The following is a 144,179-nucleotide window of genomic DNA, read 5'->3' on the forward strand; positions in this document are numbered from 1 at the left end:
GTGGCCCTGTCTTGGTCATTCCTACTATAGTCATGATGACTCCACAGGGAAGGCAGCCATTGTGACAATCCTACAGTTCACTAAGGTCATGTATTCCAATAATACTTTTAAGAACCGGAATACTATCCACAGGATGAGCTTGGGTCCCTCTGTGCTACCATGAGGCCAGCAGGAGTCAGAAGCTTGCACATCAGGGGCACCTGGGTGGCTCATTAGGTTAAGCATCCAACTCTTGATTTCAGCTCAGTTCATGATCTCACAGTTTGTAGAATCGATCCCCACATCAGGCTCTGCACCAATAGCATGAAGCCTGCTTGGGATTCTCCCTCTGCCCCTCTCTCCTTTCACATGCTCTCTCTATCTTGCTCTCTCTCTCAAAATAAATAAACATGTAAAAATATGGGCATCTAGGTGGCTTCTAGGTGGCTGACAGCATAGAGCCCACCTCAGATCCTCTGTCTCCCTCTCCCTCTGCCCCTCCCCAGTTCACACAGCTCTTTCTCTCTCTCAAAAATAAATAAACATTAAAAATAATAAAATAAAAATAAAGATAAATAAATAAAATAAAAATTTTAAAAAGAAGCATAAGCTCACACATCATCTATTCCCAATAAGCCTCTGTTCTGGCAGATAAGAATGGCATTCCAACAGACTATTGTTCCCATCAGAGCCAGTTTCCAATAGTCCCTAAAAAGTTTGGATATTTCTCATTTTCCAGGACACAGTTACTAGGGGAGTGATTACAGGGAAGGCCAGAAGGAAGGTGCACAGTGTCCATATTTGGTAATACCGTACCATCTTTCTAGAGGAACCCAGCCTCCTTTTCAATCAATAAGCTCTAACCCTCGTCTGTGACTCTGGCTATCTAGCATGGTGGCTTGATTCAGGTATTTGCTCGTTAAACTTGGTAGGATATGTCTTAGTGGAATGTCCACTGTGTGGTCTCCCGGGAGGCCCCCTGTAAACCATAGTCAAGGTTATCTGTGAATTAGCCACTCCCTGAGATCTGTTGATCATGTTTGGACTGCTGCCCAATACCATAACCATGCCAGCTTTGCTCCTGGCAGTGATTATACCACCTGGGGCATCTATCTAGGATTCTTCTCAGCCCCACAGAGATCAGAGAGCCCACTTCAGGGGAAACACTTGTCAGCAGCACTCAGACTCATTGGAATGATTAGTAAATTGCTTTTGAAAGATTATAAGTCCCGTTGAAGACATATTTGATAGATCAGATTCAGCATTTCTGTGTCTTCAGCCCCTAATTCTACCCTATGCCAAGAGACTTCTAACCCTTTGTCATCATTTAGCATGAGCCAGCATTTGGGCAACCCAAGTTTGTATTGGGATCATGCCTACACCAATACACTTTATACAGAATGTGTGCTGACTAAATCCATATTGATCAAATTAGCCTGATCCAAATTCATGTTTTGCTCTCCTAGATCAAATATCCTCAAAATTCAATCCCACAAATATTGCCCCATTTTATAGAATTTGCTGATCCCCATGACTCCGTTGACGATAGTTGCTGAATTCCTTCCACTCTGATTCTGCAGTTTACTCTCAGGGGCCACGTTGAGTTATCAATGAAAAAACGGTTATCAGTAGAAAACACTGCAGGGGTAGATAACGGGAATAATGCTAATGAGCTTCTGAAAGGGAGTATGGCTTCCTTAGAAAAGGAAGGTGTTAGAGGAGGAGTTCAGAAAGATTTCAGAGTTGGGTATTCTCAATCTCTCCAACATACTCCTAGATTTTCCACTTCAGTTATGGGGACCCTACTCTTTTCTCATCTGTGCCATAACTTGAATATAAAGTGAGTGAAAAGAGAGGTGAGACAGCACTTTCAAAAGTTGGATTTGATTTCAGGGCTCTCATTCTGCAGCTGCAAGCAGGAAGTAATCATTTTATCATGGCCGTCACATAAATACTTGGGATTCATCCTATCCCTTAAAGACTAAATATTTGAGCATGTCTTTCCCTTGCATCAAAATTGTCCAATGTCTTTTAAAACAGAGTCCTGAAATTTCTCTCTCCCTGGGGTCTAGAGCAGCCACTTTCCCCCAGATCTTCATGGTTCTGGACATACAATTGCAGATGACCCAAATGCTAACGTGGTTGATCTATCTTATCACTGAATATTTATGGGCTGCTAGTTTCTGTCTTGAAATTTGAATGGAAATCTAACTGCCTTCTATCCAATTTGTAACTGAAAAACAATTCCAGTACCCCCTCATCTCAGAATCTGCTGCTTGCAACACATTCCCTAGGACTGACAGAGTTCTTCTGTTGTAAGCTATAGAAACCGGCTCTGACCTACCTAAGCAATAAGGGGGAGTGTCATGTAAGAGTAAGGGATGACTCTCAGTCCTGAAGAATGGGCTGAACTACAACAAACCAAAGGTCCAAGGTCATAATAGTGGCCACTTACAGACCTTCTTTCCAGATGCTGCCACCTGTCAATGGGACAATAATTTCATTCCATACATAGGTGTCTCTACTCAGGATCCAGATATTTGTCATGGAAAACAGGCCATTCTGCAAAGAAGATATGTTGATCACCAATAAATACATACATGCCATACATACATATATACTTACATACATTTAGACATACATAATTACTACTATACATATCTTGCAGAATTTGTTACAAGGATTTGGAATATTTGTAAAGCACTTGGTCAACTTCTTGGAACATGCGAACCATTCTTATTATTTCTATCATTATCCACAAATCTGACTCCTTCCTTCTTCTCTATGGGAATGACAGCAGGTTACTTTGGGGAACTGCTTTCCTCCATACATATCTCTAACTATATCAGTTTACCCAATATTTATTGATCACTTCATAAACATTCATGCTTTTAATTTTTGGTCATGATGTACCCCAGTTGGAATATATTCTCCTTCATTCACTAGATATATCTAAATCCTACTTGCCCCACATTTTCCAGAAAGCCTATCACATACACTTACCGACTATGTCACTCATTAGCTACGAAAGTGTATATTTATATTAATATATGTACCTGTTTTTATTTTATTTTTTCTAATTTTTTTTGTTTTGAGAGAGAGAGAGCACAAGCAGGGGAGCAAGGGAGAGGGACAAGGGAGAGAAAGAGAGAGAGAGAGAGAGAGAGAGAGAGAGAGAGAGAGAGAATCTTAAGCAGGCTCTATGATCAGAACAGAGCTTGATGTGGGGCTCCATTCCATGACACTGAGATCACGACCTGAGCTGTAATGAGGAATCAGATGCTCAGTTGACTGAGCTGCCAGACACCCCATATATATTTTTTAATCTTTTATTTATGCACTCTGTTGCCTAGATAAATTGTAAGTTGCATGTGGCCAGAGATCACTGTAATACATCTTTGTATCCCCAGGCCTAAACCTTGCTTCTACATAGAAAATTTGCTCATAATCCCTATCAAAATAACACCAGCATTCATCACAGAACTAGAACAAACAATCTTAAAATTTGTAGGAAACCAGAAAAGACCCCAAATAGCCAAAGAAATCTTGAAAAAGAAAACCAAAGCTGGAGGCATCACACTTCTGGCCTTCAAGATGTATTATAAAACTGTAATCGTCAAGACAGTATGGTACTGGCACAAAAACAGACACTCAGATCAATGGAACAGAATAGAGAACCCAGAAATGGACCCACAAATGTATGGCCAACTAATCTTTGACAAAGCAGGAAAGAATATCCAATGGAATAAAGATAGTCTCTTCAGCAAATGGTGCTGGGAAAACTGGACAGTGACATGCAGAAAAATGAACCTGCACTGTTTTCTTACACCATACACAAAAATAAACTCGAAATGGATAAAAGATCTAAACATAAGACAGAAAGGCATCAAAATCCTAGAGGACAAAACAGGTGAAATCTCTTACTCAACACATTTCCAGAGGCAAGGGAAACAAAAGCAAACATGAACTACTGGGACCTCATTAAAATAAAAACTTCTGCACAGCAAAGGAAACAATCAGCAAAACTAATAGGCAACTGATGGAATGGGAATGCAAATGCAAATGACCTATGAGATAAAGGGTTGGTATCCAAAATCTATAAAGAACTTATCAAACTCAACACCCAAAAAACAAATAATCCAGTGAAGAAATGGGAAAAAGACAGGAATAGATAATTATCCAAAGAAGACATCAGGATGGCTAACAGACACATGAAGAAAATGCTCAACATCACTCATCATCAGGAAAATACAAATCAAAACCACAATGATATACCACCTCACACCTGTCAGAATGGCTAACATTAACAACTCAGGCAATGAAAGATGTTGGCAAAGATGCAGAGAAAGAGGATCTCTTTTCCACTGCTGGTGGGAATGCAAACTGGTGCAGCCACTCTGAGAAACAGTATGGAGTTTCCTCAAAAATTAAAAATAGGCCTACTCTATGATCCAGCAATTGCACTACTAGGGATTTACCCAAGGGATACAGCTATGCTGTTTTGAAGCAGGACATACACCCCAATGTTTATGGCACTGCTGTCAACAATAACCAAAATATGAAAAGAGCTCAAATGTCCATTGACATAAAGAAGATATATATATGTGTGTGTGTGTGTGTGTGTGTGTGTGTATACAATGTGTGTGTATGTATGTATGTATGTACGTATGTATGTATGTATGTACGTATGAAGTATTATCCGGCAATCAAAAAGAATGAAATCTTGCCATTTGCAACTATGTGGATGGAACTAGAGGGTATCAAGCTAAGTAAAATTAGTCAGAGAAAGACAAATTTCTTATGATTTCACTCATATGAGGAATTTAATATATAAAACAGATGAACACAAGGGAAGGGAAGCAAAAATAATATAAAAACAGGGAGGGAGACAAAACATAAAAGACTCTTAAGTATAGAGAACAAATAGAGGGTTGCTGGAGGGGTCGGGGGGGTCATGGGCTAAATGGGTAAAGGGCATTAAGAAATCTACTCCTGAAATCATTGTTGCACTATATGCTAACTAACTTGGACATAAATTTTTAAATAAAGCAATATTTTTAAAAGGCAGCCTAAGGAATGGGAAATATATTTATTTACAAACCACATATCTGGGGTAAATATCTAATTAGATAAGAAACTCATACAACTCAAGAGCAAAAAATAAAAAAACCCACAAATAATCCAATTAAAAATGGTCAAAGGATCTGAAAAACTATTTTCCAAAGGAGACATATAAATGGCCAAAGGTACATGAAAAAGATAGTCAACATCACTAATCATCAGGGAAATGAAAATTGAAATGTCAATAAGATATCATCTCACATTGCTAGAAAACTATTGTCAAAAAGACAAGAGATAACATATGTTGGCAAGGAGGCAGAGCAAAGGGAATCCTTGTACACTGTTGCTGGAAATGTGAATTCTCATTACGAGAAACACTGTGGAGGCTCCTCAAAAAATTAATAAATAGAATTACCATATGATTCAGCACTCCCACTCTTGAAAATATACCCAAAGGAAATAGAAGCATTTTGTTGAAGAGACGTGAACTCCCATGTTCACTGCAACATTATTCACAGAAGCCCAATTACGGATATAACCTAAGTGCCATCACTAGATGAATGAATAAAGAAAATGTGGTGTATTTTATATATATGTATATATATATATATATATATAGAATAGAATATTTTTCAGCCATAAAAAAGATTGAGTTCTTGACATTTGAGACAACATGGATAAACTTGGAGGACATTATGCAAAGTAAAATAAAACAGACAAAGAAAGACAAATACTGTATGATATCACTTATATATGGAATCTTGAAAAAAAAAGAAAGAAAGAAAGAAAGAAAGAAAGAAGCTGATTTCATAGAAACAGGGTGATGGTTGCCAGGGGCTGTGGTGAAGGAAAAGTGGGAGCTGTAGGTTAAAGGACACAAACTTCTAGTTGTAAATGCATAAGTTTGGAGAAACTAATGTATAGCATGGTGATTATAGTTAATAATATAATACGGTATACTTAAAAGTCGCTGAGAGTAGATATTATGGGATTTTACCACAAAGAAAGAAAGTAAGAGAGAAAAGAGTTAATTATGTGAGACAATGTATATGTTAATTATCTTGGTGTTGGTAATCATTTCACAATGTATATGTATATCATATCATCACATTATAAGCTTTAAATATATACAAAAAAGAAAAGAAAAAAAGAAAAGTTGCTCAAAAATGTTCATTTTTAAGAATGTTTATTACTGTGAAAATATTGCTAATTAATTTCCAATATCCATCTCTCCTTCTCCCTTAGAAAAAAGAAATGTATAATATGCTCAGAAGGAAAACTCTATGTTCCAAACTTGCATCTCAGTGCATCTAGTATGTTCTAGACATTGAGAGGTAAGCAGAAGTTTATGCCTTTCTGATGCCCAGCCCCTAGATGTAATGCCTGGAACTCCAGCAGTCACCTTGGAACTTGAAGTGACCCTAAGAATGGAATCCAGGTGTGACAGACAGAGCATAAAAATGGAAACATACTGTGTCCTTGAAAATTTCTTAAAGCTACATAATTCTGAAAGGTCCTACATAGAAGAAAAATAAATTTTTAGCTTGTTTAAGTCACCTTTGTTTGAAAGCAGTAGTCAGTGGGTGATGCTCCATTACAAGCAGCTGAATACAATTTCTAAATGATACAGCTACTATTAGAGACTGCAGACCAAATTTTTAAAATTCTGATGACTTATTCTTTAGTACTAAGTAATTATCCTTAATTAAAAGCCCTTATGATCTCATGCTTGTATAATGAACTAAATAAGAGCTCCCTGAAGATATTCACTTCCTAATTTCTGGAATCTGTAAATATTATCTTACATAGAAAAGAAATCTGTGCTTGGCATACATGATTAAATTAAGGGTCCTGATATGGAGAGATTATACTAGATTATTGGAGGGAGCCCTAAAAGTAATTACAAATGTTCTTATAAGAGAGAAAGCAGAATGAGCTTTGACACACACAGAAGACAAAATGGCAATGTGATGACACAGGCAAAGATTGGAATGGTGTGGCTACTAGCCAATGAACGCTGGCAACCACGAGAAGCTGGAAGAGGCGAGGACGAGTTCTCTTCTAGAGTCTCCAGAGGAGCATGGCTCTGGCAACACCTTGACTTCAGCTTGGCTTCTGTCATTTGAAGCCACCATATTTGTGGTAATTTGTCACTACTGCCAGAAGAAACTAATACCACTTGAATTACCTTTCTACTTCTCTTCTATTAAGGAACAATACTTTCTTCTAAAATTACCTGTTACCTTTTCAACTCCTACCTCCTAGCATCTCATGCCTGACACATCATCGATGCTCAAAATATAGTTGATACATGTGTAAGTCCATGCTTTTCCCTTGCCTACCTAAGATGCAACATTCCACAGACAATATATGCAGGGTTAGTTGTCAACTGCATGACACATATAATAATTAGTTTACCAGAAGAATGCACAAAAATAAATTCAAAGGACAGACTAGTTTGACAAAAATCAAGGATCCAGGAAGTTTATCATTGAAAAGAATATAACATTGCCAGCAGATTGGAGCAGGGCGAGGCCTTTGGGTCTCCTCCTTACAGGCAATGGAGGGTCACTGAAAATGTTGAGTAGGAAAGTGAGACTCATGAAACTGACCTTTGAGGAAGATGAAGCTGATGCAGGATGTGGCTTAGGCTCAGGAATACAGTGGCTGGTAGAAAGAGCCTGCAGGGGGATATTGGAAGGGTGCATGCAGCAAGAAATGACCAAACCAGGGGGAACTCAGTGGAAATCACTTTCCGTGAGAGAATTTGCAATGTAAAAATCAACAGGACATTGACTTGGAGGAGTGAAGGCCAGCACTCTGTCCCCAGCTGTGGCTATCCAGCTGTGCTTCCCACCTGTATCACCTGAGAGAATTAGCTAGCGGCTCCATACTGTGTCTCTTTATCTGTAAAGTGTTCAGAAGATTTTTTTAAAAAAACTATTCTATGGATGAAAAAATATATAAGAATTGCACCTTCCCTCTCCTTCTCACTTTCATTAATTTCTGCATTTTTTTTCAAACTCAGATATCTCCTAAACCCTCCTGAAAGGCTGCCATGACCAGACACCACACTGGGAGAAAGCTCCAAAGTATGGAGGACGTTAAGATGTGCTAATGAACTTCTGACACACACGTGTGGTGTCAGTCATCGTAAATTGTGTTGTATCGTTTCCAATGTCATCTTGACAGCCTCATCAAATTAAGTAGTTTGCAAGAACAGCTTAAATAGATGAATATTTCTCAAGAAAAGTTTGTTTTATGAAACTGACAAGAGAAGAAAAAGGACGATAAAAAGATGAGGAGGAAGGAGGGAAAGAAAAGAGAAGGAGAGAAATAGGAAAAGAGTGATAATGTATTAAGCTTCTGCTACTAGGGGCTACATATGTGTTATATCATTTAATCTTAGCAAAACCCTAAAGGTAGGGCCAGTTAGTCTCCCCATTTCACAGATGATGACATCAAGACTACATGAGGTCAAATAACTTGCCAAGGTAACACCACTAGAAAATGAAAGAACTAGAATCCAAAGTCCTAATACCTGCCCTTTAAAAAGTTTATAGTTAAAAAAAAAGAAGCAGCAGCAGCTTATAGTTTCATAAGACAAAAGTTATATATGTGGTACAAATGAAGAAACAAGGCGAGACAGCATGGAATTAAGGTCCATGTTATATATTATGTTATTTGTTTAAACTTGTTTGTGTCTGTCCTGCCCTTCCCACGCTTCCCTGTGGGTAGAGTACTGTCATCGAAGGTTGATTGAAGACACGTAGTGAAGAGCTCAGCAAACCCAAAGCTAACTCTCACCCCTTAAGACCAAGAAAAAGTGAATCATTATCATAAACTACTGAGATGTTGGGGTTGTTTGTTACCAGGGCAGAAGCTGACTAATACAGACCTAAATGTGCAATATTGCTACTGGTAGTCAAGTTTTCTGCTGAACTTTATTCCTCTTTCCATTATTGCCAAAATAAAAAACAATATCCCGGGACACTTGGGTGGCTCAGTCGGTTAAGCATCTGGCTTCGGCTCGGGTCATGATCTCACGGTTCGTGGGTTCGAGTCCCGTGTCGGGCTCTGTGCTGACAGCTAGCTCAGAGCCTGGAGCCTGCTTCGGATTCTGTGTCTCCCTCTCTCTCTGACCCTCCCTGCTTGCGCTGTCTCTCTCTGTCTCTCAAAAATAAATTAAAAACATTAAAAATTTAAAAAAACCCAATATCCCTTTATCCCTTATTCTTTAAAATTAATTCTTTATTTATTTTTAGAGAGAAACAGAGAGAGAGAGAGCAGGGGAGGGGCAGAGAGAGAGAGAATTCCAAGCAGGCTCTGCACTGTCAGCGCAGAGCCCAAGTGGGGCTCAAATTCATGAGCCATGAGATCATGACCTCAGCCAAAATCAAGAGTTGGTTGCTTAATGGATTGAGCCACCCAGGTGTCCCCCCACCTCTTATTTTTAAAAAATATAGACAAAAATGTTTCTGGAACTAAACAGTTCACTCAGATATGAATGATTATTACATTTACCCACCATAGTGGTCCTAGCAATAGAAACAACATGAAAACATCAAGACAAAACAAAGTTACAAGGAGTAAAAACCCACAAATCATCCAAAATTCTTTCATTCAGAACTACCATTGTTAATAAGTGGGGACCTTCACTCCAGGTATCTCTCCCTGTATGTCTATGGATTAAAAGGTAGATGAATGGCTAGTCAGAAATAATTTCTTAAAAATGGGAACACATGAGGGGCTCCTGGGTGGCTCAGTTGGTTGGGCATCCAACTTTGGCTCAGGTCATGATCTCATAGTTCGTGGGTTCGAGCTCCATGTCAGTCTCTGGGCTGACAGCTCAGAGCCTGGAGCCTGCTTCAGATTCTGTATTTCCTTCTCTCTCTGCCCCACCCCTGCTCACTCTCTGCCTCTCTCTCTCAAAATAAAGACATAATTTTTTTTTAATGGGAACACATGTACTTGAAGCAAGCTTAACTTTTCTATCTATAAATGATCTGACTTGTCTGCCTGGAAAAATTCCCTACCCTCATTTTATTTTTTATTTTTTTTAATACAACACAGTTTTATCAACTTCAGTCACCATATTACATATTAGGCTCTCAGTGTTTGTTCATCTTCTGGCTGAAAGCTTGTACCCTTTAACCAACCTCTCCCTATTTCCCTCATTTTTAAGCTCTAAAAATGCTATCATTGAATTGGAACACATTTTAGCACCTGTTTTTTTTTAATTATTTTTAATGTTTTATTTTTTGAGAGACAGACCACAAGTGGGGGAGGGGCAGAGAGGGAGGGAGACACAGAATTCAAAGCAGACTCCGGGCAACTGAGCCACCCAGTCTCCCTCCTTTTAGCATCTATTATTCCATTATTTCCTAGAACATAGTATGTCCTTTTTATCATTGGCTTAGGTTCTTCCTTTATTTCTTAGAAATTTCCCTTTTTACCTCTCTACTTCGGGGATTTCAGTGCTTGCTCCTATTTCATATTGAACAAAAGTGGCATTGGGCCAAAGAAGGGTTTCCCAAGAGATTCATTCTCACTGCCTTCTCCAAGGAAATGAGATTCTAATGCCAGTGTCCTTGGGTTCTTCAATACCTGCTACCATAGTTCTACAAAAGGATGCCGCCCATCTCCTCTCACTTCCTTTCCTCCCCAAAAAAGTTTGACCTCAAGTAGGTAAAAATGAAAGGATACTAGTGTCTGACTTCATTCTCCTTCTCTCTCTCTCTCTCTCTCTCTCTTTCCTTTCCCCCCCTTTCTCTTTCTTTACTTCTCTTTCCTTTTATCTCCTGAGAATCTGAGGTCTTTCCTTTTCTTTCTTATTTGATCAGGACTTCCCTTATCTTCAAGTTGGGATCAATCTTCCCCTTTTTCTTTTTTCTTTTCTTTTTTTAAATAATTTTTAATGTTTATTTACTTTTCAGAGAGGAAGAGAGTGTGTGAATGGAGGAGGGGCAGAGAGAGAGAGAGAGAGGGAGATGCAGAATCTGAAGCAAGCTCCAGATTCTGAGCTGTCAGCACAGAGCCTGACACGGGGCTTGAACCCACAAACTGTGAGATCATGACCTGAGCTGAAGTCAGATGCTTAACCAACTGAGCCACCCAGGCACCCCAGCCTCCCCCTTTTTCTAGAGTCATAATGGTGATACAGTTCTGAGAGCATAACGTTTATAATAAAGATTTTTAAGAATTCACTTCCAACCCTTAAGCATTCCTGAGAGCATGACATCATCTTCAGGTGTCACGTCAGTGCTGGTGTACTGACATGATGTCCAGAAAAGACACAGCAGCCTGGAAATCTCCCTTCTCCTTAAAAGTCCAACTTTTGGAAGATTTTCTAAAGTATTTTGCTATGGAAGCAAAAACTGTGGTCTCCAAGTAAATGCAACAGAACTGTGTTTCCCTCTTTGTGTAGGGAAGGCTCTGATGCTGATGAGCAAGAACACCCATAACAAATGGAATGACACCTGGTAAACAATCCAGCTAAGGAGAAACTATTGCCTCATATCCAGGGTAAAGTGGGCTTCATGTTTCCCAAGAAGGACTCCTTGAGACAAAAGACATGCAGCTTACCAAATAGTTGCCAGCCACGGCCTATGTTGAATCCACAGCTCCATGCAAGGTCACACGATCAATCCCGAAACACTGGTCTGAGTGTGGGAAGACTTCCACTTTTCAGCCCTGAACATCACAACCAAGGTCTCAGGGGCACCATCAAAAGCCTGAGGGATGTGCCCCTGATTAAGACAAATACAAGTGGATACACCAAAGCCGTATTACTGAACGTGTGGAATATCTCCTTCAGGTCCATCACCCAGCAGGTGTCTGACAGACGCAGCACTTAACGAGCCCAAATGCTTGACATTCGTCCTTGCAGTAGGGAACCCACATGCTGTCAGCATTTGTGAACTAGTTCCCCCAGATGCTGCACCAGTACTCCACTCTTCCTTCAGTGGCTACAAGTGGGGCCCGACTGGGTCTATGGAGACCAATTTCATGCTTAAAATGATTTGGGACTGGCAGTGGTTGGCAGCAGCCAATGCCAGGGAAATCAAAAGCTCACAGTGAAACAACATCAGGCACACAAGAAAAAGCATGATGAGGGATGACAGCCGAAATAACCAACTCACAAAGATGTGCCTGCAAGACTTCAGGTCATTGAATTCTCAAACACAGAATATAAAAGAACTATGCTTATCATGTTCAAAGAAACGACAGATTTTTAAATACCTACGAGAAATAGAAGACTACTTTCCGAAGAAATGTGTTTTGTTGGCATTAATAATCTTTTATTGCAATTCAATGAAGATATCAAACAATTTAGTAAACAGTGTCCAGTGCCAAGATCCAGAAGGCTGAGCAAAGGTGTAAGGTCTGTGCTGAGCGGGACATAATCTGTTGAGAATTCCAGTGTCAAAAGAAACAACTGTCACAACATTGTACCATCAGGTTTTCAACAGACTTGAGGACTTTACACTTTTAGACCTTGAAAAAATTGATGCCCTCTTAGACAGCCTAGGGGACCCTGAATTTGTTTAAGATCAAGAGGAGGGCAACTTTGAAATCAAAAGTCGAAAGCCCAAAAAAGATATTCTTTAGCTAAAAATCTTCCTTCTGGGTATTTATTCTAAGGAACCAATTTAGAATGCATGGAAAGATTTAATTATGATATTAGAAGCAATATAAATATTCAAAAATAGGGGACTGTTAAGTAAATTATACATATGCAAGGGGAAGGAGGAGCCTGGATGCTTAGACATGTGCTAGAGGACAGTCACTCTGCAATGTACTGTAGCCAGTCCTGCTCTCTGAGGCAGGTGGGCTTTTATTTATTTTTAAACCGTTTTGAAAATCTGCTACCATTTTTATTTTTGAGAAAGACACAACACGTGCACAAGCAAAGGAGGGGCAGAGAGAGGGAGACAGAGGATCTGAAGCGGGCTCTGTGCTGACAGCAGAGAGCCTGAAGTGGGGCCCCCACAAACTGGGAGACCATGGCCAGAGCGGAAGCCAGATGCTTAACCGACGGAGCCATGCAGGCACTCACCCAGGTGCCCCTGGTACAAGGTGTATTTGATACAATCTTAGGCTACTTACTTTATTTAAATTTTGGAGCCTCGGTTTTCTTATTTAAGTGAAAACAGTCAAATCTACACTCTAGCATTATTGTAAGAAATAAGTAGGATAAAATAGACAAAGTGCTTACTTAGTGTTTGCTATGTATTAGACTCAGTAAGGAATAGCTACTTCTAATTCATTTTTTTAAAAATGTAAAACACAATAAAATAGCATCACAAGAAGTTGGATATTTGAGGAGAAAACTAACTCCTCTACCTTACATCAATGATTTTACCTTTTTCTTTTGTTTCACTTTTAGATTTTGTTCACATTTGCCATCATGGTAGACATATACTTATTTTTTTGCGTGTTATTTTAAAACTTCTAAATTTGAAAGTAACAACAGAATAAAATAGTACAAAGAACACTCACATACTCTTTACCCAGATTATCTAGAATTTTTATATTTCACGTGCTTGAATTTGCTCTCACTCCTGTGTGTATATAGGGTGGTAAGTGGGTGAAATACACATATGTACACACACACACATACAGATATACACACATATTGCGTTAGTCTACAAGCACTGGCAGAACAAAGCACACGGTCTGAGGGACTTAAACAACAGAAAATATTTTCTCACAACTCTGAAGGCCAGCAGGTCAAGATCGAGGAGTCCGCAGCATTGGTTTCTCCTGAGGCAGCTCTCCTTGGTTTGCAGATGGCCATCACCTCCCTGCATCTTCCCATGATCTTCCCTCTGTACATGTTTGTGTTTTTTTTTTTTAATGTTTATTTTTGAGAGAGACAGAGTGTGAGTGGTGGAGGAGCAGAGATAGAGAGGGAGACACAGAATCAGAGGCAGGCTCCAGAATCTGAGCTGTCAGCACAGAGCCCAACGCGGTGCTCAAATTCATGAGCAATGAGATCATGACCTGGGCCGAAGTCAGATGCTTAACTGACTGAGCCACCCAGGTGCCGCATACATATCTGTATTCTAATCTCCTCCTCTTATAAGACCAGTCAGTTTGGAATAGGGCCTACCCAATGACCTCATTTTAACTTAATTACCTCTTTAAAGACCCTACCTTCAAATATAGTCATAGTCTCAGGTACTGAGAGTTTGGACTTCAACATATGAATTTTGGAGGAGACATAGTTTAGCCCATCACACACACACACACACACACACACATCTAAACCTATATATAGAGATACACACAGACGCACATATACATAATACATGTATATATGTGTACATATATTCATGTACATATGCATATGTATTTGTATCTATACACATATTGTTAAGTATAAAATAGAAGTGATATTTTTTCTGAACCATGTGAGGGTAAGTCACAGACATATCACATATATCACCTTTATGCTAAATACGTCTATTTCCTAAACCTCTCATGCAACCATAGTGTTATCAACTTTTTACTGTCATGCTGCTTTTATCTGAACTGCCTTCCACACTCGGATCTTGCCAGTTGGTCTAACAATCTCCTTCATAACATCTCGTCTTGTGCCAGTGCGGTGCAGTGTCAGTACTGAATTTAGTTGCATGTCTCTCTTCATTCTCTTTTTATGTGGAAGATTTCCACAGACTTTCCTGGTCTTCTTTGGCATTCATATTTTTATAAGTAACACTTCAGATTTTTTAAAAAATGGAATACTTACCATTTTTATTTGGCCGATGTTTCCTTGTGATTAGATTGAATTACATTGAGGTTATACATTCTTGGTTGGCATAATCATAGGTCATGTTCTTCTCGGGGTATATCCATGTATCCATCATGAGTGGTGTTAATTTTTGTGTGTATGATGTCAGGTTATCCGGTCAAGGTGTTGCCTGACTTCTCCACTGCGAACTTACTGTTTACTTTTTTTAAAAGCTCCTTGCTATTTTTCTTCTACTTTTTTTCAAAAAAAATGTTTATTTATTTATTCTTTAGACAGAGAGATAGAAAGTGAGCAGGGGAGGGGCAGAAAGGAAGACAGAATCCCAAGCAGTCTTGGTGCTGTCAGAGCAGAGCCTGATGTGGGGCTTGAACCCACGAACTGGGAATGATGACCTGAGCCAAAACCAAGAGTCAGAGGCTTCACTGACTGCGCCACCCAGGTGCCTCCATAATTACTGTTTAGTGTGCGGTTACTTTTGCGTCCTATTTTCACTTAACATTATAGAAGATTGAGGGAAAAAAACATGGAAGATTGGCAGAGACTACAAGTTTCCCTTCAACGTCCATTCTCCAAAATTTTTAGCTGGACACATTTCTTGAAAGTGGTTATACACGTGTGACTAGGTCCTGTCCAATGATGTGGAAACAGAAGTGACACCTGATTTCCAGGCCTATGGTTTAGAGGGAAAGAGCATGTCTCCCATTTCTATCTCCCTCTTCCTCTGGGCTGGGACTAATCCTGACCGTGGAGGCTAGATGAGTCCTCTTGGACCGTGCGATGGAAGCTGCGTGTGGAGAAGGAATGGCCGGGCAACAAGACAGAAGGAGCCCGCATCCTGACAATTTCATGGGGGAGAGCCACCATACCAGCGGACCTTTCTACAAAGTGAGAGAAGTAAACTTCCATCACATTTGTGATACTTTAGGTTTCTGTAATAGCTTCAGTAACTCTTATTTAACAAACATAGGTGTTTATCCTTGTTGCCACAGTTTTCATAATTGTTTTAATTGCTACATAATACTCCATCAAGTGATGGGCTAATAAATTAACAATTTCCCTATTAAGTATGTGTTGCTTTGTTTTCCAATATTAATGTTATAATTAAGAGTTTAGCATACATCACTTTTTCATTTTTGTGGATTTTCTTAAGGTCAATTCCTAGATATGTGATTATTAGGTTAAAAATAGAAAAGAGATCACAGCTCTAGGTAGGTTCTGTTCAAATGTTTTCCAAAAAGAAACTCTGGTTGGATTCTGATATTCAGTGCTGAATAACTCATGCTTTTGGATAATTAACTTAATGTGATGCTAAGTGATTTGCTTTAGCAATTAATATATAGTTTAAAAACAAATCAAAATGTGAATTAAGGTTAATTATAATTGATACATGGGAGGATATTTATTTCCATATTTTCCAATGTCAGTGGTACTGCCATCTTAATGAAACACATAAAAATTTGCCAAATGTGAGTATATGTAGAACAACCATACAATCCAGCAATCTTACTTCTAGGTATTTATCCAAAGAAAATGAAAACACTAAGTTGAAAAGACATAAGCATTAACTATGTTCATCACAGCATTATTTACAGTAGCCAAGATATGGAAGCAACCTAGATGTCCATGGATGAATGGATAAAGTAAATGTGACATTTATATACAATGGAGTATTACTCAGCCATAAAAATAAATTCTTGCCATTTGTGACAACATGGATGGACCCAGAGAGTATTATGCTAAATGAAATATATCAGAGATAAAGAAATACCACAGGATTTTTCACTTGTATGTAGTATCTAAAAAACAAAACAAACAGAAAACAACTCATAGATACAAAGAACAAACTGACGGTTGTCAGAGGGAAGGGTGTTGGGGGGTTGGACAAAATAGGTGAAGGGGATTAAGAAATACAAACTTGCAGCCCTAAATAAGACACGGGGTTATAATGTACAGCATAGGGGATATCATCAGCAATATTGTAACCGTTTTAAATGGTGACAGATGATAACTAGACTTATTATGGTGATCATTTCATAATGTATATAAATATTGAATTACTGTTATACACCTGAAACTCATATAATATTGTGTGAATTATTCTTCACTAAAAAATAATATAAAACAAAACAAAATGTGGCCATGTACCTGGAGGATGTAATTCATCAAATCATGAATAAACTATTGCTTTTTCAATTCTCCATTTGATTACATAAAGTAAAGCCTTGATTTGGTACTGGTGTTATTAACACCACTAATTTCCTTTTAGAATTCTCCATTTTCAACAAAGAGAGAGCCAGGCCTTAGGCAACAGAATCTAAGTGGAATATAACAGTCATATCTGTAATTACTTTTTAATTATGACAAGGGACTGATTTTCTATTCATAGTCACAACTCCTCTTTCAAACTTAAACTTTTAAAAGGCCAAGATTAAAGAGAATACTAAGTATATATCATATGTGGAGGCAAAATAGAAATGGTTAAAATCAAGGACTGAAATTTGAAAAATGTGACAAAAGGAAAGAGACTTGGCTCAGGAATTTACTGTGAACTCTTTTGTTCTCCAGCAGAGCGTATTTGCTTCTACAAGAACAGTATGGCTAATTTACATTGCAGAATGTGGTACATTTACACTGTAAAATTTGAACTTTTTCCATGATTTGGAAGTAGTGTCAAAAACATTGCCCATTTGCTCTATCTTTAACTCTATTACTCTTTGAGGTCAATAGGCCTGAAGCAGAAATAGTATGGGATAGTTAGTAATTTTCTTGAAAAAGGAGTGGACCATTTCCATCTTTAGTTGGCAAGAGAAGTCTTTATCACCTATTATTTACTAGTTAGTAGGCACTTACATTGTTTTAGTAATCTATACAACAGTACTGGGGGGGATAAAGAACATAATCTCTTTTAGACACAGGGCTCAAAGCTGTGAAAGAAATTTCTTAATATAAGATAGAAGGGAAGATTAAATATAAAATTCCTAGTGTTTGGGCGCTTGGGTGATTCAGCCAGTTAAGCATCCAACTTCGGCTCAGTCATGATCTCATGGTTCATGGGTTTGAGCCCTGAGTCATGGTCTGTGTTGCCAACTCAGAGCCTGGAGCCTGCTTCCCCTCTTCCCCGGCCTTCTCTCAAAGATAAAAAAAGAAAAAAAAATTTTTAAATTTTTAATTTCTAGTAAAGTGTCTGGCACATGTAGCAGACACCAAGTAGATGGTAGTCATCATTATTGCCCTAATAATTGGCACTCAGGATTTAGCCTGAGGTCGGCTCAATTCAAGCAGGCCCATGCCTTTGTGTAACATCACACAAGACTCTGTAGAATTGCAGAAGAAAAAAGGTAGATAACCTGAAACAATAGTAATCCCCCGTATCATCCACTCAACAGATCTCTACTCAGTTGTCTATGTTCCAGATGCTAGGGAATGAGCTTGCAGTCACTCCTCGTACCCTCAGGCTAGCTTGGGATCCCACAGGTTGCTACACTGCCCTGCTCTTCTGATCAAACCCAGTGCATAGAAGCATTTCTGCTTTGAGGTCTGCCGTCTATGTTAGAGAGTAAACTCTGGGTAGGAAACATGTCTACTGTAATAACCATTTTACCTTTTGTATGTATCACAATGACCAGTAAGCTTACATATTTAAATTAGAAACATGCATAAAAATCAGTATAAACATATACATTCTAGCTTTATTATTAACATTTCCCCCCAAGAAACACTTTCAATCCTTAAACACACACACACACACACACACACACACACTCCTAAAAAACCCCATTTTATGTGATTCTAGCTTTGTTAAAAAAGAAAAATTGAAGGAAATTTCTCAAATTTCTTTATGGGTGGTAGGATTAATAGTACTTCTTATAATACTTTCCATTTTTCTATGTTGCGCTTCTTACATATATATTAATAGAAAATAAAGTAAAACCTAACGGTGCTAGAAAATAACTTATAAAGTCTAAAAAATATGAAATAAATGTATATAGATATAGCATCATTTACAATTACCATGCTCAAGACCTATATTCTTCCATTCTTCTTACCCTCCCCTACAAAACTGAATGATTCACGTAACCAGAGGCTTAAGAAAGCATGCCCTTCTCTCAAGTCCTGTTAAAAATACAAGGTGGTAAGTAGACGGCGTAGGGAAATCTTCAGAATGAAATTTGGAAGTCCCTAGATGAGGCAGCCCTCTGCTGGGGAAAAAAGAAAATGCAACTACTCCACAGGATCTTGGCTGGATTGTAAAGGGCACTAAGTACCTTCAGGGCACCAGGGCACTAAAAAGAGTCCTGAAAACATGGACTTTTGAAGCTAGAGGTCATTCTGAAAGTTGAAGTGTAAATATTGAATTTTTTAAATATTGAGTATGTGTTTCAAATCTCTGAGCCTCAATTTCTCATCTGTAAAACATAAAGTGATAGTACCTCGTAATGTGATTTTGAAGTCCATGTGAAAAACTGCAGTCATTTACCACGGTGCTCAACAGACAGTAAATGCTTGATCAATGACCGCCATTACTTTAGCTTTTACTCACATTTATACTCAAATCTTATAATCTTGGCAAGTAATCATTTTACATTTTGTGTCTACAAAAACAGGACTCTAGGAATCTTAAGAGATTGCATCTAAGAAAAAGATGTGCAGATGTGTTCCTTTAAGAACAATATAGGGGCTCCTGAGTAGCCCAGTCAGCTAAGGGTCCAGCTTCGACTCAGGTCATGATATTATAGATCCTGAGTTTGAGCCCCAAGTCAGGCCCCATGCTGACAGATCAGAGCTTGGAGCCTGCTTCAGACTCACTGTCACCATCCCTTGCTCATACTCTGTCTCTCAAAAATAAATAAACATAAATAAAATAAAATAAAAAGCACAATATACTGTATTTGAAACTAATGTAACATTGTGTGTCAATTATACTTCAACAAAAATCACTTTAATGACCAAAAAACAGTTTATGGCCAAAAAACATGAAAATATTAAACTGAGATTTGTTCACTGGAAAGTTATTTATTAAGGTGTCATTACGTTATAGTTAACCCAATATTTATGTAATTTAAAATTCTAAATTGCCCCTGAATAATCTAGATATCTACAATACAGATATGTATGTAAACTACTATATTTCTTGATACTTAACATAATTAGACTTCTCTCATTTCTAATTATCAGACAAATAAAACATTAAACTTTTAAAGTTACACCTTTAGGAGCTTGTAAATTTCTATTTGTCCAAGTTTCTTTTTAATTATATGATAAGTCTTAAAGGAGGAAACCAAAACCCACAAATCAAATCTTAATCTGCCTTTCACAATGTATACCAAATCATCATAATGTACACTTCAAAAACCTTAGCGTTTTGTCAATTATAGCTCAATAAAACTGAAAAAAAAAATGAAATCCAACACAAACTCCTAATCTGAACCAATGCTGAGAAAAAAAAGCAATGGAAGATTTTTTATTCATCATGTGAACAAAAGTACAGATTATATTAATTAATTTTCCCCTAAAGAGAATATACTTTGTATTTAGAGAAACAAAGGATTAGTTGTCGGGAGTTGCTTTTGGAGAACGATCAATCAGTGCCTTGTCAATGGTCGGATACTGATACCAGGGACCATCGCCTCTGGCACGCATTAACCTTCGGACTTCTAACTCCTTTAACCTGTAACAAACAGAACAGCAATATTGTGATTCCATCATTTCCAACTGCAAAATTAATGAATTTTCTCCATTAAGGGAATCTTCTGCTTTTGTGTAAAGTATTATCTAAAGTATTTTATGGAAGGGGCGCCTGGGTGGCTCAGTCAGTTGAGCACTGGACTCTTGATTTCAGCTAAGGTCATGATCCCAGGGTCATGGGATGGAGTCCTGTTCAGGCTCTGAACTCACCATGAGGAGCCTGCTTTGAATCCTCTCTCTCTCTGCTCCTCCCATGCTCGCACACACCCTTTCTCTCTCTCTCAAAGTTAATTAATTATGTATGTATGTATTTAAGTATTAATATACCGCCACAGATCCACGTGTATTCATCTATCTAGTAGGCACCTATAAGCAAAATTTGGGGCTCATTTTGGACTTTCATTATCTTGCTTATGTAGTTAGCCCACAGATACTATTTTTAATCACTAAAACATCACTTGACTTGGTAATCTAGTCTTTCCTCTTGCCCTGGCTCTTGATATGGACAGGTCACTTTCACTTGAATAGTGGTAATGCATTTTCTATTTTCTTGCCTTTTAGAAAACCTCTTGAGACTACATATTTTTGAAATAGTCCTTCTCCATGAATCCTTTCCTTTCCATTTTTATAGACTACATATTAAATTTTTCATGTGACTGGAAATTTATCCAGTTAATAATGCATTTTATTAATCTTAACCAGCTCACTAATCCCACCTATGATTGATTACATACCTTTGCGATTGTGTACATAAAAGAGTACATTCTTTTTTTTAAGAATTATATATATTATCCTTTTTCTTTCCTACTCTTTAGAATGTAATTACCCAAAATACAAATATTAAAATATTCATGAAAAGGACTGGTTTTACCCTTACAATAGACTACTACAGACCTGTTAAAAAGAATGAAGAAATGCTGTACATAGTAAATAGAAATAATACATGTAGAATTTGATTAAAAATGCGAAGTGTACAATGAGTATGTGTAGCATCTCCCCATTTCACTAAAAAACAGAAACTAGTCATTTGTGGTCATGGATACGTACACATGCAGAGAGTATTAAAAAGTGTGGAGGGCCACAAATAATAGTTATCTCTAAGGGGACACAATTATGGGAGATAGTCCCTTTCTATTTTGTATCTTTCTTTGATGTTTGTTTTCCAAATATCTAAACATATACTTAAAAAAAATCTTTTTAATGCTTATTTATTTTTGAGAGACAGAGAGCACAGAAGGGTAGGGGGAAGGAGAGAGGGAGAGAGAAAGAATCCCAAGTAGGCCCCACACTGTTAGCACAGAGCCCGATGTGAGGCTTGACCCCATGGACTGTGAGATCATGACCTGAGCCGAAATTAAGAACTGGATGCTTAACCAACTGAGCCACACAGGCGCCCTCCTAAACATAATACTTCTGAAAAACATAGGTACTCCTGTTCCATCCTTACAACAGAATCTTTCCTTTGGAGATAGAAGTCAGACTTTTGTTTTTGTTTTTACTTTGTTTGGAAATTATTTAAAATCTCAATATGTCTAAGGAATTCTAAGATCTATATTTTAATTGGAACTCAAAGTGTGGGTCTGAAGTTCAAAAAAGTCCAGTGTTGCTAAGTATGAGCAATATTGCTGTTCCATGCTCTTATATACATAACGACAATTCCATATGGTAGCTATAGACATGTATGATTACATACCTAGGAAACAGGCCAATCATACGTTCTTTTAATCATTTAAATATATTTGTTTTTAGTAGCATAGCAATTTTTATAAACTACAAAGTTTAAGAGAGAATAACCAGAAAGCAGATCAGTGGTAGAGTGGGGCAAAGAGTAGGGGATGGGGAATGACTGCAAGGCACAGGAAAGAGGCTCAGTAGGTGATTGAAATGACTTTGACTGTGAAGGTTACACAGCTATTTTCCTTGGTCAAAAACCCACTGAACTTAATACATACATATGACCGTATGTAAACCTCACTACAAACACTAAAATGAACCTCAGACAGGATCACATTTAAAAGTAGCAAAAGGAAACATGAGTGAACATTTTAAAGAATAACAATTTGGACATATACTTCCCTATTTAATAACTATTAGAGACCTATGCCTGACACAAAATCCCAAAAGTTAAAGAAAAAGACTGACAAACCTGACAATAATTATATGTGTAAATATATATAAAGTAATGAAACACCAATACATAAGTTCAGAAACATATTACTACTCCTATATTTTTTAATGCTTTTTTTTAAATTTATTTTTGAGAGACAGAGAGAGACAGCATGAGCAGGGAGGGTCAGAGAGAGAGGGAGATACAGAATCCAAAGCAGGCTCCAGGCTCTGAATTAGCTGTCAGCACAGAGCCCGACGCGGGGCTTGAACCCACGAACCATGAGATCATGCCCTGAGCTGAAGCTGGACGCTTAACCAACTGAGCCACCCAGGTGCCCTTACTCCTACATATTTGTTAACGTGAAACATAAACACATCTTGGTTACAAAAAATTTACACTATCAAAAGGCAAATGACAAGTCAGGAAAACATACTTGTAACAAAACAAAAAGATATTTTAGTTAAATGTATAAATTAGTTGAAAATTAGGCAATTTACAGGAAAACAAATACAAACAACTAGATTTATGAAAAAATACTCAACCTTACAAAAAAAATACAAAATTAAAATAATGAGATAACATTTTTCAACTATCTGATCAGCAAAATGTTTAGGTTTGATAAATTCTATTTACAGGGAATGGTATGGAAATCAGGAATTATCATGTATTGGTGACAGAAAAAAAAACTGATACAACTTTTTGGGAAAGAGTTTGGCAACATCTATCTAAAATACAAGACAAGGGCGCCTGGGTGGCTTAGTCAGTTAAGCGTTCGGCTTCGGCTCAGGTCATGATCTCACGGTTCATGGGTTCAAGCCCTGCATCAGGCTCTGTGCTGACAGCTAGCTCAGAGCCTGGAGCCTGCTTCAGATTCTGCATCTCCCTCTCTCTCTCTGATCCTCCCCTGCTTGCATTGTCTCTGTCTCTCAAAAATAAATAAAAACCATAAAAAACATTTTTTTAAATACAAAACATTTGGTTTATCAGTGCCGCTGCTAGGAATTTATATTCCGGATACACTCTATATATGAGGATATTTACCACAGCACTATGTATATTATCAATAAACTTAGAAAGAACCTAAGTACCAAGAACAAGGGACTGGTTAAAAGAAATTAAGGTACACACATCCAGCAAAACATAGGACGCAGCCACTGAAATGTGAGGTTTTCCTAATATCACGCACCCACGAACCTCCAGATCATAACCTGAGTCAAAGTCAGATGCTTAACCGACTGAGCCACCCACATGCCCCAAAAGAGTGAAATATTTTAAAAAGAATTCTCTTTACTCTGACAGATATTATCAACTAATAATCTTCCAAGTTTCCAACTCATAAATTCCACACAGGCTAATTCCATCCCCATCTTCATTCTTTTACATGGAGCATCCTATCGTGTTGAAGCAGTTTAATTTTTTTCTTGTGGCTTACGAATTTCTTTCCTGTCCCCCTCCCTTCCTTTTCTTGTTTGTTTGTTTTACCGTAAATCAGCCTTTTCAGCTTCAATTTGAAGGATAGCCATTGTTTTTTCATAATTCTTTTCAGGACTATCAAAGAAAGTTCGGGCAATCCATCTTGAGATAGGATGCTACAAGAGAAATTGTGTTTATTATTATTCTCTGAACACTACTTTGCTCTTTCGGTTCACTATTCTTTAAACTGGCCATCTCAGGCAAACCAATAATACTAACTAAATGCCAACTACTTTAGGTGTATTTTAAATCACTTTAATCCATTAGGTGGATATTACTTTTGGCCCCATTTTACAGATGAGCAAATTTTGCAAAGTTATACAGTTACTAAGTGCCAACATCTGAACACAAACTGGGTCTGTCTGACTCCAAACCCTGTGCGTTTCGCCATTACAGTACACTGAGTATCATTAAATGGCAGATTTAGGAGCTAAACCCAGGGTTTGGTGATCAAAAACTGAAGCTCCTTCTCTCAGCACAGATGAACTATTTGTATGGCTTACCTTAAGATATTTTAACGTTTTATTAATGATAGATTTCTTTTCTGAGATATAGTTCAGTGAGATAATAAAACATGATAGTAGATCTTCCACTCAAGGCCATCTCACTAAGACAGTAACAGAATTAACTTTAGAGATTCCCAAGCAGGCCCCACACCATCAGTGCAGAACCCGATGCTGCTGCTTTAGTAGCAGGGACCGTGTGCTAAAATGACAGCACAGGCTCTCAAGTCAGACCTGCGTAGGTTCAAATACTGGCCATACCTTTTGGACAGGTCACTTATCCACTTTTCCTCACCTCTGAATTGGGAATAATAATAGCACATTTCACATGGAATATGGCAATATTTGCAAAACACTACCATAGTGCCTACTACACAGTAGATGAGTGATAAAGAACAGCTAGCATTACTATTGGTAAAATCTTTCCTATGGCATTGAACTTACAATAAATTCTGACGGCTAAAGTGCTAGGGTGAGGACGCACTACAGAGTCATTCTTTAAAACACCATGACGCATAAAGTAATAAAATCCAGAAAATTATCAAAAGAAGTTGCTTGTAAAAAATGAGCACAAAATGTATCATCTCCCTCATACTAAAAATTGAATATTAATACATCATAAGAGCTAAATTAAGACATTAATCAATACACTGACAAGACACCTAATAGAAAGTAATTTTCAATGACCTATACTAACCTTGAAGTACTCCCAGTGTTCTGGGATATAGCCTTCTGGAATTTCTGCTAATTCAGCTTCGCCTAATAAGAGAAAATAGTAATGCCCAATTTTAGTATCTGGAGTTTATAATATTAATCCTTTCACTATTTAAGTAAGAAACTAACCTCTTGCAGTTTTAAAGAAAGCTTTGTACCAATGAAGATATCAAATACAGTTGACCCTTGAACAACACAGGTTTGAACGGCATGGGCCACTTACACTTGGATTTTTTTACAGTACAGTACTGTATTTTCTCTCTCACTTTTTAGGTTTGAGAGAGACAGACAGACAGACAGACAGAGAGTGCAAGCAGAGGAGGGACAGAAAGAGAGAGAGAGAATCCCACGCAAGCTCTGCACTCTCAGCACAGAGCCTGATGTCGGGCTCAAATTCACGAACCATGAGACCTGAGCTGAAATCAAGAGTTGGATGCCTAACTGAGCCACCCAGTCACCCCTTCCTTATCATTTTCGTAGTAATATTGTCTTTTCTCTAGCTTACTTTATCATAAGAATACACTGTATAATATAAAAAACATACAAAGCATGTGTTAACCAAATGTTTATGTTATCAATAGGCTTCTGGTCAACAATAGGCAATTAGTTAAGTTTGAGGGAATCAAAAATTATATGTGGATCTCTGACCGAGTGGGGAATTGACACCACCACATTGTTCAAGGGTCACCTGTATTTTAGATTCACTATAATGTAGTTGAAAATCATTTCATTCATTAGATATTTTTTACATGTCTTCTACTGGTAAGGCATTGTCTATTGTCTAAGGCATCATAGGAGAGTTTCACATTGTTTTTATACAAATGTAACAAAATAAAAGAAACATTATTCCTTCTGGTTTTCTCTACCACTAGGATTCAAGATGATAGTAGTTTGGGCAGAATTTCCCATGAAAATCTAATTTTTACTGTCATTCACAGTTTCATTCTTCTTTAGATTATAATTTACATATTCCAAAGTGCACGCATAAAAAAATTCTTCCATGCCTTAGCCTCTCTTCCACCTCTATCTCTATTTTCCTTATTCAGACTTGTCAAAGCTGGTTTGGAAAAATAACAAGGAAGAAAACAAGGCTTTCTGAGGCCTTTTGTGGCCTCTACAGTTGGTGACCTACAAGGTTCTTGAAGGGGGGAAAAAACTTAGATAAAAAAACTAACATTGTACCCTGTTATAGATTGAGGTCTGGTTATTTATTGTAAAATCAAATTCCATGCCTCTGTTTATTATTTAAATAACTTTTCCTTATAACATCCATAATTTCCTTCTGTTATTAATATACATGGGTTTTGAAAATTTACCTTGGTTGGAGAGGTACTTACCAATAAATACATTCACCAGAGTTATGCCAATTGCTACTGGAATCCCAGTCAACAAAATGTAGAATTTCTGTTAAGATTAAAAAACAGTTTTCACATAACATAACCATTACCTAACTCTCTTTCCCCACTTTTAAACTGTCTTCAATTTTTGATTTCCTTACCTTGCCTGTAAAATAAATTTGCCATATTGGAGATGTGGTACCAAATTATTTATTTCTGAGATTTTCTTTTGCTCTAACTTTTAGATGCCTATATTTGGCACCAAAAATGAAAGAAAAAGTAAGGAGTGATTGTATAAAGATAATACAATATATGCTTAGGTGATTTTTCAGTTTTGGTTAAGGCAATGTAATAAAAGTTGAAAAATTTTGTATTAAGATGGAACGTGCAAAAACACTGGGTGTTGTTAGCCACTGGGCAGTTTGAGTTGGTCATGACAAGAAAAGTGGGAGCGCAACCAGGAGGATGAAGGGCATTAAGCACAATGGGCAGACAAGAGGTCTAGAGGGCAGCAGCCAGACAATCTTCCGTCTTCCAAGCCTCTACTTTTCCTTAAAGAGTCTTGAGATACAAATATATAGCCAGTCCCCCACTTCATCCTCTGAAACCGATGTTCCTGAACAATATAGAAATAAAAAATTGTATCCCAAAATAATGTAGTTAAAGAAGTCTTTCGGGGCGTCTGGTGGCTCAGTCGGTTGAGCGTCCGGCTTCGGCTCAGGTCATGATCTCACGGTACGTGGGTTCGAGCCCGCGTCAGGCTCTGTGCTGACAGCCAGCTCAGAGTCTAGAGTCTGTCTTCGGATTCTGTGTCTCCCTCTTTCTCTGACCCTCCCCTGCTCGTGCTGTCTCTCTCTGTCTCTCAAAAATAAATAAAAAACAAAAAAAATTTTTTAAAGAAATGTGAACTTACAAAATAACACCTTTTACAAAATGAAAGATGTATATTTTCTAAATAGGCTCCCAAAAAGTCCTATTTGTATGTAAATAGTTTAGTTCAGTAACATTTTTAACTCACCAGTAAACTCAAAAAACGCCTGTCATAGAATCCAGAAGGTTTGATGATAAACAGCCTTTTCCCATGATCTCCGCTGCATCGCACAGGAGCTGGCAAGATTAAATTACCATGTCATACACACAAGGCTCACTGGGGTATACTGTTCTCTTCTGAGATGAAATCAGGGTATAAGAAAATGTACGTTCATAAATGTTTAATATGAATTAAGATAAAAATACATACTTGAGTATTAAAGGCAGGGCAGACAGGAGATCTTTAAACAAAGACTGATGTACTATTGTAAACTCTAGCTTTCTTCACTTGTATTCACCTTAAAGAGATGTCTGAATAATTGTCTGAATTTGTTTCCAGAGCAGGCAGGGAGGTTTGATACTCTTGGTGGGCTAATTATCTTTATCTCTGCAACAAATATTTTCTAACGCTATAAAATAAGTAAATTTAATTTAAATTGTGTCACTTCGTATGATGAGGAAAGATACATCACGGACTTGCAGCAAAATAGATGGGAAGATATATTTATTCCACATATCTCTAGTAGGAACTTGAAGGTGTTCAAACATAAACACTCTAACATATCTTGATAAAATTGCTCTGTAAGTCATTGTTTTTTCAATTTTTATTTGAGAAAGAGAGAGAGAGCGTGAGCAGAGGGAGAGAAAGAGAGAGGGAGAAAGAGAGAGAGAGAATCTTAAGCAGGCTCCATGCTCAGTGTGGAACCCAATGCAGTGCTCGAACCCACACTGGGATCATGACCTGAGCTGAAATCAAGAGTTAGACATTCAACCAACTGAGTTATCCAGGCGCCCCTGTAAGCCATTTCTGGTGAATATTCTCCTTTTCAAATTCTCCCTTGAATGGTATGTAATCAAGCCTTTCTACATGATTCCCCTTTCTTGGACATCTGGAAGGATCACTGCAGGAACTCTAAGTCCTTAGTGCTGGAAGCAGGAAAGGATCTCACTGTTACTGCGAAACTGAGGTTATGGTTTCTGCTGTATGTAACTGTATTCAAAGAAATTTCCCACGGGGGTCACTGTGGAATACAAACTAATTCCCCATTAAAGTAATTTTAGTTACAATAGAGGTCATAAAGATTTGTACCCTTTGTTCAAGCTTAGATGTCTGGAATGCCCTTCTCTCTCCTGATGACTCTAGGCCCAGATGACATTTTATCTTCCAAAAACCAACATTTTCCCAACCACGTGAGATCTTTTCGACTTCTGAACCACTGTATATTCTACTGATACGTCTACTTGCTTTCATCGCTCCCACTGAAATATAAATGTCTTGAAGGCAGGAACTATATTCTTAATTTTGGCATCACCTACAGCAGTTTGCAATGAATTCAAGAGGTTAATTCACAAGAGAATTCAAAGCTGGCATGAATTAACTGTGTACAATTCACACCACTAAAGTTTCTGTAACAAGAGAATGTCACAAAGTGACTATATATTTCAGATAATTGTTTGAAAGATACATTGGAATTCTTTGTGGACTAGGTGGGGAAAAAAGGAGCTGGTTAACAGTACAAATCACTCATTAATTCAATAAATATTTAAATGCCTACTATGTGTAGGCCCTACGCTAGGCTATCCTTTCCAACAATGGAAAGAAACAGGATGTTTGTCAGAAAAAATTTCAGAAAAAACCAGGCCCAGAAGTAAGGTTCCTATTCAGACAGGATGGTAGAGGGGGCAGAGTATGAGGAAGGTGAACTAAAAGGTGAGAGAAGTAGAAAGTAGATGAATTTGTAATGGGTAACTGATTGTCTGATTATACCCAAAAGGTGCTGATTACTTAATCCAATAACCTGCCAAAAGGCTCCATCCAGAGCCCTGAGAGGTCAATATTCCTACAAATGGCCTGGATGAGGTAAAAATGGCATTTCTGATGACACAAAGCTACTGCCATCACAATGGTTACCCTACTGATGATGGAATGGGATCCCCAAAAGTCTTCATACCCATTTACAAAAGGCTGAATCTAAAAGGATTAAATACAGTAAGTGAAAGTCCTGATTGGACCTCCCAAAAGCTGCTCCCAGACTTAAGAGTCAATGGTGTGATAGGGTTAACAAGAAAGTCAAAGACAATTCAATCCTAATTTTATGTACTAGAAGTATAGGGTCAAAACAGGAGGAACGCCCACCTCCATCTCCTAATTAGACCTGCAGAACATAGTGTGTCCATCCCAGAGTACACTGTTTTAGAGGAACAATCTAGAGCACATCCCAACGTAAGCAACCAGGATGGCAAACAACCTAGAAACTAATATACTTACTTAGCTTAAAGAAATGCAACTATTGGCCCACAAAAAAGAAGTCTGGGTAGAAAGCAAATAAGTGTCTTTAAGTAGCTGAAGGGCTATCCCATAACCAAGGGTCACACTAGTCTGTATTGACTTGAAGGGAAGAACCAGAATCAATGTGTGAAAGAGTAATTTTCAGCTTAATACAAGGAAAAAGTTTCTGCCAATTTTAGTGGTGCAAAATAAAACTGGACTGCCTCTCCAGTCCCCTTTCTGGAGTTATTCAAGTGTCAACAGTGGGATGCAACAAGGATATTCTGGGAGTTGGTCTAGTGGATGTCTAAGGTCCTTTTGCTCAAAGAATCTGAACACATGGCCTCTCTTAGAAGAAAAAGGTATACCTTTCCAACTTATCAGTCTCAATGACTTCCCTCCAACTCTAAGAACTCTTTGCCCAAAAGCTTTTCCCCAGGCTCTTTGAAGGGTTACCTCCGCACCTCCATCCTTCAGGACCAAGATCAAACGTAACCTCCTCGAAGAGGTCTTCTCTGACTAGCCTATCCAAAGCTGGCCTCCCACTTATCCTCCTTCATACCATTTGGTTAGTTCTTTTAGAACAGTACACACTACGCCTGATTATTTTGTTGAAGTCCATGAGGTCAAGGACTGCATTATTCAGTACTGTATCTCCAGTACCTTTTAGTGTCCGCTGCATTGTAGATGCTCCATAAATATGGTGGAATTTACGTTTCTTAGGTAAATTAAATGTTAGTTGGGATCCTTCCTTACTCTCTGAAAGTAAATCTACTCAGAAGAGATAGTGTACTCCCAACTTTCCCTTCCAACTGGGCAGGGAGACACAGACACAGACACATACACACACATCACCCAGAGAGAAAAACATGGATTAAACTCTACCTGGTTTTAGGGACAACTGATTATGAATTACATTATTAACAGATATGGAAAATGTAACAAACCAAAAAACTATGGAAGAATGCTTGGTCTGGCTGCATTCTAGCAATATTAATACAGTTAGTAAAATGAACTGCTTGCTTTCTTTACATATAATTACCTTTATTTAAACAAGTTATTCATGTCATTAAATGTGCTAAAATGTGCAAAATAACTATTATTATTTTATTACTGTTATTATTATTAACTGTTCTAAAGTGTATTTCATAGCACTAAACTCTCCTCAAACATTCTGAGCCTTCATGATTTGTTCTTGATGTAGTTAGGCCATTTCCTTATAATCTATAAATATTAGAGTGAATACTGCTTACACAGTTTTTGACAACTGTGATATACGGTAATGTAAGTTTTGTGTCTCTAAGACAACAGTCAAAAACTAGCCATTTTGTTTCCTTCATTCTCAGACTATTCCCAGTTAATGACTCCACCAACTCAATTGCCCAGGCTAAAAATCTCACTCATTTTCCTTGCACCTATCCCTCACTCATCAATTGTCAAGGCCTCTTGATTTTAAGATTCGACTTTTCTGTTCTCTTTACCTCAGTGGCTTAGGTAACCAACACCCGTTTATAAGTCATCCGATATTCAGAAGCATCTTCCCAAAGCACACTACTGATTTGGTCTCCTAAATAAAAGACTCTGGCAGCCTACAGAATAGTTAAGATACTCTGGTTTTGTATTCAGTCCCTCCACTCCCCCCGTTGGGTCCCAACTTCTCTTTCGTAAGCCTTTTCTCTCAACATCTACCTACCTCAAGACTCCCGTATTCAGATATATAAGAAAACACATCCTCTACTTTTCTGCCAATTGCACCCGTTATAACCAACCAGCATCCGCTTAAAAAGTCCCATCTTCTACATCTGAATTAATGCCATATCACTTGTTTATATAATAATTTAAATACTTCTCAGTTTTCTCAACCATAATGTGCACAGATCAGTCTTCAAATTAAAGCTTCTGCAGCCGAGGGAAGAACTTAAGCCCATTTCTGTAATTCCTTGATATTAGACACTTAATAAATAATTTAAATAGAATACTTGTATCTGCGTATTTCCTGAGAAAAGTTTTCAGGGACGGTGAATGACCATAACATCACAGCTGTTTAAGAAACAGATGTTTAAGAAAGGGGTGACCACAGGGCTTGTTAGAAGGCCAATGCTTCTAAATCTAGGTGCTGTAGATTTTCCCACTCACTCTTCACAACTGCCTTGTGAGGTAGGTTAAAATTATATTCCTCCTTTTTTTAAAAAAACAGTTCTTACGTTAAGAGACAAGTACTTTTCAAAATGACATTCTAGAAAGATGCAAACTTATGCAGAAATATATTTCAGGGTTAATAAATACTTGTCAATAGTAAAGAGATTAGATTTATTTTCCTGTCAACAGAATATAAGCACACTTGTAATAAACATCTCCTTTTTTAAAAATAAAGAAACACAGGTTCCAAACAATTAAGTACTTTCCACTTAGCTTCCAAGATATGATCCAAGGTCACATAGCCACTAAACTCAGGAGCCAGGATTTGAACGTAGGCAGTCTAGCTCCAGAGAAAAAAGAACATGGTTCTCTACATGGTCTTACAGTCTCATAGGGGCAGGCATAAGCAATAATATAACAGATTAAAACCTTTCATTCCACAGTGACAGATGAAACCACCTGTAAAATACCTTTCAAAGCAGGTTTAAGGCTGAAACAGACTCTAATACAGCTATTAGATCCTTTCTTGGTCCCAATGGAAAGGGTGTAGATTATTAGTACTTCCAGAACTCCAAGAATGGGGGAATAATGTATAAAGAGGGTCTGGGAGTGAGATTTTTATCTGAGTTTCTCTCCAGAAAGATATGATTAACTAGCATCACCAGGAGGTATTTGAAGAGGAGGATATTTGAAATCAGAAATGGCTTACAAAGGGATTTTATCAAGGAATGTTAGCACATGTAGTTTTTTTTTTTAAGTTTCAATTTCTTGCTGGAAATCTGTGAATTCCACGAGTTCTTTTCATCATTTTTGCAACAAGTCTCTATGTGAAGTGACATAATTCAAATTAAATTGGGAGAAGAAAAAAGGGGTAAATAGAGAAAGTTATGTTGAGGTTGAATATCTTTTTGGCTTTCGAGTACACTTCCTCTCTACCTCTTTGTACTGTAGGACAGACAGCTTATAGTATATTTTTGATCAAGAGGATTAAATGAATTAATATCTTTAAGATCTTAGGATGGTACATGGCACATAGGGTTCATAAATATTATCACATTTGGTGCTGTAGTGCATTATTTTTGTAATAACGGAGTCACCGTCCCTTCATTAGTAAAATGGGCATGATAACACTGTACTTACTTTGCAGAGTCTTTGAAAGAATTAGATCGAATACAATGCATCCGAGGCTTTGCTAGTATAATTATTCATTCTCTTAGAAGTCAACACAGTCTCCAAGAAGCTTCAAATAACCCTCCCGTGACTGCATTATGACTTTCCTGGACTTAGGGACTTTTCCTTCATGGGCCCCTTCCACTCTAAGAAGATATTAAAAATTACTATTTTATGACTGCGTTGATATAAAACGAATACAATTCGGCTGGATTCATTACCACATATTCATTAACATTACAGGGTGTTTCTTTTCCTCCTGATTTTAAAAGAAAGATAAAACATTTCCATGGACCCCTAAAAGTATCGTGTAGGCACTGTGCCTACCGAAGGAGTTAGCCCTGAGCCTCCCCATCTACCTACTTAGCACCAGTGAGTTCCTGGGCAACGTAACTTACATACAACCTTGTGGGACTAGAACCTAGGGCTCGTGGAACGTACAGAGAGAATCCGGTGCCCGAGAGACCTAGGTCTCAGCCCTGTGCCTTTTTAACCTCAACTTCATCCGCAAATCCGCACCAACTGTGATAGCTGAGTAGTAAAGTGTTTCACAAATGCTAATTAATGATTTAAGTACGATCGATCTGATTACTCCAGGAAAACCATCGATCCTCTCAAGCCCCAAGCCCCCAATTTCTCCCAGCTCCTTCCAGATCCCACCAAGGTCACCGGGAGGAGTTCTCCATCTTCATCCCACATCCCCTGGGCGCGCTTTTTCCCAAAGCTAGTACCCACCAACAGTCTTCGGAAAGCCACGGGTGAGGAAGCCCCCGAATCCAAGTCGAGCGCCAAGCCGGCGGCCAGAAAGAGCTGCCACTGCAGTGACCGAGGCCCGCTGCAATAAACTCATGGCCGCCATGGCTACTACGGGCAATTGAAAAACCGGGGAGAGTAACGGGAGCCGAAAGAGCCAATTTACCAACGAAAGCGAAGGCGGAATGCGGCCATCTTTAGTGAGGGCAAAGCCTTTTTCTGCTTTCTCCATCCGGTCGGGCCGAGACACCGGAAGTCACGTCATTGTTGGAGAAGCCGCAGTAGGCTTACTTTCTGTGGAGACATGGCTGCGGCCAGTTTGGGTAGTGTTTGCAGCAAAGTCTTAACCGCGCTGAAGGCTTCTAAGTCGCTAATATGTCTTCAGGCCCCAGCTAGCACAGGGTAAGTGATGTGAGGAGTAGGTTTGTTCTCCTCTCCGACTTTGGGTCTTGTTTGGTTGCTGAGCTGCTGGAAAACAGCTGAGACGCGCGTCCGAGTCCGAACGCACCTGCGTGAGAAGGGAATGCCCTTAGAAAAGTCGCCCACCTCCGACGTTTCCAGTCATTTCTCAGCCATTCTCTTGTCACTTATTGTGGACTGTCTTAGGCAGTCCGTGGCGTCTGTAGATAACCAGTATTTATTGAATTAAACCTAAAGGGTCAGAAGCATCCTCTTTGGTTGGGTGAATTGGGAAAAACTGCACTGAAGGGGATTTGGTTATGGAACTGAAGATTTTGTCAGGTTTGGATGGATAAAAACGAAGGCGCCGTTGTATCTCCAGGATCTATGAGAAATATTGTTCGGTAAATGTTGAGTGAATAAGTGAAAACTAGTCAAAAGACCGGAAAGTAGCTCTGCTGGTGTGAGAAAGGGAACTACATGTGGTGTTTATTATTTCTGGAAAGACAGCCAGTCTTCTGGACAGAGTAGTCTAGAGTTTATGGTATATGCTTTCTTCCCTTTTATTGAATTTTGTCCGTAATGAGTTGAATTTTATAAGTAATTGGGTATGTCGGGTATTTTTAAAGGAAGTGATGTGTGCGTCCTTGAATCCAGCACAGACAATTGTTGAGCATTTATTATGTACTATAATATTATTACTTACACTTACTGTAGAGATAAGCAATATTTTTCTTTCATTTTGCAGAGGCTCACAGGTTGTGACTTGATAAAGGTGACAAACCTGGATCAATTGTCTCTTCACCGTCATTTTTTCTTAAAAATAAATTTTAGAGGGGCATCTGGGTGGCTCAGTCGGTTAAGCGTCTGACTTCAGCTCAGGTTGTGATCCTATGATTTGTGGGTTGGAGCCCTGCATTGGGCTCTGCTGGCAGCTCAGAGCCTAGAGCCTGCTTCGGATTCTGTGTCTCCCTCTCTTTCTGCCCCTCACACGCTCAGGCTTGGTCTCTCTCAGAAATAAACGTTAAAAAAATAAAATAAATTTTAGATTTTTATCAAAACATTGGTTCATTGGCAGAACTTAAGGCAAAGTGTTTTTGAAGAAAATAATAACTATAATTTTTGCCACACAAAGATTTCCTTCCATTCCTTTTAACTTTATATATGCACATCATGTAATTCTTTTAAGTTTATTTTTGAGAGAGGGAAAGAGCAGGAGTGTGTGGGGAGAGGTAGTGGGAGACAGAGAAGAAAGAGAATCCCAAGCAGGCTTTGAGCTGTCAGAGCAGAGCTTCCGTTACTCAGGGCTTGAACTCAGGAGCCATGAGATCATGACCCGTGCTGAAATCGAGAGTCAGACACTTAACTGAGCCACTCAGGCTCTCCAACATGTAATTTTAAAATAAAGCCAGAGTCATATTTATGTGTATGCATTTTTGTGCTCTATGCTATTTCTCCAAATTTTTATATTTAAAAGTTTCAAGCCAACAGAAAAGTTGTAAGAGTACTACAAAAAGTAACCACTCTTCATCTATGTTAAGTAATCCTTAGCATTTTGTCAGATTTTTATATCTTTTTAAATCCATGCTTTTATATTTTTTCCGAGCTATTCAAGACATTGCAACACTTCAGTATATATCTCCTAAGAACAAGAACACTGTCTCTATAACTACAATACTACAAAGATCACGCTGGAATATTTAATATACTACTGTTACTGTGCTTTTACATAGCATACAGTCCAAATTTCTTCTTAATTTTTTCTTCATGGTCCACTTAACAATCATTCATTACTGTCGTCGTCATGTCTTCTTAGTCATCTTTAATCCAGAACATTTTGGAGCAGATCAGCCTTTTCAGACTGTCCCTCCATTTAGATTTGTCTGATTGTGTCCTCATGGTTAGATTCAAGTTAAATTTTTTTGGTAGGACTACAACACTTGTGATAACACTTTGCTATTGCATTTTAAATTATTTTATCAGGTTATTAAAATACTCTTTAAAAACATGATCTTTAAATTATTGCATAATAAATTATCATACAAATGTACAATGAGTTTTTAACCATTTCCTAGTTGCATATTTACATTATTACGGACTTTTAAATATCACATATAACGCTTTAATAGACATTTTAATTAATTCTCATCTGTGTATTTTTTTTAGTTGAACTTTCTAGATGAATTTTGGGTTGAAGGAGGAAGCACTGAGGCTTGTGGTCCATGTTGTAAAATTAATCTTCAGAATGTTTTTATCTGCTCATGTAACCACTAGCTGTGTACGAAAGGCCTAAAAGTGTTACCTGAAAGTATAATTGTATCAAGAAAATTATGTGAATATATTAACCTCTGAAATTAAAGGGTAGCAGCATCTATTAAAAATCACTCCTAAAGGGTAGCAGCAATATTGAAAATCACTCCTAAAGCATTTTATAAGTTTGTTTCTTGTGCAGAAACCCTGAGTAATTTTTTTTTAACGTTGTAGATGAAATGATTCCGATTGTTGCTTATAAAATCCAAGTGTTGCAAAACTCTCATCACTTGTTTGTATATGTTCAGTTGCAGGTTTTCTCTTAGCCTTTTGCCTAAGAATATACCAAATGTCACATCTTTTCACCAGTGTAGATTACTTCATACCACATTGTCAAGGAAAGGACTGGAAGAATTTTTTGATGACCCAAAGAACTGGGGGGAAGAAAAAGTGAAATCTGGTAAGATATTTGGGTTGACTGATATTAAATATGTTTATTAAACCCTCTATTACTTTGGGATTATGTATCCTCCTTAGGAATCATTTAGGTGTTTCCTTATTTCTTTTAGGAATATCAGAGAAAATTAAAAGGATAATTTAATAATACAGTTAATTGTTGATCGGCAGGTTGGCAAAAGGTTTAGAAAAGGAGTAAATCAGAGTGTTAACTGAAATGAGGTCAGAGGTTTGTTTTAGATTTCATTTTCTAGAGAAAATTATATATTAATTTATAATGATATGAAATATTTTGGCATTAAACTGTGAAGATACATTCTACATTAATACTAACTTTTTTTAATACTATTGCTAGTCATATTACTAATGTTTCATGTGTTACCTAATTTAATGCCAGTTTAGTTCTAATTGTGTGTTATACTCTGACATGATAAAACTGTTATATTTTACAGTTAAGGAAATAGGTTTACAGAGGTTAAATAATTTGCCACAGGGCACATAGCTAGAAAATTATTTCATGTTGTGAATTTCATAAAATTTTGTGTTTGTGAATTTCATAATTTTAATAGGAGCTTCATGGACCTGTCAGCAATTAAGGAATAAAAGTAATGAAGATTTACATAAACTTTGGTAAGTATACCGAATACATTAATATGTAGGTATTTGACGCAGTTAAAGTGTAACAATGAGATATAAACTTTACATCTATTTGATATAAGAAATTGAGTAAAGTGATTTGTCTTACAACACTGTGGATGATATGTAAAACAGGTAAAGATTTTCTAAATATGACAGGTTAAATTACATTAAGACAAAAGTATTAGAGTTCTCAAATAGTTGGGAACTTAGAAATTTTACTGTAACTGCTACCAGTCATACTAGCATCTTTTTCTTTAAGTTTATTTTTATTTATTTTGAGAGAGAACGTATAAGTGGGGTAGGGGCAGAGAGAGAATCTCAAGCAGGCTCTGTACAGTCAGCACTGAGCCTGATGAGGGGCTTAAACTCACCATGAGATCATGACTTGAGTGGAAATCAAGAGTTGAAAGCTTAACCAACTGAACCACCTAAACATCCCCATACAAGCATTTTTATACCAACAATTTTAGTAAACTAATAAAATGAAATAGGAAGAATTTGTCACATTTATAGCCTTCCTCCTTTTTATTACCTTATCCATGGTCTGAAATCTTTAGCTTATTTGCCCTGAGGAAGTATGTTGGAAGGTGCATTTAGTTGGGAATTTAGCTAGATTTTTTGGGCAGATTTTCCTGATGAATTAGAGAGGGTTGAGAGGATTTAAGTCAGTGTGCATTTTTAAGGGGTGATTCATTTACTTACTTGATTTATATTTTTATTGAGTAATTAACATAACACTGCATTTGTTTCAGGGATACACTGTAATGCTTCCATGTTTGTATGCAGTATAAAATGATCACCTTAATAAGTCCAGTTCAAATATGTCACCATATATAGAAAAAAATTTTTCCTTGTGATGAGAACTTTCAAGATCTACCTTCTTACCTATTTGCAAATATGCAGTACAATATTATTAACAACAGTCACTATGCTGTGCATTGCATCTCCATGACTTATGTTATTGCAGTAGGTCCTCTCCCTAAGGAGAGGAAACAATCCTCAGGGCAGCCTGGCTATACACATATGGGACAACATCCCTCATGACCTTGTAACATGAGACCACTTAATCAGACTGCATGTTTGTGTGTTACCATATATGGGAGACAAAGAAATAGAAAATGTATAAAAAACAATGCCACATGGCATTCAGGACTCAGTTTTTTGGTTAGGAACCCAACTGAGCAGTGCCAGTTCCTGGAAAGAAAAGCCTCAGTGTCACGAATCTCTGTATGAGAATCCTGCTACATTATAACTGGAAATTTGCACTTTTTCACCCCCTTCACCCATTTTGCTATTAACTTTAACAATAAAATAGTTTGGGCGGTTGGGTGACTCAGTCAGTTAAGCGTCTAACTCTTAACGTTGGCTCAGGTCATGATCTTACAGTTCCATGAGGTTCATTTGATGAGGTTTATGAGACTGAGCCCTACGTAGGGCTCTGCTGCTGACAGCGTGGAGCGTGCTTGTGATTCCCTCTCCCCTTCTCTCTGCCCCTCCTCAATGTGTGCACACACATTCATGCTTTCTCTTTCCAAATAAATAAACATTTAAAAAAAATAATAAGGGTGTCTGAATGACTTAGTTGTTTAAGCGTCCGACTCTTGGTTTCAGCTCAGGTCATGATCTTGCAGTTTCGTGAGTTCAAGTCCCAGGTTCGGCTGTATGCTGATGGTGTGTGTGGAGCCTGCTTGGATTCTCTCTCTTTCTGCCCCTCCCCTACTCACGCTGTCTCTGTCTCTCAAAATAAATAAACTTAAATAAATAAATTAAAAATAAAAGTTATTTTACCAGCAAAGATGGGTTTATTTGGGAATTAGACACTTGTAATTAAGGACAAGCAAGCTATGGCAAAACAGACAAATCTAACAAAGGAATATTATTTTATGGAGAAGGGAGAGGAAGTTGGGAGGGGTTGTTGTGAATGAAAGTCTGTTGTACAAAAGTAGGAGTTCAGAGTGATGATGGTTTCTCCTGGGCTGAGTTGCAGAGGAAGTCAGTTTCTTGTAGGAGATGGACTTGTTTATCTTTCCCTTTGAGGCCTGTAATTGATGATTCTTTTCTGTTGAGGAGTCTTCTATTAGGGATCTGTAATTGACAGTTTTCCTGTAATTGACATGGAATGTTTTTGGCTTTTCTTCCAGCCTCCTCTTCTAGCATCTCCAGTCCACTTTTGTGAGGTTTCTCTTTGTTTTCACATTTCCCCTTTATTTTTTTAATTTTTTTAATGTTTATTTTTGAGAGACCGAGAGAGAGTGTGAGCAAGGGAGGGACAGCGAGAGAGGGAGACACAGAATAGAAAGCAGGCTCCAGGCTCTGAGCTGTCAGTAGAGAGCCCAACAGTAGGCTCCAATTCACAAACTGTAAGTAAGATCATGACCCGAGCTGAAGTCGGACACTTAACCAACTAAGTCACCCAGGCACTCCTCACATTTCCCCCTTTTGATCAAGATCTTTTCTTGAAAGCAGTGCTGATGAAGAGTCTGTTTTTCTATGTTTAGTGATTTTGTCCTTTAGTGTTAGGAAGAACCTTTCCTGGTTGTCATGTCTTACTTTGGAGGGAAAGTGCCTAACAGTTGGAAACCACTTCAGACCACATTTGAGTAGCGGGAAGGTTAGGAGGGAGAATTCTTAGGCACTTCTCATCTAAAGTTTATATTTTCTGTGGGTCCCAACTGTTGGAGATCATCTACTTATTGGGTGCGTCATTTTCCTTTTTAAGTTTCTAGTATAATTAACTTAGTGTCATATTAATTTCAGGTATATAATACAGTGATTGAACCAATTCTATACATTACTCAGTGCTCTTCACCATAAGTGTACTCTTAATCTTCTTCACCTGTTGTACCCATCTCACTGCCTCCCTACCCTCTGGTAACCATCAGTTTGTTCTCTAAGACTCTGTTTTTTTGTCTCTTATACTTTATTTTCTTTCTTAAATTCCACATATGAATGAAATCATACAATATTTGTCTCTCTTTGACTGATTTCATTTAGCATTATATCCTCTAGTTCCATCCATGTTGTTGCAAATGTCAAGATTTCATTCTTTATGGCTGAGTAATATTCTATTGTACATATATACCACATCTTCTTTATCCATTCTTCTATTGATGGATACTTGGGCTGCTTCCATACTTTGGCTATTGTAAATAATGCTGCAATAAACATAGGGGTGCATATATCTTTTTGAATTAGTATTTTAGTATTTAAAAAAAATTTGTTAACATTTATTCATTTTTGAGAGACAGAGAGAGACAGAACTTGAGTGGGGGAGGGACAGAGAGAGACACACACACACAGAATCTGAAGCAGGCTCTAGAGACAGGCAGTCAGCACAGAGCCCGATGTGGGGCTCAAACTCATGAACCGTGAGATCATGATCTGAGCTGAAGTCAGAAGCTTAACCCACTGAGCCACCGAGGCACCCCAGTATTTTAGTATTCTTTGGGTAAATACCTAGTAGTGGAATTACTGGATCATTTGGTAATTCGATTTTTAATCTTTTGAGAAACCTCCCTGCTGTTTTCTACTGTGGTTGCACCAGTTTACATTCCTACCAACAGTAGGAAACAAAAGGTTTTTTTCCTCCACATCCTTGCCATTACTTGTTTCTTGTGTTTTTTATTTTAGCCATTCTGACAGGTATGAAATGATACCTCATTGTGATTTTGATTTGCATTCCCCTGATGATGAGTAATGTTGAGCATCTTTTCCTATTTCTGTTGGCTTTTGTGTGTGTTCTCCGGGGAAATGTCTGCTAATATCTTCTGTTTATTTTATTTTATTTTACTTTATTTTATTTTATTAACATTTTATTTATTTTTGAGAGACTGACAGAATGTGAGCAGGGGAGGGGCTGAGAGAGGGGGAGACACAGAATCTGAAGCAGGCTCCAGGCTCTGAGCTGTCAGCACAGAGCCTGATGTGGGGTTTGAACCCACAAGCCTTGAGATCATGACCTGAGCCGAAATTGACCACTTAACCAACTGAGCCACCCAGGCACCCTTCTTCTGTTTATTTTTTTAATTGGGTTATTTGTGGGGTTTTTTGGTGTTGTTAAAAAAGTTTTTTATATATTTTGGATACTAATGCTTTATCAGATATGTTATTTGCAAATATCTTCTCCCATTCACTATGTTGTCTTTTTGTTTTCTTGATTATTTCCTTTCCTGTGCAGAAGCTTTCTATTTTTGAGTAGTCCCAATAGTTTATTTTTGCTTTTGTTTCCTTTATCTTGAGAGATCTGTCTAGAAAAATATTGTTAGAGCTGATATCAAAGAAATTGCTGCCTGTTCCCTCTTTTAGGATTTTTATGGTTTCAGGTCTCACATTTAGGTTTAATCCACTTTGAGTTTATTTTTGTGTATAGTGTAAGAAAGCAGTCCAGTTTCATTCTTTTGCATGTAGCTGTCCAGTCTTCCCAACACCATTGTTGAAGGTTAAGACTGTCTTTCCCATTGCATAGTCTTGCCTCCTTTGTCAGAGTAATTGACCACATAATGGTGGTTTTATTTTTGAGCTCTCTGTTCTGTTCCATTGATCTTTGTGTCTGTTTTTGTGCCAGTACCATACTCTTTTGATTACTACAGGTTTATAATATAACTTGAAATCTGGGATTGTGATACCTCTAGTTTTGTTTTTCTTTTTCAAGATTGCTTTGGCTATTCATGGTCTTTTGTGGTTTCATATGCATTTTAGGATTGTTTAGTCTGGTTCTGTGAAAAATGCTGGTGGTATTTTGATAGGGATTGCAGTAAATCTATAGATTGCTTTGGATAATATGGCCATTTAAATAGTAATTGTTCTCCAGTCCATGAGCATGGACTGTCTTTTTGTTTGCATCATCTTCAGTGTCTTTCATCACTGTTTTAGTTTTCAGAGTATAGATCTTTTACTTCCTTGGTTAAGTACATTCCTTAGGTACCTTACTGTTTTTGATGCAGTAAATGGGATTGTTTTCTTAATTTCTCTTTCTGTTGCTTCATTATTAGTGTATAAGGAACACCTGGGTTGTTCAGTCGTTTGGCTTCAGCTCAGGTCATGATCTCACGGTTCGTGGGTTCGAGCCCCGCGTCTGGCTCTGTGCTGACAGCTCAGAGCCTGGAGCCTGCTTCAAATTCTGTATCTCCCTCTCTCTCTGACCCTCCCCTGCTCACACTGTCTCTCAAAAAAAAAAAAAAAAACATTAAAAAATGCAACAGATTTCTGTGGATTGATTTTCTATACTGGGACCTTACTGAATTCATTTGTCAGTTCTAGTAATGTTTTTGGTTACAGTCTTTAGCGTTTTCTATATACAGTATCATGTCATCTGCAAATAGTAAAAGTTTTATTTTTTCCTTTACAATCTGGATGCCGTTCATTCCTTTTTGTTGTCTGGTTGCTGTGGCTAGGGCTTCCCCATACTATGTTGAATAAAAGTGATGAGAGTGGGCATCCTTGTCTTGTTCCTGATCTTAGGGGGAAAGCTCTCAGTTTTTCACCACTGAGTATGATGTTAGCTGTGGGTTTTTCATATATGCCCTTTATTATGTTGAGGTATATTCCCTCTAAATCTGCTTTGTTAAGGATTTTTATCATGAATAGATGTTGTATTTTGTCAGATGCTTTTTCTGCATCTATTCAACTGATCATATGGTTTTTATTTTTTCTCTTATTGATATGATGTATCACATTGATTTGTGATTATTGGACCACCTTGCATCCCAGGAATAAATCCTACTTGATTATGGTGAATTTTTTTTTTTAATGTATTGTTGGATTTGATTTTGCTAGTATTTTGGGGGGGATTTTTGCATCTATGTTCTTTGGAGCGTTTAGCCTGGAGTTCTTTTTCTCTCTCTCTCTCCCTCTCTTTTGTTTTTTTGTTGTTGTTTTTTTTTTTTTTTTTTTTTGTAGTGTATTTATCTGGTTTTGGTGTGGGGTACTGCTGGCCTCATAGAATGAATTTGGAAGCTTTCTTTCCTCTTCTATTGTTCGGAATAGTTTTAGAAGAGTAAGTATTAACTCTTCTTTAAATGTCTGATAGAATTCCCCTGTGAAGCCATCTGATCCTTTAGTTTTGTTTGTTGAGAATGTTTTGATTACTGCTTCAATTTGATATATTTTTCTTATTTCTTTTTTGATTTCTTGATTGACCCATTCATTGTATTTGTTGGGGTTTTTTTTCTCCCATTCATTGTTTATTAGCATGTTATTTAACCTCCATGTATTTGTGTTCTTTCCAGATTTTTCTCATAGTTGATTTCTGGTTGCATAGCATTGTGGTCAGAAAAGATGCATAGGATCACTTTGATTTTTTTAATTTGTTAAGACTTCTTTAGTCTTAGACTATGAAAAGAAAAGATGCAGTCTTAGATTAGTTAAGATCTTTAAGATCACTAACATGTAATCTACTCTGGAGAATATTCCATGTGCACTTGAAAAGAATGTGTATTCTGCTGTTTTATGATGGAATGTTCTGAATATATCTTTTAGATCCACCTGGTTCAGTGTGTCATTCAAAGGCACTGTTTCCGTGTTGGTATTGTGTAGGTGATCCATCCATTGATTTAAGTGGGGTATAAAAGTTCTCTGCTACTATCATATTACTATTGATTATTTCCTTTATGTTTGTTATTAGCTGCTTTAGGTTTTTAGGTGCTCTCATGTTGAGTGCATGAATACTCGCAATTGTTATGTACTCTTGTTGGATTGTTCCTTTTATGATTATATAGCATCCTTTTTTGTTTGTTAACAGTCTTGGTTTTAAAGTCCATTTTGTCCATTTTAAGTATTGCTACTCCAGGTTTCCTTTCACTTCTCTTTGCATGATAAATGCTTTTCCATCCCTCTACTTTCAATCTGCCTATGTCTCTAGGTCGGAAATGAGTCTTGTGTAGGCAGCATATAGATGGATGTTATTTTTTTATCCATTCCATCACCTTATGTCTTTTGACTGGGTGTTTAGACCATTTACATTCTAAGAAGTTGTTGATAAGCATGTAACCATTTTGTTGTTTTATGATTATTTTTTCCTTCTCTGTTCCTTTTTTTTCTTACTCTCTTACAGTTTGCTAGCTTTCTTTAGGAATATACTTGGATTCCTTTCTCATTATCTTTTATATATCTATTACCAATTTTTGATTTGTTATTACTGTAAGGTTTATATATAACATTTTGTGCATATAGCAGTCTATATTAAGTTAGTGGTTGCTTGGGTTTGGAACCTGTCCTAAAAGCACTAAATTTTTACTCCTCTCCCCCTCACATTTTAGGTATATAGTGTCATACCTTGCATCCTTTTATTTGGTAAAGCCCTTGATTGATTTTTATAGATATACTTAACTTTATTGCTTTTGTGCTTCCTACTTTCCTTTGATTTTTCCTTTCCACTCAGAATCCCCTTTAACATTTCTTATAAAGCTCTTTTAGTAATGAATTCCTTTAACTTTTGTTTGTCTGGGAAACTCTTTATCTCTCCTGTTATTCTGAATGATAGAGTATTCTTTGTTGCAGTTTTTTTTTCTTTCAGTAATGTATATCATGCCACTCTCTTCTGGCATAAAAAGTTTCTGCTGACAATCAACTGGTAGCCGTTTGGGCTTCCCCTTGTATTAAGTTTTCTTTTGCTACTTTGAAAATTCTTCACTACTATTTGCCATTTTAATTACTGAGTAGCTTGGTATGGCCCTCCTTGGGTTGATTTTGTTCGGAGCTCTCTGTGCTTCCTGGATTTCCATTTCCTTTCTCAGGTTCAGGAAGTTTTCAGCTGTTACTTCTTCACAAAACTTTTCTGTCGCCTTTTCTCTCTCTTCCCCTTCTGGGCTCTCTATAATATGAATGTTACTGTGTTTGATGGTGTTGCTGAGTTCCCTAAGCCTAATTTCATTTTTCTTTTATTACTGATAAATGCACTGAATGCACTGATCCATTCTTCTGCTTCTTCTAGTCTAGTATTTATTTAATGTATTTCTTAGTATGTGTACTTTTTTTAAAGCTTATTTATTATTTATTTTTAGAGAGATTGAGAGTGCGCATGTGCGAGTGGGGGACTGGCACAGAGAGAATCCTAAGCAGATTCTGCACTGTCAGTGCAGAGCCTGATGTGGGGCTTGAACTAAAAGACCTGAACTGAGATCAAGAATTGGATGCTTAACCAACTGAGCCATCCAGGCACCCCTATTTAGTGTATTTTCAGTATCAGTTATTGAATTATATTTTCTCTTTATTTGTTGAGGGTCTCACCACGGTCCTCCACTCTCAAGTCCAGGGAGTATCTTTATGATGTATTAACTTTAAATTCTCTATCAGGAATATTGCTTACTTCCATTTCATTTAGGTCTCTTGCTGTGATTTTGTCCTGTTCTTTCATTTAGGACATCTTCCTCTGTCTCCTCATTTCTGTCTTACTCTCTGCATCTGTTTCTGTGTGCTAGGAAAGTCATCTATCTCTCCTGCTCTTGAAAGTAGTGGTCTTATGAAGAAGAGGTCCTATAGTGCCCTGCAGTGTAGTGTCCCCTGTTCCCCATAACCTGGTGCTGCAGGAATGTCTCCTATGTGTGTGGCATGCACCTTACTCTTGTGGCTGAAGTGTGTCTACATCGTCAGTCCAATCATTTACAGTGGTTCCCTGCATGTTGTGGGCAAGATTTTGTTCCTGTGTTGTTCCAGTCTGCAGCAACCTTAGCTTGTTTTGGGTTAGATTAGGTGTTTGCCAGAGCTGCAGTTGCACTGAACTGTAGGGTGTTCTCTGTGTTGTCCTCTAAGAAGCTTTCATTGTTGGACAAGGCCTGCAGACACACCAGATGTCTGCCCCCAGTCCACTGCTGGGACCACAGTGGAACTAGTGTGTGCAGTTATCTTCCTCTTTGCCTGGGACAGGAGTCAATTTGGGGGGATGCTAACCCATCAGGGCTGCTTGCACACTGCCAGGCCTGTGGTATCACTTTGGATGGACACCAACTGAGAGAGAGTTGGAGGGAGCAAGTCCACAGAGGAACGCTGGTGGGTGCGCAGTGTGAGCAGGGTTTGCCCAGATCTACTGTAGGAGGAGGCCGGGTTGGAGGAGGTAGATCTGCAAAGTGGTTGGGGACCAGGCACACTGCTCGTGAGCTACGTGGAGACTTTGCACTGCATTGGCTCTCACAGGTATCTGTGTATCTAAGCTAGGGAGAGGTGGAAGGAAATGATGCCCACCAATTTCTTTGTTCCTAGAGAAACCTCCCTGCATAGGCCCCAAGATTAGCAAACAAATCTCCTTGTACACCCCAAGCATCTTTCAGACTGGTGCTCTGTGCTGTATCTCTCTGAGGCTGTTGTCTTGTCTCTTCAAGGATGGGGACTCAGTTTCCTCTTGGCCTTCTACTCTCCCAGACCCAAGTTTGCTGATTTTAAAAGTTCTAAGTGTTAATCCCCAGTGACAGCAAGAACTCAAGAAATTAAGCCCCTCTAGTTTTCAACGGGGATTATGGGATGGAAATTTTATGTTATGGGAATACATCTTCCCAGTCCTGGTCCTCCATGCCTGGGGTGCCTGGTGTGGGGTCTGCTCCTCCCCCCTCTCCGTGCCCACCCTGTCCCTCTTACAGACAGCCCTGTGGGTTTGTTTGGCTCTCCACTGTGTCTCCACCCTTCCTACCTTCTTTGGTGTGGCCTCTTCTCTACATTTAGCTGTGAAAAAGTCTGTTCTGCCAGTCTTCGGGTTGTTTTTTGGGTTACTAACAGTGATATGGGTGTTATCTAGGTGTGTCCATAGGATGAGGTGAGTGTAGGATTGTCCTCCTCTCTGCCATCCATCTTCCACGTGTCTGGGTGCATCATTTTTACAAATGTTTAACAGGCAACAAAGTATAAAAAATTTCTTTAAATTATACAAAACACAAGAATTAACGTAATTCAGAATTGTTTTATGGTTCTAAACTAGGACCCTAAGTCTGAAGTAGTCAGCTAATAATGTTTATTGGCACTTACTCTAGCTTACAGGAGAAAGTTCTCCATCCATAGGCAAAATCCATCCCAGAGTCATGTATGCCTCCTGCAAGTCCCCACTTAACGTGGCCATGAAAGCAAAATAAGGGATTTTGCAAGAGCACATTGGAAGAATTAATCAAGTGCATTTTGGAAGGTACAGTGCAGATACAAACATGAAGCAGTATTTAATGAACTTTTGCAGAAAGTAGCAAAATTTCCGAGATGTATTAAAACAGTATTATCTCAAAAGAACTATTTGAAAATAGACATCCAGTGATACAACCTATAAGGTTGCAAATTCAGAGAACATGAATTTGGATAAGAATCCAGAGTCAGATAATAGTTTAGATGACAGACTTCTGTGAATTTTGAACCTTCTAACTCTTTAGAAAAAGTAGTTCATCACAAGATCATGATTAGGCTGTTTCTGAAAGGCCATAATGAAAAAATAAAAGAGAGATTTTTCCCTTTTACAGGCATTGGGGAAATGCACATAAGGGTATTTTCGTACCACTAAAGAGATAGTGGAAGTAAACAGGAAAAGGTATACAGGCCTCCTCTGGACATGTTGATAAGCTGTCTCGTCATTTCTCCTTCTTTCATTTCTCTTTACTTTCAGGTCACTAGATAAAGTGCAGGTCCAGTTAGGGTTTAGTGCTTTTGTTGGATGTGTCATGTGAATCCAGGATTCTATTCCTTGGAGTTTTGTGCCACAAGGGTTAGTTAGTTTCTCATAAGGGTACCTTCCCAGCAAGGTTGAAGAGAGTGTTTTGGGCGGTGTCTTTTTCAGTAGACAAAATCTCCAGGTTGCAAAGTGTGATGCTCCAGGTTGCCATCTCTAGGGAGTGCACTGTGAAAAGATTGCTCTAACAAAGCATATTTGGTTTTAATGGAAGTAATTGGACCTTTACGATATTGACCCCTGTCTTCCTTCTATCAGCTCTGGGTCACAGGAGGAGGGACCAACTACAGTGGATCTCCTGTGACTCTCTCAAGGGATGAACGCTTGTGAGTTTCAAAGGGGGTGGATCTGAGATTCAGAAAGACTAATAGCAGTGCTCTTGGCCAGGGTATTTGGAAGGTCTCTACAAATTTTGCCAATTGAGTCTTAATAGTGCCATTAGTACTTTCAGCTACCTTAAGGTTTGAGGACGATATGCACAATAAAAGTGTTATAAAACCAGCCAAACAACACACACTTGTTGAAGCACCTAATCAGTAAAGTGCATTCCCCAGTCACTATGGTGTTCACGAGGGTTTCCCCAGGTAGGGATTATCTTTTTCTAACAGAATTTTAGCCACAGAAGCAGAACTGCTTCAGTGAGTAAGAAAACATACAAACCATGACTAATACATAATGTATATCCATGAAACGGGGAATCTGTATGAAGTTCATTTGTGTGAACAGGTTTCTTTGTATTGTATTTTGGACAGGTGGGACAAGCAAAGTAGGCACTTTCTGTGACCTTATTAGTATTTCCCCACCAATATTGGTTCATGAATACTATTATGTGGGTAGACACTGTTTATGCATATACAGTGGAAAGAAATGGGAATTTTAGAATTTCTGGTAGGGGAGGATTGTTACTTGAGTCAACAGAGTTATGAAACAATTAATTAGATTTTCAATATTGTTATTCCCTCTCTGGTGCGATTGTTGGGTATTTCTGATCATTTTTTTTTCCAGTTTACTATTTGGGAGAACATCTCTTTAGACCATGACAGAAGCTTGGCTACTGGTTTCATTGAGAGCAGCATTTTGGGCAGAAATATCAGTGAGGTGTTTTCCTTTGGCCTTCAGGCACTTAGTCTGGAATCTTCTGGAACATTAATAATAGCCAGAGTTTATATGTAAGTGATAAATCACTAAATTCTACTCTTGAAACCGAAAATAATAATAATAGCCACAACAGCCAGTAGTATGGCAGCTGGTAAGTTTTGAACATAGGAGTCAGTTTTAATTTTATCCTCATTAAATGTAAGGAAACCTTGTTTCCATAATATTCCAAAGTCATCAGCAACTGTAAAGGCATATCAGCTATTGGTATAAATACTTGTGGTTTTGTTCTTGGCCACAGTAGAAGGATGGCTAAAGGGGATTCATTACTATTTCTTTAGTGGCCTTAACTAAAAGGGTGGTGGCAGGAATGGCTATGAGACAGGAGGGATCCCAGAACCCCAGCATATAGTTTGTAGGTATACTGCTCTGTGTGTTGATGGTCCCCATGTTTTTGGATGAGTACTCCCCCAAGGGCATTCTTTTCCCTCTCATCTAAGAGGAAAAAGGAAAGTGCATAATTATGATTTCTGAGGGCAGGGGGCATTTATTAGGCTCTTCTTTAAAGTTCCCAAAAGCTATGTCTTCCCAACCTTTCCAAATAATAAGGTCAGGTTTGTCATTTTTTAGTAAAGCTTACAGAGTTAGAGCCATAAGAGAGAAATTTGGAATCTCACTTTCAACAGCAGCAAGCAAGCCCAAGACGACCTCATAATTGGCGCTTAGTTTTAGGTTTTGGGAAGTTCAGGATGTCTTGAAGTCTGCCTGAGTCCAAATGTCCTTGTTCCAAGATCAGGTACCCTAAGTATCAAATCTGAGTTTGAACAAACTGCAGTATTTCTTTGGAGAGTTTATGTCCTTTAAGTCCAAAACTTGTAACAGGTGGATGCTCTCTTCCTGTGAAGAGTTTGAGAAGGGAGCAAAGAAGCAAATTATCTACATATTATAATAAAGTAGAACCTCCAGAAGACTCTACCATCTAAATCAGTTTTTAAGGTTTGTAAAAGAAAGGACTCTCTAGCCCTGGAACATTATTGTCCAGGTGTACTTTCCATTCTTCCCAAGTGAAAACTTGGCTATCCTCATCAACGGAAACACTAAAATATGGACTGCATAAATCAGTTATGGTGAAAACTTTGCGTTCAGCAGGATTGGATGTCAGAAGCATATTGAGGGGTGGGAGGGGGTAGGAACAAGGTACCAAGGGATACCGATGTTATTTATTACTTGGAGGTCCTGGACAAACCTCCATCCTCAGCCATTGGGTTTTCTTACAGGTAAAATTAAAGGTATTACGGGGACTAGTGGAATTTTTCTTACGGGCTTGATGCCTTGCAAGGCTTCTTTATAGGATATACATTAATTCTGGGGAGAGGTTTTGAGGTTTGAATCTTGATGGGAAATGCACTGTGGATTCTGCCATTATCAGTTAAAGATCTTGCCCATAAAGAGAATGGTAACTGATCCAGTAGGGACAAATGATCAGTGTCCCCAGACTCAGCTATAGCGCTGTCAGAGATGGAGCAAAAAAGATGTCAAAGGGCCATTTTTAAAAAACTTTGGTTTTTACCCAAAGCAGGGCTTGCACTCACCTGAAGTGGGGCTTGAGCTCACCCATAGGGCTCAAACTCACGAACCATGAGATCATGGCCTGAGCCAGTCAGATGCTTAACCTACAGAGCCACCCAGGCTCCCCAGAGGGCCATTTAATTTATCTGATTGGCTATTTTGATTACTACTGCCAAATTCTAGAATTATTTCCCCATTTTGGAAGAAGGGAATTCTGGCATAGTATTTTTGTAAGAGATCTTGGCCCAGGATGGGCAGAGGAACTGAGGAGAAAGAGTTCTGACTCTCAAAGTGCCTAGACAAAAGGGAAGAGGTTCAGAGGCAGGAACCTGATGAGGTTAATTAGAGACTCCTACTGTTTGAACTGTTTTCTTAGTACTCTGAGGCAGAGGCTGGTTGATGGCAGTGGGAGATGGGGTACACTTAAGACTATAGCTCTCATGTCAGTAGAGACAGAGTGAGATTCATTCCCAATCTGTAGAGATTTCTCTGAGCTGATAGGGTTTGTTTGGATTGCACTGTTTTTAAAATTTGGAAATTTAACATAAAAATAAGGATTTCTGGTTCCTCTTAAATAATCAGAAATATAATCTGGCAACACTGGACCTGCCTTCGTGCAGTGTAACAACTGGCTGCTGTATATAGCAACTGCCCCATCTAAATGGAGCCATGTAGACTGCTTTTTACCCATCTGTTCTTTCACTAAGCCCACTTCACTTATAATTGTTTATCTGTCTAGGCAATGTAGTAGACATTTAAAGTTGTATCCCCTGACTTAAAGGTTATTTATTTTTCATGGCAGGTTAAAGAATTATAAAATATTTATTAAAACCATTAATATTATTGGCTTACTCATGTGACAGAATAAGAAATGCGTATATGGTCTTTGTCTGCAATTCCTTGGCACACAGCTCCAAAATCTCTTGGAATTTATTTTTTTTAATTTAAAAAAAATTTTTTTTAGTTTGTTTTTGAGACAGAGACCAAGTGGGGGAGGGGCAAAGAGAGAGGGACACACAGAATCAGAAGCAGGCTCCAGGCTCTGAGCTGTTAGCACAGAACCTGATGTAGGGCTCAAACCCATAAACCATGAGATCATGACCTGAGCTGAAGTCGGACGCTTAACCAACTGAGCCACCCAGGTGCCCCTCTTGGAGTTTCTTAAGAGGAATGTCTTTTGTTCTAATTAAGCAACTCCTCCTTTGGTAGCTTCAGGACAGAGGTTGGTCACCACAAAGATGTGAGGCATGGTTGGAGGGTAGGGCTTTCAGCCTCCTCTCCACCCTCATCGCTGGTGAGAGGAGATGCACTGGGATTGGGTTTAATCAGAATCATGATTCATTCAATTGTGTTTATGTAATGAAACCTCCGTAAAAATCCATGAATAACTGGGTTTGAAGAGGTGCTAAGTTGGTGAACACACGGAGGCGTTGGGAGGGTAGCATACCCTGAGAAAGCAGGGACGCTGTGCTCCCCTTTCCACACACCGTGCCCTGTGCATCTCTTATGTTTGGCTGCCTCTGAGTTGTATCCTTTATAATAAACCAGTTCTATTAAATTATCAAACTGGAGGAGGAGGGGTTATTGGAAACTCAATTTATAGTTGTTAGTCAAATGTGTGGGGGGCTTGAAACTTGCTATTGGCATGTGAAGTCGGGGGACAGCCTTGTGGGACTGAACCCTTTAATCTGTGTAATCAATCTGGCACTACAGGTAATTCGTGTCAGAGAGTTAGAGAAGCGGTGTTGAAAAGTCAACACGTCTTTGGCGTCAGGATGGAAAAAAACCTTTCATTTGGTGTCAGAAGTGTTCTGTGTAGAAAAACACAGATTCATTGTAGAAAAATTAGTTGTATAAAAGCACTATTACTTGGGTTATTGGTAAGGGGATAGGTAGGGCTGTTCAGCATTCCTCTTGGCTAAAACCAATTTATCTTCTGCCAACTCCTTCCCCAAAATTGTCTTCTTCCACAACTTAAATATGCCAGTGCTTGTGTGTCATTTTCAGCGCCCTCAACATTTATTTCCTTTCCTTTCTTCCAACTCTAATTCTGAAACAGATTTATTCACAAAACTTAGCCCCTCTTTACATTTGCCACTTTAGTACCTTTGGTTATGTTTGCTTTGGTTTCCTTTCCAGTCTAACAAAACCGAGCTTTCTGAAGCTTGCTTTGATCATCCTAGCTAGAAGAGATGTCTTCTCTCTCTGTCTGTACCACTCAGTACACCACATCAAATTATAGTTTCTGAAGTAGCCTAGTAAAGTAAAAATAAAAAGAATTTTGCACACAGGGAGTCCATGTTTTGAATCTTGAATTAGCTTTGTGCCCCAGAATACCTTACTTCTGTCACCCTTATTTCTTTTAGAAAGTGGAAGAGTGCCTGGGTGGCTCAGTTGGTTGAATGTCCAACTCTTGATTTTGGCGTAGGTCAGGATGTTATGGTTGTGGGATGGAGCCCCAAATCGGTCTCTGCTGAGCTTGGAGCCTGCTTAAGATTCTATCTCTCCCTCCCGTTCTCCCCGCTGCCTCTCTGAAAAAAAAGAAAAAGTAAAAAGTGGAAATAGTACCAACTCCAAAGGGTTGATGTGAGAATTAGATAAGGTAATATACATAAAGTGGCTTATTACCACATTCACTGGCATATAATAAGCACCAAATAAATGTTATCGTCCATCTTCTCTCTCCACTTGGAATGTAGGGATTGTTTTTTATACTTTTTGTAATTCTCTTGGCACTTCATATAGTATGTAGCACCTGGAAAATTCATTGAACAAATGAGTAAGAATTGATACAGCTCTGTTTAAGGGATAATTCTTGTCATGATATTCTGTATATTGAGATTTCTAAAGGACTTTGGGGTACAGATCACTAGTTTTGTCAAAAACTGTAGTCTTAATATAATCATAGAATAGCATCACAAGCTTTGTATTCTTTGACACAGGTATGTCCTACTGAAAGAAAGAAACATGCTCCTAACTTTAGAGCAGGAGGCCAAGCGGCAGAGGTTGCCAATGCCAAGTCCGGAGCGGTTAGAAAAGGTAACATCTGTGGGTGGCTAGAGACTGTTGTGTGGGATAAAGGCCAGAAGATGTAAGTATGTGGTTCCTGTATTTCTTGGCAAGGAGACTTCTTTTTTAAAGTTTCTGCTCTTCTAGTAAACAGACAGAGTTGTGCAGCACTGCTGTTGTAGACTATCTCCATCACTCCGAGATGAAGGGTCATGCCCGTCTGTACTCCGTTCCCACCTGCGGCCCTCAACAGATTTGTGGACGTGGGTTCTTGTTTTCTCTCGGGTGGGTAGCGAGGAGTGAAATTGCTGGGTCGTATGGGAAATCTATGTTTAACATTTTGGGAAACAGCTCAGCTGTTCTTTAAAGTAGCTGCATCATTTTCCATCGCTGGTTCCAGTTTAGCCACTGCCTTACCAACCAGTTCAAAGTTTTGAATGCGTTTTTCTTATTGTAGTAAAAAACATCTAAAACTTACCTTCTTAAGTCATTTTTAAAGGTGTAGTTTAGTAGTATTAAGTACATTCACATTGTTGTGGAAAGGTCACCTATTGTTCAGGTTAGGTTTTCTTCTTTAAAAAAAAATCCCTTGGGTTCATTATTTCCACTCCGAGAGGTTATTATTTGTATGTGTTTCCTATTTATTCAGAATTTTTCTCTGCATGTAGAAGTGTGCCTAATTATTTTTATTTACATAGTAAAAGTACTACTTAATTATTTAATACATAATTTAGCTAATTTGGCTATAAACTATTATAAATTCTTCTGATATTTGCACTTTCCACTTACCTATTATATCCTGTATACTTTTTCCTTTCAGTATATGTAGATTTGCCTTTTCTTTCTCATGGCTGTACACATTTTTAAAAAAATATTCATGTATTTATTTATTTTGAGAGAGACAGTGCACGCAAGTAAGAGGGGTAGGAGCAGAGGAGAGAGAGAGAATCCCAAGCAAGCCTGACATGGGGCTCAATCTCAGGACCATGAGACTATGACCTGAGCTGAAATTAAGAGTTAGACAACTAACTGAGCCACCCAGGCGCCCCAATGGCTGTACATGTTTAAGCTATTTCTTCCCTGTAGAAGTTTTGTGGGTTTAAAAAAAAATTTTTTTTATGTTTATTATGTTTGAGAGACAGAGACAGAACGTGAGTGGGGGAGAAGCAGAGAGAGAGAGGGAGACACAGAATCCAAAGCAGGCTCCAGGCTCTGAGCTGTCAGCACAGAGCCCGACGCGGGGCTTGAACTCACAAACAGTGAGACCATGACCTGAACCGAAGTCGGACGCTTCACCAACTGAGCCACCCAGGCGCCCCAGAAGTTTTGTGTGTTTAGTTAATTTTTCGGGAATTTTTGCCTGGATTGCTTACAAGTCAACCCTTTGTTGATGTCTCTGTGCCATAGTAAATAGTGAGTACAGAACTCAGCGTTTTCCCTAACCTCAGCTGCGTTGCTTTCCTTTCCCTACACTATTCACAGTTGTTATTGCCACTCTGCCTCTGAGAGGGGCAGACCTAATATCCCTGCAGAGAGCATAGAATGTAGGGAGTAAAGTTTCAGTTATTTACCCTAACTAGGAAGAAGTTATTCTGACTTAGTGAAAATTGAATTCCATAGCATATTTGTTTTTATTTTAAACTTTATTTTGACATAATAGTACAAAGGTAATTTTCACCCGGTTTTCCTAAGTGAATATTTCACCACATTTGCTTTATCCTTCTTTGCATCCTTCTCTAAATAACACACTTTTCTTCAGAAGTTTAAGAGTAAGTTATATACATGATGTCCCTTTATCCATAAATAATTAAGTATATGTTGTCAAGAAACAAGGATATTTCCTGACAGAACTACTGTACAACTTTCAAAATCAGGAAATCTGGATGCCTGGGTGGCTCAGTAGGTTAAGCCTCTGACTTCGGCTCAGGTCATGATCTCACGTTCATGGGTTCGAGCCCCGCATCAGGCTCTGTGCTGACAGGTCAGAGCCTGGAGCCTGTCTTCAGATTCTGTGTCTCCCTCTCTCTCTGCCCCTCCCCGCTCATGCTCTGTTTCTCTCTGTCTCAAAGATAAATAAAACATTAAAAAAAATTTTATAAAGAAAAAAGCTAACAGTTATTCAAATTCAGGAAATATACTGATATAATACTATTATCTAATCTGCAGATCTGTCTCATCAGTTATCCGAACATTGTCCTTTATAGCAAAAGAAAATTCCAATCATTTTCCAGTTGTTGTCTCTTTAGTTAGTCTTCTTCAGTCTGGATATTTAGTCTTTTTTTGTGTATCAGGACATTGAAGTTTTTAAAGAGTATAGACCAATTTGTGTTTGTTTGATGTTTCTCACTAGAATCATACTGATTGGCAGAAGTATCATAGAAGTGATACTGTTTTCTTCACATAACATAATATTAGGAGGCATAGGATGTGGATTTGTTTTGTTGCTGGTGTTCACATCAGTAATTTTAGTGTGGTGTCTGCCAGGTTTCTCCATGGCCTATGTAGTTACTAATTTTTCTTTGTATTGAGATCATATATAAACATCAAACTTGCACTCACTGGGTTTAACATCTATTGCTAAATGGGTATTTTTCTCATCCCATGACTCATGCTACATTTATTGGTTAGCTTTCTTCTGTAAGGAATGACTTTCCCTTCCCTTTTTTCCTTCTTTTGTATCGCTGCGGACTCATGCATTTCAGTTTTATTCAGTGGGTTATAATCCTTTACTACTTTCAGCCCAGGTTTAGCAGCCAGCGTGGGTTCCTTCAGGCTGGCCCCTATGTTCTCATCATGCTTTCATGAGGCATAGCAAGTTTTTCTTTATTCATTTTGTTCTTTTCCTGCCCCAGCCCTGTAATCAACCATTTTACAGAGGAATACTCTGATTCCTTTTCGTGGAGAATGATGTATTTAGAACTAAGATCTGACTGGATAGTGTTCTCATTGCTATACAACATTTGTAAAGCATTGAGATTTTATTTTCAGGTATATTTGCTAATTCTGCTATTAAGGAAAGCTATGAATAGCACATTGTTTATTTGTAGAATGGTGCTGTTCTAAGACTTTTAAACTTCTGTAATAGATTACCTTGCTCCCTGCTTTAAAAAAAATGCAGTTTAGAAGAAGCTTCATTCCCATGGGTTATATATATTGTACTTTCTGGATTAGTAGATCCCAAAAATAATGGAAGCTTTCTCCAGATAAACTGAAATTGATCATAATTTTTTTTTCAGTTTGTTGTTGTTGTTTGTATTTGTTTAATTTTGAGAGAGACAGAACACAAGCAGGGGAGGGGCAGACAGAGAGGAAGACACAGAATCTGAAGCAGGCTCCAGGCTCTGAGCCATCAGCACTGAGCGCAACGCAGGGCATCAGGTCACGAGATCATGACCTGAGCCAAAGTCGGATACTTAACCAACTGAGCCACCCAGGGCCCCAATCATGATTTTTTTTAAGCCTCAAATGTGTGCATCTTCTCAGTTTTGTGACATACTACTAAGGAAAATTTATCAAGAAAAAAAATTAAAAAGAATCAGTCTCAAGATACAAATTGAAGATGTGGAAGTGTGTAAGGACATTCTTGGCTCTAGAAGAGATAAACTGAAAGGAAAGAAAGCTCTTCAAGGTTGGCTGGTTTTGAATAAAGTATCTAATTGATACTTCTGATTTTCCTTCTCATCTGGTGGCATGAGCATGAGTAATCGGGTATTAACTCTGTGGACTGGGTAACCGTTTACTCTCTTTGTGAGCTAATAATATTAGACTCCTGTTAGGAGCCCAGCGGCAACCTTGCATGGGCAAAAACTAATGTAGTCGGTTGCCAGGCTCAGGGCTACACGGCACTTCACTCTTCTAAGTTTGTCTGTCTTCCAGATAGGATTGACCATTCGTACCCATCTTTTATTTCTCAGGGGTTTTGTAGAAATTCATACAGTTAAGAGGAAGGTACATGTGGACTCAGCTGCTCAGTGTGACTTGGAAGTAGAGGAGAGCAGATGCACAGAGTGAGCTGTCTGTCTAAATTTGTGGCTTCCATATCTCTTGGATGCTGCAGCCACCTGGAGGTTTACCATTATAATCTAATCTGTCCCCCTTTTTTGAGGGCTCTTTAAAAAACAAATGTGTATATGTAATATTTCTATTTGTTATGCTCACAGATAATACACATAACCAACTAAAAATGCCTCTCAGTATTTAGAGCTATGAAAAAAATTAGCTCATCTGTTATTAGAGTCCACAAATATGAATATTTATTTATAAAGAATGTATTTTGCCCTGCCAGTACATAAATAAATACATTGTAAAGTTCAATAGAAATGTTAAAAGAAAGAGATAAAAATAAATAGGGGTTCCAGTAGGATCTCCTTGCATCTTGATAGATCACTGGAGAGTAGGATCCTGTAATAGCAGCAGCTGCCAATCAGGTCAGAACATCTATATCGGGGCACCTGGGTGGCTTAGTTGTTTCAGTGTCCAAATCTTGATCTCAGCTCAGATCATGATCTCACAGGTTTGTGGAATTGAGCCTTGACAGCGTGGAGCCTGCTTGGGATTCTCTTCCTCTCTCTCTGCCCCTCTCTTTCTTGCTCTCGCTCTTGCTCTCTCTCAAAATAAATGAAATTTTTAAAAAATTTTTAATTAAAAAAAAATCTGTGTCTGTGTTAGGGCACACTGAGTAGTTGAGGCCAAAATATGGGTATTAATACTAAAAACTAACAAACTGTTACCACTGAATAGCTCATTGAGTTTTAAAATAACAGGGGTCAATCTAGCTCTCCATAAGGAATCTATGCAAGTGTATCCCACTCCAGACAAAACTGATTTACACCCATACATGTATATCTGAGTTAAGTAGATTTTCCATTAAATGAAACTAAACTTTTAAAAAGTTACAGAGGGGTGCCTGGGTGGCTCAGTCGGTTGAGCATCTGACTTTGGCTCAGGTCATGATCTCATGATTCGTGGGTTCAAGCCCCGCGTCGAGCTCTGTGCTGACCGCTAGCTCAGAGCCTGGAGCCTGCTTCAGATTCTGTGTCTCCTTCTCTCTCTGCCCTTCCCCTGTTCACTTTCTGTCTCTCTCTGTTTCTCAAAAATAAATAAAATGTAAAAAAAAAAATTTTTTTAAGTTACAGAAAGTGGTATTACAGACACCCATGTATGAATACCTGGCCAAAAAGATTTTTAGGAAATATTTAACAGAATGGTTCTTTGACAAAAATATTCATTAAGGTTTTCTGTAGCATAGTCCTTTTATGTTCTTTTTTTTTTTTTTTTTTTTTTTTGGTATTTGTTGTAGGTGATTGTTGTTGTTTTTTTCCCAAGCCAAACTGCATCTAGCTTTATTAAAGGTACTTTTTACAAACAGCCCTCATATTTCAGGCAGGACATGGGCAGACAGTTGTTAATAGTATAATACAACTTTCAAACCCCCTTCTTCAGTGGACTGCCATAATCAGAAAGCCACTATAAAACCCAACTAAGTTGGTTGCTTTATTTGATGCCCTGAAAAGGGAAAGTTTAGAGCAAGGGTTGACATTTCACAGTTAGCATGTTATTTCACAACTTTTCACAAGCCAGCCCAACTTTCAGGAAATGAAATGAAAATGGTAGAATTATCAATCTGAAGATCCACAAGCTACAAAAGGAACTCTTCTGAGGGATGTCATCTTCATGGTAACACTGTAAAGTCCATGTTGCCTGACCTACTGGGAACCATTTCTTGGGCTCAGGTTCTAACAGGTCTCTGTTCAAGAGAGTCAAGTCTATGTTGAAGGCAGAGGGAGAAGAGGACATAAGAAATGAATTTTAGTTTTTCCACACCACAAGGCATTTGTGTCAAGGTGGCTATTGTGTGTCAACATCAAGGAATCCCTCCTCCTGGGACCCAGGATTTCTCAAAACCAGAAGGGAATGGTGTTTTCCCCCTTGTATCAGTCTAGCTTTGGAGATACTCTGTTAGTGACATATGCCCTTCCCCCAAAACAACAGTGAAGTGTTCTGTGTGCTGACAACATAGCTTAAAAAAAAAAAGTAAAACACAATTCTGCATTTTTATAAAACTTGATAAAAAAATCGTTTCAAACTGCACAATCACCAGAAGTACACACAGTTAGCAAAAAGGCACACATGTCACTTCGCATCTCCAGCACCCTTAGCTTTCTGTGCCTGGTCTGTTGTGGCATCTCCGTTTGCTGCAGGGCCATTCCCATCCTTGCCAGTATTCCCCTTTTTCCCTTGGGGTACCTTGTCTCCCTTCTTTGCAGAGGCCTTTTTAGGTTTGGGCTCTGACTTTGGAGGAGGAGGTTTAGCAGGTAATTTTGCAGATCTTCTCTGTGGCTCATCCTCCACCTTGGCTTTATCTCCTTTAGCATCCCCTTCAGCTTTTCTTTTGGGCATGGTGGTGACAGCGGCAGGACGTGGGCATTGGACACAGGGATGCAGTGGCGTGCGGACTTTGGCTGGTCTGGGGGGTCCTTCTCACCTCCTTTCTATTGTAGGTGATTGTTGAAATTCTATCTTCCTACTCTCTTACCAGGTAATAGATTCCATGGATGCATTAGATAAAGTTGTCCAAGAAAGAGAAGATGCCCTAAGACTTCTTCAGACTGGTCAAGAAAAAGCTAGACCTGGTGCTTGGAGAAGAGACATATTTGGAAGAATCATTTGGTACGTAGTTTCCACTGTGATTTTTCTAAGATGAGAGTGGAAATCTCATGCCCCATTTTCCTGTCCAGTATCCTTTATGAAAACTCTTACGTGAAATTTACTACAGATGTATCTAATGTAAACAGAAGTCCCCAGACCCCTTTGGAACCCCAAGATATGAATGAAGGTAGCTTTAGGTGGTAGCCCAGGCACCCCATTCTCATGATTCAGTTATTTGTAGGATCTTTACAACAGTGGTTCTTAAGCTTGTCAATCATGTAACCTTTTGAGACTCTGATGAAAGTTATAGATCTTTTACCCAGAAAAATGTACATATGCACATGGAATTTCAGAGGGTTATAAACACCTTGAAGCTAATTTTAGGACATGCACCTGCCCATTAAGAATTTGAGATTAGGGGCGCCTCAGTGGCTCAGTTCGTTAAGCGCCGACTTCGGCTCTGGTCATGATCTTGTGATTCGTGAGTTTGAGCCCTGCATTGGGCTTTTTGCTGACAGCTCAGAGCCTGGTGCCTGCTTAGGATTCTGTGTCTCCCTCTCTCTAGCCCTCCCCCACTCAACACTCTTGTCTCTGTCTCTCTCTTTCAAAAATAATAAAGACATATTTTAATTAAAAAAAAAACTTGAGATTAAAAGTTCTCCTAAAGAAAAATTATCAAGGAATAAGGCCACATGAGCCCTTCTCAAAAAAAGTGTTGCTGCCATTGCCATCAGGATAAGCCTTAGTTCAAATTATGAAACTATTTCAAATTATGAAATTATTTTCATTAAATCTTTCCACCTTTTATCCCCTGTGTCCACCTCCTGAAGTCCTGTCAGACCCTGGGAAAGGATCTGATAATCAACATTCAAAATGAGATATAAATAATGAGGAGACCCAGTGTAGTCTCTGTCTTCAAGGCTTTATTTACATTGAGCTGCTAAAAGGAGGCATACTTAGTAGAATTTTTAAACACTGGTCAGCAAAATAAAAGAGGCATCATGGGTGGTTGGAGATCTTCCCTGTACTCTTGAAATTACACCACACAGTAGTGCTTATTCATTTGATAGGCTCTTTTTTTCCCTACTTTTTAAAGAGAGAGTGCACAGGTTGGTGGGGAGGGGCAGAGGGAGAGAGAGAAAGAATCTCAGGCAGGCTCCACGGCCAGCATGGAGCCCGACACGGGGCTCAGTCTCACAACCCTGGGATCATGACCTGAGCCAAGATCAGGAGTCGGACACTCGTCCGACTGAGTCACCCAGGCGTACCTGGTAGGCTGTTTATAATGGAGTCTGCAGTATTAGGGCTGCTTAGAGCAAGATGTAGGAGAGTAGCTGTATGTCTGTGATGGTATAACCCAGTACAGAAAAGAGAAATTACCAAAACGTCTAACTGAAAATGTTTTTTTATTAAAATGTTTTATTTTAATTTTCTACTAATTTTTATTGGGATTAATCCACTTGAGCTTAGGGAAGGGTGAGGATAGAGGAGAGAATCTGTATGAGTGCTAATCTCTTCTAGGTTTTTAAATTTTTGCTTTTTAACTTTTCCAGAGATAAACAAAGTAGTAATTATATCATCTTTCCAATGTAGCTTAGTAACTCAAACATTATTAATTCCAGTACCTTTCCCTAATTTTTTATCATATGTTACAATATTTAAGATAGCGTTTTAAATGCAGACCTCCTTAAAAACATTTCATCTAAATTTTTTTCTGTCAAAAAGAACACGTGGCAGTAATACCGGAGATTATTTTTTGGATGTGTCATGCCCTTGTCTGTTGAGAAGGAGTAGTAGATTGTCATCCAGAAGAACTGAGAGAAATACAGTGTTGTTATCTATCCTGCCTAAAGCATGGTCCATATTTCTCCAGGCACTAGCTGTCACATTATATAGTAAAAGCTGAAATTAAGAAGAGATTGGAAGTTTGGCTTCTGATATTACAGATTAATCCTGGATTTAACCAATCAGAAAAGATTGGTTAAATGGCCTGAAATTAATCCTCCTATTTTTTAATTAAAATATTTTCAAATGAATGTATATGTAGTCTGAATTCACAACTTCCTTTTTCCCACTCAACCTTATGATATTTTAGGTTTCATTGTGTTATCGATGTACATGCCTACATCAGTTGGTGCAATTTATTTATAATTTAAAAACATGAAAAGTACATATACATGTACATATCAAGTTATACATTTATATATGTATATGTGTGTATATAAAATAAGTACATACATATGTATGGAGTAAAAGTACAAAATACATCTGGTAATGATACACTCAGTTTATGGCTCAGAGCTATTGTGGAAGTACAGAACTTAAAGCTGTGTCTTTAAACTTATATATATATTTTTGAAAAGTGATCTGAAGCAGACATTGTAAAACATACATACACTGATGAACTCAGTGGGTTCATGAGTGTAGTTTTTCTTTTTTTTCTAAGTTTAGAGTATTTCATAATTTAAAACTATAAAAATTGTAAAAATCTTTTAAAAGCCAATTACATCTCATTTTATTGAAAACATACTTAGCTCAAAGATGGCTAAAACTGTTTGTAAAAAGTGAAAAATGGGGGCGCCTATGTGGCTCAGTTGGTTGAGCATCCGGCTTTGGCTCAGGTCATGATCTCACGGTTCATGAGTTTGAGCCCTGCATCGGCCTCTCTGCTGACAGCTCAGAGCCTGGAGCCTGCTTCAGATTCTGTGTCGTCTTCTCTCTCTGACCCTCCCCTGCTCACACTGTCCCTCCAAAAAAAAAAAAAAGTGAAAAATGTATTAAATAGTTTCTAATAAGGCACTATCCTTTTGCTTTTTGGCAGGCACAAGTTCAAGCAGTGGCCTATACCTTGGTACCTAAATAAAAGATACAATAGGAAACGATTCTTTGCAATGCCCTATGTGGAACGTTTTGTGAGGTGAGCACAACCCAAGTACCCTTTAGTAATGAAACTTACCTTTACATCAGATAACATAAGTTAAACTCTTGAATAATCGTTTAGTTATAAATGTTTAGTGTGGGAGAAAATAGAAAATTTGGGTAGAAAAGATGAAATTGTATGTATGTATGTATGAAATTACATAATCTCACCATCCAAAAATAGCTTGTTAACATTCTAGTGTATACCCTTTCAAAAATGTTTATTGCCTTTCTATTTGTCAATCTGTGGGAAAGTGTGTTACTAAATCCTTCTGTAATGTGAAAAGGAAGGTACAGTTTACATAAGATATGAGCTCATGTTCTTGATGAAATGAAAAGGGCTCAGGTCCGGGGAGGAGCCTGCTGCATCATATTTGCAATCGTGTTATCCTGCAGAATGGTGGTCTCCAGGTATTTACTCCCTACTTGTTGTCTTGTGTACCTCTTGTGTCGGGCTACTCCTGAGTTTATATCCTTTTATCATAAACCATAATCAGTGAGTAAAGGGGTTTCCTGAGTTCTGTGAGTGACTCTAGCAAGTTAATCGAACCCAAGGAGGAGGTCTTGGGAGTTTCTGATTTGAAGTACAGATCACAGCCTGGACTCATGACTGGTGTCTGACGTACCAAGGAGGGAGCTGTGGAAACGTTTAATCTGTGGCAGGTCGTTAAGAAGCACGGTGACAACCTCTGACACAATCCCCATGTAGTTAGTGGCAGCATGCAGGGGGAGGAACAGAGAGAGGGAGACATAGAACCCAAAGCAGGCTCCAGGCTCCAAGCTGTCAGCACAGAGCCAAACATGGAGCCGAACTCATGAACAGTGAGATTGTGACCTGAGCCAAAGTTGGATTCTTAACTGAGTCACCCAGGTGCCCTGTCCACCATTAACATTTTAAGGCCCAGTTCAGATAATGAGCAATTGAAGAAATTTAACTGCATTTTTTTTCTTTCACAATTTCTCTAAGCCTACTGTGCCATTGGTCCTTTTGTCCCTTAGTCATAGGTGAAGCAATCAAGGACTGTATGAGAATTTCTGCATCCAGTGTTGCTCTTACAGGCCTAATACATGTTCTGTTTTTGAAACAAGGTATCTTTTTTAGCATTACCTTCAGAGCATACAGCATAATCTTCTGAATATTCTTAAGAATAGCATACCTTGGGGCACTGAGGTGGCTCAGTTAAGCTTCTGACTTTGGCTCAGGTCATTGTCTCATGATTCGTGAGTTTGAACCCCACTTCCGGCTCGCTGCTGTCAGCACAGAGGCCGCTTCAGATCCTGCCTCCTTTTCTCTGCCCCTCCTGGAGTCATGCATGCCCTCTCTCAAAAATAAACATTAAAAAAAATTGGAATAACAAACCTTTATTCTTTATTCTATTTTTATGGGTTTATTTTTTTTTTAATGGCCAAAATTTAGTTGGAACAGAGACTGAGGACTATAATGGGTAATCTGATTTCAGCTTTGCTTGATCTTTATACTTTACAAAATAGCTTATATATATTTTTTTAAATAGCTTATATTTTTAAAATACACACCTATCACTTTTTTTTTTTTTTTTTTTTTACTTTTGTAACATTTTATTATTTATTTTTGAGAGACAGAAACACAGAGTGTGAGCTGGGGAGGGTCAGAGAGAGACACAGAATCAGAAGCAGGCTCCAAGCTCTGAACTATTTGTCAGCACAAAGCCTGATGTGGGGCTCAAACCCACGAACTGTGAGATTATGACCTGAGCCGAAGTCGGCCACCCAGGTACCCCCCTATCTAGGTCTTTACCCAAATAGAATTCTTAGCCCAAATTTCTGTAACCACCCCCACAACACTGGCATACTAAGTTACTCACTTCGATCTCTTAATTCTGTTGTTTTATTTTATATACTCATGCCTAGCTAGCGAGCATTAAAATATCCTGTAAAATCTCATCTGAAGTATAGTAGTGGTTTGGCGTCTATGTATTTATCATATGCAACTTTGTCATAAGTGACCATAGAGGTCAAAATAATTTAGCTGAGGCACAAATGCTTCCTGCTCTGGAATGCCAACAGGTAGTAGCAAACTCACATAGGGACAGTCTAGCACCTAACCGTCTTCTCTTAGCATAGTTTTATTCTCTCTGTGGTAAGGAAAATGGCATGGTAGACTGAGTGGTATTGGGAATTAAGGAATTCCTCAAAGTCTCAGGATATATCTCAGGATACAAAAACTGTATTGTATTCAATAAAACTGGTATTTTTTAAAGAGTAGAAAGGTAGCCCAGTGTGCTATAGGCTCATTAAGATCTGTTCATTTCTTTCCAGGCAGTAAATAGATAGAATTGGTGTGCTTTTGATTCCAACTTCATCTTTGACTTGTGTAGGTTTAATAACATACATGGGAAAGCCTGCCTAGGTCCATCAGTAGAGCATGTAACTCTTGATCTCAGGGCTGTGAGTCCCTCATTGGGTAAAGAGATTACTTAAAGTCTTAAAAAAAATAATAATAATATACATGACACACCTAATAGGGAGGCCAGCATGATTGAGCCTTTTAAGTAATTGATTTGGATTACTTTTGACAGTATTGAATAACAGGGAAATATTTTTCTATAAATTGGTGCTATGCTTTTTTCTAGATTGAGAATTGAGAAACAAGCCCGCATTGAAGCAAGGAAGAAAAGTTTAGAGAAAAAGGAAGAAAAATTTCTTCAGGAAAAGTTTCCACATCGTTCTGAAGCCCAGAAGTCAAGTGTTGTCTAAGATGTCTGAATTGTTTTCCTTGGGTAACAATCTGTATACAAAAGTAAATATGTATTAAGTAAAACTGTGTTTAGTTAAATGACTATCTCAGCTGTTTTAAGGGTTAATCTGGCATGCTAACTCTGGCAGTGGTCAGGCTTCTGCCAAAATTTTTTGAAAATCAGGTGTAAAGTTCAGACACCCATTTTATAAATTCTGACATGTAAGCAGACTTTAATATCACCTGTACCTTAGAGTGGGAACGTCAGCTGCAGTAGCAAAGGCAGTAAAGGTCATTTTTGGAATTAGGGTAACATTTCTAGTATTTCGTTAATAGCACATGAAGGAGGTGCGGAGATTTACTTTTGATGAACAATGAGTACTTTCACTCAAAATAATGACAAATACGTTTAGTTAAGTCACAATACAATAATAATTCAAAAAAGCATTTATGGAATGGCTAATAATTTTTATTTAATTTTGCAAGCCTAAGGTAAAAAGCATAGGCATAAGTTTTACTAGTCAATAAAAACCAATTCTACCAATCACTGGTAATTAATATACTAAACAGAGTTGAAAAGCATTTTACTGAAAGCAAAATATTTAGAGAAAATAGACATTTATACAAAATTATAAAATGCTTATAATAAGTGCATTTCAAGGAAAGCACAAACTTATCTTAATTTATAGAGCCATTAAAGCCTTAAAAATTTAAGCTGAAATTGAAATATGCAAAAATGTATAAACATTCTACAAAAGATGGTCAGTCTTTTCCTGAGTACACTAAAGCTGTGGAACTTAAGGTGACACGGGAAGGCAGAACTCTGGGAACTCCCCTCAAGGGCATTTCCTTTCTACACACTGCTTCCCTCCTTCTTCATATTCTTGTTTGGAAATCCACATCTGTTGAAAGGTGCCCTGTAAAAAGTAAAGGAAGATGATATGTTGTGCCTTTTTATTAGGAAATACTCTTTAAAGTATCTTTTCATAACTGATCTTTGGGGCGCCTGGGTGACTTAGTCTGTCTGTCTCTCTCTCTCTCTGTCTCTCTCTGTCTAAGCAAATCCAAAATCTGCAAGACAGGCAATCAGGAAGGGAAGATCTGGTAGGCTCAACTGTGAACTTCACAGACAAAGGCTGAAGCCATCATTTTCTCTCTTCCTCTATTTCTCCGTCTCTCTGTCTCTTTCTCTCTCTCTGTCTCTCTCTCTCTCAAAAAAGAAAACAGTACTTCCTGACATTTACTTTGCTTTGAGGTGAAGGGGAAATTCTCCAAGTCTATGGGGCAGATAAATACGAGAATTTTTCCTCCTGATTCAAGGCAGGCGCCTATCTAAGCAACATGAAAAACCCAGCACCATGACTTCAACTATTTGCCCCAAGAACTAACTTCTGACTTCTTGACCTCACCAAGAGGCCAGGGAGCACCCAGAACCTGAGAAGGAATGATTTAATTTTAAGTGTGCTACAGGTAAGTCCTGACTAGTGCCAGTGGGAGTATGAAAAGGACATGAGTATGTTAGTAGAATTCCCACCTCTGTTTGAGAAGGGAGATTGAAATTGGACTGACAAATAGCGACTGATAAGGCACTAAAGCATTCTGTTAAATTAGAACACACAACTCATTTGACGATGCACTGGAAGTATTTTTAGTCTTTTTACTAAACTGAATTTATATTCACTGGTACACTTAAGTTAAATCATTCAATAAGACTATTTTTGAAAGTAGTTTACTAACCAAAGATGCTAGAATGGAACCACCAATCCAAGAACTAAATCTCCGTTCTACTGTTGTATTATTTGCAATCAATTTCAACCGCATACTCTAAAATAGGAAAGAATAAGTATTAGTACAACCAAGTAAGACAGGTGACTCAATTCAGAAAATTCAATTTTGAGGACTTAATTGGTTCAAACACCAATTACACATTATTTTGCAAAAGCAAGGCTAATAGTAGGCATAGGTTGAATTACTACATAGAAAGTACTTTAATTATGGCTTTTAATGTGTAAAATTGAATAATTATCTAACCTGAAAAAACTGGACACTAAAAAGCATGGCATTCACACTGATATCCTAGAATAGCAGCAAACACATACTTAACACTTACCTATAAATCAGGTATTGTGCTAAGTGTTCAATTATTATTATTTCATTACTACCAATACCAAATACCATTATTGTCCCCACCTGCCACCCTTTCTATAGTCCTCCTCACCTTTCTAACTACTGCTTTTTTAGTATCCTGTCCTAATCCCTATTACTTAGGTCACTCCACCCACTCCTCCACTTCCAACTCAAAATGCAGACATTAGATCTCAGGTTTTTTATTCATAACTGCTTTCCTCCCAAATGAGTGTTTATGTTTTGAACTCACACTACCTTGATAAACACGACTTTGTGGCTCAGAAATATTGCTTCCTATCTCCCTGCCTCAAGAGATTTTTTTCCCCCTACTTAGGATTTTGTTTCTAGGGATAGTTCTCAAATTGTTGATACTCTCCTATTATATTTATGAACATGGTTGTGTTCATAAAAAAGTGAAATAAACGTGTATGTTTCGGGAGTAAAATATGTGATATGGGAGGAGGGAGTTCTGAGAGCAGGAGGGATGAACATGGACTTCTATAGATGAGGAACTAGTTGGTATCTATTGCAGTGAAATTTTTTTCCTGTTATTTCATTTATTTTTAATTGCCTCCTAAATGACACGGATAATATCTAACTGCTCTTGACCAGACCCTGGACATCCCAGGTCTGTACTTGTTATTCTGGGACTTACTATCGAATCTAATGATTAGTATTATAATTAAGTTCTATTCCAGATCAGACTATATCTCCAAGAATGTAGTAATGTCAGTTGTCAAGTGTCAATCCTGTGCCTATATCAATATTCAAATAACAGCTTAAATAACAATTATAAAAATGTGCCATATGTAAAACGTTCCTTTATCTGAGAAACAAAAACACTGCCAAATATACAAATTCTACAGATACTATAAGACCCATGTAACACCTAATACGTTTCCTTTAATGTAATAACTAATACAAAGTGCCATACAAAAAGCTACTTGACGGAAGTTTTAAAATCTAAAGATTATGACTAGGGGCACCTGGGTGGCTCAGTGGGTTGAACATCTGACTCTTGATTTCAGCTCAGGTCATCTCATGGTGTGTGAGACCAAGCCCTACATCAGGCCCTGTACTGACAGCGTGGAGCCTACTTGGGATTCTCTCTCCCTCCCTCCCTCTCCCTCTCAAACATTTAGATTATGACTACTACTCTGTTATCAATGTGTACCAGACCTTCTTCCTATGCCACATTCTTCTAATCCTTTAAAAAGTTGTCCCAATGTATCCAGTGATCTTTTTAAAGCAAACATAGCTCTGCAGTCCCTATCCTAGAAGTTCCCTATTAATAAGCAGCATGACCTGGTACCCATCTGAGTGAGTGGAACTGTGTCCTCCAAAGAGATATGTTGAAGTTCTAATCCCTGGTACCTGTGAATGTGACCTAATTTAGAAATAGGTTCTTTACAGATTTAATTAGGATGCAAGCTGAGATAAGGTCATATTGGTGGGGGTGCCTGAGTGACTCAGCTGGTTCAATGTCTGACTCCTGATTTTGGCTCAGGTCGTGATCTCATGATTCATAGAATCGAGCTCTGCACTGGGCTCTGCTCTGACAACAAGGAGCCTCCTTGGGATTCTGTCTCTCCCTCTCTCTTTCTACCCTTTCCCCACTTGCATTCTCTCTTTCAAAATAAATAAACACTAATAAAAAAAATAAAGATAAGGTCTTATTGGAGCAGAGTGGGCCATTAATCCAATATGACTGGAGGTGTTTGTTTTTGTTTTTGTTTTTTTTGAGAGCGAGCTAGTAGGGGAGGGACAGAGGGAGACACAGAATCTGAAGCAGGCTCCAGGTTCCAAGCTGTCAGCAAAGAGCCCAACACAGGGCTCAAACCCACAAACCATGGGATCATGACCTGAGCCACAGCCAGACACCTAACGGACCGAGCCACCCAGCCGCCCCGCTGGAGTTCTTACAATAAAGAGAACAGGTGCGTGGGAGGAGAATGCCCTAGGACGATGGAGACGGACTGAAGTGTTGGAGCTGCAATCCAAGAAACAATAAAGGACTGCTGGCAAATCATCAGATGCTAAGAAAAGGGAAAAGAAGAATTCTCAGCTCTACTGTTCAGAGAAAACATGGCCCTGTGGACATGTGAATTCCAGACTTCTAGCTTCCAGAACAGAATAAGGATAAATTATCTGTTGTTTGAAGTTTGTGGTATTTCGTTATGGCATTCCTAGGAAATCAATGCATCATCCATCTTTCCAGCCATCACTCTTCCCACTTCTGCCCAGACTACAAGCCAGCTACTTTGAAGTACTGGAAAAGGCCATCTTCCCTTCATATTTTGCACACGGTATAACTTTCACCTAGATGGTCTTTCATAAATTACCAACCAACTGAACCCCTATTCATTCAAACTGCTTCTTCATGAGGGAGTTAAGTGCTTGCTCTGTAGCGTTCCCTAGAGTGTCTCATTCGTGACACACTCAACCACTTAGCACACTACAGTCTGGCTTTTTTGTTTTTTGTGGTTTTTTTGGCATGTCTATTCATCCTAGAGGACTGAGCCTTTAGTGGGCAGGGACTGTTTTTATAGCCCTCCTGCCTAGCACACTATAGGTACTTAAGTATGGAATCAACGAATAAAAGATTCAGATAGTACAAGAGTAACTAAAAGATGTCATCTACGAAAATCTGATTAACAAGGGATATTAACTTTATTTAGGTAACACTGTATCAAGCACACACAATACCAATCAACTACTGAAAACAAATCTTATCTCTAAGACAACACCAGCGAGGAGAACACCCGTGACTGAGGAGTGCCACCAGAGAACAACTTACGGGGGGAGTTTTCTGAGAGAGCTCTCTGTTCAACCTGTCCGTGAAGCTCTGTATTAGCGTGTTCCCTCCAGCCACTATAACACTGCCGTAGAGACCCTCGGATGAAAGACAAAAATTAGTTCCAGATGTTTCCAAGCTTTAAACACAACTACAACTAAAACTATGTCCTCTACAATTTACCCCTTCTTTTTTAATATTTTTACTTCTATACAGACCTAGTAGTTTAATCCAGTGGTTCCCAATCCTGGCTGAACATTCAACTCACTTATGGAATTTATAACACGTCAGTGCCTGGGGGCAATTAAATAAAAATCTGGGGATGGGGCCCAGACAAAGGTTTTGTTAGTTTGTTTAAAACTCCAGATGATTCTAATGTGCATTAAAGTTTAAGAATCACTAACTTAAAGCAATTATTCTAAAACTCGAGCATAATTTTTTGGCAGACAGCCACCAATATTTAGTTAGAGGTACATTTTATAATGACTTCATCTTAGAATGCTCATGTAGAAGTATTTAGAATGAGATTATTTAATGATTATGATAGGCAATGCAGAATCTGATAATATCCCTGGTGAAAATGACTGCAGCCTTTCTCTTCTGCAGGGATATTAGGCCTCAGAACCACATGGGGAACTTTTTCAAAATCCACATGCTGATACCTCCCTTAAAAAAAAAAAGGGTCTACTTCAGAGTATAATAATCTGTAATTTGCATGTATGCATCAGAAAGCTAAATGTCAGTCTGTTTTTTTAATGTTTTTATTTGAATTCCTGTTAGTCAATATACATGTCAGCCTGTATGCTTTTTTTAGTGGCTAAGTTCATATTTTTAAAATGTATTCCAAATATGTAAATCATCTAACTTTTGAAAGAGAAAATGGAAAACAAGCATTCTCGCTCTAATCAACATTAGTTAACTAGAGGAGAAATCTCACTAAAACAGAAGTTACCATACTCTTATAGTAAGCATAATTCAATTCAACTGCCTTCCCCCAAAGTGGCCTTGAGTTTGTGCTAAGGAAATTCCATACTTAATCCCTATCATCCTAGAAGCAGTAAGTGCCTGCTAGGTGGCTAGCTGAAATAAACATTTTTCCATAGTCACCCAAAAGTCTTTTTTGAACAATATGGTTTTTATACACCCATGGCTATTAGCACGATGCTCTAAGCAAATGAAATCAACTCCAACAATATCAAGGCAATACAGGTTGGCTACAAATTGAATCTAGGATTTAGATAACATATACTCAATCTAATAATTAATATGTATATAATATGGAGTTAGTATTTAAAACTTGGCAAAACCCAAAAATTATGAAGGGTAAGACCATCTAAACAAAACTCCATGTAAAAGTAACATAATTTAAACCCATACTTTCCTGAACAATAAAAACAGCAAAACTACTATATAGAAAAAAAAAAATTCAGTAATACATATTTTGGCTTGTCACATTTTCGGAACTCTCTAGAACAGCACTGTCCAAAAGAACTTCCTGTGATAACAGAAACATTCCCTATCTGCACTGTCATACAGTAGCCATTAGCTACATTTATAATGTGGCGAGTGCAACTGAAGAACAGAATTTTACATTTTTCCTCATTTTAATTTAAATCGCCACATGTGGCTGGTAGCTACCACACTGGACACTACAGCTCTTACATTTCTCCTTTTCTAGTACTTCATTTTTTACACATTCTAAAATGGACTTCAAAGTGAATGGCCAAAGTTGCCAACTTAAATAATGTTTCAGAGGCATTTTATTACCCTAAAAGATAGCTTTATAAACAGGTGGTTGACACTTACTGGTCTGATGTCAATATCACACATTCCAACACTTGTTGTGACAACGTGACTGACTCCTAGCATTGTATTTCCTGATAATCCCTACAACAAAATGAGAACGGGTAGTCAGTCACACAGAAGAACTTCAAACACAGCACACCCAAAAATCTCAAGTCAGTCTTCCACAGGTTTTATATAATTACACAAGATGTTCACATACACAGGAAAGGCAAAGCTGATTATGAAATAGCGCTCACACCTTAACGTTGGAAGGGTCAAACAACCCTTCAGGAATCTTTAACCGCTCTGCTCCGAAGTCACAGTTGTACCCGTTGGGGAATTCATAATGAACAGTTGGCATCTGTGCAGCTACTCTGAAAATATTATTAAACAACATTAAACAAAGGACCAAAAACGGGGCGCCTGGGTGGCTCAGTCAGTTAAGCGTCAGGCTTCGGCTCAGGTCATGATCTCACAGTTCGTGGGTTCAAGCCCCATGTAGGGCTCTATGCTGACAGCTAGCTCAGAGCCTGGAGCCTGTTTCAGATTCTGTGTCTCCCTTCCTCTCTGCCCCTCCCCTGCTCATGCTGTCTTTCTCAAAAATAAATAAAAAACATAAAAAAATAAAAAGACAAAAACTCTTCAAAATTATAAACTAAGAATTTATCAACTTGTAAGAAAGCAGAGTGAGAATATCTTTCTTTTATATTAATCAGTATTTCTTTTTACTTTTAGACCAGGTAAGCATATTCTGCAATTTTTAACAAAATGAATCCATATCTTTCCTCACTTATGAAGTATTCAGTGCTTAGAAGATTAGTATGAAGGTTTTAATGAGCTATCAAGTCTTATAGACAAGAAAACATACTGTTCATCATAGGTTGAATCTGATACTTGAAGTACTGAAGCTTGAAAATCCTGGATGACACACTGGGGATAAAAAAAAAAGTTTTTAAGAAACAGATTATGGAGATTTGTCTTTGCAATCTATACTTTTGTAACATTATATTTAAAATACTTTTCCTAATGAAACCGGACCACATTCCTAGATGGCTATGCCATCTCAAGACTATAAATAAATCTACCCTGCAAGGACTGTGAGTATCAAGAAACCCAATTTCAAGCATTTAAACTAGAAGCTAAATTATATCATGTTTAAATTACAATGGTTCTGGAACACTGATGAGATAAAAAACAACCCCCTGTACCTACCACAGTCCTGCAGAACAAAACCCATTTCAGAACACTGTTTTTTCCTTAAAAATAAGCCTAGACTTAGAAGCAGGATTTCATTATATGAAGTATATACATGTGCATCTACATGGCATCTTATGTAACTTTCAATGACGTACATAGTTTAAAACAATTAAAAATTATGCTGTGAAATACATATGACCTCTGGGCTGCTAAAGAAAATCCTGTCTAATATCTAGGCAAAACCATTAATCAACTTCACAATTTTCCCTTTTTCTGAACACCCACAAAAAAATCTGTATCTTTAGGTGAAAAAAAACCTGGCAGGATTTATCCCTCACATAGTAAATTCTGACTTTCAAATCCTTTTACTATTAGAAATGAATGTATATCTGTAGTGTGAGAGGTTTTACTCACCTCTCTTCCTGTCAGTAAGGTATATGTTCAGGGATGGATTTTTTTTAGTAAAAGCAAATCTTATTGGCTCCTTGCTATGAATAAGAACACTTGTTTTTATCTGGCTGACTGGTGTTAAATAAGTGAACATAACTGAGCCATACTAGCAGGTTGCTATAGACTAAAACCATTTTCTTAGACGAAAAATGTACAGGATAGCATAATACTTGTTTTTACTCTAAAACCAAAGTTCCTTCTAGGTCTCATCATAGTAATCCAAATGAATATATACTAGTTTGTTGAGATAATTTGACAAACATGAAAGGCATCCCTTTCTTCTCAAAATACTAATTTTGTTTGCAAAGTATCATTAAAAATATAAAATACTCACATTCTATTAAAAAACTTACAACCTAGGGGTGCCTGGGTTGCTCAGGCTCTGAGTTGCATCTGACTCTTGATTTTGGCTTGGGTTATGATCTCACAGTTCATGAGTTCAAGCCCCTCATTGGGCTCTGCGCTGATGGTGCAGGGCCTGCTTGGGATTCTCTCTCTCCCTCTTTCTCTGTCCCTCTCCTGCTCACACACATACTCTCTCTCTCTCAAAATAAATTAAAAAAAAAAAAACAAAACAACAACAACCCACAACTTAGAGCCTATAATACTTCTGTAAAGAGAGTAAGGGTTCTTACATTGCACATGTAGTTGTGCCAAGACCTCGTAACCTGTGGCAACTTCTCTTTCCTTTTCCAGTTTGCTGGAGATCCTTCACGAACAGCTTCCTGAGTACCAAGAGCACATGCTTTAACAGAGTTCACGACATGGGGGCGGGGGGCTGGAGATAAATTCCAAAATGAAAATTCAAGCATCACCTACTTTTGATGCAATCATATATGGAGGAATCAGTTCTATATTCATTTCTTGGAAGAGTTCTCTGCATTGCATAGTAATAAAGTCTCCAGCAAGAGGGGATTTCACGATGCCTATGAAAGCAGATTAATCAAGGCTAATTCAGCATTAAACGCAAACTCCCTGGGAAAAATTTCTGTGTATTTATAGATGAATAATCTTTTCAAGTAGAATCAACTGAACTATCTAAGCAAGAATGAAGCCAAGCAAACATTTTAAATATGTATTATATACTAAAGGTTTTTCAAAACTCTTAAAAAAGAGATACTATTTGGAAACTGATACTACTTGATAGTCCACTTCACTGCTGTTTCATTATGTACGTCCCATTGCAGCTAACATCCCCTCCGTGTGCCCTAGGTAAATACATTACCTTGCTGAAGGACATAGCCGTCGTGCACTGGGATTGCAGTGGTGTGAGTGGCTCCACTGTCCAAAATAAGACCAGTGGAACGACCATTAGCAAATCTAGTATAAAGGATTAAGGAAAAGAAAGTATCAAGGTTCCAAAATAATGTTTATTATAAAAGGAAAGTTTCAGTAAGGCATTTTTAAATGCGTATTATGGCTTAGAATGTGTTAGTCTAGGGATAGAACTGGTGTGAAGTAACTCTGGCACAAAGACAAATAACAACAGGCAGGACTTCCCAAACAATGGTGAGAGGAAGGCGGGGAGACCTTCATCCAGGAGAGATCTCTGTTAGACTGGCCAAAATTAGCACAATCATTCACATTCTCTGGAGCCAGAGTAAAGGACTTAAAACAAATTAAGAAGCAATGAACAAAATCAACAAACTTGGTAAAAACAGTGGGAGGCTGTGGCATTTGAGCTAGGAACCAAAACCGTTCTCCACATAGGATTAAAGAACAACCATCTCAGCAGTTTGGCAGCTGAGTAGCGGTCCCCACAACTCCATGGGAAAGCTGCTGGATTCGGCGGCCAGCAGATATTGGCACATCCTATCGGCCACTGCTCTGTGCGGCAGGAGGCCCAACCGCGTGAACATCATAAACCAGTGTTTAGGAGCAGGGCCATTCACTTGGCCATCAAGTATCTACTGCGCATCTATTAGGTGCCTAGTCAGGAGTCTAGTGCTTAATAAGGGAGGGTAGTCTGCCTGGCACTGACATTCCTATGCACAGAAAGCACAAAAACATGACCCAAAGCGGACTCTGCCCTGAAGGATATCCTGTTTAGTAGAGATCAGCAAAGCTATAAAAATGACTGCTCAGGGTGCCCCTAGGGTACAGAGGAGAGGCCCTCTAACCAATCCTGGGGATATCCAAGCAAGCTAGGGAGGAGAAGACTGGGAAGACAGGAATAGGCGGGAAGGCCAGAGGCAAGAGGGTATGCTGAGGTCAGGGAAGTGCAAGTAGCTTGGCAGAACCTGAAAGAATGTGGAAGCCGATTCTGGCTGAAAGCAGCCTGGAAATTAACCAAGACGACTAGAGCGGCAGTGGGAAGAACGAGGAAGAGAGGAGGAAGGGCTGCAGCACTCCCTGAAACAGCTTGCACGTAATCAATGGCAGTAGGGAAATAAATGGATCTGAGAGGTAGTGAGGTGAAGAAAAATAGGTCTTGATGACTAACTTTGAAGGGTCAAAGAGAAAGATTTCTGGTCTGAGCAACTACACAGAAGGAGAAGGAATTAATTTGAGGGGAGAGACTAATTCCATTTTAGACACACTGAGTTTCAAGTGCTTAAACAGAGAACTAATAGAAATAGTTCTTACTAGGGCAGCTGGATGTGGGCCTGCAGCTCACAACAAAGATCTGGGATACAGAACAGATATGGATTTGGAATCTGTTAGTGTGTAACTCGGATCTGAAGCCAAGGAAATGGCTAACTGAAACCAGAAAGAGCCTGTTAGGAGAGATGAAGAGCTAACATCAGAAAACCAAGCAATGGGTAAGGATAATCAGAATCCATGAGAATCAATGGCCAGAAAGACACGTTGATAATTTATCTTTGCTATTACTGGTACTCTATGAGCCTCTGGTCAACTATATACAAAACATTAATTTTATGCTCCATAATACAAAGTGTCAGATACAGTGATACCACATTAAAAAGTAACATAAAGGTATGTGGACTTTCCTATAAATAACAATCATCAAATTTAGGCAAATTACCTTAAATGATCATTTTAAGATACTGGAAAGTGTTCAAAAGCAGTCAAAATTTATTCTCATAAAACTGCAAATGGAAGGCGTAAGAAATTTTAGTTAAAAATAATCCCCAGCTCCACGGAAATGGCTTGGGAAAGTAGTGGTGGAAAATTGCAATTTTACCACCTTGAATGAACAGTATAGGGAGTTTAGGGCTGGAAGAAAAGCTCGACACTTAAGGTAGAAACTCTAGAAGCCAGAGAACCACAGAACAGGTGAAAACCAAAATCAGAGTATAAAAGATACTCAAATCTCTGACCGACTTCTGTACTATTCAGGGGGACCAACAAAAACATGGAGAATAGAGAGTAATCCACTTTTTTTTTTTAATTTGTTTAAATGCTTATTCATTTTTGAGAAAGAAAGAGACAGCATGAATGGGAGAGGGGCAGAGAGAGAGGGAGACACAGAATCGGAAGCAGGCTCCAGGCTCTGATCTGTCAGCACAGAGCCCGATGTGGGGCTTGAACTCAGGAACGGCGAAATCATGACGTGAGCTGAAGTCAGACACTTAACCGACTGAGCCAGCCAGGTGCTCCAAGAGTAATCCACTCTTGAAAATCAGAGCAGCACCTAGCAGTTCTATGATTTTGCTACGTTTTTAGCTAAATGCATTCCCCAACGGTATGCAGCCCGGACTGCAGAAAAACCTTCCTTACTGGCTTGAGGGGTCAAGAGAACAGAAACCAGCTATCAAAGTCAGATAAAATACTACTACTCTCTCCCTCATATTTTTGTTTTGGAAAATATAATTATCTTTTTCATAAATGTTATTTGTATTGACCTTAAAGGGTCATTTTTAAGTGAATAAATAAATGTTAAAACAATTCTTAGTTTTCATTCCTCACAGTAATACTGACAGGTATAACCAACATAAAGAAAAATCTCTGTGGAGTCCTCAGTAATTTGTTCAAGTGTAAAGGGGTCCTGAGGGTCCCGAGGCCACTCATGTTTCAGAAGCCAAAACCACTTCTAAAGTACTACTGAGATGTTACTTGCCTTTTTCACTGCCATTCTCTCACGAGTGTATAGGGAAGTTTTCCAGTATCGACTAACACAACAAATAGATACAAGTACCCAATGTCTGCTATTAAGACTGATATTAAAGAGACTTGAAAAAAATGTAAAATAATTCTACTCTTCTCATAATTTTTTTGGTCTTGGAAAACCGTTTTCATTAAAATATTTTGTATTAACACACAATGGATTCATTTACTTAATAAGCAAATCTAACTTTTTTGGCTTCTACTTTAATTTCCAAAATGGTAAACACTGCCAGATATAATCCACATTTTTAAAAAGCTCTGGATGTGAAAAGTTTGAGAACTGCTGGGCTAGAAGAACACAGTAAAAGGACACCAGTCAGCCAAATCCAGAAATGTGGGAAATTCTACAGGACCACCTACTTCTTAACAAATTACCAGAGAAAGAAAGGGGCAGAGGGAGAGTAGAATCTATAGATTAAAGGAGACCTAAGAGACAAAGTGAACAAATACAATGTATGACCTTTGTTGTTTGGGTCCGGACTCAAATATACTAAACTGTTTTTCAAAAGTTGTGATTACTTCTTCTTTTTGTTTTTAGACACTTGGTAAAAATCTTTGAGAGATACATGCTAAAGTTTCCCTGGATAAAATTATGTCTGGAATTGACTTCAGAATCACAGTGGGCGGGGTTAAATCACAGTGAGTACGGTTATAACTACTACAAGTCAGCTATGTGCTGAAAACCAGTGAGCCTGGATGATGGGTGCATGGAGGTGCAATATAATGTTCCTTCTTCTGTGTTAGAGATTTTCCATAATAGAAGGTTAAAAGATAGAATAATGCCCAGTTCTATTTACACACTCCTTTTAAGGAAGTGGCCAAAGAAACCTACCTTCAAATTCAGTAAAGCCATTTTCAAACTGTGGACTTCAACCAGTTTGCTTACTTCGACCACGATCCTGACCGGGTTATTGTGAGTACGAAACAGACACACGCACACAGGGAGTCTGCTCACATCCTCTATTCTCTACTCAAAAACCTGCAATGGTACTCTGGAGTCTAACACTCAAATTTTTAAAATCTAACATGCAAGGCCTCTACAGTTTGACCCAAATCTATTTCCACAACTTTCTGAAGTCTAACATAAATCTTCAACTATAAACTAAGTCACTGTGAAGGACATTTAAACTTTCCACCTCCACACTTTTGCTAAAGTCATCTCCAAAATACATCACTACAGACAAATGTTAGATTACAGTTATTAACAGTGATTCTCATATATATGTAAAATTTACTTGAATATTATAGCAATCCAGGGAGGTTTATACACCATAAATGAGTAAAAAGTGAAGCTAGGTTTTAGTACCTAATTGAAAATCACATAGTTTGTAAGCATTTCAACTTAAACTCTAACTACAGGGCTCTTCCCCCCACACCTAAATACAACTAAATCCTATTCTCTTCATAAAGATTTGTCAGATTATTTTCCTCTGATAAACTTCCACCATTTTTATACAAAAATTTCAAATCAATCATGTACTTCCCCATGACTTTTGTCAGTTATTTTGAAGTACTATTTAAATTGGTATATCTTTTAACAAGAATATTACATTATAAATTCTTTGAGATAAGGACATAATATTTTCTTGTCTGTCCCTTAACATGACTACAATAAATATATGGTGATTAAACCTTAAGTGAATTTATAGGCAATTTCCACTTTTCTATGGTAATGAGAAAGGAGAAAGGAAATGGCAATCTTTTAACTCACTTAAGCCAACTGGCTTAAATACTGCCCTCTTAGCACATTCCCCTTCTAAAAACAAAATTTTTAAAAACTTTGCTAATAAGCAGGATTGGAGCATTTCTTTCTTATTTCCCTCCAGTAACTTGTGGTATATCTATTCCAATGGGAAATACTAAAACACAGCTAAAAAGGGAGAGAAAGGAAAAAAATTTCTGAACCAGCAAGAATTGGCTCGTGTCTTCCTCCTGGGGGCATCATCTTTAATCTTTAATGGTACCACATATGTTGTTCTTCTCCTTTATTTTCTTAAGAGAGAGAGTGGGGATGGGGAGATGGTCAGAGGAAGAGAGAAGAGAATCTTAAGCAGGTTCCATGCTCAACACAGAGCCCAACTCCAACTTGGGGCTCGATCCCACAACCCTGGGATCATGATCTGAGCCAAAATTAAGAGTCAGCCACTAAACCAACCAAGCCACCCAGGCCCCCCCCACCATATTTACTTCTAAAGAAAAGCTGAACGTTACTCTTTCAAGGATACGCTGTCAGAACTGCAGTTTTGCAAAGGAAGAATGCAGGGATGTTGTAGTGTTCAAACATTAATTCTGTCAGTTTCTCTCTCTTTGCTCTAGTATTCCACTTAAAAGGGAAAAAGAAATGTAAGTTATTTACTGTTTAAAAACTAAAATGTTGATTTATTTCAAGATTTAATACAGCTCTATATTAAAAAGATATAAACATTAAAAACACAATACCGTAGAAAATAACCTTAATAATTATGTATATTTCTATTTATGTGTAAGTAAATTTAATAAATATAGTTTAAAATTTTTAATAAAAAGTAAAACTGTTGCTAGGAGTTCTATAGGTTACAGACTTTTCAAAGCACACAAAATCAGGATTTTTATAAAGTATTATTAAATCTTAAGAGTCAATCTAGTCATTTTAAACCACCAAATTCTCCTACTTAAGAGTTGCTACTCATAAAAGAAACTAGAGGTTAAAACCAGTAACAAAATATTGATCATTTATGATCATTACACTAGCCTTCTGGGCTCTACGGACTCGGTACCAAATGTATTTCACGAGAGACATCGACCTAGTAACTGCCAGCCCTCGTTCCACGTTTGACATCTCTCCTGGTGAGCAGAATATAAAAGCAGATACACTGTCCCTTTGGGACACAAGGGACAATTCATCAACCCAAATGGGAAGCGGCCCAAGGAAATCAAATGTTAAATAAATCCCTGGAAAAAATAAATAACCAGACCCCATTTAGGGTGGTTTGTTTTTTGTTCTTTGAATATTTTAATTACTAAAATAATAAAAACTTTAAGAGTATCTAAAAATTAATCCCCCTTTCCCTAACTTTCAAAATTCAAAATATGAACTTCTATGCCTCGGTAAAGAAAAAGAAAACATTCTTCAAAGGAGTTAAAAACAACCACCACCACTACAGAAATTAGGAAAACAAAGTCTTTATCTTACCGGTGCTTCTGACATGAGAACAGGATGCAGGCTGGCTTCTGATTTGACATGCATTTTATAGGTATGATCCAAAATAGCCTGGAAACTATCCCAATCTTCAACTACAATATAAGATTAATTACCTTCAAAACAATGCTTAGTTGAAGATGAATACAGAATCTTTTAAGAGACTATTTTCTATGTTTTAGCATTAATAGTTTGACATCATCTTTGTCTTCTATACAATATGGAACCTCTTTTTGGTTTGTCTAGCCCCAACAGTATCACAACCCCTAAGACGTGTCCCAAATGTAATTAGTGTATCTAATACACCTAAAATACCAAGTATCATTCAATAAGTACTAGAGGCACAGTATATAATTCAAATCATAAGAGGAAATACAAAAGAATGGTATAATGTAAACCTGATATTCAAAACCCTTAGTCTACCAGAAGAAAGATTAAAAGATACATATAAATATATAATATACATATAGTTTATATACATAGCATACATATATTTTTATATTATATATAATATATAAAATATACAAACCCTCAGAGACTATAACATGCCTTCAATTTGGCTTCCACCTAAACATTCCATTGAAAATGTTTGCATTTTGCTATGACCTTCTAACAGAAAAATCCAGTGGAAACTTCACATTTGTAGTATCACTTGACCCCTTTAGGTTATCTGACACTACTGACTGCTCAAAAGTTTACAAACTTGTTCTGCCACAGTCCAAAGAAATTTCATTACTTGTACGATATCCTCCCACAGTCCTATGTGGCTTTGGGGGGGTGGTGCTCGGGTGTCAATGAACTTCGCTAGTCACTCTTAACTTTTCCCTTCTTAGTGTAAATCTCCATGTCACAGCTGAGAACAATAATTGCTGGACTTCTATACTTCCAAAACTTTTTTTTCTCTTGGCCTTCTCCAGAATATTCTACAGCCCTAACTGTTCCTTCTCATTCTCCTTCATGGGCACCCTTTCTTCTCTTTGGTTAAATAGAGAACAGGCTTTCACAAGGAACCCTATCCTCAATCCTTTTCTAATATTCCACACTCTTTCTGGCTAATAATAATGCAACTCCATGTCTTAAAATTCTCACCCGCTGAATAGAACAGCACCGACATTCAAATACTTTGAACTCAAAAACAAACTCATTTGCTTGCTGTACAGAAAAAGGCCTGCTTGCAAAGCTGACCCTTAGCTGGCATCTGGGAATTTGCCTGATAACCAGTTCCCTACAGTGATATAAAACTTTCCCTAGGGGCGCCTAGGTAGCTCAGTCGGTTAAGTGGCCGACTTCGGTTCAGGTCATGATCTCGCAGTTCGTGAGTTCAAGCCCCACGTCGGGCTCTGGGCTGACACCTTGGAGCCTGAAGCCTGCTTCGATTCCATGTCTTCCTCTCTCTGCCCTCCCCTACTCACGCTCTCTCTCTCAAAAATAAATGTTTTTTAAAAAATAAAAAATAAAAAAAACCAAAAACCTTTCCCTAAATGATTTAAGAGTAGTTCACTGCACTTCAACTTTTGTACAATGTGGTTTATGCTGAACGCCTTCTTTCCTTCTGGGAGCCTTGAATTTTAGTACATGCTAGGCACATGGTACCTACATGACCACCCCCAATAAAAATCGTCTCTAATGAGCTCCCCTGGTAGACAATACACATGTCGTTACAACTCATCGCTGGTGAAATTAAGTACACCCCATATGACTCCACTGTGAGAAGACTCCCAGAAGTTTACACTGGATTTGTCTGGACTTCACTCCATACCTTTTTTTTTTCCCTTTGTCAATTTGGTTTGTATCCTTTCAGTATAATAAACCTTAGCCATGAGAACAACTACATGCTGAGTCCTGTGAGTCCTTCTAGTGAGGAACTGAATCTAACAGTGACCGCAGATATTACCAATACACTTGTCTTTTAAGACCATAAAACTTGCTCTTTCCCATTCAATTCCTACTTCAATGTATGGTACCCTCTATTCAATCACCCCACTCAAAAATCTAGGAAACTTTCAACTATTCTCTTTTCACCTCTTTGATAGCTCTCAAAGCCATCTCAAGATCCCTACCATTAGTGATAAAATTTAAACCCTCTTCATTTCTCATCTCAATTCTCACCTCCCTAACTGATCCTCCTGTCTCCAGTATCTCTCCCCAATCTAGCCTGTGTATTGCTCTTAGAATAATCTCTCCAGCTGGCAAACACACCTCTGTTTAAATTCCTTTGGGGTTGGAATGCTTGTGTGGCTCAGTCGGTTAAGCGGCCGACTCTTGATTTTGGCTCAAGTCATGATCCCAAGGATCATGGGAGTGGGGCGCCTGGGTGGCTCAGTCGGTTAAGCGTCCGGCTTCGGCTCAGGTCAGATCTCACGGTTCGTGGGTTCGAGCCCCACGTCAGGCTCTGTGCTGACAGCTAGCTCAGAGCCTGGAGCCCGCTTCAGATTCTGTATCTCCCTCTCTCTCTGACCTCCCCTGCTCTAGCTGTCTCTCTCTGTCTCTCAAAAATAAATTTAAAAAGCATTAAAAAAAAATTAAAAAAAAAAAAAAGGATCATGGGAGTGAGCCCCACACTGGGCTCCACACTGAGCATGGAGCCTGCCTATGAGTCTCTCCCTGACTCTGTCTCTCTGTCTCCCTCCCTCCCTCTCTCTCCCCTCTCTCTCTATGTCATACTCTCGTTCTCTCTCAAATTAAAAAAAATTTTTTTAAACCATTTCTTAATTTAAAAAATCCCTTTGGAGTTATCTTTAAGTTGCTAGCTTAATGCACTCCTGGCATAGTTTACAAGCCCTGTTATGATTGCTCTCTGCCCACCTTTCCTGCAACCGATGCTAATGCACCCCACTGTTAACAGCCATACTTAACTGATGATCTAATAAATACGTAAGCTTCTTCCATAGCTCCAGCTCTTCACACATGCTGGCTGCTCTGCTTTACTCTGCCTTGGTAGGCTAATCCTTATTTATTGATCAAGATTCAGTACAAAAGTTACCTCCTTTATGAAAACCATAACTGACCCCCAATGACGGAGTTAAATACTTCTCTCTAATCCCACTGCTTATCAAACAACACTTATTCTACATATTTGTATATCTATATCTCCTTAACAAGTTTCTTGAGGAAAAGGAACATGTTTGAAGCATCTTTGTATTCTCAGTGCCTAGAACATCAATTTGTAGAATAAAAAAAATGCCCCATATTCAACTTATAAGAAGCCGTTGTCTTACTTCTAAAATGTACCATATATACTCTATAAATCGAATCCATTTCAGCAAACACCATACCCATCCCATTTTTCAGTGGAGAAATGGCCTCCGTATTCTCCCTGGGAACGCGCAGGGCATTAGTATCTATGTAATAGGTGGGGCCGCCTTGTTTGCCTTTGTCACCGTCTATTTCCATCAATGTGCTTCCATCATCTCTTTCTACCACCATACCAATAGCTGTGGGGAAATCCACCTGGAAGAGTCAAAAACATGATATTACAAGTTTTACCTGTTTCATCTAGTAGTCATTTTTTCCCAGCTAAAATCTTTTACCATATTTGAGTGAGAATTTCTGCATGAATTTAATTCTACTCAAGTAAATGGTCCTTTCATATCTAATTAACTGATGCTGCACTTACCTTGGGACAGTCCTCACCAGCATAACCAGCTCTCACAGTATAAGAGCCAATGTCAAAAACAAGAGCTCCAACCTCATCTGGAAAAAGGAAGGATAATTAACATTAACAACCTACATGCCTCATATGAAAATTCAGAGTACTTAACGTGCTGGGGTGCGTGGGTGGCTCAGTCGGCTGAGCGTCCATCTTTGGTTGTGATCTCATGGTTGGTGAGTCTGAGCCCCAAACTGAGCTCTGTGCTGACAGCTCAGAGCCTGGAGCCTGCTTCAGATTCTGTCTCCCTCTCTCTCTCTGCCCCTACTCCAGTTGCACTCTCTCTCTCTAAAATAAATGTGCATTAAAAACATTTTTAATTAAAAAAAAGAGTAATGTGCTTAAACTGAGAATGTCAAATTTCTATTAAAAATTGAGGTGCCTAAGTGGCTCAGTCGGTTAAGCCTCCGACTACGGCTCAGGTCATGATCTCACTGTCCGTGGGTTCGTGCCCCATGTTGGGCTCTGTGCTGACAGCTCAGAGCCTGGAGCCTGTCTTCAGATTCTGTGTCTCCCTCTCTCTCTGCCCCTTCCCGCTCATGCTCTGTTTCTGTCTCAAAAATAAATAAAATACTTTTTAAAAATTAAATAAAATTAAAACAGGTATTACATTCATATTATTATAAGCTTGATCCTAGACTTAAATACACCTTAAAATAAAGATTCATTCAGTTCAAATATAACATGTCATACCCTGTATATCATTAGAGGTTCAATCAGAAAAGAGATGGTATGCTAACATTGAGTAATTTGCAAGTTTACTTATTAAAGGGACTATTTACAAAAATATAGGGAAAATATAGGAAAACCAAAAGAGATAGTATGGTACCCTAGCAACTGTTGCCACCCTCAGAACTGAACAAACACGGAGGAAGAACTGTTAGCAGAACCCAGAAACAGCTATGTTGGGAGGACTACCTGACGGGAGTCGTGACCTTCGGTTGAGGGATGCAGTAACCCATGGCTGACCCTGAGGGGAAAGAACCAACTAATAAATATATCAACCTCTGTCTTCCTCCTCTCCACTGGTTAGGTAATCTTACGATTACTTACCCAAACTGGGCCACTTCTGAATGCAAAAAAGGGTTCCTCGTTAATAGTTACACAAGAACAAGAGGCATAAAGCAGGAAACATGGTTCCCCTACCACTGGCCAAACCACTGAGACCCACTGAGGCAGGCAGTAAGGGTCACTCTTCAAGGGCCCAAAGAGCGTGCAAGTGGGTGGAAAGTGGAGAGGCAAAGGGAAGATACCAGTACACTCAGCACTTTTCATGTTAACGGATATTACATTCCATGCAATTACAACAGAAACTTAGCAAAACCCCAAGAAAAAGAGGGACCCTGAAGAAGAGTTTAAGACATAATTACATAAGCCAAGTAAAAAGTTATCAAAGTTTGCACATTTCAAAGATTTTTAGTAGATCAAGTTTAATGCTGGGAAGAAAGCTGGTAATTTTGTTTCACATTCAAATTCAGAGAAAAGCCTCTAATTATAGTTTGAAAATATTCCCCCCAAAACAGCATGCTCCAAAACCAAAACATTTGGGTTTTCAGGCATTAATTTTTCACTTTTTTCAATCATTAAAAACAATAACGAACTATTATTTAATTGGCAAAATCCACCTGATAAGACCAAGTACTGTCAAAGATGTAGGGAAAGAGGAGCTCCTACACATTTACTAATAAAAGCTGTAAACTGATACAACCATAACATTCAATTTAGTCCTATGCACTAAATGTACATACACAGAAATTATGCTTTATCTTCTCTACAGAAACTCTCTCACACACATCACAAGGAAACACATTTGAGAATGTTCAGTAGCTATGTGACCTTCGGTGATTTATTTCTTACCTCTCTGCCTCAGTTTCCTCGTATGTAAACGCGCATCACATAGGATGTGATAATAAATAAATGTGTTAAATGCGTTAATGCACATAAGCACTTACAACATGACTAGCACATAATAATCACAGTAAGTGCGAGCTGCCACTAGCATTATTATTACCACACTGCTTGTCACAGAAAAAGAAAAATAAGCTAATGGCTTCTCAGTAGGGAAATAAATTATAAATTATTTGTACCATGAAATACTATACAACAGTTAAAATGAATGGTCTAGATCTACATATCAATATGGATAAATCTAAAAAAATGTGACTAGTTTGAAAAGCTAGCTACTAGGGGCACCTGGGTAGCTCAGAAGGTTAAGTGTCTGGGTCTGGTCATGATCTCATAGTTTGTGAGTCTGAGCCCCATGGAGGGCTCTGTGCTGACAGTGCAGAGTCTGCTTGGGATTCTCTCTCTTTCTCAAAATAAATGAATAGACTAAAAAAAAAAAAAAGGAAAGAAAGAAAAGCTAGTTACTATATATACACATACACGTACATTACAATACTGTTTAATTCATTACGGATACACATACACTTAGTAATAAAAATATGCCCAGGGCCTGGTAATGCTGCCTACCCAACTTCAGTTCTGTGGTTCCCCCAAGGAGGGAGCAAAGAGGACTCTATGTGAGTAACATTCTATTTCTTAAAACATCTCAGGCAAATACAGGTAAAAGGTTACATCTATCACATACAAACTTACATATATATGTTTCCTTATTAGTATGTCTAAAGTATTAAAAATTAAGTTTTAAAATAAAGAGAAACCAATGATCATACAGATATTCATAGTGAAGAGATATCTTTACATTTTTATTTAAATAAAGAGCCACCTATTTTTATTCCTAATTTGAAAGGAAGTTTCTGCATTTATTATATTTCCCAAAATAATTACTCATTCTCTATACAATTCTCTAACCCAAATTATTTTGTCTGAAAGTAGGGGTCCTTAAAAGCATAGCACTGCATTTGTTTTCACCGCAGCACATATCCTCAAGTACAAATAGTAAAGTTACAAATGAATACAAATTAATTAACTTTGACATTGACTAATTAGAATGTTAGGTAAAGAAATATCCTAACTAAATGAATTAACTGCCTGGTTAACCAAAATATTCAACTCTCATTCTCAAGGATCAAGGCTCTTAACCTTTTCTATATCATAGACCCCTTTCACAAAGCTCTGGGCTGAACTGTTTTCCTCTAAATCATATACTGAAATCTTTTTTTAAAATATAATTTCTTCTAACATTTATTTATTTTTGAGAGACAGATCATGAGTAGGGGAGGGGCAGAGAGAGAGAGGGACACACAGAATCAGAAGCAGGCTCCAGGCTCTGAGCTGTCAGCACAGAGCCTGACACCAGGCTTGAACCCATGAACTGTGAGATCATGACCTGAGCCGAAGTCAGATGCTCAACCCACTGAGCCACCCAGGCGCCCCCATATACTGAAGTCTTGACCCCCTGGTACCTTAAAACATGACTGTATTTGAAAAATAAGGTCTTTAAAGTGGCGATTAAATTAAAATGAGATCCTTAGGATGGGCCCTAACCCAACAGGACTGGTGTCCTTATATGAAGAGGAAATTTGGACACATCTATGTACAGAGAGAAAACCATGTGAAGACACAGAGGGAAGATGGCCCTTACAAACCAAAAAACAACCCCCAAGGAAAACAACCCTGCCAGCACCTTGATATCAGACTTCTTGTCTCCAGAACTGTGAGAAAATGAATTTCTGTTATTTAAGCCACCCAGTCTGTGGTACTTTGTTACGGCAGCTCTGGCAAACTAATACAGACACATTAGGAAACTTAGGACTCCCTTCTTAGAACGTTCTAAAATAGACTGTAAAAGAAACCAATTATAAAAAAATGTAGTTCTACCTGTGGATTCCTTGGGAAGACCAGGGGTCCCACATTTGGAACCCCTCCCTTAATTTACCCTCCTAGGTAATCTGCTCCACCCCTACACCTCAACTTCCACCAAAATACTGACAATTCCAAGCTCAAATCTTTCTCTCAAGCCCTCACCTTCATCTAGATCCAAGTCTCAAACTTCTTTTTAAAAAATCAACACAGATATGATTTTTTATTTGTTATCATTAAGTGTCTGAATTTTAAACAGATTCAGACCTGATGGTGGTTCATATCCATCAGCTCGTTCAACTTTAGCACTGGTCTCTAGGGGTGTCAGGGTTGCTCGGTTGGTTAAGCGTCAGACTTTGGGTCAGGCTGTGATCTCACGGTTCAGGAGTCTGAGCCCTGTGTCAGGCTCTGTGCTGACAGCTCAGAGCCTGGATGGAGCCTGCTTTGGAGTCTGTGTCTTCCTCTCTCTCTGTCCCTCTACGCGCGCGCTCTCTCTCTCAAAAATAAACATTCAAAATAAAAATAAATAAATAAATAAATAAACATTAAAAAAAAAAAAAAAGCAACACTTTAGCACTGGTCTTCTTCCCAGGAGCTTTTCCTTTTCAAGGAAAAGTGAATTACTACCTTCACCATGAAGCTCCATGAGCATTCCCAATTCAAACTTGGGCTTCTTCAGCATTTTTACTTTTCTAACAAAGACATCATGGAGTGGATAAATAAACTGGCAAGCCTCATCTCAGTCTTATCTGATGATGTCTGGAATCAATTAATTGACCATTTCTTTCAAGTCATTTGTTTGCACACCTCAGGTCATAATCTCCATCATCATTTTCTGGATTTGGTGGACCTGTTGGTACTGAGCATAAGAGCTCTTCTGAATTGGACTGTTGCTCGTTTTGGTAAAATCAACACAAACTAATAGAAGCGAATAACCATCAGCAGTCTTGACCTGTTCAACAGGAGTTTCGATCACGGTCTGCCATTTTTTGACTAGGAAGCCCATTTTGTCACAGGTAAAATACATGCCATGGAAATTAGGCAGGTTTTGCCCTGAACATCCTCAGTAATTAACTTAAATTTTCTAAATGCCAGCTGCATCATTCTACAGAAGGCTCACTTCAAAAACATGACCCTTAACCAATCAGATAAAATTTTGGTTCCTTGAGTTCTTGTGACTAGTATTTTTCCAATATTTCTTATACTGAACAAACATAGGTAGTGTTTTTACATCAGACCAATTTTCCTCAGAAAACAGATCAACCACTTTTTTCTTGGCTCCCTTTCTGCCACTTTTCACAAGACACTTGTTCTTGCTGACCACCATGGTGCTACTCAGAGAGCCAAAAGGCCATGTGTCAACCTTCTTGGTGTACAACATCAATTCTACCTGATGTCCCATGGTTACCTCATATTCAACATATCTGAAGCACTGTCTTCTTTTCCCCTTCCTACCTAACCTAATCTCAACAGTGCTATCTCAGTTAGTGGCCCAATCAGCAGAGGCAAAAAAAAAAGAATTGTGAATGCCTTTGTATTTTCATACCCCTCATAAAGTTCTGCCACACATTCTGCTAAATATTTTTCAATCCCCTTCTTCTTTACTACCATTGCCCTTGTCTTGAGTCAAGCTCTTATCTCAACAGGGAATTACTATACTATAATTCCCTGTAAGTACTGTGCTTCCTATCTCTTCATGTTTTCCATCTACCTTTTAAATTGCTGCACTGTGATCTTTCAAAATTATAACTCTGAACATATAGGTACATAAATCCTCAACGAAAAGAGAATCAGTTGTTCCCCATCATCTACAAAATAAAATTCAAGTCATTTCACCCAGCTGATACTGAAGGCCTAGCAAAATCTGGCAGTAATCTCCTTTCCCACTTTATACACTAGCATGACTGGATGATGTCTCCTAAACACACCACGTACTCTCACTCAGCTCATTTTTGCATATGTTGTCCTTCTCCACTCTTCTTCCAACATCCCCACAACCTCTCTTATGAAATCCTCTGACTCCCCTACAATGACTTAGTAACTCTCTTCTCTGTTCTACCTTTGTACCTTCTACATATTGTCATTACCACACACTCTATTGAATTAGTTACCCTTTCTCATCAATATAAAATTATATAAATAAGATGCACCATCACTTCAAGCACCAAGAAAAAAAGCATGCTGCCAATTAAACTCTGCTACACCATCAAGAAATATTCCATGTTAATTATAGTTGAATTAAAATTTGAAAAAAATTTAATATGTAAAATAGAAAAACTTCAAAAAGAAAAGAGAAATAGTCCAACTTCAGCTGTTTAAATATGAGCGGGGGGGGGGGGGTGTACAACTAAAGCAAATAAAATGTAGTGTCTATTTATCTGACTGCCTCACCTGTAAGGCTGAGCTTCTTGGAGGCAGAGGCTATACCTGCAGGGCTCATAATGAGCACACTCAAAAAATTTTTTTTATGAAATGAAAAATCTAGGGGCGCCTTGGTGGCTCAGTCCGTTGAGCACTCAACTTTGGCTCAGGTCATAATCTCACAGTTTATGAGTTTGAGCCCTGCATCAGGCTCTATGCTGACAGCTCAGAGCCTGGAGCTGTTTCAGATTCTGTTTCTCCCTCTCTCTCTCTCTCTCTGCCCCTCACCACCTCACACATTCTCTGTCTTCTCAAAACTAAACATTAAAAAAACAAATTTAAAAAAATCTAACAAATCAATAATGGTCCTGTCTTAATTAGATGGCAAACTAGATACAGTAGAATTTTAATGTAAGACTCCTGATTCTTAGAATTTTGCATCTGCTTTGTTTTTCCCTTTTCAAAGATCTAGGTCCATTTCCTATACTTCGTGTTGTTAACAACTAGAACCAATGGAACAAAATAGGAGAATGGCAAAGGGAGATAGGAGACTTAAACCATAACCACAGAGGTCTGGATATTTAAAAACCACGATACAATTTCTAATAAAAATCCTCAAGAGCTGAATCCCTTTGCTACTAAAAACACAGTTTTCACCTTTCTGAAGATGTTGATGTTTTTCTAAAGTAAATGGCTTCCAAGTTTAAAGGTGTGGTGGTTTTTCTGGGAAAACATGAAACAATAGTGGCAATTTTCTGACCTGGTGTTAAAACATTCCAATATAATACTGAAGACTAATGACTCTGGGAGAAAGTGGGAAGATCGTTTTATTTGTTTGTTTGGACAGGGTGCCCCAACTCATGGGGATGAGGATTTTGAGAAAATTTTAAGATCAGAGATTTGGGGGTCAGGGGTGCAGGAATGATGAAACAAAGAACTTATCAAAGTTTGCCTATTTATTTTTATAATGCAGAGTTTGAAGTAAAGGAGTACCATGAGAGATAGTCATAGGAGCAATGAGTAGGTCCAAAAACCATTTAAAAAGTATAGAAATCTGGATAAAATATGCTTTATAAAGCTGAAGGTCAGTGTCAGATCTAGTCAGAAATCATTATTAGAATAAGACAGCCATACATTTTAAAATTTAAACTTCAAACATCTTTTCAATAAGCAAGTCAAAAATACAGCTTACTAAGTTAATTATACAAAACCTAGGTGGGAAGAAGTTGGTTTCTTCTCACAGCACACCCGCTGGAAAATGTTACCCACTGTAAATACTGGCCATACAGAGGCAGCGCAAACACAAAATCATGCACTTATTTTTGTGAGTTTTAAATATTTTATACGTGGAACAGGCTTTATGACATATTCCCCTCCTAATCAAACAAGAAACAGGACGTTTGTTCTTAATACCTAAACCATACAGGACTATGCTGTGGCTATACAACTGAAAAATGACTTATGGAGAAACAACCAAAAACTTTTTATTTTTAAAATGGGAAAGGGTTTCACTGAAATCCCATCTTCATCCCAGAGATTCCTGTTCCCCATTTCTGAGGAAGTTCTGTAACACGTGTCCAGTTCATCCTTTCCATATTACTTTCTTATTCCATAATACAGGGACAGTACCATCTCCTATGGCTCTTTTAGATTGAATTAACGCACACATTAAATGCCACACCTGAAAGGGTCTCTGGCAACAGTTCTTAGTACACAGTATGCACTCGATAAATGTTTGCTGCTGGCATTTTAATATCCATTTCTGCCTCAGTCATATTAAACAATGCCTTCAAAGGAAATACAGACAACCTCTAGGTCCCTGGATCAGGGTGAACAAACAGCCTCCGTGAGGCAAAAGCACAAAGATCCCGTTTTTGTCAGGACTGCATCTTCAGATGAGAAAGAGGTAAATCATGAAGATCCACTAGGCTTTCTCGAAAGTAAAAATGGGAAACTATGGACTCTCACATGTGAGACATCAAAAACCAAGAACACAAACAGGAAGGAAGGGGGTGAGGATCAGCATATTAACTCAAAGAGGCTCTAGCTACACTCCAAAAACTCCTAAGAGAACTTTGAAAACAGTATTTCTATCCCCTACCTGTAAAACGCCATCCTCCTCAGAAAGAGTATCCTTACCAGACACAGTAACAAAAGCAACATTTTAGATTTGTCTTTCTGTTCTTGAAACTCATCAAACACAACACAGACCAGAATCATATACATCAGTGCTTCCTCTACCTGTCTAGCAAGAATGGAAGCTCTGATTCAGTATATGCAGACTGGAGCTTGAGAATCTGCATTTCTAAAAAGTTTGCAGGTGATGCTGACACTGCTGATCCAGGGACCACACGTTGCGTGGCCAAGTATTGCATCATCTCATTGAATCTTCCCAACCACCAAACCCTGGGTAGGAATTCTCTTTCCCAAAACGAGCCCGAAGTTGAGAAAACTTAAGTAACTTGCCCAAGGCTAAAATGCTCAATAAATGGTGAGGCTGGAAGTACAAGCCAGGTCTGTGTAACTCCCAGACCCGTGCTAATCTTTCTACCACGCCACAACCTGCCCAAGGAAAGCATCTGCACGTTACAGGTGTTCCCATGGGTAGGTAACTCTGGAGAACCCACAGTCAACAGGCTTCAGAAGTTACGGAAAGGTGCGAGGCAGCTGAGCACGAACGAGGAGGCTGCGTCCGGAGTGGCCGCCACCCCTCCAGACAGTGGTACCTCTCTCGGCTCGCTTTACCCTCCACGGACTTTGCGGAAACCCGCCGTTCACGCTTGCAAACTGCTGGGACCTCCCAAGTTTAAACACGCGCGCACGCCCAGAAGTCGCAGACTTGTGGAGACACCGGAGGATATGCGACCCGGCGGCTGGGCACTCAAGCCGGGGCTCTCCAGGCCGGCCCCCTTGGAAGGAGTGCCCGCCCAGCCCGACGCCTGCGCGCACCCCAAAAACCCTGCTTCTCGGGGGGCCAAGGCTGGATGAAACCGCAAGGAAAGGCGACTCCGGGCGCCCAAGGCTCTCAAAAGAGCCGAGTGGGCTCCAGAGGCGGGCTGAGAGTGGGGCGGGGATGGGGCGGGGAGGCCGGGGTCCCGAGCAGGGAAGCCCGGAAGGGGCCGCCGAGGAGGGGAGGGCTGGGGGCGGCGGTTACAAAACCCGCACGCTAAAAAGGCGCGCTCTCTTGTCCGGCCGCACTCACTCACCTCCCCCGTACACCCCGCCGCTCATGGCTGCTGTCCGCGCGACTCCAACGCTAAAAGCTATCGGGCGAAGCGACTCCGACAGCCGCGACTGCGGGTCCAGAGAAGACTAGCCCCCTACCCTCTTAACTTCTACCGCCACCCCCCTAGGGCAACAAAGCGGCGTCCACACACCCCGGAGCTCAGTCACACTTGCTGTCTGCTCTTAGCAGCCAATCGTGAGAGGCCCAGGTACCCTTTAGCCAATCAGAAAGAGGTTGTGCTGCATCCCTGCCGCGGCACGGCCATCTTAGCCAATCAAAGGCAGCCATAGAGGCGGGGAAAGGGGAAAGCGACGGAAGGAGGGAAGGAGTTGGGTTGCGGAACTGGCCCCTGGCAAGAGGGGGCGCTGGGGGAGGAGCTTCCTGAGTGGGCGGGAGAGTAAGGCGGAGGGAGCTGGAGAGGGAGGAGAGAGGACCCGGGAAAGTGTCGGGGCGGGCCAAGGGGTGTGGCTGGGCGCGGAGGAGCAGTGGGAATCCGATAGAAAAAAAACAAAGCCCTAGAAAACAGAGTCTGGAATTACAAAGTATCTCCACGCAGCTGACTCCCAGTTTTGGATTGTAGGGAATGCAGAATTTTTTTCCAGAAAAAGTATTTTCAGCTAACTTTTATGTTAAAAATATTAAAAAGTGATGCTCAACTTTGGGGTAGGGGAATAGTAAATCAGATAAACCAATAGGATCCTGCAATATTTAAAATGGCTATTAATAATTAAAAGAGGAAAGAGATGATATACTTTCCCAACTAAATTTAGGTATAACTTTCCATTGTTTGTTTTTTTCCTTATTTCTTAAAAAGGTTATTTATTTATTCATGAGAAAGAGAGAGGGTGGGCACGTGTGTGAGGAAGGTAAGAGCAGAGGGAAAGAGAGAATTGCAAGCAGGCACCTCTCTGTCAGTGCAGAGTTGGAGGCAAGGCTTAAACTCACAAACCATGAGATCACGACCTGAGTTGAAATCGAGTTCCACGCTTAACCGACTGAGCCACGGAGGCTCCCCCTAAACTTATTTTTAAAAGTATCATTGAGGGGCTCCTGGGTGGCTCAGTCTGTCAAGCCTCTGGCTTTGGCTCAGGTCATGATCTCCCAGGTTCGTGGGTTCGAGCCCCGCGTCGGGCACTGTGCTGACCCCTAGCTCAGAGCCTGGAGCCTGTTTTCAGATACTGTATCTCCATCTCTTTCTCTGCCCCTCCCCTGCTCATGCTGTCTCTCTCTGTCTATCAAGAATAAATAAAAACATACATAAAAAAATTTTAAGGTATCATTGTTTTTTTTAATGTTTATTTTTGAGGGGGGCAGACAGACCATGAGTGGGGGAGGGGCAGAGAGAGAGAAAGAGGGAGACACAATCAGAAGCAGGCTCTATCTAGTCTCTGAGCTGTCAGCACAAAGCCCGATATACACCCCATAAAAGTATCATCGATTTTTTTTATCCTGTGAAATAAGTGTGGAACAATCCTCATCCAAGCAAGTACCTGATACTAAATACATACCTAGCCTATTGTTCTTAGTCCCCTACTTTTACCAGCCCAATCCAGGTCATTAATATTTCTCCCTGGAATTGATTTGTCTGGAGTCTAGACATAGAGGCTACTCTTAGCCTTAGGAACAATGGAATAGAGCCCCATAAGTCTCAGTGCCAGCAGCGTGGCATAAAATGATAGTAGGGTGAGGAACAAGGCTAGTGAGAAAATATCCCATTCACTTAATTGTATAATCTCAGTATATGTGATCATTTAGGAAATCCCCATTAACCCCATGAGATAATGCGAAGGTCAGCAAATTAGCCCCATGGCCAAACCCAACCTGCTTTCTGTTTTTGTATGGCCTATGAGCTAACAATGGTTATTCCATTTTTAAATGATTTTTTAAAAATATTTTTAAGAATACTATTTTATGATGTGAAAATTGTATGAAATTCATATTTAATAACCATAAACTAAGCTTTACTAGAGCACAGCCTAGCTTATTCATTTATGGCTGCTTTTGCTCTATAAGGCTAAGTTGAGTAGTTATGACTGAGGCTGTATGGCACACGAAGCTGGAGAACACGTTTACTATCAGACCCCTTGTAGAAAGAGGTTACCAACCCCTGAGATAAGGCAGGTAACACATCTAACACAGTGCTCTAAGTACTCTATGTTAATTGCTGCCCCCATGATTCAGCTTTCATTATATAGATACCTATCAAATCCTCAAAAATATTTCCATTTCCACTCTCTGGTTTTATGCTGTTTGACTACTTACGCTGATGAGCTATAAAATATATGATACCTTGGTAATAATTAAGTGTTGAAGTGATACTATTTGTATCACTGATTGATACACAGTTATTCATTTAAATAAGTTTACAGTCTAAATGCATAGTAATTCAACACGCCAACTTAAGTGGATTATGTATCTTGATGTCTCTCATCAATATTATCTCCAACCTCTCCCATGTAGACATAGAGTTGGGTTGGAAAATTTGGGACGCTGGGGTAGCTAAGTTACTTAAGCATCTGACTCTTGATTCCAGCTCCAGTCATGATCTCACGGTGTACTGACAGTGCAGAGCCTGCTTGGGATTCTCTCTCCCTCTCTTTCTGCCCCTCCCCTGCTCTCTCTTTCTCAAAATAAATTTAAAAACTTAAAAAAAACACAGTAAAATATTTGTCCTACTAGTTCAGTGTTTGTCAGAAAACAAAACAGTTTAGTAGGGCTAATGAGAACCACACTGCTAGCTTTCAAGGAGGCCTTTTGTTTAAAATAAGGGTTTGGCTTTATTTGATAATTTGAAATGATTTTAGAACACAGATTGTTCACTCATGATTTCGGGTCAGTTTGTTCTCTTGATGTATCACTGGACACATTACTTTATATGATAAACCGTTGTAATGAACCTCAAATGAACTGAACTTCAGAGTCATCCGGTATGTCAGGACTAATGACATGTTAATGCAGATAAAAGTGCACACTTAAGTCTTTATTAATTTTAATCAGCAAAATCGTAATAGGGCAGTAAGATTGTTGGCCCTAAAGTATTGAATTGCCAGAGGAACAGAGGAAGGGACTGTTGAGAGAGGAAACCTATTCAGTATCCCAAGAGAACAATGTCAGAGAACTGTGGACCCTACGTAATTATGGCATTCCCTTCGTGGAAAGACTTGTCCTGTGGCATCTTGTTTTCTCCCATCCTTCATAATTAGGAAAACCGGTAGAAAATACACTACAAAAAAAAATACTGACCCAGCAGAATCTACTTTGTGAAATATAAAATATGTGAGGGTTTGTGTGTGTGTGTTAATATTTCTCCTCTGTAGCCTAACATGTTTTCCCTAACCTCTTGGCTGAGCCTACATTAACATTACTGATAGCTAGCTAGATTCAAAAACAAAAAAAACAACAGCAACTCAAGGTTATGGTCTATGCCAATTTTCAAGGGCACAACGTACCAAAACAATCAATGCTTACAATTTTCCCACTTGAGCCAGTATTCTCCTTCTAACAACCTGAAAATAAAAGATATTGAGGTAGCATGTATGTAAACTTATTAGCCCTTAGTAGATGCTCCGTAGTTGCTTCTGAATCTACATCAATAAAAATAAGCGCCCTTTCAGCAATCCTTTGTAATCTCCAAGCGGCAAGAAGGTCTTGAGTCCCCAGTGTAACACTGGATTTTGCCTCACTGGGTCGCTGGTCTTCCATTCTTGTAATGCTGCATCAACCCGCCCAAGATGCTGTACCTCGCTCCTTTTCTCACCGGCTCTCGCAGAATTTATGGAATTTCAGCAGTCATTATGAAATATTACCTATGTCATCCCATTTCTGCCTTTATCGCTCTCAAAGTTGAAAAAAAATTGCAACTTATAAATGCAAGCTAGGAAACAAATTCAGGAGATTATCACTTGTTACAAATAATGACAACAATTTATGTCCATTTAGAGTTATTTTATTTCAGGCAAGAAAATATATGACATTAGTAATTATAAAAAACTGGGGTGCCTAGGTGACTCAGTCGGTCAAGTGTCTGACTTCAGCTCAAGTCATGATCCCATGTTTGTGGGTTCAAGCCCCACATCAGGTTCTGTGCTGAGAGCACAGAGCCTGGAGCCTGCTTCAGATTCTGTCTCCGCTTCTCTTCCCCTTCCCCATTCACCCACTGTCTCTATCTCTTTCAAATATAAATAAACTTAAAATTTTTTATTTTGGTAATTATCAAAAATTAATTTCACTATAAACAATTTTGTGTGGATCTGTGTGTGCATAAAGAGTTATTGTAAGTACCATTCTCTGTTTAGTGAAATTCCAAAAATATGACATGAATGCAAGCACTACTGAGATAAAGGATAAATATCTGGAGTCTAGGGCTTTTCACCAATAGAAATATGATCAGTCAGATTGAACATCTGTTTTCCATTAGAATAGTAAAAGACCTGCTAACCATTTCAGATAATATAACCTAGCTAGACAAAGAAGCGAATGAAAATATATGTGGTTATAGTTCATATCTTTATAACACACCAATAGGTTTGTCATAATATTCACAATGTGATCCTGAAAAGACAAATAAGGAAAGAAAAGAAGATGAAGGGCTAGATATTTTGCAGATTTTATACGTGTTTTTTATTTCATAATCACTTTTAAAATCTCTTTGTTCATTTGATATAGCTCCTTTCAAAAATCACAACGTGACCAAACACTGTCAGCGTTTAATCAATTGGTGCTATAAAGTGACACCATGCCACCTGAGGTCACTGCAGGGCCAATCATGAATTTCCCACTGATCAAGGTCAGTGCCAGTGCCATGTTATGAGGCTGTCACACATGCCACATAGCAACACTGAACTGAGTCCAAAGTTCTTTTTCTGTATTGCTTCTTTAGAAACCTTGAAACTGTTTTTGGAATACGAAGAAATGCATCTGCCGTGTGGCGATAATGACTACAAATTACAGACCTTTTAGTAAGTGCCATCATAGCAAATGCACTTTATATTTTCTGTGTAATCCACACAACTTCCCATGTGGAATTTTTCATAAGAGGCTCAGAGATTTCATCAAGTTGCCCAACAGCACACAGCTATTAAAAAGTCAGGGCGCCTGGGTGGCTCAGTTAGTTGAGTGTGGAATTCTTGACTTCCTCTCAGGTCATGATCTCGTAGCTCGTGACATAGAGCCCCACATGGGACTACACACAGATAGCACGGAGCCTGCTTGGGATTTTCTCTCTCTCTGTCTCTTTGCCCCTCTCCTGCTCGCTCACTCCCAAAATAAGAACTTAAAAAAAAAGTCAGGATTTGAAACTAGGGTTGCCTGATCCTACCCAACATGCTGTTCCTACTTCCCAAGACACCTTTTCCTTTCTACTTCTTCTACATTTTTTGTAAACTTTAAAAACAAAAGCAGTTTTAATGTTTATTATATATACTTATGTTTTTTTTAAATTAAAAGGTACAAAAAGTAATACAGGATGTCTCCCTTGCACCTGTGTCCCTAGCTGCCCCACTCTCTTCTTCAAAGATGTTCTATGCCTCTTTGAGTAATTATGTAGATGTAGCTCTCCCCTCCTTGCAGTTTTCCTGATATAAATGGTAACTCAAACTATGATGAGTTTTAAAAAGCATTCTCTTTGGAAACTAATTCTGAGATGTTTACTTTTGAGCACTTTTGTTTAAAATAGTAGATAGTCTATACACACAGCTTCAAACTGAATACAAAAGAGTGAAACAAGCAAGTCTCTCTCCCTCTAATCCTTGAAATTCCTTGTTTCTCCACCCAGATTGACCCACTCTTACCAGTTTCTTTCGTAACCTTCCAGAGACCATTTTTGTCCAATCAAAGCATATCTTTCTACCCCTTCCCCTACTCTTTTTGCTTATTTACACACAGAGTAGCATACTGAACATGTTGTTTTGCACTTGACTTTTTTCACTCAACCATGATACCTTGGAGATCATTCCATGTCGGTATGTATAATACTATCATGTTCATTTTAACATCAGGCAAAATTCCGTGAAATGTATATACTGTAATTTGTTTCATCGGTTCTCTGCACACGGACATTAAATTGGTTCTAGTCTTTTGCTGGTATAAAGACAACTTCAATTACTATTCTTTTCTGTATGCATATGAGAGAGAGTTTTTATGCAGGATGAATTCCCAGAAGTGGAATTGCTGGGTCCCAGAGAATGCGCCTTTTTTTTCAATGGTAATTGCCAAACTACTCAGAGATTGCACAATTTACATTCGTCCGTTAACATGTTTGGGAGTATACTTTTTCCTCCAAACCTCACCAGCAGAGAACTTTATCAAACTTCTGTCACAGTGGAGTTCCTATGTTTCATTCACTCACTGGTTAGCAGTTTACGCAGAGCCCTAATTATACTAACTGTACCATTAATGGTATTCCACATCCAGCAGTACATTTTGGGGGCTCTAGACTCTGGATGCCACAAGCAAGCTGACTCTTTGATCCCCTAATTCATCGAACACCTGCTCTGGGCCAGGCACTGAGGATACAAGGAGAAACGAGCGATGGCACCTCTCAAGGGCTGGAACGGTTGCCGCAGTGTATGAAAATGGCTGCTAACACATCCCAGTTGCTGCTTGGAGAATGGATCCCAAATGCTCACTTAGGCTTGAGCTTAGGCTTCCACCAAGGCTTGCAAAGATGTGGGTGCTGGTTGTGCAATCCTTCCCTTTAAAGTCTTTTATCTCCACTCCAGCATATGAATAAGACAGTTGCAAAGAAAAGAGAAAGCATTTGGCACACCTAATGGGAGGTACTCACATTTTAATTGCAGTATGCACTCGGGCTCTAACCAGGAAGCAGTTTATAGTCTATTGTGTTGGTAGACGTGAGAAGGCGTTACCTCTGTTCTGTTTTTCTGTGTGGGGAGGGGGTGCTTAACGTTTTTTAGAAAAAGTATGTGAGAAACAGAGGAATCGTTCATTATAAAACCATCAATCTTCGCAGATAATTCAAATCACTATTGTCTTCCAGTTCTACCTAAACTGACTGTAAGAAAACCTATATTTAAGCTTACCATTATGCTTGTTGATTTCTGATAAAAATGTCAAAAGTGCCCATATTCAGATTGAAAAACCCAAACAGTGAAGAATTTGAGCATTAAACTAGGTCATAATTAGTCTATTGTACCTAATCAGCACCATGAGGTATGAATCTTGAGTCCAGCCTCTCTTTCCCACCCCCCACCTTTACTTCATATATACCTTATACGGAATCACATTATGCTACTCTAAGATGGCTTACTCTATCAACTGTCAGACTTTGATAAAGTCACACAGGGATTAAAAAGCCTCTGATTTTACTGCATGTACCATCATCAGGGGTGCACCAAATCCGGGAGTACGTTTTGGAAGCTCCAGACTCTTTACGACACAAGCAAGCAGAATAATTCACAAGCTAAATCTTTGATCATTTTGTATCAGTCTGTCAGCTGTTAGAAGCATCAAAGTCATTTCCACTGTGCCAACTGGGCTCTGGTAAGAAACATGGAGATAGCGATGCTCTGGAAAATGTTTTGGTGTCTATTCCCTGAGACATCTGAACAAAGATATTCTGAAGGAGTTTAGAATCCTTCTGAAAGGTTCTTGAGTAATACTTGACAGTAACCTTTGTGAATGTGGTTGCTAGTTTTTCCCAAGAAGTCTTATTGAAAACTTAACCTAAAAATGCTCTACTTCACATCATTATCACTATGATCATAATCACAACTATTAACTAATTATTTTATGTTTATTTTTGAGAGAGAGAGACAGACAGAGTGTGAGTGAGGGAGGGACAGAGAAAGAGGGAGACACAGAATCCAAAGCAGGCTCCAGGCTCTGAGCTGTCAGCACAGAAGCCATCCCAGGGCTGAAAATGGTACACAGTGAGATCATTACCTGAGCTGAAGTGGGATGTTTAACCAACTGAGCCACTCAGACACACCTAAGCATTATTATTTTTTAAAAATCATTGAAAAGCTTACACTAGGAAAATAATTTTACAATCCTAAATTGGGATACTAATCTCCAGGTTAACATTTTGGTACATATTAATTCAGGCTTTTTTTCCTTTGCTTGTACTATCTCTTTATCTACATAAGAATATATATAATTACAATATTTTAATATTAACTACTATTCTGAAACATGTATTTTTGCTTAATATAATTTAAACAGGCTTCTACTATATTATATATAGATTTATCTAATTTTTACAAAAATTATTGTTTAGAACAGGAGTCAGCAAACTATAACCTGTGGATGGGCCACTTGTTTTTGTAAATAAAGTTTTATTGGAACACCCTATGCTCTTTTGTTTCCTTATTGTCTATGGTAGTTTTTGTGCTACAATTGTAGAATTGAGTAGTTCCAAAAGGGACTTCATAGCTCACAAGGCTAAGATATTTATTATCTGGCATCTTAAAAACAAGTCTTCAAGTTTCACTGTCGGGATATTTCATAATTTAAACAATTGTCTTTTGATTGACATTTCAATCACTTCTAATTTTCTGCAGTTATAAACATTCCTACAGATTAAACAATTTGTAAGTTGTAAATATCTTGGATGTCTGCATTTGCATATTTGTGAATATTTGCTGACATGTAGAAGTTTAAAAATGTCTTACATTGACATTGATATTAGACCATCAGTCTTTTCCTTTATGATTTTTGCCTTTAGTATCATGCATAGAAAGGCGGGTAGTTCACTTTTGTTAAAATATCCAACCCAGAACCACTCGAAACCGCTGGGGCGGGTTGGGTTTTTTTGTTTGTTTTTTCAGAATGTCTAACAGCTTCATTCTTCAGTACTTGGATGGGTTTGTTTTTCCTTTTTCCATTTACATCAGGGAAACCACTCAAAAGCAAAGCAAGCAGAGGCTAGCTGCCGCCCAGGGCTCAGCTGCCCTGTCCTGATTGTGCTCCGACGACTGGCAAGTGAGTTGATGTTTCTAGGCTCTGGCTGAACTCCTTTAGGTCCCTGTTAACTTTCAATCCTGACTGGCACACTGAAGCACCCTGACTGGGGGCCTGGCGGGCCTGGCTGCCTCGCACTTGGCTTTTCCACGACTCTGCCTGTGCCCCTGGCTAGCCAGGCACAGCTCAGATATCAGTGTGCCAACCTCTGGGATGCCATACTTGCTCATACCTTCCCAACTTGTCTCATACCCTTAACTTTTTTTTTTTCTTAGAGACAGAGAGAGAGAGAGAGAGAGAGAAGCACGAAAGCTGGGGAGAGGGGCAGAGGGAGAGAGGGAGAATCTTAAGCAGCTTCCATGCTCAGCAGGCTCCATGCTCAAGGCAGAGCTGGATGTGGGATTCACTGACCTGAGCTGAAATCAAGAGTCGGAGGCTCAACCGACTGAGCCACCTAGGTGCTTCTAACTACAACTATTTAACTCCTGACTTGCCTTTGTTGTGTGGTCACCAACTTGGAAAGGCCAACAGAACCATTGCCAAATTAAATTCCTCTTCAAACAGCTCTCAGTGTATAGTATTTGTATACATGTGTTATTTGTTACTCAAGGAAAAAAAGTCCATTACGTAAGAAAAATCCAATTAGCCCTCTGAAGTAAAGCCTGGCATATACTTCAAAAGCCTGAATTAAATCACAGCAAACCTCAAATAACATTCAAGAAAAGATCTGGGAGCACCAGGGAGAAAGGTGAGAGGGACCCATCTACATTAATAAAATTAACTGTTACAATTTGCTGGGTTTTTTAAAAAAGTAATCTCTACGTCTAATGTGGGGCTCAAACTTATGACCCCAAGATCAAGAATCAGATGTTCTCATGACTGAGCTAGCCAGGGTCCCCTACAATGAGCTCTTTTTTAGTGAAGATTCAGAAGACCTAGAGGAGCTACAGCATAATAATTTATAGTACAAAGTGGTATTTTCAATAATTTTTTTAAAAGCACTCTTTCTTGAAGTTTATGAGAACTTGATGTCACCAGTTTTCCTGGCCTCCCAAGTATCCATTTCCCCATGAACTGTACAGAATATCTTGCAAACAAATAAATGCATAGAAGAGCTATTTCTAAAGTGGAATATTAATTTTTTGTAACCTGTTTTTTACCATTTATAGCTCTCATGCCCTGAATCTTTCCAAAAAGAGTTTCCAACTTCCTTTGCAGACTGACAAACATAACTTCAAAACATCTTGGAATTTGTGGAGAAGTAGAGAGCCATTACGTTGTTTCTGGAGGGAATTCAGCTATTATTTCTATTAAATTTTAAAGATGAACAGCATATGACAATTCCACATTATTTTCCCGCCTACCTCCTGCCCTCATTTTCTGGCCTTTTCCTAACATTGGGAAGACAAAGCCTGGATTCTCCTCCTCATCTGCTTAGATGCTGTACTCATTTTCTATTGCTGCTGTGACTAAGTATCACAAAATTAACGGTTTAAAAGAGCACAGATTTTTTTTTTCTCTTACATTTCTGAAGGTCAGAAGTCCAAAATCAGATCTTAAGGGAACAAATCAAGGTGTCTGTAGGGCTGTGCTTGTTCCGGAGGCTCAAGGGGACAATCCATTCCTTGTCCTTTCTAGTTTTTAGAGGCTGCATGCATTCCTTGCTCATGGTCCTGTATCACTCTGTACTGTTTGTCAACACATCTCCTTCTCTAACTCTGACCCCCCTGCCTGTTTTCCCAGGATTCTTGTGCCTGCCCAGGTTAATCTCCCAATCTTAACCTTAGTCACATCTGCAAAGTCCATTTGCCATGGAAGGTAATATATTCACAGACTTCAGGGATTAGGATATGAACATCTTTGGTGGGACCATTATGCTATCTACTCCAGATGGAGTTCTAATGTGGTCAGATACTTGATCTGCTTTATAATTTTGCCTAGATTAACACACTAACAGAAAAACACCATTAATGTTTTCTGCCTTTAAAACTAAAGTATAGGGCACCTGGGCAGTTCAGTCAGTTAAGCGTTTAACTCTTGATTTTAGCTCAGGTCATGATCTCAAGGTTCATTAGATCAAGCCCCACATCAGGCTCTGCATGGACTGCATGGAGCCTGCATGGGATTATCTCTCTCTGCCTCTCCCCTGCTCATGTGTATGCACACTCTCTCAAAATAAATAAATAAACATTAGAAAAAGTATAAAAACAAAAACAATAGCTATGCCCACGAGAAGAGACAAAAGGAGAGATTAGGACAAATATACTTCTGTAACTATTTCTGTAATTACATAGCCATGTGTTCTCTCTGCTAGCTCCCCCCTTTCATAGCTTGGCTCCATCCACTCTCATATCTCCTATACCTGGCCTCGAACTGGGATCTCCTTTTTGAGCAGTAGGAACTCCCTGTTCTAGGGTCAACAAATGCCCTTCCATTCTTGAACACAATGTCTCTTAAATACAGTTTATACTCCACTACCGCTAACAGTTGGTTTTCCACCAGTACACTGTCCTTTCCAATGGAGACCACTTCCCATACGTTTTTCTCCACTGCCTATTCCTCTCAGCACTGTACCTATTTTGGAAGGAAACCCAAGCCACTCACTCATACTTTCCTTCCCCCACCTTCCCTATCATCATCTATGGAACTCCAGAATATTCTACTTTCCTTGATCATCTCAGGATCTCATCTGTCTACCCCAAGCATTGCCATCAATCTTAACAGCCCTATGTGAACTTTCCAACTTTCCTATGCGAGTCTGGCCTCACAATGATTATTAGGACCAACATGTTCCCAAGCCTACAGTTGCCTCCTCTCCTTGACAGCTGGGTGCACTTAACCCTCACTCAGTGATTCAGCCCCAGCCTTCCTTGGTCAAATGCTTTAAGTGGCTCTGCATCCCTACTTGGAAAGTTCAAAATCAAATAGATCTCCTCAAAATTGAACTCTTATTTTTCATTTCTAGGAACTAGGCTTTGACTTGGTATCAAGAATTTACCAAGGAATAAAAATGTATTTATTTAAGGCTTTAATTTTAAGTAATCTCTACAACCAATGTGGGACCTGAACTTATAACCCTGAGATCAAAAGTTACATACTCTTCCAACTGATCCAACCAGGTGCTCCCCCATTTTTTGTTTATTAATTTTATTTAGTTATTTATTTATTTATTTTTAGTAATTAAACTTTCTCCTTTAAAACTGCAATTCAGGAGTGCTTAGTTGGCAATCAGTTAAGCATCCGATGCTTGATTTTTCAGCTCAGGTCATCATCTCACATTTGTGAGACTGAGCTCCACATTGGGTGTGGAGCCTGCTTTAGATTCACCCTCGCCCTCGCCCTCTGCCCTTTCCCTGCTTTGTAGACATGCACTCTCCCTCTATTCTATCCCTCCCTTTCTCCCTGTCTTAAAAGAAAAGAAAAGAAAAAAAAAGGAAAGGAAAGAAAAAGAAAGGAAAAAAGAGGAAAAGAAAGAAAAGAAAAGACGGCAAAACAAAACAAACTGCAGTCCATGCCAGGGGCTTTATCTGTGGCTAACTTTCCTAGCACCGAAAACCTGTCTCTTTGTATTGTCTCAACTCTCTGAATGTTACCTGGGTCTAGAACCCAGCAGTCACATTCGCCCTGACACTGACCCTACACTGGGACTCTGACTTCCATAGGTTCAACTATTTTCTGACCCCTGCATTCTGCCTGCTTGACTGGACATTTTTCCAGTCCCAACAGCTGGATCTTTATCCCTGGCACCCGTTCACCAAAGCAGACTGGTCCAGCTTCAATTCAGTTGAGCTCGCCAAGCTGCAATGAACTTTTCTGTGACCAGCTATGGAAAGGAGAAACAATAATGCCCACCTCCCACAGCTTTCTACCACCCTCTCACTCCTTTCAAACCAGACTTTCCATCTCCTTTTGTTCTCTAGTCTCTTAATATCTACCTTGCCCCAGACTCTCTACTTCTTTCTTACACCACTCCCTCACTGCTCCAGGACATTTCAACTATTTTATTTTATTTTATTTTAATGTTTTTTATTTATTTTTGAGAGACAGAGATAGTGCAAGCAGGGGAGGGTCAGAAGGAGAGGGAGACACAGAATCTGAAGCAGGCTCCAGGCTCTGAGCTGTCAGCACAGAGCCCGATGCGGGGCTCGAACCCACGAGCTGTGAGATCATGACCTGAGCCGAAGCCGGACGCTCAACCGACTGAGCCATCCAGGCGCCCCCATTTCAACTATTTTAGATTCTCTTATGTCTTGGTCTCTCTGCCATATTCTCTCTGTCAATGTTCCAAATCTAGCTGGTCCCAAGGATCATCATTAAGACCATTTATAAAACTTTCAGTTCTCTTCCCTTCAGGTAACTGGTAGGGTCTTACTTCTCCATTCCTCTACTTTGACCAATGAAATGTCAACAATTTTGAGAAGTCATATCTCCAGGTAGAAGCTTTAAGAAATCATGCTTCCTGGAGCACCTTGATGGCTCAGTTGGTTGAGCTTCTGACTTGAGCTCAGGTCATGATCTCATGGTTTGTGAGTTCGAGCCCAACATCAGGCCCTGTGCTAATGGCTCAGAGCCTGGAGTCTGTATCAGATTTTATGTCCCTCTCTTTCTGCCCCTCCCCCGGTTATACTCTGTCTCTCTCTGTCTCTCAAAAATATGAACATGTAAAGAGATAATGCTTCCTTTGTCATGTTCTCTCTCCTTTTGCCTATAATTATAAGAAATACTCTCTGAAATGGGGAAAGTGGTCCCATTGACGTACAATGCATGTAACAACAGAAGAAATAAATCTCTACTGTTTTAAGCCTTTGAGATTATAGGTTTGTTATTATAGCATAACCTAACCTGTCCTGAAAGATACTGGTCCTACCACCTGTTTTCTCCACTCCTTTTCTCAGTCTATGGTGGACCTGGTTGTTTTGCCTGACTGGCATTCCTCTGGACCCCTCCCCACCCCAAGTTCATGTTGTTCACGACCTCAGGGGTGATTCATGCAATCAAACTCTCCCAGCCCCTTGGTCCCAGTGATAAGTTGAATGTTGGACACCTTACCCAAGCTGGGCCAATTATAGTCTATATTAGGATTTGGCTGGGAAAATTGGGAAAGAAGTGCTCCTTCTGTGTGGGCTTGTGAAAGCAGGGAGACTATGTTCTTGGAGATGCCGGTGGCGATCTAGGAAAGCAGAGCCAAACAATGGAGAGAAATGTACTTTTGATGACAATTATTTGAGGCCCTGGTTTTAGCCTTATCTTAAGACTTTCTTTAGACTTTTCCTGCTATATGTGCCAATAGATTACTTTTAGATTCTAATCTAGTTTGAGTTGGGGTTTCTGTCAATTGCAACTTAAAAAGTGCTGACTAAAATAGCTTTAGGCATTAATGGAAACATCAGGGCACGTGGCATTGTTCCTTGTACTTTTATGCTATGGACTATCTACTGAATTCTCACAGGGATGAGCAGTCTTTTGTTCAGCTTTGTTTACTTCCTATTATATTCTCCTGGTGCCTATTTACCAAACACTTCCTATTCTCCTTAATTCCTTTCTCACTCTCCAAGATGAGCTAACTTTTCACTTCTCTGAAATCAAATTCATCTGTCTTGAACTTCCCCCATGTAAACAAATTTTTTTTAATGTTCTTTTATTTATTTTTGAGAGACACAGAGAGACAGCACAAGCAGGAGAGGGTCAAAGAGAGAGGGAGACACAGAATCCGAAGCAGGCTCCAGGCTCTGAGCTGGCTGTCAGCATAGAGCCCGATGCGGCCCACAAACCATGAGATCATGACCTGAGCCAAAGCCGGAAGCCCGACACTTAACCGACTGAGCCACCCGGGCATCTCGAACTTCCTCCATTTTAACCCCATTCCTATACATTTTCATCTATGTATCTTTTCCTAAGGATAACCACATCACTCGTTCCTCCGCTGGTGGCTTTTGTGTCATGGCTTTCCTCTTGTGTCTCTGACCACTCCTGTGCCTCCATTTCCTTCAACTGCAGCCTGGTAAGAGCTATTCACAGCCTCTATCTTTCTTTTCTTGCAGTGCAGATTCCCGGAGAGCTTTGGCTCTTATCTGTCACTCACAAGCAAACAGCTCTCAAATCTATATATTCCAATCCAGTCCTGCTAGACTTTTGCATTCACAAGTCCCAGTTGGAAATGTACCTCATACTCAACATGTCCAAAAGTGAAATTACATTGCTCTCACAAAATTCAAATTCTGAGTTATTCTAAGGCAATCATTGCCTCAGTTTCCCTTAAATGATCAGACTCCAGAAGGCAAGAAACAAAATGATGGAGAAAAGTACATGTTAAAGTAAGTTTTAGGTGCTACTTCTTGTCTGGGCACATACATCAGCTCAAGACTCTCTGTTGAATGTCTGCCAGAGACCTGTTATTCATGACTTGAGTCTCAGTATTTCCTATCCCCAGTGATATCCTCGGCACATGTGGAAGTAGTATATCTTATGCTCAATGACCACTGCTACACAATTCCTTTGTAGTCCTCACAGCTCCACTGGGAATTTCCTTTTTTTTTTTTTAATGTTTTTATTTATTTTTGAGAGAGAGAGAGAGACAGCGTGAGCAAGGGAGGGTCAGAGAAAGGAATCACAGGATCTGAAGACAGGCTCCAGGCTCTGAGCTAGCTGTCAGCACAGAGCCTGACGCAGGGCTCAAACCCACAAACTGTGAGATCATGACCTGAGCTGAAGTTGGATGCTTAACCAACTGAGCCACCCAGGCACCCCTCCACTGGGAATTTCAGACATGCTGTTTTGAAAGTTTCCAGAACTTACCCAATATCACTGTTTTCTCAGAGTATTCTCCCAGCCTTGTCCCAGACTCTATGACCTTGTTCCACTACTATCCTTTTGTATCAGGGCCTAACAATGTACCACATTATATAAGCCTCAAATGTAGATACATAAACTGGAAGAATCAGCCTCAACAGCAATAATCTACCCAGCCTCCCACCTTTTTTCCTTTTAGCTCATTCTCTTTAGATGCTTCCAGTTCCCTTCCTGAAGGGCAGCATGGATCACGTTACCCCTCTTTAAAACATTTAGTTATGTGGGCGCTTGGGTGGCTGAGTTGGTTAACTGTCTGACTTCAGCTTAGGTCATGATTTCACAGTTTGTGAGTCTGAGCCCTACATTGGGCTCTCTGCTGCCAGCATGGAGCCCACTTGGGACCCTCTGTCCCCCTCTCTCTGCCCCTTACTCTCTCTCTCCCTGAAAAATAAATAAACATTTTTTAAAAAGTTAAAAAATTTAGCCGTTCACACTAACTCTGGGTTCCAATCCCAACTCATTTGTCTGGTGTCTCAGACCATTTGGGCTGCTATAACAAAATACCATAAACTAGGTAGCTTATAAACAACAGAGATTTATTTCTCATAGTTCCAGAGGCTGAGAAGTTTAAAATCAAGATGTCAACAGGATTGGTTTCTTTTGAGGCCTCTCTCCTTGATTTGTAGATAAATACCATCTTCCGGCCTCTATCTTCACATAGTCTTTCCTCTGTGGGCCTGCGTGTATGTGTCCAAATTTCCTCTTCTTGTAAGGACATTAATCATATTGGATTAGGGCCCACCTTAAAGACTTCATTTTAACTTAATTACCTCTTTGATGAGCATTCATCATTATGCTGGTTTTTTAAAGGTAGATTTGACTTAAACAGGCAGAGATAAAGAATGCCATATGGATGTAATATTGTGCAAAGCCCAGAAGCAAGGAATGCCGAGTGGCCTGATAGGCTAGCTAGAGAGCCGGGCATGGAAAATGAGGATGGGCAGGATGTGCTAGGGGTTGAATTGTGTCCCCTCCAAAATTTGTATGTTGAAGTCCTAATCCCATCCCTTCAGAATGTAACTGTATTTGGAGATAAATTCTTTAAAGAGGTGACTAAGTTAGGGGTGCCTATGTAGCTCAGTCAATTATGCACCCAACTTCGGCTCATCAGGTCATGACCTCGCGGTTTGTAAGTTTGAGCCGGACATACGGCTTTGCGCTAACAGCTCGGAGCCTGGAGCCTCCTTCAGATTCTGTGCCTCCCTCTGCCTCTCTTGCTGGTGCTCTGTCTCTCTCTCTCTCTCTCTCTCTTTCAAAAGTGCATAAACATTAAAAAAGAAAAGAGGTAATTAAGTTAAAATGAGATCTTTTAAGGTGGGTCCTAATCCTAATCCTAATTCTAATTATCTTTCATAAAGTCTTTGCAAACACTGAATTAGTTACTACTGAACCATTGCTACCAAAGTAAATACAAGGGGACACCTGGGTGGCTCAGTCAGTTGACTCTTGATTTCGGCCCAGGTCATGAACCAGGGTTGTGGAATCAAGCCCTGCATCAGGCTCTGTGCTGAGCATAGAGTCTATTTAAGATTCTCTCCTTCTGCTTCCCTCTCCCCTGCTTGCTCCCTCTCTCTCAAAAAAAAAATTAAAGGAAATATAGGATTGGTTTCCCATAAGCCTCCGATCACATTTTCATCAACTGATTAATATATAATCTTTTATGTGTGTTATTTAATATACATTGTTGATTCATTGACATTGAACTAAGAGCCAACAGAACTAGAACCCATGCCTAAACAAAGCTTACATAACACACATGTTTTTTCCTGTAAGGGACATCACCACCTTCTTGTGCTTAGGAATACTGGGCAACACTTCAGCACTTTGCTCAGGGGCCATTTTTTTAATGTTTTTTTAAATTTATTTTTGAGAGACAGCATGAGCAGGGGAGGGGCAGAGAGAGAGAGGGAGATACAGAATCCAAAGCAGGCTCCAGGCTCTGAGCTAGCTGTCAGCACAGAGCCTGATGTGGGCTCGAACCCACAAACCATGAGATCATGACCTGAGGCAAGCCAGACACTGGACCGACTGAGCCACCCAGGCGCCCGTCAGGGGCCATTTTAAAGAGCAAAATCACTGAGAAAAAAAATCACAAAAAGGGGAAATCGTAGCCAAAACAGACCTAAAAGGATTATTTGTTTACAGTCTGAGCTGAAGCAAGAAGGCAAAGTATCACCTTGTTTAAACTCAGCTGGGAATACATCTGTCAGGTGACTCAGATTTTTCATTGCACTGTACATGTTCATGAATAACTGCAAAAGTGCTGTGACATTGTTTTGGGGATTACCAACAAATTCTAGCAAGTAGATGAATTCGCAAATAAGGGATCCATAAATGAGGATCAACTGTATTGTTAATTTCATTTTATTTTTTTAAATTTTTAAATGTTTATTTCTTTGAGAGAGAGAGAGACAGACAGAGCATGAGCAAGAGAAGGGCAGAGAGAGGGAGACACAGAATCTGAAGCAGGCTCCAGGCTCTGAGTTGTCAACACAGAGCCAGACATGGGGCTCAAACTGATGAACCGGGAGATCATAACCTGAGCCGAAGTTGTCTGCTTAACCAACTGAGCCACCCAGGCGCTCCTGTGGTTGGGTGATTCGGTCAGTTAACCATCCGACTCTTGGTTTTGGCTGAGGTCATGATCTCACCGTTCATGGGCTGAAGCCCACATGGGGCTCTGCTCTGACAGCATGGAGCCTGCTCAGTATTCTCTCTCTTCCTCTCTCTCTCTGCCCCTCCCCCACATGGGTAAGCTCTCTTTCTCTCAAAAATGAATAAATAAACTTAAAAAAACATTTTATCAAGAAACTAAGACTCAAAAAAGTTAAAATCTTAGACAAAGTTGCAGTTTGTAAAATTGGCACAGCCAGAATTCAAACTCCATTTTGTAGAAGAGGGAGTTGTTTTTCACCTATACTGAGTCAGGATAAGATAAAGGGACTTAAGGAAATCCAACACGGAGGCTGCAAGTAGCTAATAGTCTCTGCAATAACTTGCCAATTACACAAAGCGCACTTTCTGAGAATGGCAAAAGACACTAGTGAAGAGCAGTTTCACACTTTAAACAAAGAGGATGGCTGTTAGAAGTACAGGACTAATACATTTATCTGGTGGCCCCAAAGCCCAAGTGACCAAAATCTACAGCCTTTGTTTCTGCAGTTTGTGTTGTCATCTTCTCAATACAATTCTGTTTTAAAAAAAGAAAAGAACATTCACACCCAGGCATTATGGGGTATACAAAAGAATAATCAGGGGGCATATTATAATAGCTCAATTCAAGGAATTAGTTGTCAAGTCTATAAAGGAGGTTTCATGCACCAAGAGCTTAGTATAACTATATCACAATAAGCCATTTTTAAAAAGCATTTATTCATCCAAAAAATCTATTGAGCTGCCATTGTGTACTGAATGTTAGGTTAGGTACTCAACATCTGTGGTGAATACGAAACAGCTTCTGCCTCGGCCATAGTACTTGAGACGTGTACAGAATTTTGTGCACCCGTGTGTGTGAACTCTTGGCAATTCTTATCTGTTGCCGTCTCCCTCCCAGCCCTAATGCATCTGTAGACTCGCACTGCTGCGGCGAGCCTCCCAGGAGAACTCAAACCATCTCCACTAGGGCTGAGGTACAGAAATGAATCGACTGATCTGGGGATGTCAGAAGTCAAATTCCCAAGCAATCTCAAGACCCCTGAGAGATACAAAGGAGTCAGGAATGATAAGCTAGGGCAATAGGAGATTTAGAGAGTCCCAGGGAAATGGTGGCTTGGGCCACTTCAGGAGAATTCCTTCTAGAACCTGTCTTCACTGAGCCACCACCCAGACACCCTGTGTTCATGACTGTCTTCCCGTGTCATCGACCTCCTCCTTGCGGAACTTACCTCCTCTTTCCAGCCTCTAAATAGGGGTCAGTCCTCAAATCTCTTTTCTATCTTATCATACTTCTTAAGTAATCTCATTCAAACTCTGGTTTTAAATTTAGTCAAGGCACGAGCAGAAAACAGACAGCACACTCAAACTAAGATCATTCAAGCAGAGGACTTAAAGGACTGTTTACAAAAGTTTAAGAAAATCAGTCCTCTGCAGCTAGTGAGGGGAGGAGCTGTCCCCATCCATGGCGGTGAAAGGAGGAAGCAACTATTGCATCTGGAGAGACAGCTGTGTGGAGACCTGCCTGACAGGTACCGTGGATTTTCATGCAGGGACTCAGACAATTGAGGGAAAAGTTCAAGGAGGGAGCTGGGGAATAAACCACCCCATCTTACTCTCCTTCCTTTTGATTTGCTGCCAGTCTGGCTGAATCCAGCTAGGAACCAGAAGGGTGGAGTCCATCCACTTAATTGATACTGGTTAGCCTGTATGGAGGCAGAGAGGAGGGTGGAGAGGCATGGAGAGAGAATTTGGAAAGCCTACAAAGCTACCCAGTGCACTATTATATGGTGAAGACCCCCAAGTCTATATAGCTCTAACCCTAATCTTTCGAGTTGAACCTCAGTGGCCTACTTGAACATCTTCACCTGAATTTTCACTTGATTTTCCCCTGACCCAGCCTGATCCTCTCCTATCCCATTCCTTCCCCAATCCCCTCCAGTTTTACCACCATTCACTTGGTTGTTGAAGCCCAAACATCGCTTTCATCTCCAAATTGTTTATTTCTCTTATACCCAATCCATGAGCGAGTTATGTCAGCTCCACTTTTCACAAGTGTCCAGAATCTGGATACTTTCTCACCACTTCCATTGCTTCCACCCCAGTACATAGACACATCATGTCTTGTTTGTATGAAAGCAAGAGACTACTAACTGGCTTCCCTACCCCCACTCTTACCCCCACTAGGGTCTGTTCTACTTTTGGCCCCACTAGGTCTACATAGTCAGTGTCTATTTCTTTACCCTATTTATATTTCCTTCTCACCAACTGTCTCCATTTAAATATCTGCTATATGTCAAGTCCTTTGTTTTTTGTCCTTTTCTCCATTAAAGTGTAGGCTTCATGAAGGCAGGGATCTTCTCATCTACTGAGTTGTCCCCTCTGTTGAATAGACTATTTCTTGAATGAAAAAAATGGATAATGCTTCTGTGGAAGGCACTCTTAAGAGAATGAGAAGACACACTGAAGACTGGGAGAAAATGTTTACAAAAGATACATCCAATTAAAAAAAACTCATTATAAAAAATATATGTAGAACCTTTAAAATTCAACAATAAGAAAAACAAACTGCTTGATTAAAAAATATGGCAAAAGTCCTGAACAGAGTATATCACCAAAGAAGATACAGATATATTTCCCATTCTCCATCTCGGCACAGATCAGGACAAAAAAAGAGAGCCCCCTGTGGGAATTTTGCATCTACAAACTGCTGCAATCAATGTCTGTGTTTGAGAGAGTGGAGACAGACTGACCCTGGGAGCCAAGGTGCTGGAGCAGCTCACAGGCCAGACCCCTACGTTCTCCAAAGCTAGACAGAATCTTTTCAGCTCTTTTGGCATCAGTAGAAATGAAAAGATTGCTGTCTACTGCATAGTCCATGGGGCCAATGCAGAAGAAATTCCGGAGAAAGGCCTAAAGGCATGAGTTCATGAGTTAAGAAAAATAACTTCTCAGATGCTGGAAACTTTGGTTTGGGGATCCAAGAACACACTGATCTGGGAATCAAATATGACCCAAGCCCTGGTATCCATGGCCTGGACTCCTATGTGGGGCTGGGTAGGACAGGTTTCAACACTACAGACAAGAAGCATGGGACAAGCTGCCAATCACAGAATTAGAAAAGAGGGGGTTATGTGCAGGAGGGCCTGGATGGTTGGGTCACTTAAGCATTTGACTCTTGATTTTGGCTCAGGTCATGATTGCAGGGCTATGAGATGGAGCCCTTGAGCATGGAGCTTGCTTGGGGTTTTCTCTCTTCCTCTCTCTCTGCCACTCCCCCACTCACACACTCTTTCTCCCTCTCTCTATCTTCAAAATAAATGAATAAACATTAAAAAAAAAAGGAGGTGATATGCTGATCCAGTAGAAATAAATTCCTGGCAAATAAATTCCTATGTCTATCCAAAAGACCCATAAAATTTTTCCAATAAAAAAAAGATATACAGATGGAAGATAAGCATATGAAAAAATGCTGAACATTACATGTCATTGAGAAATTGCAAATCACTAAGCACCCATCAGTATGGCCAAAATCCAAAATGCTGCCAACACCAAATGTTGACAGGGATGTGGAGCAACAGGAATTCTCATTACTCTGGTAGGAATGCCAAATGGTACAACCATTTGGGGAGACAATTTAATGGTTTCTAACAAAACTGGATATACTCTTACCATACGATCCATCAACGGAACTCCTTCAAAAGTACCCAAATGAGCTGAAACTTACGTCCACACAAAACTTGCACACAGACACTAATGGCAATTTTATTCATAATTGCCAAAACATGAAAGCAGCCAAGATGTCCTTCAGTAGGTAAATGCATAAACTATAGCACATTTAGACAATGGGATAGTATTCAGTACTAAAAAGAAATGAGCTATATCAAGCCATACACACAAAAATATGGAGGAAACCTAAATGTATATTACTAAGTGGAAGAAGACAATTTGAAAAGACAACATACTATATGATTCCAGCTATATGACATCCTGGAAAAGGTTAAACTATGGAGATAACGAAAGGATCAGTGGTTGCCAGGAGTTAGGGGTGAAGGAGAGATGAATAAGTAGCATACAGAATATTTTTAGGGCAGTAATGCTATTCTCCATTACACTATAGTGGTGGGTATGTGCCAAGATACATTTGTCAACACTCAGAGAATGTAGAACAACACCAGGAGTGAACCCTAATGTAAATTGCAGGGCTTTGGGTGATAATGTAGTTTCAATGATTCCAACAAATTTACGCTCTTGTTTCTGATGTCAACAGTGGGGGAGACTATGCATGTGTAGGAGGCGGGAGTATATGGGAACTCTTTGTACACATGTTCTGCTCAATTCTGCTAAGAACCTAAAACTGCTCTAAAAATAAAGTCTACTTAAAAAAAGAGGAAAAGTATGTAGAGAAGCCCTGGAGAAAAAAGGACCGTAAATCTAGAAAACACTGTTCCACTAAAGTCGGAAAGTAATCAGAACCCTGAAAAAATCCTGGTTGGGTCTCTTGTAAGAATGCAATACATATGGGGATGCGGAAGGGGACAGGAAGGTACTGCTTCTGTAGCTTAAAATAGAACAATCTTAGCTGATTAGTCCAGAGTGGGTTACAAATCTACTTCATGACTTACTCAGGGGAACAGACAAGAAAGGCTGAGTCAGATTCACTTGCCATGGACTGGGCTGATCAGTTATGGATACCAGTGGGGCCATCTCTAAGGCTGATATCCTGATACATCCTTATGTATTGTTATAGAACCTATAGAACTATTGCTGGAATCCCCAAGTACCTGTCTGTTGCCATTACCTTGGCCCATTCCACGTCCCCTGGACCTCCCTTCAGCTTCCAGCTACTCAGAGAAGCTGTTAGCACCCAGCTTGGCTGCTATGGCTGACTTGCAATTTGGTCAACTCAGCTACACCATAACAGTTGTATTTCGATGAAGGCCAGCTTCATGAGTATGTAACCTGTGTAATCAAATGGGCCCTGTGCTTAGAAGGGCCCTGTGCTTAGTTTAATGCTTGACTGCCACCATCTTGGAATTTTTAATAAATTTTGAACAAGAACCTTACATTTTCATTTTCACTGGGCCTCAAAAATTATGCAGCCTGTGGGTACTTGGGTGGTTCAATCTGTTAATCATCTGCCTCTTGCTTTTCACTCAGGTCATGATCTTCTGGTTTGTGGGCTCAAGCCCCTTGTCTGGCTTTGCTCTGATACAGCACAGATCCTGCTTGGGATTTCTCTCTCTCTCTCTCTCTCTCTCTCTCTCTCTCTCTCTCTCTCTCTCTCTCTCTGCCTCTTTCCTGCTCACACATGTGTGCATGCGCTCTTTCTCTCTCTCAAAATAAATAAACTTAAAAAAATTATGTAGTCTGTTTTGATTTTGCCTTTTATCCCCAGAGATGGGGTATTATGATGACATGTTTGAAGTAGGAGAAAGCTAGAGCAGAGCAGAATTAAATGCTGGATATACTAATATTAAATGTTGCTGAACGTGTGTACTTGTAATTTGAGGGATGAATGAAGTCCTTGGAACAGTTCAAGGGAGGATACTCTTAGAAGCAATAAGCCCTGATACAGAGCTCCAAAAAATATTTTCAGACATCAGAAGAGCGGTTGCCTAGGGAGGGTGGTTGGGGGTGGGATTGAACAGGAAGAGGCATATGGGCCTCAATGGGTTGATAGTAGTGTTTTATATCTTGATAGAAATGCATATGCATATTTCAAAATTCAGCAAATGTACATTTAAGATTTGTACATTTCATTTTTTATAAATGTTATAGCAAAAGAAATACTGAACTATAGTTAATGATATGCATATTGAAATACTTAGCGGGAAGTATACTTATGTCTGCAATTTTGATGTGTGAATGCATCAAAAAATAGACAGCTTGGGGACACCTGGGTGGCTCAGTCAGTTGAGCGACCAACTTTGGCTCAGGTCATGATCTCATTGTTCATGGGTTTGAGGCCCACATTGGGCTCACTGTGTCAGCCTGCCAGCGCAGAACCCACTTCAGATCCTCTGTTCCCTTTGTCTGCCCCTCCCCCACTTGGAATCTGCCCAAAATAAATAAATATTTTAAAAAATAGTTGGCTTAAGGTAGGGATGAGGAGATGGATATACAGATGGATGGATAGATAGATAGATAGATAGATAGATAGATAGATAGATAGATAAAAAATGAGTATGTATGTAATAAGTCCATAAGAGTAGAATGGTAATGACTCCGGGTGATTGGGTGATGAATATATAAGTGCTCCTTGTAAAATTTTTCCAATTTCTTATGTCTGAACCTTTTCATATTAAAATGATGAGGAAAACACTTTCAGAAGATAAGAGCCATTTCCTTTTCTTTTTTTCGAGGTTTGCTAGTGCCATTTTTATAGACTTGGCAGTTATTGTAAGACACAACACCCAAGCTAATAGCTGAATTGTATTTTGCTTAAATTAAAAACTAAAAGATGCTCTTTTCAAATCTCACAATCTTAATAAGTTTATGAAGAATGTTTGCAAGTGGAAAATTGCTTGTACTCATCTTAAAGCCATTTACTGTCTGTATGAGTCTAAGAATTCTAAGTCCTCAGAATGATCTATAATGCATGGAGTGTACCCTCTCAGCAGTGTTTTTCCTCTTTTCTTGACGTCAGTTGCCATTTGTAAGGGTTGCCAAGGTAATGACCAGACACATCTAAAGACAAGCCTACAAGAAAGGACAGCATACTTATTTTTTCCCTTTTAGCATCAAATATATTTAAAATTCATAACACATTCAGTTTGATGAAATCCCACTTCACAAAGAACCAAACTTCACAGTCCAGAAAAGAATTCCCCCTTCCTTGTCTTTGCAGCTCTGCCTTAAAAGACTGGATTTGCTCAAAAACTGCACATACAGGTTTTTATATACGCCACAGGTTTTTTTTTGGGGGGGGGGAATGTGAAGAGGTACAGCTGTAGTTTATAGAATAGCAATAGACAATAGATAGATAGATAGATAGATAGATAGATAGATAGATAGATAAAAGATGAATATGTTGGCCCGCCTGGGTGGCTCAGTCGGTTGAGCATCCGGCTTCCGCTCAGGTCATGATCTTACAGTTTGTGGGTTCGAGCCCCATGTCAGGCTTTGTGCTGACAACTAGCTCAGAGCCTGGAGCCTGCTTCAGATTCTGTGTCTCTCTTTCTCTGACCCCCCATTGCTCATGCTGTCTCTCTCTCTCTCTCTCTCTCTCTCTCTCAAAAATAAATAAAAACATTAAAAATTTTAAAAAGATGAATATGTATGTAATAAGGCCAATAGAAAGATCTAGTATACCTCAAAGACAGGCATGGGAAAAAATTGGGATCCCTTAAAAAAAAAAAAGAGTATTTCATTTTCCTTGGAAAGTAGTTGATTTTTAAAAAAGAATTCAGAAACAATACTTAGGATTATCATCAATATGGTTGGTGTATTTCTAATGGGACAGACCTGTCCTAGCACAATGATTCTAAGTTTTATGTCCATACAAATGTAAGATTTACAACTTTACACACTAATAAATATGTTTTTATTTTGTGGCAGCAATAATAAACCATTCTGGGTTGAGGAAAAACTCCATCATAGTTAAGCTGAATTTCATTCTGTTTTGAAATGAACTCAGCCTAATATTAGAAAATTAAGTTCTAGCATGCACTTCAATATTCAATTTCTGTTGGTGGGTCTTTCATTTCAAAATATGTTCTTACTCTTGTATACTCTTAAGTATGTATGTTTTGGTGTTATTGAAATTCATTTATTTACATTTCAAGTGAAATTAAAAACATTAAGCAAAGGTTGTTTTCTAAGGAAAGCCTTTGCAAAATGCAGAAGTTGTTTTATGTTTGAACAAACATTTAAAAAATGTTTATATGAGGGGCACTTGGGTGGCTCAGTCCATTAAGCGTCTGACTTTGGCTCAGGTCATGATCTCATGGTTCATGGGTTTGAACCCCATGCCAGGCTCTCTGCCCTCAGTGCAGAAGCTGCTCTGGATCTTCTGTTTCCCTCTATCTCTGCTCCTCCTCCATTTTCTCTCTTTCTCTCACCCTCTCTGTTAAAAATACATACTAACATAATTTTTATAAAAAATAAAAAATGTTTATATGAAATACAGAGACTTCTTGTTCTTGAGTATGCTTGCCTCTAGGATGCCAACCATAGAGGATCAGAAATATATCTGTCCTCAAACACCCTGAGATTCTCTTAATAGCCCATTGCGAATTTTATGATCAAATATGTTTACCTTTTTTTGAGACAATTTCTATTTTCAGCCTGAGCCATTTCCTGGGCAAAAGATTACATAGATTTAGTACCAAGTGTGTAAGATTGTAGCGTACCTCTTTTCTAGCTTCAAATCATGTGCCCTTTGGGTATAGAATTTGACGGAAAATTCTGTCTCCATTGACACAGTCCACTCCTTTCCTCACTTCATAAGACTGAGTCATACCATTTTCCTGAGTCTCTACTGCAGGCCCACAACTCAGAGTCCAAACCCCTGGAGGTCATTCTCCTTTGGTTATTTTGGAATTTCTGTTTTGGATCTTCTCAGCTCCATGATGTTTCCTTAAGAGCAATCACCGGGGCGCCTGGGTGGCTCAGTCGGTTAAGCCTCCAACTTCGGCTCAGGTCAGACCTCATGTTCGTGGGTTCGAGCCCCGCGTCGGGCTCTGTGCTGACAGCTAGCTCAGAGCCTGGAGCTGCTTCCGGTCCTGTGTCTCCTTCTCTCTGCCCCTCCCCCTCTCATGCTCTGTCTCTCTCTGTCTCAAAAATAAATAAAACATTAAAAAAAATTAAAAAAAAAAGAGCAATCACCATTTCATGGAGTGTGCAAATGGATTTCAGTTTGATCTTTAAAACAAATGAGTGGATTAATAAACGTCGAATGAATGGTAAAGTCTCCATGGAGCGGAAGCTGCTGGTGTGGGAAATGGGTGAGGAGGAGACAATTACAATTCAAAATACCCACTGGGTTATGTTAGCTTTCTCAAATTTTCTGAACCTCTGTTTTGCTTGAATTTTAAGGGTAAGAAACATTTGCAAATGAATCCCTTATGGGCAGCTCTATGACAGGTAATCAGTCAATGACTATTGACTGAGTTCCTGTTTTGGTGCCTGGCACCACACTGGGTTTTTACAATATTTGTGCCTTCCTGTGATTTCCCCAAGTATCAAGCTTCACTCTAATGCAGGCACAATCTGCCCCTCTCTAAGTTCCTATCCCTCACAAATTCTCCCTGGCTTTGTGGTCTTTTTCCTAGCTCATCTTGCAGTTACCTGCTCAGACCTCCGGGTCTTGCTTCACCTGCACCAGCTCTGCATTTCCATAGCCCCCCTGCCTGGTTTGCTTAATTCTGGTACTTAATTCTGGCTATTCCCACTAAAAGAGCCACTCCTTATTTGCCCCAGCCTCAGGGACCAACCCTGCCTCACCTTCTTCCTCCATCCCAGCCTTCTCTCCAGAGGAAAAGATTAGACTTGTTAGCTTCTGCCTCATATACTTAAAAAGTAGAGGGGAAGTTACTGAGCAGAGCTCATAGAGCATTAACACTGAAGGTAGTGTTAAATAATTGTGTGAACTTGGGCAAATTACTTAACAATTCTGAATATGTTTTCTCTTCAGTAGAATAGAGGTGATAATGCTCACCTCCCTGGTTTATTAAATAAGATAATATACAGAAAGAACCTTATGTGTAACCAGACTTTTAAAAAAATGGTAGCATACCCATTCAGTAACATGTATGAAACGCTTTCTACTTGCCAGGCATTGTGCTGACAGTTGATAGCTGAGCAGATGTCCTCTCCTCCAGGGACTTGCAATCTAGTCAAGAAGACAAACATATATACATGTCATATACAACCGTTATATACAATATGTTACATAAAACTGTTTAGTGATATGTGACAAATATATACCTATAAGAAGGTAATTGACTGGAAAGGTCAGGAAAGACCAAATCCCTGTTTTTAATTCTCTGTAGGAGGAGTGAGGCAAAGAGAAAAGCTTATCCACTGTAGATCTAGCCAGGGTTGAAAACTGGTGGTCTATGGATCATATTAGGATTACAAATTTGTTTTGTTTGGTCCATACAGGGTTTTAAAAATCAAGATGATCTCACATAAAAGTTCAGAATTATTAATTTTCTGAAAAATCACAAGATCTGGAAATTCTGGACCTAAATCAACTGGATCTAGACTAGCTGCTTTCAGTTTGTTTTATAACCAAGCCACTTTTGACCCATCTGTTTGACCTACTTAGCCTCTGTAGGCATTTGAGATTTCAACCCTTCAGAACAAGGCACACTTCAGTCCAGGTCCCACTTTTACCACTGACTAATTGTATTGCCTTCAGCAGTTGACTCTCTATTACCTGTCTCTTCAATGGGGTCAACAACACCTTTTCTCTTACAGAAAGTGTATTCTAGAAGAGCATGTATTTGAGCAGCGTTTTTCAAAATGTAGTCCACAAACAATGTTTGTTAGTATCACCTACAACAGGGCTTCTAAAAATTTACATGGGGGCACATCAGTGGCTCATTTCGTTAGGTGTCTTACTCTTGATTTCAGCCCTGGGACAGGCTCAGTGGTGACAGCACAGAGCCTTCTTGGGATTCTCTCTCTCCCTCTCTCTTTGTCCCTTCTTCACTATCTCTCTCAAAATAAACATTTTAAAAACAAGTAAATAAAAATATACCTGCATATGAGTGACCTGGGTGTTCTGCAGACTGTGGATTTCCAAAGTAATAGAGCTGTGTCATCTATCACAATACAGTAGTCACTAATCATGTATGACTCTAAATTTAAATTAATTAAAATTTAGTTCCTCAGTCACACTAGTCAGATTTCAAGTGCTGAACAGCCATATGTGGCTTGTGGCCATGTTACTGGATAGTGCAGCTGTAGAACATCTTCATCATCATGGAAAGTTCTATTAGTGCTGTAGACAACATTGTCTAATAAGTCCACCTGAGATCTCCTGATTAACTCGGGGATATAATTTTGTTTTATCTGTTACGTTTTATTAATAAGGGTGCCAAGCCTTTAAAAGTAGATGTTAATGGAGAATGAACTGATGGTTGCCAGAGTGGGAGGAATGTGCAAAATGGGTGAAGGAGTGTGGGAGGTAAAGGCTTCCAGTTACAAAATGAATAAATCATGAGGATAAAAGGCACAGCATGAGGAATATAGTGAATGATATTGAAATAGTGTTGTATGACACCCCAAAAACAAATAATCCAGTTAAGAAATGGGCAGAGGACATGAATAGACATTTTTCCAAAGAAGACATACATATGGCTAACAAGCACATGAAAAGATGCTCAACACCACTCACAATCAGGGGAATAAAAATAAAAACCACGATGAGATACCACTTCACATCTGTCAGAATGGCTAAAATTAACAACACAGGAAACTGTAGATGTTGCCAAAGATACATAGATGTACTGCATAGAGGTACCATAGATGTACTGCTGGTGGGAATGCAAACCAGTGGAGCCACTCTGGAAAACAGTATAGTTTCCTTAAAAGTTAGAAATAGAACTACCCTACAATCCAGGAATCGAACTAGGTATTTACTCAAAGGATACAAAAACACAGATTCAAAGGGGTACATGTACCTCGGAGTTTATGGCAGCATTATTAACAATAGCCAAACTATGGGAAGAGCCCAAATGTCCATTGACTGATGAACGGATAGAGAGGATGTGGTATATATGTTATATATATAATATATTATAATAATGGAATATTACTCAACCATCAAAAAGAATGAAATCTTACCATTTGCAACAATGTGGATGGAGCTAGAGTGTATATGCTAAGCGAAATAAGTCAGTCAGAGAAAGACAAATGCCATATGATTTCACTCATATGTGGAATTTAAGAAACAAAACAGATGAACATATGGGAAGGGAAAAAAAGAGGAAGGGAAGCAAACCATAAAAAACTCTTAATGATAGAGAACAAACTGAAGGTTGATGGAAGGAGGTGGCTAGGGGATGGGCTAGATGGGTGATTGCACTTATGATGAGCACTGGGTGTCAATGTAAGTGAGCAATTGCTAAATTTTACTCCTGAAACCAATATTACACTATATGTTAAGTAACTAGAATTTAACTAAAATATTGGAAAAAAATAGTGGTGTATGGTGACAGATGGTAGCTACACTTGTGGTGAATGTAGCATAATGTATGGAATTGTCAAATCACTATGCAGTATACCTGAAATTAACGTATCATTGCATATCAACCACATTTTTAAAAACCCCCCAAAAGTAGATAATGTCTAGAAGCTTGTTAAGTTGTAAATTATTTTTGTCCTATAGAGATAACAATGATTTATGTAAGATAGAAAATAACCCTAAATGTTTTAGTGTTATTGCTGCATAGAACAGTAGTCAGCTCTCTATTCTCTATCTTTTCAATCGTGTCCAGCATTTTTTTCTTCCACTGGTGACATACACACACACACACACACACACACACACACACACATACACACACACCCACACACACACACAATCTTCTATCCTCTCCATTGAACCAGCTAATTCCACCTAAATGAGGGAAGTAAATGTTGGATATTACATGTTTGTATAAAGATCATTTTTCTAAGTTTTAAAAATGTACTTTGACAGTGTCAAACTTTAAATTTATACTTCAGGCAAATGACTTAACCTGCAAAGCTTCAGTTTGCTCATTTATAAAATGAGATATAATTTCTAAAACAGGGACTTTCTGTAGCAGGTTCTTGAGACTCAATTGGGATGACAAATATTAAACAATTAATATAACCTTTGACATGTAAGGATAGCTAAATAAATATTAGCTATTATGATTATTATTTAAGAAGGCTTTATCAAAAGTATTTCTAAATGTGTAAGTCTCTCAATTCCTACTTTCATGTAGTTCCATTCAAATGCTGGAAGTTGCAAATGTATTCCAGTCACAATGCCTGTATCTCCCAACTCTGGCTTCACTCCATATGCACTCAGCACCTTTTCATCTTTTGTGCAGCAACAGGAGAAGTTTTCTGGCCAATATCTGGCTTGCTTCAAATTGTGAAAGAGAGTCTTCCAGGCTGAGAACAACTAAAAATCCGGTGCCCTGCTCGACTGTCCCTCCGCCTTCTCTACTCTTTCCTGCCAGCAGAAGTCACTGACTCCTGGGCTTCCTGCCTTGTACTATAAACACTCTCTCCAGCTGCTGCCTGCATTCACTGAAGGTTTAACTATTTAATTGCTAAGGACCCTTTTTCCAGAGCAATGTACATACAGCATTCTTATTCTCTGGGTTGGAGAATTGTTCACAGAATTTCTCTCCTCTTTCCCTTATGCCTCCTTATGCATTCTACCACGACCATTTGTACAGGTCATATATAAAAGAAAATTTTGTTGTTGTTAATTCTGGGAATGATGCCAAAAGTAGTTTTTCTAGAGCTCCGTTTATTGAGGGTCTTCTATGTATGTAACACTGTAATTTATCTATCCTGTAAGGAACTACACAATAAGGAAAAGAGAGAGGAAGATGTTGTTCTCTGTTTTTCAAAGTTTATACAACCAGACTAAGAAAACTCAATCTAGAATATAACTTGACAGTGTCTTGGCACAGAAGCACAGTTCAGATTTGCAATAAAGATAATGAAGACAGTGTCGAGTTAGAGACGGAATAAAATAGAGATGTCTGGGAGAGAGATGAACAGACCACGCAAACAGAGCTTTATAGAGTGGCCCTCTGGGGTCCAAAGAGTAGTTCTCAGCTTTTTGTGCCCAGAAACTCCATTTTTGGTTTAGACGTTAAAATCTTCTGAGGAAGTTTCCTCAGATATCTGCAAACTGGAGTGTAATATGTTTTTATCTTCGGTGATATTGGAGTGAATAGAGGTAAAGTAAGCTTGACTTCAGTTTGAAGCCAAATACTCACAGGACTATGGGTAACAGTTTCATCAGAGAACTTATATTCTACTTACATTTTGATGTTTTATTTATTTTTGATACAGAGAGAGAGACAGAGCATGAGAGGTGGAGGGGCAGAGAGAGAAGGAGACACAGAACCGGAAGCAGGCTCCAGGCTCTGAGCTAGCTGTCAGCACAGAGCCTGACGTGGGGCTCGAACCCACAAACGTGAGATCTGACCTGAGCTGAAGTCGGATGTTTAACCGACTGAGCCACCCAGGCACCCCTTCTACTTACATTTTGAGTTGCATCTGAAAACAAACAAACAAACTGTCCTCAACACATTGTCAAATGAAAATACTTCCTATTAGAATGTTAATAATATGGACATGTGTCTAAGTATTAAGTAATTGCAGTTTTACCAGTCTCAAGTCTGCATTTCCTAGCTATAACCTGGGGCAAGCTATTGAACCTCCCTGTGCCTGATTTCCTCATCTGTGAAACGGGCATAATCGTAGTAACTATTTCATAGGATTGTTGTGAGGATTAAATGAATCAATAATGAGCACTTAGAGTGTCTGCTACATTGCAAGTGCTTGGCTTTAACAGCTGCCTTCATTTTACTGTTACCTGAAATCACTTGTCGTGCTGAGATCGTGACTTTTGAATATTTGTATAGAAGCTCGCCTACTAGAGATGTGAATGGGAGTGAATATTCAATATCAGGCTGTCATACTGAGTAACAGCAATGGAATCAGTCTCTCGTGTTTCAGTGGAGAAGCAAAGCGTGAAGGCTTAAGAACAATTTCATTATTTTAAAATATGACTATTCTAAAGTCTATTGTTCAATAAGAAAAAAGAACTACTCTAAACCAAATGCTAAACTCTATGTATGAGTCTGCTAAGGCTGCCTCAACAGAAGACCACACACTGGGGAGCTTAAACAACGGAACTTTTTTTTTTTTTCACAGTTCTGAAGGGTGGAAGTCCAAGATCAAAATGTTAGAAAACGTTAGCAGTACTGGTTTCTTATTGGCTTACAAATGGCTACCTCTTTGCTGTTTCCTCGCCTAGCCTTTTCCCTGTGCACAAACACCCTGTGGTCTCTTCACCTTCTTATAAGGATACCAGTCCCGTTGGATTAGGGTCCCATCCTTATAACCTCATTTAGCCTTAATTACCTCCTTAAACGTCCTATCTCCAAATACAGTCTCCCGGGGTGTGGGACTTCAGCTATGAACGAGGGGGTTGGTGGTGTCACAATTCACTCCATAACACTCTGCTTCATTCCCTTGCTTTGAAACTTTTAAGGTCTCCTTACTGGCCTTCAGAGTAGATCCAACCTAAATCATGGCGCCTAAAGGTTACTTCCCACCACACTTTCCCACAGGCTCCTTCAATGCCTTCAGAAAAATGCATCATACATTGTTTTGCTTGGGGTGTATTCCTTTTTGTCTGTACTCATGCGGTTCTGTGCTCCTAGAATGCCTTTCTCCATCTCTGTATGTCCACGTCACACTTACATCTCAGAAACCAGCCTAGATGCAGTTCTACCGGGAAGCTTGTCCCAGTCCTCCCTGATGGAAATCCTCCGTTCTCAGCTGAGCTCTGAAAGCATAACTTTACACTTCCTCCATTTTATATCAGTCCATGTATCAGATCCGCTATGAGTTCCTTGGAGGCCAAATGGTTCTGGCTCATCTGTCACAATCCTTTCCCAGTAGAGAGCCTTATTCTACACAGACCCTACAAAAGAATGTGTTGGATTAAATGTCAGCTGCGTGCCAGTGACAACCAGGTAGGGGTAGACAGGGCAGGAAGGATCAGGAAGAGTAAACACCATGTGTGGTTATCCATAAAGGAGTGGAATGTCAGAGGCCTTTCATTTTGTATTTTATTTCTGAATTGTTTGAATTTTTATGCTATATATGTACATTAATTTTTTAGTAAGGAAAAATTTCAATCATTCTTTAAAAAAGATGAGTGGGAAAGGAGAGATTGATGTCAGGAAGCATGGTTGTTATACCTTCAACTCCTTGTCTGTGTGGCCAAGGCAGTGAAGGAGGAGGCACTGGACAGAGGAATATACATTCACAAAGTGTCCATTCTAGAAAATACTTCACAAGGTTTGCAGAAGTATTTGATTACCTAAAATATGTGCATGAATCGCTGACGATAAATGCCTTATACTTACTTTTTGGGGTATTGAAAAATTCTAAGTATGTGTAATATAATCCATTTTGAAATGTAATTTCTACCACAAATTGAACCTGCATCTTATCATTTCTTATTTTTCTCTTCTGGTCCTCATTCCCACATAGAAAGCTATGCCAGCATTCCAGAAAAAACAGAGATTGTTTTTGAAATTAAAGAAGAATAAAGTATTTTGGTGATAATTGGGGAAGATACATTTTAGTAAGGTCGATAATAACATGTTTGGGAAAAAAAAGAAAGTAAAATCTATTTCGGAACATACCTTCAGGCTCTTACACATACCTGTAGGGTTACCTACATGAAGCTGAATTACACACACACACACACACACACACACACACACACACACACACACACCTCCTATTAAGAAAAGCTCTAGACATTTATGCTCATTATACGTTAACAACGCATGTGTATAGAACCTAAAACTATGGTTGGTTACTTTTACTCTGCTTTGAACACAACATAGAAATGAGTCCAGAGAAAACATAAAGTGTGCCTTCCCAGAGTCCAATCCTGCCATCAGACACAGTGAATGTTGTCCTCTGGGAGAGAAGCAAGCCATTTAAATTCAGAGGACAGATCCTCAACACTGGCTAGCTATTTTTAGCTCAAGCTGTAGCTTAATTTGGAATCCAACCAGTTGAGGTCTTGCCTTTTCCTTGGATTGATTTTTTTTTTTTAATGGCAGGAGATATCTATACATATGGAAGAGGAGTTCTCCAAAAGTAGCATTTTAAATGTTCTTGAAGAATATGTTTCTAAAACTGGTTTTAAAAATGTTCGTTAGATCTTTGAAAGTTTTTGTTTATCTGTACACTGCTGTTGTTTTTAAATTCATGGTGTATGGCCTTAAAAAAAAGAAAAAGGCTCTTAACTTGGTTTCTTCAACCATGGGTCTGCGGGGGGGGGGGGGGGGCCAAGCTGCACAGCTACCTGACAGGATAGCCACACTGCCTTGATGCCAGGTGCCTGGCCCGGAGGACTGACCAAAATAAAGATGTGGGGGAGTTTATTGGCTTCCAGGAGACTGTGCTGCTCATGCTTGAAAGGATGTCTCTGGGCTTAAAGGGTAGCCAAAATTTGTCAGCCATGACAATTTGCCTGCTGTAAGAATTCCTGCTACTGACTGTCCATCAGGGTAGTCTAACTTCAAATTCTAATTAACTAAAATTAAATGAAATTAAAAATGAACTTCCTCAGCCACACTGGCCACCTTTCAAGTGCTCAGTAGCCACATGTGACTAGTGGGCTATCGTATTGGACAGTGTGGGATGTTTCCATCATGACAGAAAATTCTTTTGGACAGTATTGGTCTACTGCAGTGACAAAATAACATTAGCCAGTTTTGTGAAAACACTAGGTAGGGAATCAAGAGACCCAGCATTTGGTTCTATTCCAACTTCTAGCCAACATATATTTAATACTTACTGTATACCAAGTATTTTAAGCACTTTATAAATATTATTTAATCCTTATGATAACTCTGTGAGCTGACACAACTATCCCCATTTTCCAGATGAGGAGACTGAGGCACAGAGACATTAAATAACTCACTGAGCCAGTAAATGGCAAAGCCCGGATATGAACCCAGGCATTCAGAGTCTGTGGTCTTAACCACTACTTATTGCTGCCTGTCTGAAAATTCTGTGATTTGGGAAAATTGCTTTACCTCCTGCATCAAATAAGGAAAGCAGAGTCGATACCTTCGAAGGATCTTTCCACAACCAAATGGTCCGGGATTCACTCAAGCAGTTGTTTGTTGAGTGACTGATGTTGGTAGAGACTGTATTAGATGCTGGATATACATGGGCACACAAAGCTCATGTGGTCCCTGCTTTCATAGTGAGAGAAGCAGACATTAATCAAACAATAAATACATGGACAATTGCAATGGGGAGCCATGTGACAAAGAATTGGCTTTTGGTACTGAGTGTTTAATGTGATTTGACCCAGTCAGAGAGGCCAGATGTGGCCCTTTTAAGCAGGTGGAACTTGGGTGCTGCAGCCCACACTGAGAAGGGGAAATCAGGAAGCTTCCACCATCAGGGCGGCTGCCACCCAATGATGGTCAGCTGTGCCCATGTTCCCCTGCAGTGGCATGGGTCTCTGTGTGCGTGTGGTGGGGAGAGGGACAGGAGCCAGAGGGTTAGGTTGTAGGCTGTGGGTGAGCAGGACCACAGAGAAACAAAATTTGCCCTCCCCAGGGCACTTTTCTCCCTGACTTGCCCAGACTCGTGTCTCCTGGGCAACCAGTGCATGTGCCTACGTCAGAGTTAAAAATGGAACACAGGCTAACATCTGTAATGGGGACCAAAAATAATCTGGGTTTCAGCCTGTGCACAGCTTACACACAGGGGATAGTCGAGTTCAGGCCTATGTCATCAATGTCAGTGTGTGCAAATGTACGCAGAAACTCAGAACTTTTTTAAGTTTCTCTTGAGAGAGAGAGCGCGCGCCCGCAAGCATGGGAGTGACAGAGAAAGAGAGAGAGAGAACGAGAATCTCAAGCAGGGTCTGCACTGTTAGCACAGAGCTCCACTCAAGGCTCAAACTCACCAACCGCAAGATCATGACCTGTGCTGAAACCAAATGTTGGACATTTAACTAACTGAGCCATCCAGGTGTCCCAGGAACTCAGAAACCTCTATTAGTGATTTGCTTCTGGGCCTCTACTACAGAGGCTCTGCTTCAGAAAGTGCACTGATTCTCAACTCCGTAAGTGGGAAGTTCTGCTAACGAAAAAAAATTAAGGGGCATCTGGGTGGCTCAGTCTGCTAAGCATCCAACATCCATCACTGGCTCAGGTCATGGTCTCAGTTCGTGGTTTCGAGCCCCACGTCAGGCTCTGTGCTGCCCCTCCCCAACTCAAAATCTCTCTCTCTCTCTTTCAAAAATAAACATTAAAAATTTTTTAATTAAAAAAAGAAAACATTAAAAAGAAAGACGCAAATAGGAACCCCATTGCGAAGAGGCTTCCTTTTGTCCTCTCACTTTTCTACCGTGGGCTTTCCCCAAGTCCTGGGCCTCAGTTTCCTTCTCTTCAAATTCATTCCATTCTGTGGTGGGAGCCAGCTCATCAGCGGCCGGTGCAAATGCAGACAGGAGGTCAGCAGAAGATATCCTGGTCTGGCCCAGAACCTGGGTAGTAGCAAGGAAGATTGACTTCCGAGAGTTAACTACTGGACAAGGGCCGTGCCTCAGCAGTGAGTGATCCTACAGACAATTTGATCCCATGGCTGTAAACTCAGTGCTTACAAGACTGCTTCAGACAGGGGACAGAAAGTAGTGGACCAGGCTGTTCAGGGTCCATGGAGAGCCGGGGGTTCTAACCCAGCTAATTGTTGCCCAATTCCTTCTATTTTTCTGGTCTTTTCTTTCTTTTTTTTTTTTTTAAAGAGAAGTCAGAAATCTCTATTTCTATGTGAAATATGGGCAACTAGTGTTGTACCTTAAATGGTCCAACAACACATTTGCAGGGACAGATGTGGTTTTTTGCTCCTAAGACTTGATAGTCTCATCATGTAGAAAGAGACTTCCCATGGGGAGGGGAGTGGCCAGAACAAAAGCATCGTGAGGAGGTGAACAGAAGGTGAACAGAGGCCCAGGAGCCGTGCTCCTGAGATAACAGATCAGAAGAGCAAAAGTATCCGCTCTATGTAGAGATGCATGTGGAGTCAGGTCACCTGTGTGCAAATGTCTGATCAGGTGATCATCGCTCGATAGTATCAGCCCCTGGGATCATCCAGCTAACCCTGTTCACTCTGGCTTTCTGCTCATCATGCTAATTTTGCTTATAATTTGTTTTCCTAAGTTCTGTCTGCAGAGAATGCAAATATAAATAGCCAGTTTATTTGGTAGTTTAACTTCACCTTCTAAAGTAATAGTCATTCTGATTTTACAAACTGACCTCTTTTGGTTAAACCAAGGGTGTTCCCCAGGACCATATCGCCTAAGACATGCTAGATAATTAAACTTCTATATGATGAAATACACACACACACACACACACACACACACACACACACACACGTATCTCAGGTCCTAGATCTGGAATCACTCATTTCTGCAAGGATCCTTGGCTTCTTGAGTGGGAAATGGTATTTAAAGGCCACAATCTGTGCTGTCATTACATCTAGGCCTTTTCAGTGGTCAGAGCTATAAAATACGTATTTCTGGAAATTAAAAAAAAATCACAGGCTCCTACTGATATTTCCAATTCAAATTTAACATTACAGGGGAGATATATATACGACAGTGGGAACTCTTGATTCCTAACAACATTAGCATAGTTAACATTTGCTTTATCCTGCAATGTAAAAAATAGTTTCGAAATAATACTAATGTGACTGTTAACAATACGACTATCTAATGCATGTAGTTCATGATTTTTTTGCAGCTCTATTTGTTTGTAGAATACATTGCACTGAACATATATAGTAAAACTACAGTGAATGACTTGAAGTAATTGTTTTCTCTGGGTAGTTCTATTACCAACTTGATTGAGAGCTAAAAATAATGAAACATTCATTTCAGTTTTTTAAAATCTTTTTGGGGTGCTTAGGTGGCTCAGTTGGTTAAGCATCTGACTCTGGATTCTGCTCAGGTCATGAACTTAGGGTTTGTGAATTCAAGCCCCGCATTGGGCTTTGTGCTGACAGTGTAAAGCCTGCTTGTGACTCCTCTTTCCCTTTCTCTCTGCCTGTGCCCTGCTTGCTCTTTCTGTCTCTCTCAAAATAAATAAATAAAAACTTTAAAAATATTTTAAAAAACCTTTTAGGGATTGCTTTTTTAGTTACCTGATAGATATGTAAAGTATTAACAAGATACCAAATCTAAAACTACATATATTTGCGGTGTTTATTTTTACAGTACTTTGTTTTATTTTATTTTATTTTTATATCTTTGCTGTGTTTAGTTTTACAGCATTTGGCTTTATTTTATTGCAAATATAAGCAGGTAGGCATCTATTTAATATTTTATTGCAGATAAAAGCAGGTAGGTATCTATTTTAACCCAGTCCCCTTATGTGATACTGAGGGAGGGAGCCTCACATTGCTCCGGATGCTGCCATGTCAGTGAGAGGTCAGCTGTGTCAACGTGGCTCCTATAGTGATGCATTTGCCATGGGTCTGTATGGGTGAGAGCATGCCAGTTATATAAGAAAATGTCTTTAAACAATCTGAATTAAGAATTGGCAGAGGACTTGATGCTCAACATCACTGATCATCCGGGAAATGGAAATCAAAAACCTAATGAGATACCACCTCACACTAGTCAGACTAGCTATTATCAAGAAGACAAGAAAGAACAAGTATTGGTGAGGACGTGGAGAAAAGGGAATCCTTATATACTATCAGTGGGAATGCAAAGTGGTGCAGCCACTATGGAAAACAGTATGGAGGTTCCTCAAAAAATTAAATAGAGCTGTCATATGATTCAGCAATTCATTTCGGGGTATTTATTTGAAGGAAACAAAAACACCAATTTGAAGAGATACATGCACCCTATGTTTGTAGCAGCATTACAATAGCCAAGGTATTTGGGGAGGGGGGCACCTGAGTGGCTCAGTTGGTTGAGCATCCAACTTCCGCTCCGGTCATGAACTCGTGGATCATGAGTTTGAGCACCCGTCAGGCTCTGTGCTAACAGCTCAGAGCCTGGAGCCCACTTCAGAGTCTGTCTCCTTCTCGCTATGTTTCCCCCACTGCTTGCTCTCTCTCTCTCTCTCTCTCAAAAGTAAATAAAGATTTTTTTTAATCTTAAAAAAACAATAGTCAAAATATGGAAGGAATTTAAGTGTCCATTAATGGGTAAATGGATTAAAAAATAAAAGATGTGGTATATAAGCACAATGGAATACTATACAGTTACTAAAATGAATAAAATCTTGCCACTTGCAACAGCATGGATGGACCTAGAGGGTATTATGCAAAGTGAAATAAGTCAGATGGAGAAAGATCTATGGTTTTAGATCTGGAATCTAAAAAACAAAACGAATGAGCAAACAAAACAAAACAGAAGCAGGCTCCTAGATAACCTAATTGTTTACCAGAGCAGGGAAAGGATGGGGGTGGGGAGGGGCGAAACAGGTGAAGAGAATTAACAGGTAAAAAACTTCTCGCTATACAGAGAGTGAGGCAAACCATCAGAGACAAATACAGAGCTGAGGGTTCCTGGAGGGGAAGCTGGTGGGGGAGTGGGTTAAATGGGGTGACGGACATTAAGGAGGATACTTTTTGGCATGAGCACTGGGTGTCATATGTAAGAGATGAATGAGTGGGTTCTACTCCTGAAGCCAAGACTACACTGTATGTTAACTAACTTGAATTTAAATAAAAACAAAAACAAAAAGCTTGGGACCACACTCAAAAACAAAAACAAAAACAAAAACCTTCTCAGTATTAAATAAGTAAGCCATGAGGATATACTGCACAGCATAGGGTATCCAGTCAACAATATTGTTATAAGCTTGTATAGTGGCAGATGGTGACTAGACTCATCGTGGGGATCTGTTCACAATGTGTAGAAATATCAAATCATTATGGCGGACACCTGAAAAAAAACAAAAAAGAAAGTGCCCATATTTCTCCTTTCCACTGGGATATTGTCAGTTAAAATTCGGCAGGTATGAAGTGAGAGCATCAGCCTTCTCAATCCAACTCTGCCTCCACAGGACCCGGCAGCTGTTCTCAGCTCCCAATCACCCAATATCAAAACTTGGGTTTACTTGGATTTCTCCATTCTGTTTGGTCATCCTATCCTATCAACCACCAAGACATTTGATATCTACATGTTTTGAGCTAGGACTCTATGCCCAGCACGTAATGAACCAAACACAACTGGTGACCCCAAGGAGCTTACACTGCAGCAGGAAGGCAGGGGGTAACTAACTGCTCCTAGTGTGGTGGGAAGTGCTGTAAGCTAAATAGGCAGGAGATGGTTTGGGAAGACAGAGGCAGTACAGAAAATGTTAACTAAGGAGGACTTCACAGAGGAGGTGATGCCTGAGCTGAATTTTGGGGAAAAGTGGAAGTGAGATTTTAATCATGAGAAGGGGAGGAAGATGGGAGAAAGAACAGTCCCGCAGAGAGAGGCCAGAGGTAAGTGAGAGTGAGATGTGTTCCAAGGACCACAGATTTTTCAACATGCGTGGAGTGTCAGAGTTTGGTGGAAGAAGAAAAATAATTAGGGACCTGATGGTGACAAGTTCTGTCCCCTCACTATGTTACACATTTTGCTGTTTTTATCTGAAATCTGAGTTTAAAATTGTGCAGTGATGTAATCAGAATTGCATTTTTAAAAAGTCGCCATTGGGGCGTCTGGGTGGCTCAGTTGGTTAAGTGTCAGATTCTTGATTCTGGCTCAGGTCATGATCTCAGGGTTCGTGGGGTCGAGCCCCTTGTAGGGCTCTGCACTGACAGTGTGGGGAGCCTGCTTGGGATTCTCTCTTTCTCCCTCTCTCTGCCCCTCCCCACTCATATGGACATGTATGTATACTTGCTTTCTCTCTCTCTCTCTCTCTCTCTCTCTCTCAAAATAAATAAATAAACTTAAAAAAGAAAGTAAAGATCACCATGAATATAGGTCGGAGAATGAGAACAGAATTAAGGAGGAAAATCTGTAGGCAAGACTAACAACAATTCGGGGGAGAAATGATGAGAGCCTGAACTAATGGCAGTGGTGGAAAAGATGGTGGGAAGGGAACTAACTTGGAGACATGAAGGAGACAGAACTGGTATGGCGTGGCAAGTGGGTGGTGACTGTAGGGCACTCTCAGACTTCTGGTTTGGCCCCTACATGGATGGTGGCACCACCGGCTTGGAACAGGAGCACAGCAGGAGAAGCCACAGGTTGGAGTGTAGGGAGCAATCATGAGGGTATTCACATTATTGGAATAACACTAGAAAAAAAAAGTATTTAACAAATCTCTATTAAGCACCTACAACACAAAAGAAACCATATTTTCTGGAGAGTGAGCAACAGATTATAATATAAGTGCAAGGATGTGCAGGAGTTTAGTTTAAAGAGAGAGAGGATTAGAGAGGGTGACCTAGGCAAAAGGAGATGGAAAAGAACAGAGGGATGAGTTATATTGGGGATAAGGGTAGGGAGCTCACATTTGGAAGGCCTAACGGATGGGTCATCTGGGTGGCTCTGTTGGTTAAGCATCCAACATCGGCTCAGGTCACAACCTCTCAGTTGGAGGGTTCAAGCCCCACATTGGGCTCTGTGCTGACAGCTCAGAGCCTGAAGCCTGCTTCAGATTCTGTCTTTCCAATCACTTCTTGGCGTTTTGGCTAAGATCAAGTGCAGATTTTGTGTCTCCCTCTCTCTGCCCCTCCCTGCTAACGCTCTGCCTTTCTCTCTCAAAAATAAATAAAATGTTTTAAAAAACGTGAAAAGCCTAAAGAAAGTAACCCATCTTGAGGATCCAAACAGTGCACTGACCTAAAATTGCTTAAGTATGAACGAATGCTGACATCCTGGAGAGTTTTAGAGGCTGGTCAGCTAAGGTCCTGTCAATTCTGATTTTACAAAACTTTCTGCATCTGCCTTTTCCTTCTCAATGCTATTGTAAGAGCTTGGACACTTTCCCCTTACTCTTTTATTTTATACATTTCTCCTCCTTTTTATTTGTACTTTTTATTTTGCGTAAAAGTGTTTTTACATCACCCGACTCATGCTTTATTGGCCAAAGCAAGCAACATGGTCAAGCCTGACGTCGGTGAGTGGGGAAGTACCATCCTCTCACATGGAGAGACAATAAATCATTGGAAACAATAATAAAATCCACCTCAGCTCTAAATTCCTATGGATACATGTATTTTGCTCATTCTTTATGTATCATCTTTATGAACTAGCTAGATTTTGTGGGACAGAATTATTAAATAGTTTTTTCCCCTTAATGTTCTTCAAATATACTTGAATGGCATCTCCTTCCTCAACTGTGGACATTATCTGAAGGAGGTCTGAAAGCTTTTCTTAAAACTTTGAAGTATTAGCACACAGTCCTGTCTTTATGACTTAAAAAGCTCAGTTTGATCAAAGTAAGAACTTTAATCCCACATTCGCTGTAAAGCTCCTTCTCTCTTCCATGACTCTTTTTTTTAATAGTTTATTGTCAAATTGGTTTCCGTCTAACACCCAGTGCTCTTCCCCACAAGTGCCCTCCTCCATCACCACCACCTCCCTTCCTCCTCCCCCTCCCCCTTCAATCCTCCTTCGTTTTCAGTATTCAATAGTCTCTCAGGTTTTGCATCCCTCTCTTTCCTCAACTCTCTTTCCCTCTTCCCCTCCCCCTGGTCCTCCATTAGGTTTCTCCTGTTCTCCTGTTAGACCTGTGAGTGCAAACATATGGTTATCTGTCCTTCTCTGCCTGACTTACTTCGCTTAGCATGACACCCTCGAGGTCTTCCATGACTCTTATCCAGACCCAAGTTTGGACACATTTAATAACAGGGTCTGCCTTTTTCTACTTGTTCTACCTTACCCCCTTGTCATTTAGCTTGACTGGTGCCACATTGGTATAGGCCCTCTGATGGATACAGAATTGCTGGCCGTTCCTCTCAGGGGATGTTTACGTGGGTTATTTGAAGACTCCTTGCTGGAGCTACCTGTTGTGCTGTCGCTGATGCGGGCAGGCATCTTCCTGCTGACCCTGCAACCGTTCCTTCTTCTGGCTTTCCATCCCAGGACCACTCTTTCTCCTAGGGCCATCTTGCGGGCAGACAGGCCTCTAGACCTCTGGAGTGGCTTTAAAGCCACTCACGCTGACCTTCTACTGCAGTGTCCATTCTGGTTCACGGCAATACTGACATGTTTGCTTCACCAAATTCTGAAAATGCTGGCTATTCCCACTAATTCAGGAAGTGCTGGAGTGAGAGGCTTCACCCCGCACTCTGTTATCAGGGACAGCTCTAGTTGATCCTTTTCTTTAGACTTTTCCAGGTGCAAGTCAGCCTCTTGGTCTTCCAAACATCTGAAGACACACGGCAAGCTCTCTGAGATGTTCTCTTACTGTTCCTTATCTCACCTAAGGCTGGGCTAGGATGGGGAGCCTGCAATGCATAGTGGTCCAATAACTGTTTCCAAAAGTGATTCTTAACCTCCAGCGGTCCTCATCTCATCGATAGGCTACAGGTGGGAGATGGGCTTAGAGTCACAAAGTGACTTTTACAACCTCTTTGCAGGTCCTAAAAGCTAGGTCACCACCTCCTTATGTTTACTACTTTGGGCAAAAGCCAAAACCAAGACAAAAGGATATCATCTATATTCAGAATATATATTTTCCACCTGTCACATACTTTATACTTAAACTGATTAGCATCAGGCCTGAGTGAGAGATGGGACAAGATGATATCCAGTTATTTTCATAAATTTTGCTTCTTTCCTATATCTAAGATAGCTGCATAAAGGAAATTTACCATTTGTTAAAGTTTATCTGTTTATTTTGAAAGAGAGAGAGAGAGAGAGAGTGAGAATCCAAGCAGGCTCAAGTCAGCACAGAGTCTGATGAGGGGCTTGATCTCACAAACTGTGAAATCATGACCTGAACTGAAATCAAGAGCTGGATGCCTAACCGACTGAGCCACCCAGGTGCCTCGCCATTATTATTATTATTATTATTATTATAAGCACAGACATGTGAAATCTCCAGTGAGGTAGAAAGTTCAGAATTATAATTAAGACAAATGAAAAGAATTATAATGTCAGAAGAAAGCTTACCTGTCCCATCTAACCTCGGAAACTCTGATAAAAAGGGAAAAAACAGTACCCTTAGAAAGATCTGGGAGTTCGAAACTCACAACCATTTTTCCATTTAATTCAACTTAGTTTTATCTGTTATGAATCTTACAACTGAAAGAAAGCAGTGCAGAGATGTGACCGTAATATTTCAAATCTTGGATGCTAGAAAATGAAAAGCAGATTGAATACGTTTGGCTTGTGATTCATCCCGCAATTGAAAGCCGTTGCCCTTTAATTTAATCTTTTGAATGCAACTATAGTAGGTTTGCATCCTTGTATTTGGATAATAAGCCAACCCACCACGAAAGCTGAAGGCTGTGTCTGGGGCTGCTTACCGGCTCTAGATAACACTCAATGCTAGGACGTTATGCCTCCAACAGTGTTAATTATAAGGGTCTTAAAATAGAAACACAGAACAGAAAATCAAAGATGTTCTTACGTCACCACTAGTAAATAAATGGCAGGCCACATATGGCAGAGGCTCTCTTTGTTGGAGGTAAAATCACTGAGATATTGGCCTGCTATTAAGACCAGAATACTTTAATGAACTGTGTAGTTGAAATAGAAATTTTTTTCTGGACATTTTATTATAAAAATGTTCAGACATACCAAAAAGTTGATAAAATTGTAACCTCTCACATATTTACCACCTAGATTCTATAATTAACATTTTGCTATATTTACCTTATTAGATATACATGTACTGATGTATTCATCTATCTATCCACCAATCTATCTTATTTTTTTATCATTTCAGAATTAGTTGCAGACATCAGTACACTTCACCTCTAAACACTTCAGCATGTCCATTATTTTTTTTAATGTTTTATTTATTTTTGATACAGAGAGAGACAGAGCATGAGAGGGAGAGGGGCAGAGAGAAAGGAGACACAGAAACGGAAGCAGGCTCCAGGCTCTGAGCTAGCTGTCAGCACAGAGCCCGACTCGGGGCTCGAACCCACGAACGTGAGATATGACCTAAGCTGAAGTCGGAGGCTTAACCGACTGAGCCACCCAGGCGCCCCACCATGTCCATTTTAACTAGAGTTCAATATTTGCTTATGGGTTATTTTGGTGGTAAAATTTACATATGGCAAAATACACAAATCTTAAGTGTACCATTTGACAAGTTTTGACAAATGCATACACCTGGAACTTCGAGTTCTAATCTCCAATTAAAGTGGCTATATTTTGGGGCTCCTGTGTGGCTCAGCTCGTTCAGTATCTTGATTTCTGTTCAGGTCATGATGTCATAGTTCATGGGCTCCATCCCCAGGGGATTCCTCTCTTCCTCTCTCTCTGCCCCTCTCCTATTTTCACTCCTTGTCTCTGTCTCTGTCTCTCTCTCTCTCAAAATAAACAAATATAAACATTTTTTAAAAAAATAGAATGGCTATATTTTACTCTCTGGGCTGCATATTTCATCTTACCAAATTATTGAAGCTCAGAGCTTTTTTTTTTCAAAACCTTGAATTTCAAAGACTACCAGAAGGATAAACCTAAGGCTACCACCACCTACTCACTATTCTCTCCATTCATTAAATAAATATACTGGCAATAGCAGACTAGAAATCACAGCAAGAACAATGCCATTGACAACGGCATCCTAAATACCTACCTCCGAATAAGTTTATAAGAGAAATGTGTGACATAAATAAAGGACACTATAAATCTACTGAAAGATAAGGGCGTCTGGGTGGCTCAATAGGTTAAGCCTCCAACTTTGTCTCAGGTCATGGGTTGGAGCCCTGCATCGGGTTCTGTGTGGACAGCTCAGAGCCTGAAGCCTGCTTCAGATTCTGTATCTCCCTCTCTGCCCCACTCACACGCTGTCGTTCTCAAAAGTAAATAAACATTAAAAGATTAAATCTACTGAAAGGTAAAGGTTTGAATAATTTAAAGATGTTATATTCCTGAGTAGAGGTATTAAACATTGTAACAATGTCAGTTCTCCCCAACTTAGTTCATAGGCTTAAGATCATTGAAATTGAGGTATCAGTGGAAATTTCCCCATATAATATAATAAAATTAACATGAATTTTTATGACAGTAACATTTAAAATATAAGAGCAAGATGGGATCTAATTCTATTAAATAAATACATGTGCTCTAATTACAGCAGAAGATGATGGTGCTTGGAATAAGAAGGTAATAATGGAAGTGGTGGGAAGTGGTCAGATTCTAGACATTTTATAGGTAGAGAAAGTAGAGTTTGATGATGAATACATAGCATAAGAAAAGAAATAACTCAGTAAAGGGGTTAAAAGGTACAAACTTCTAGTTAGAAAGGAGGAAGAAAGAGAAAAAGAAAGAGAGACAGAGAAAGGACAGAAGAGAGGGAGAGAGAGAAGAAAAGAGGGTGATGCCTAGTTTTTTTTTACCTGAGTTATTTTTTAAAATGTGTAAGACATCTCAGTAAATATTAGGAGGGAGAAAGGGGAAATCAGAAGTTTGATTTCAAGTTTTCAGTGGTAAGTTTTAGATGCTCATTATATATCCAAGAGGAAACATGAAGTAGGCAATTGGATATTTGGGTCTGGAGTTTGGAGGAGTGGAGAAGTTCATGTTCCAGACTGGAGTTGTAAATACAAGGTAAGATCACTCATGGAGTAACAGTAAAGGAAGTAGAGAAGGGGTCTGCGTCCTTGGAGCTTGGAAGACAAAGATAAGTATTGCCCAGATTCCCCTTCAGTGAATGACTTGTAACCCCACTGCTGAGAGAGCAGTGAGCAGGAAACCTCAGCTGTTAGCTCCTTCAGGAGCTTCCGCAGCTGAGAGGGCCACCTCGTGCAAGGTCCCTGCCTTCCTAAATCCATCCATTTTTGTCTTATTGCAGGACAACTCTGACCAGTAATATTTGTTCCAGGCACCCCACTAAATAAACCACAGCTTTGTTGGACCTGCATTGACCCATTTCTGCTTTCCTTTACTTCCTTTCAGAGGTATTGATCCCTACGATACATTTTACACACTAATCTCAGTCTCTGCTTCCAGAGAACTGAACCTATAACAGGAAAACAAGGAGAGACCAGATAAGAGAGGACTTTGAAGCTGGAGAAAAACCAAGAAAGAGGGGAGACTTAGAAGCCAAAAGTTCAAACGTAGCCTACTGTATCGGAGCTCTCTGGGTGTCCCTCAATATCTGTTCTTCTTTCACCACCATTTACAACTCCCAGATTTCAGATGGCCAAACTGGCTGTCCAAAATTAAGACAAAATTTCACAATTTCCCTTAGAGCTAGGTGTGATGATGCAATTAAGTTCTGGCCAATGATATATCAATGGCTGCTTCAGGGAAACTTTCTTAAAACAAAAATAAAAACAAAAAAACAAAAACAAGAACACCTGGGCAAAATCTTTGCCCCATTCTGGACTACAACTCCATCTACACAGGGACAACAAGGGGAGGGGGGTGGAACAGAGGTGGACGTCAGTCTAGGATCTGGTAGATCTAAATAGATCCAGTAGATCCGGTGATGGTAGAACTTCTACGCATCATTGTCATTCTTGGGCTAATCTAATCCTAATATGTCTACACCAATCCTTCTTTATCCCTTCACCCTCCAGGTTGTCACTCCCTTTTTCTGGTCCTGCTTCTCTTGTTCATGCCCCTCTCACAGCACTTTCCATGATGTTACTGTTATGATTTAGGTATTTTAGCAAGTGATCTAGTTTTATTGAAATCTATGAATGGATTTCAATTTGTCGATTTGGATCTTTATTCTCTTATGTATTATTGTAATTAAAATTTTTTCTTATCCTTCCAGTTATCCTTCCATAGACTTTGAACACATGGACTTTTTTTTTAACCCATCTTTATAAAATTTCCATTTGGCTCTTCTTTATATTTTCTATTTCTTTGCTTAGAATTTCCGTCTTTCTATTTGTTTCAGGATTGTTTACCCTTACTTTTTAGAGCATTTTTATAATCGCTGCTTCAAATACTTTGTCATATAATTTAAATTACATATCATTT

At 39.3% G+C, this 144,179-nt stretch overlaps 3 protein-coding genes and 2 pseudogenes across 4 annotated transcripts; 1 reads left to right on the plus strand and 4 right to left on the minus strand.

Moving 5' to 3' along the window:
• Positions 1-19,790: 19,790 nt before the first annotated feature.
• On the minus strand, positions 19,791-34,178 carry NDUFB5 (NADH:ubiquinone oxidoreductase subunit B5). 2 transcript variants are annotated; one of them, XM_029939837.1, is made up of 6 exons: positions 33,962-34,149; positions 27,638-27,726; positions 26,620-26,686; positions 25,266-25,327; positions 24,075-24,181; positions 19,791-20,465 (listed from the first exon to the last, which is right to left on the minus strand). In XM_029939837.1, the coding sequence occupies exons 1-6, from the start codon at positions 34,083-34,085 to the stop codon at positions 20,345-20,347; spliced, it is 570 nt and encodes a 189-aa protein (XP_029795697.1). In that variant the 5' UTR covers positions 34,086-34,149; the 3' UTR covers positions 19,791-20,344. The 2 variants fall into 2 exon arrangements, with proteins under 2 accessions (XP_029795697.1, XP_029795698.1); XM_029939838.1 differs by lacking the exon at positions 24,075-24,181 and having other exon boundaries at positions 33,962-34,178.
• A 73-nt stretch (positions 34,179-34,251) lies between these two features.
• MRPL47 (mitochondrial ribosomal protein L47) lies at positions 34,252-66,417 on the plus strand. Its single transcript, XM_029939836.1, has 7 exons — positions 34,252-34,381; positions 36,937-37,088; positions 37,654-37,714; positions 53,963-54,059; positions 60,568-60,698; positions 63,499-63,594; positions 66,209-66,417. The coding sequence occupies exons 1-7, from the start codon at positions 34,284-34,286 to the stop codon at positions 66,330-66,332; spliced, it is 759 nt and encodes a 252-aa protein (XP_029795696.1). The 5' UTR covers positions 34,252-34,283; the 3' UTR covers positions 66,333-66,417.
• LOC115291996 lies at positions 60,162-60,669 on the minus strand (annotated as a pseudogene).
• Positions 66,418-66,774: 357 nt separating the features above from the next.
• On the minus strand, positions 66,775-95,055 carry ACTL6A (actin like 6A). Its single transcript, XM_029939835.1, has 14 exons — positions 94,893-95,055; positions 85,528-85,604; positions 85,187-85,361; positions 81,906-82,006; positions 80,959-81,056; positions 75,891-75,985; positions 75,485-75,591; positions 75,301-75,390; positions 73,887-73,948; positions 73,278-73,392; positions 73,040-73,120; positions 71,237-71,332; positions 68,050-68,136; positions 66,775-67,229 (listed from the first exon to the last, which is right to left on the minus strand). Exons 1-14 carry the CDS (start codon positions 94,915-94,917, stop codon positions 67,149-67,151), a joined length of 1,290 nt encoding a protein of 429 aa, XP_029795695.1. The 5' UTR covers positions 94,918-95,055; the 3' UTR covers positions 66,775-67,148.
• Positions 89,911-91,791, minus strand: LOC115291995 (annotated as a pseudogene).
• Positions 95,056-144,179: the final 49,124 nt, after the last annotated feature.

Source organism: Suricata suricatta, chromosome 5, assembly GCF_006229205.1.
Source record: "Suricata suricatta isolate VVHF042 chromosome 5, meerkat_22Aug2017_6uvM2_HiC, whole genome shotgun sequence".
Taxonomy (NCBI): Eukaryota; Metazoa; Chordata; class Mammalia; order Carnivora; family Herpestidae; genus Suricata; species Suricata suricatta.

What these genes read in the sequence shown, in the direction of transcription:
- NDUFB5 (XM_029939837.1), bottom strand. Translation starts at nt 34,085, where the DNA reads ATGGCGGCCATGAGTTTATTGCAGCGGGCCTCGGTCACTGCAGTGGCA. An exon ending in TGGCTTTCCGAAGACTGTTG is followed by an intron (nt 27,727 to 33,961) that starts GTGGGTACTAGC and finishes TAATCTTGCCAG; the next exon opens with CTCCTGTGCGATGCAGCGGA. An exon ending in GCTGAAAAGGCTGATTTACG is followed by an intron (nt 20,466 to 24,074) that starts GTAAAACAAACA and finishes TGTTTGTTACAG; the next exon opens with GTTAAAGGAGTTAGAAGTCC.
- MRPL47 (XM_029939836.1), top strand. Translation starts at nt 34,284, where the DNA reads ATGGCTGCGGCCAGTTTGGGTAGTGTTTGCAGCAAAGTCTTAACCGCG. An exon ending in CAGGCCCCAGCTAGCACAGG is followed by an intron (nt 34,382 to 36,936) that starts GTAAGTGATGTG and finishes GTATATGTTCAG; the next exon opens with TTGCAGGTTTTCTCTTAGCC. An exon ending in GTCCGGAGCGGTTAGAAAAG is followed by an intron (nt 54,060 to 60,567) that starts GTAACATCTGTG and finishes CTCTCTTACCAG; the next exon opens with GTAATAGATTCCATGGATGC.
- ACTL6A (XM_029939835.1), bottom strand. Translation starts at nt 94,917, where the DNA reads ATGAGCGGCGGGGTGTACGGGGGAG. An exon ending in CATATATGATTGCATCAAAA is followed by an intron (nt 75,391 to 75,484) that starts GTAGGTGATGCT and finishes CTTGGTACTCAG; the next exon opens with GAAGCTGTTCGTGAAGGATC. An exon ending in GGCACAACTACATGTGCAAT is followed by an intron (nt 73,949 to 75,300) that starts GTAAGAACCCTT and finishes TTTTATCCCCAG; the next exon opens with TGTGTCATCCAGGATTTTCA.